This window comes from Ruditapes philippinarum, unplaced genomic scaffold (assembly GCF_026571515.1).
Source record: "Ruditapes philippinarum isolate M1 unplaced genomic scaffold, ASM2657151v2 ctg1028_1_1_1_1, whole genome shotgun sequence".
Classification (NCBI taxonomy): Eukaryota; Metazoa; Mollusca; class Bivalvia; order Venerida; family Veneridae; genus Ruditapes; species Ruditapes philippinarum.
Genome location: NW_026864813.1, coordinates 24660 through 127156, shown reverse-complemented (window position 1 = coordinate 127156; position 102497 = coordinate 24660). Strand labels below are relative to the sequence as shown.

At 32.8% G+C, this 102497-nt stretch overlaps 3 protein-coding genes and 1 long non-coding RNA gene across 5 annotated transcripts; 3 read left to right on the top strand and 1 right to left on the bottom strand.

Moving 5' to 3' along the window:
- Window positions 1-7211: 7211 nt before the first annotated feature.
- LOC132726903 (uncharacterized) lies at window positions 7212-9624 on the top strand. Its single transcript, XM_060712315.1, has 2 exons — window positions 7212-7578; window positions 8218-9624. Exon 2 carries the CDS (start codon window positions 8237-8239, stop codon window positions 9371-9373), a length of 1137 nt encoding a protein of 378 aa, XP_060568298.1. The 5' UTR covers window positions 7212-7578; window positions 8218-8236; the 3' UTR covers window positions 9374-9624.
- Window positions 9625-13211: 3587 nt separating this feature from the next.
- LOC132726907 (probable Dol-P-Man:Man(7)GlcNAc(2)-PP-Dol alpha-1,6-mannosyltransferase) lies at window positions 13212-98454 on the top strand. Its single transcript, XM_060712320.1, has 10 exons — window positions 13212-13269; window positions 16771-16916; window positions 20012-20144; window positions 20483-20656; window positions 21102-21296; window positions 33485-33588; window positions 36345-36571; window positions 92737-92906; window positions 93484-93559; window positions 94657-98454. The coding sequence occupies exons 2-10, from the start codon at window positions 16776-16778 to the stop codon at window positions 94871-94873; spliced, it is 1437 nt and encodes a 478-aa protein (XP_060568303.1). The 5' UTR covers window positions 13212-13269; window positions 16771-16775; the 3' UTR covers window positions 94874-98454.
- On the top strand, window positions 39434-41132 carry LOC132726909 (uncharacterized). Of its 2 annotated transcripts, none has more exons than XR_009625269.1 (3): window positions 39434-39627; window positions 39889-40049; window positions 40985-41132. It is a non-coding gene; the product is annotated as an uncharacterized LOC132726909 (long non-coding RNA). The 2 variants fall into 2 exon arrangements; XR_009625270.1 differs by having other exon boundaries at window positions 39883-40049.
- Window positions 83765-85136, bottom strand: LOC132726908 (transcription intermediary factor 1-alpha-like). The gene is made up of 2 exons (XM_060712321.1): window positions 84442-85136; window positions 83765-84021 (listed from the first exon to the last, which is right to left on the bottom strand). Exons 1-2 carry the CDS (start codon window positions 84780-84782, stop codon window positions 83784-83786), a joined length of 579 nt encoding a protein of 192 aa, XP_060568304.1. The 5' UTR covers window positions 84783-85136; the 3' UTR covers window positions 83765-83783.
- Window positions 98455-102497: the final 4043 nt, after the last annotated feature.

Here is a 102497-nt window from a genome sequence, read left to right as displayed (position 1 = left end):
ATTTTTTCATGTGAGGAAGCTATCCAGCTAGCCTACGGAACGGTGGGTGGTTCTACTAAAATGCCCGAAATAATGCACGGAAGGGCAACTGAGGTCTTCCTCCACTAGTAAAGCTGGAACATTGCCAATCCCAATCAAACAAACAAAGAAACAAACAAACAAAATCCAAGGTAATCAAGTTTACGAGCAACACAGAAATAATGTCATAACATACGTTGTTTGGTTTTATATTTAATTATTTATATATGAAATTCGCTTAAACATCGCCAACAATCTATCCGTTGTCATTCCATAAAAAATGATACATGTTGAATTGTATACGTTTGCTATTAATGATACAGTAATCGTAAATAAAAAGCGTTAGTGCTAATTAAATGATACAAGTTAAATTACATAAGCTTGCATTAAATAATACAGTGATTCTGCTACTACATGTTGGCCTGATTCAATTTAATGTCAAATCTATAATATATTTGACTGTAAATAAATACACATTTTTATCTAACCAAAATAACTGAAAATGATTTTAAGCACTGTTTATATACTTAGGCCCTCTTCTTGTTGTCCGTCAATTTCCATCCTCCGTCGTATTTGTTTCCGGCTTTCCAAGAAATCGACAAAATATGTTGTATGACAAGAGCAATCTCATCTTCTCGGTACTTTCCGTCAAACGTCGGAATAAGAACATTATTGATCATAGCCGAGATGTTACGATTATGAAAAGCAGAAAATAAATTGATATCTGATATATATTTTATTTCAGGCGTTTGTTAAAAGGTCAAATATGGCTCAATGACGTACGATGTTGATGTATTGAAGTGTTTAACTATTGGACGTACTTCCTGAACTGCCCGGGGTTTCCAAGTATCATGACCTTTCACATATAAGTCGATGGTGTCTAAGCTATGCCTTCCGTTGTCATGTATTTGAAGAACACAAATTATTGTCAGAAAAATACACATATTATCCCATTTTGAAAATTTTAGAAATATTTGATGAAAGTACTAATAATACTAGGTCAAATATAATTTGATTGGGGTATTGATTGATTGTTTGATTGATTAATTGATTGAATGAATGAATGAATGAATGAATGTATGAATGAATGAATGAATGAATGAATGTATGAATGAATGAATGAATGAATGAATGAATGAATGAATGAATGAAAAATCGATCGATTGATCGATCGACTGAGGTATTGATTGATTAATCCTAAGTCAAATGCTATTATATCAAATGTTACTGTTTGGTCCTCAGTAATACGAGTATGTTATAGTAACTTGGTAGTATCATTCACTAGTACCTGACGTCTTATATTCCCTTCATACCTTCTAATATCTATAATAATGTTTATCTAAGGTAGGGAAGGGCTTTGTGTTCGACGTAAAGGCACCTGTGGTATCATTGACTGCAGTTTGAACATATTGTTAGTAGGCCTTACAACTTTCCTCGTTTTCCATCCCTTATAAGGCGGATTTCGCCTTTTGTATGGGATACACATACAATTAAAGGGACTCAAAAATGTGTTCGTTGTGTAGAAGTTAAACAACTTTACACACCACCTGTTGTCAGAAGAACTTAACATTTCCAGCCTGACTCATTTCCAGCCAGACTAACTACTGGTCTGAAATATGCATATCTCCAGATGAGCCAAAAAATTTAAGAAAATCAAACTTAAGAAAAATGTACTATGCCTCTTAGAAAAATTCTAGGATAAAGATTCAAGATTCAAGCAACAATGGTCATGTTATGTCCGATTAATGACTGATTTTGCAGTATTCATTGACATATTTTTTACTGCGTGACTAGCTATTTTGTCTTTTTTTTGTTGGTAATTTATGTGGATTGGAAGTGCCGTTTGCAATGTGTAAATTACTTTCTTTGTTCAATTCAACAATATTTTTATTTTTAATACATTTTCAAATTTTCGTGAATCTGGCTGCTTTCATGTCACGAACATAATATATAATTGAGCCGCGTCATGACAAATCAAACATAGTGCGTTTGCGACTAGCATGGATCCACACCAGCCTGCGCATCCGCGCAGTCTGATCAGGATACATGCTGTTCGCTTACCAACCCTATAACAAATAGAGAAACTAATAGCGAACAGCATGGATCCTGATCAGACTGCGCGGATGCGCAGGCTGGTCTGGATCCATGCTGGTCGCAAACCCATTTTGTTGGTTTTGTCGTGACGCGGCTCAATTATGTTCATTTCAAATGATGTTCAAAAGTGTGTTGATTTGTAATAATTGTAAACTGTTGCGCAAAATTTTGTTTGGTATTTTGTTGGAGCGTGGCGGATGTATCTGCACACTTATGTGTTGTATAAAATAAAAGATCATTTAAAAACGAACAGAAACGTAAATATGACGATAACGAACGCTGACTTTCAATTATTAATAAAAACAACCGATGTCACAAATAGATTGCAATTATTGTCTTACTTTAATGGCTTAGAACTTAAATAATGTAAATCCATAGAGGCAGCTACATCTCTTGTATATCATACATTTTACAATAAAAGCTGCGGCAAGCGTTTGATGTCGTATACGTAATATTATACAGGCATTGATGTCAACAGATCTTTGGTTCTTAATACGTATTCGAAGTTATTGCATCACTTTCAACACTTGCGTATATTCCTAACGGAATTCAGTTACGCTTTTGATGACGTCACATATTATCATTATGGCTGTTGTTAAAATGATATGGATTCTTTTCATCAGGCCACATTTATATCAAGTTGATTTCTTGTTCTACGAATATTTTTTTCTAGAGACATTTTAGAATAATAAGAAATAAAATTATTAGGAGCAAGCGAACAAAAAACGATATAAAAATAAAACAATAATCAAAGGCTATCTTTAAAAATAACATAAATTCATGGAAAATCAAGACTTATAATAAAGATATATACTATGCTCATCTGTATCGCAAATATTTATTGAAATCTATGAAATTCTTACTGTTGAATAAAAGAATGTACAAATTATGTGTGGGAAGCTACATTCCCTAAAACAGGTCGCAGGTAAATTTGATCTTTTCTTTAAAAAACTGACATTTTCTCTTCATATTGTGATAAGAGTTTAAAACATAAGATGTCTACTTTGTGTGAAGTCAAAACATATGTTGATTTTATATTTTGCAAAGAGACAGTGTAGCAATTTTCAATATTTTCAAATATCCAATTTGAGTATAATATATCTTTAAAATTCTTGAAATCTAAGCCTCAAAAGCTTGTAATAATGGTGTGACAATACTTTCTTCGTTTTTGCCAGAGAAACATGGCAAGGCTGACATGGGGATAAGCACGTATTCGTCTATCTTTGTGTACATCATTGATCTCCTGACATTGATCACCCTTTGATAAAGTGCCACTCCTGTTTAAAGGACTTTTCAAGTCTAAAAGAGATTTGACTTTTACATATAAATGATAGTGAAATAATCAGTACTATTTCCACAACATCTGAAATGTTTCTTTGATGAGATCGGTGCTAAAATCTTTTCTGAATGAAAACGAAGCTTATCTGAGAACAAATAAATCCTAACAACTTGTTATTGTCGTACTGTTTTATTTGTTTTTGTTCTAGTGAAGTTGAAAAAACGGTTAATGTGTTCTGTTTCTTTTTCTCTCCCATCCCCCCCCCCCCATTTTTAAAGACTATACATAGTACATAACGTGTAGCTAATTAAAGATCAATACAAAAGCTATTCTCCTTTCATTCCATTCATATTATATGAGAACCTCTGTATAAAAACTACATTAGAATTTAAAAGCACTTCATAATAAAGAACACACATACAAAAAAACATGTCAATAAAGCTGAATGTAAAAAATGGAAATGACGTTATGATTATTGACTTATTACTGACTTCTGTTATGAAGTATATGTTGTTGTTTTTGTTGTTGTTGTCATTGTTGTTGTTGTTTTTGTTGGATGTGGGAACACTTCGAATAGTTATCTTATAAGATGGTGAAAACTGTTTAGGTAGAAATTTTACTATTATATACTAAATCAAGTTAGCTGCTTTTACATTCACCGTATTTCGTAACCAAGAATTTAGTATCAGAATCACACTTGCTTACGTCATTTTCTGTTATAAAATTATGTCAAAATACTGGAATAATTTTTTTTCCATAGATCACTGTTAATGATACCATCAAAAAGGAAAAGGCGAATACCTCTGAAACAAATAATTTCTGAATATAAGTAACACTCCTTGGAGACGTACGTGTGGATTTCCGGTGGCGCATTAAGATATGAAAAGACTATTAAGATTAACAAGTATATATTGCTGTTTTTTTAGGTTTCTTAAACAGAAGTTACGAACAACGATATCTACGGTAAATCAGATAATCATTATCATGTTTTTTTACATATTCATATTTAAGGATATACTTTTTAACTTGAACGCAATGACCGCATTCGCCGAAAAAAAAACAATTTTTAGACTTTTTTTCTGCACCTGAATAACTTCTGTACTATTTGTTAAAAAAAACACAATATTTCAATTGAAATGATTTAAAATAGTAATCATTTAGTTAAACATCCTATTGACTTCACATGTGGAATGATCGATGTGGTTTTGAACCCATTTTATAAAGTGTACTTTTAATTAAACCCGGATAAAATTTCATTTTGTCATTAACACTAATTGGTAGACTATCCTTCTGCCATAGAAAAAATGTCAATCATGGAGAAAAAAAAACACTTCAAAACGATCGGTGGTATTATCTGGGTGTTTATTTCAGATAAAGTATTCTTTAGATAAATATTGACACGATACTAATTTCCTCTTTCATGGTTTTTTTTTCTAAAATGCTTACATTTAATAGATCAACAACGTTTAACTTATTGTATATAAAATAAAGTGACGACATTTTGTCAAGTTGAACGCCATTGGTATAATTTGTAATGCAAACAAATATGATATGGTCAATGTTTATATATAGATTTATTTGAGGTGTAAAAGTATGAGGTTAACGTCCAATCAAATTATCAATTTTAGTAGTCAATAGCCGTAACATGATCTATGTGAGGTTCGTCCTTTCACGAACATTTACGTTATTTATTTTGCCGTTTTTTTTTATATTTGAAATAATCTCTCGAATTATATGTAAGAGTTTTTTTCTGCTTAGAAGAAAACCGTCCAATGTTATTCAGTATCAAAATCCAATTATAAAACTGAGGATCCGACAATTCAGACTTCACAGATGCGTGGGATCTAGACTGCATAGCTATATGGGCTGCAGACTGCGCAGATGTGCGCAGATGTGTAGACTGCAAACTGCACAGATGTATGGGCTGGAGACTGCACAGATGCGGGCAGATGTGTGGGATGCAGACTGCACAGATGTGTGCACATGTGTGGGCTGTAGACCGCACAGATGAGGGCAGATGTGTGGGCTGCAGACTGCACAGATGTGTGCAGATGTGTGGGCTGTAGACTGCACAAGTGTGCGCAAATGTGTGGGCTGACAATGCTCCGTTCTAGTGGCTTAGACAAATCCTTACCACCGCTTGCATTAATGGTTCCAGCATGTTACTGTTAATAACAGAATACTGCTAAATCCGGCGACAAGGGGACTTGAGACATGTTTCAAGTTTACGCATCTCTCATGAACAGACTCAAACAAACCGAGTATGCAATATAATACCTTTTTTGTGTTGTTGTTGTTGTTTTTTGTTTTTACATGTTTTTTATTTCGTCCGAGGGATCTTGAGGGAAAGATTAAATTGAAGGAACTAAAGATACCACAAACACGACAATAATGTCGTGAGGAACGATATTCAATGATCGAAAATATAATATCTTTGATTGAATGTACGGGGCTACTTTTTACGGCCTGTGCAGACAACACTAATGTGGGACTAAAATATACAAAAAATGGATTCTCTAAAGTCCACCAAAAACGACAAAACTGAAAATGTTGCAGGGTCGCTTTGATTGATGTCCCGTTTTCAGGAGAAGAACATTTGAACGAATATACAGTCAAAATTGAAATTTCATATCGTGATCGCGGTAAGGAAAAAATAAGTGCACCTTGCTAGTCACTAGATCATCTTGATCGTCGAGGCATTGTGTTTTTTTAATCCATCTATCCTACTTTTTTCTGTTCTAATTCCTTTGATTACTTTGCTAGCTCATTATTTTTTTTTCGACCAATCAATCCTTGCACGATTGAGGCGTAGCCTAAAGCCGTCAGATAATTTCCGAGCAAATGTTGTAAACAACTAGTAAAATAACGTAATTGTGAAACAATTTCTGTCTTGCATAATAGTGCAAAATTATTTACGTCATGTTATCTCGTCAATTTGTCGTAAATAGACATCAAAAGCTCGTTCAAAAATTAATATGCTTGTTCTAGCGGCTGCTTTATGAGTGCAATGCAGTAAAAACTATATTGCATATCGATTGGAGGGAGGATTCTTGGTCAATGTACGTAATCTATGATATTGATATGGAGAGTTATGTTTTTCCTTTCTGTAACTAACCACATGCAATTTGCAGAATATCAAATATTTATATCTGTGCACACGACATTTTATATAAAAACATGTTAAACATGTCAGACTGTTTTCAGGACGTATCACTTCACAAAAGGAGAAAAAAAGTCGTGAAATCTACTTTACTTAGAAACAACGAAATCTTGTCTAGCTACACTTCCCTCATTTTTTCGGGAAGTATCTGTTTTTATTTATTATTTAAATAAATAAATTAATTAATTAATTTTTGTTTTATCTATTTATTCTTTTATTTATTTATCTATTTTTATTTTACTTATTCATTTAATTATTCATTCATTGTTTTTTAATTAATTAATTTATTTATTTCCTTATTTATTTAATAAATTGTCATTTACCCACTTATTTTAGGTCTTCTTCGAAGAAAATATATAGTTTTTTCTACAACGGACCTGATCTGATTTTCAAATAAGAAAGATACCAAGACCAAGTACAAATGCAGGTTTGGCATAGAATTTCTGTTCTGTTCTGTTCTGTCCGGTTAACACTATTTATTGTATCACGTTATGAAGAAGGAAAAAATACGGTTTATATCTGTATTTATTTTTCACTCAAATGATATTTTAATGTAATCAAGAAACATTTGAGCCGGGCCTCAACGGTTTAACCTGATATAATTGAATAATAAAACAGAATTCGTTTAACCTTCATATAATCCTTCCCCATTTATATCTCCAGACAATAATCCGCTATTATTACATTTATTTTAACACTATTGATAGGTTGTGATTTGCAGTTATGCATTTAATTGGAATTAAAATTGAACTACTTTTGTTGGATATCGTAATATCAAATGATAACATTCGATCTTCCATTTGAATTACAATAATATTTAGAAGGCCAGTTTAGCAATTAATGTTAGAAAAAAATATATAGATATGTTAAATTGCTAAACGAATATCATTAAATTTGTATTTGGCATAATTAATCGGAAATTAATTTTTCCAGTGGATTTTCTTTATATATTCAATGATAGTTTGAGTCGCAATTCATTTTTTATGAAAAGGGATTACATGATATACAACAGATGTATCTTCAATAGGTAATGTTTATTTTATTAATAGCTTCATTGTTTAGAATTGGTGAAACAATATCACCTATTTGTTAAATTTCTGATATATTTATTTTTACATGGAATCAATGAGTTTACATTCGTGTATTTTTCCATTTATTATTGAGATTGTACGATAAAGGTCAAAAGATAAATTTCTATGGAAGTGTATTTTTACTTTTAACAATGCCTTGCTGGAAAATAAATAGTGATATTACAAGTATGCGCTTTATGAAACTATGATAGATGTAAAATAATTTCATATTCTGGACAAATGATAATTGCTTTAGATTTACTATTATATTCAGATTTAAAACGACACAATTTCGCAGATTGGATATTTTATGAAAATATGGATTGTGTTTATTATTATTATTATTATTATTATTATTATTATTATTATTATTATTATTATTATTATCTGTTAAAATAGATTCCGATTGATTACATATACATGTACATGCATGCACGGAATTAAGTCCTCATTACTATTAGTACAGTGCTATAATTTTCTGTTTGTATTTTATCAACAAACATGTAGGTGAATCAAATCTACTGGATGTAAAGTTTTAAATCTTAATAACTGGTCAATTAATGAAAGTCTTAATAAAGTTATATTTATTTTTTCAGAATCTAGAACCGTCTGACTATGCCGCAAGTTCAAAGCAAAGCGTACACCTATGACACGGCGTCTGCGTTCGGGAAGAATTCCCGCTTTATGGCGTCACTGAGATTTACAGACAGAAGCCTTCGCCGAGTAAACGTACTGAATTCCCTCGAGACCAGCTTCACCAAAAAGAAGTTAGACTTTCTTGAGAGAGATTCAAATGTTCAACGACTCAAGTATGAACGCATAAAGAACAGGCTGGTTGATAACCTTCAAAAAAGACTGGCATATAAAATGGTGCTTAAAAATCACAGTATCAGCGAGGCCAAAGATTATAGTAAAGCGTTAGATAAAAAGTATACTTACACCGCTTTTAAGGGTGAAGTGAAAAATATGTTGATACATATGAGACCTGAGCGAATTCGGGAAAGAAAAGCACGTTCTCTCATACATGAAAATCAAAACGCGTATGACAATATAATTTTTCAGAATTCTCAAAAATTTAACAAGTTGTTTCCAGAGAAAAAGACATGGTTGTCAAGAAGAGCAAGGTTGTTGCTGGAAGAACAGTCAAAACAGCAGGAGGCCGTGAAAGAGACTACTCCTTTGCCAACACGAGAACGCAACGCAAGAAAAAGTCTTGCCACGTTAAGAAGGAGAGTCATAACATTAGATGATTCAAAGCCTAATTCGCCTCTGAAATTGCCAAAAACTCCTGCATTAAGTCCAACTAAAACTCCTACATTAAGTAAACCGCCATCTTCACATTCAAGAATGACCAATAAACGACAAGAGATTTCTATGTCAATGATGAAAAAGCAGAAATCGTTCATTGACAACAAAGAAATGACAAATGAGGATTTAATCATCAGAATGGAATCTAGAATGAAGAGTTTACAAGTTGACGATACGGAAGAGAGTTCGGAAACTAAAGATGAAAATAACAATGATATTAAAACTTATAAAGAGTCTGAAACGGTTGTTACCTTTAAAACTATGGATAATATAACCGCAAATAACACACAAAAGGCAGACGACAAAACCGAATCGTTTTTGCCGCCAATTGTTAAACATCCGCAGCCACAGCAAAAGGCGAATCAGTCAAACTTGAAGAATAAGACCCCAAGGGACGCGAAGTTACCCGTGCTGAAAATGTCCAAGACAGTTAAGGCACAGTGAAGTGGTATTATCGTTTACAAAGCTTTAATATATCGATAAATCTAGTCGTGCGATTACCGGTATTACTTGAAATAATCGTTCAATACCGATACTCGGACTAAAACCGGTGCCGATAGCAAGAAACGATATATTCATTGCATTTATAAGTGCAATTTATATTTTCATCTTAATTTTTAATGTGTATTACAATTTATTCTATTTTGAACATACCTCTATCATTTCTATCACTATTGATACTTTAATGAAAATTCCGGAAAAAAACATGCATAAAATGCATCAGATTTATGAAACTTTGTTTTTATTTCTTCAGGCAGGCAGTTCTGTGGAATACAGTGGATGCGAAAATGACTTTGCGTTTAATTTCTAAACTTTAGCCTTAAAATTTACCATTATACTAAATGCTACATTCGCTTTTTACTTATATGTACAATGTACATAGTGTTTATATGTATTGCAGTTTATTTTCGAAATGTTTAATTGTATATGCTATAGTGTTCAGTACAAACATAAATTAAATAAACAAATATTTTACATAAGGATTGAGCCAAAATTTGGTGCTCTCCAGGGCAAAGAAAAGGGGAAAAGAAAACACTTGATATATTTTTTTCTTGTAAAATGTTGTTTTTTATATATATGCAGTTAGTCACTATAATTTCATTCTTGTAAAATGTTTGTTTGAAGAGTGTAAAAGAAAGATTTACTTGTATGCCTAATACTGAGCATGATTTCATCAATCTAACTTAATAATGTAACAATGTATAACAAAGAAAAAAAGTAACCATTTGCTCTTACACATTGACAAAGAAAAATAGAATTTGAATGGATGGCTGCTAGAACAAACGAAAATTGGCTTGTAAACGTATAGCATATAAATGAGTATATTGGATAGATTGATTAACAAACCAAACCTACAATTGATAAAATATTAATACGCTAGTAGTGTATAACTAAAAGGGATATTTGGCAAAAAGTATTTTTGACCAAACGAAAAAAAAACAACAGAAGATAAATATAACATATGAGGAGAAGTTTTATTGTTCTGGTACTTTAATCATGTATATAAATATTTAAAACATTCATAGAATGGCATTTTATTTTTGTCGAGTTTTAGTCACAGCTGAATTGGTTAGTCATATATGATGATTCCTCAACTTTATCTTAAAAAAATTCAAGATCAACAAGGAAGGGCGGCGTTCGACGAACGCAACCCCCATATGACTCAGCAACACAGGAAAACCAACAAATGCCTCTTCGTGAATAATTTCATACACCAAACTATTTCAGACTGTACGCTTCTTGTACGCTTCTTGCAAAAAAAATGCATTTCAGTGCTTAAATAGTAGGTAAATAAACGTAGTATGTATTATTACGGTTCTTAAAAGAGAAAGTACGTGTGTAATAAGTCTGCTTCTACACATTTCACTTTATTAGTTGATAAACTTGTTTGTCTATTGTTTGTTTAATTTTTTCTGTTTTTACACTGATTTTCCAGTAATTACCAATTTCTTCGCAAGTGCACGAATATAGTCACGTTAAATGGCAAACATTACACAATAGTTTCGGGATAAAGAAAATGTTCAATTTTAATTTCTCAGGAAGGTTTACAAAGGTGCAAATAGGTTGTTGCGAGATTACATGCATGGAAATCACATGAACAAAAACAACGAAAGCTGTCGAACTACCACATTTAAATCCAAACCACCGCATTTAAAGAAGATTAAGTAATTTGGAATTCTTTTAGGTACTTACTAAAACTGTAATAAAATCAGGTTACTTGACTGGGTTTAACTTCTTTTAAAGAGTTTGTGTATTTAATGGTTTAAAAGATAATCTTTTTGTTGGTTTGATTGAATTGACACATAAATGCATCAAATTATATGATTTTCTATTAATACGTTTATTTATAGTCGCCAAAGGTAACACACACGGGCAACTCATCTAGGACACTGTAAGTAATTTCATATTTAATAAATCAAGTTTATATAAGTTTGGGCCAACGATATTCCGCTCCTCTATTGTGCAGTTATAAATGGGTCACTTGCCTGCACTAAAAAAGCTCCACTCAGGTCCAATAGCCTGAAATATTAAAATTTGAAATTATTTTAAAGATTAATTTTGGCACTAAAAACCGAATCATAATGTAAAAGATTACAAGAATTTCAAAGTTAAAATGGATTTTTTGAGTGCGATTTTTAACCTGATTTACTTTAAAATGTTTTTAAAACGCTATTCATTTTTGGTTCATTTTGCATTATAAACTGATCATTAATCGAATGATCGGAAGTTTCCTCTCAGTAGAAGTAGGCCCAAATAAAATGGTACTTAAATTTCGAAAACATATGTCCAGTCCTATTATGTAAAAAATATAACATTTTAACATACTTTATGAATGACGTGTAAGAGTTAATGATCACTTTCCGCAATCAGCTGCATTTCCTCGGAATTAAATATAACACTTTTAGTATAACACCGTGTACATAGTACGGATCAAAGTATAAGAGTACTTCTCATAATAAAGGCTGGAACTCATTTATCATAATTATATAGAGAAGTACAAATTGAATTTAACACATAAAGTGATATAATTCTGACAATTTGAGACACGGTCAAGTATTTTTGTATGTTGACCCTAAACCTGCTGAATTCATGTACCAGATCTGCCCTGTTTTGAATTTTGGAACAGTACATTTAATTAAAATTTAAGGGATATCAATATCGAAATACAAAATATAGCTACGTGGTAAAGTTGCACAAACGCGCATATGCTGGCCTGGACAAACAACTGACCACTTCCGGTTACAGCGGGTTTATATTTGGCATTATATAAGGTATTGAACAATTCATGAGAAATATATAACTATTATTGCACTTTTAAACCAGCTGTGGGTGTTACTTAATCACACGAAGATCTAAAGCTGGATTAATATATATTTCAAGTATAATTTCGGTTAAGACGAATTCAAAGTTATATTTGGCATAACCGCACCATACTTACTGCATATTAAGTATGTCAATGTTTTTATATTAAAAGTATATATAATATTCTATTTGAAAGACTCTGATTCCATTGTGCTATATGTGTGCTTTTTATATCATTTTCTAAATATTTGTTTGTACCTCGCAAAGATATCAATCAAAAGTTATAACCCAATAACATCATAGGATTTTGCATTTTTTTTTTTTTTTTTTTTTGATTAAACAACAACAACAAAAAACAACACTTCATGACCATTCAGATTCTGTTGTAAGGGGAGCGGTGGCCTAGTGGTTTAGGTGCCTGCCTCTCAACCCAGACAACATGGGTTCGAGCCCATGTTTCTCTATATGACTGGTTGGTTCCAGGAAGCGGACTCGAAAGTGATTAATATAAGTTGCAAGAATTTGTTTCGCAATCCATCTTATAAATATGTTTAAACCAACCAGATACTGCCAGCTAGGGACATAGATGTAATTTACTTGGTGCACTGTCGTTTTTTTTTTGTTTTTTTTTGTTTTTTGTTTTGTTTTTTGTTTCTTTCTGAATCTGAATGTGTACACTGTAGAACCTTCCGGTATGTACGCAGCGGGAGAGAGGAGCTAAGTAATTTAGTAGCACTGTTGGAGAGCTGTTTTAAAGCTCTGTAATGTCTCTGCGCACACAACGGCACTGTCTAAGTTATTCCAATCACTAATAGTCTTAGGAAAGAATGAATGTTCAAATTTTTCTTTTTTGCCATTACAAATAAGTAAGTGCTCATATTTTTGTAATCTTATTATGCCAGGCCCACTTGTTATGCAACGACGTTACTTTAAATTTATTAATATTCGACTATCTAGGATTTTCTCCACTGCAGTGATAGAAAATATCAGTCTCTCAATAGTTGTCCCCCTTTATTCTTCATACGCCATATGTATCGGTAAGTTGATGTTTCTGAAAACATGACAAAAATACTCTTTTAGTTTATATAAACTTTAAAAACAGCATGTATTGCGATTTTGTTATAGTAATTTAGTAAGTTATCTATCAGAAAGCACCTCAAGCTGACTTAAAATACTGTTGATTATCAACATTTTGAAAAAATTCAACCTTTATCTTCTTTCAAAATTAAATTATCAAATGTTCAGCATATTTTCTGTAGTAACTGTATTGTATCTTATACATGTAGCTGTCACGTTTGCAAATTTCTCTATGATACATTACATGAAACTGTTTTCCTTTATCAGTGACTTTTTTTTAATTTTCAAAAGAACCTGGGAAATAAAGCACTAATAATCAGAAAAAGGGGAAATCCAGAAATTAAATTCCAACAACTTGGATTGGAATATGCCACACATTTTATCAAATTTTCAATTTCAATTCAATTTAACATGCATTGTACATAGCAATGCTCTCTATTAGGACAGCTTTCAGTCAATCAGGCTGACTGAGATTAATGATTAATCATTAATGAGGATCCGGCTATATCCTGGATTAGACCCCAGGGTCTAAACCAGGAGTATATATAAGGTTCATTCCGTTTTCTCTAGTGTATTATATATACAAGTTTTACTCCTGAAAAATACATAGGGGTCTAAACCAGGAGACTGCCGAGGATCCATCTGCCCATTAAGTCACAAAAAGCAGCTATCACTGTCAAGTACGGGCTCTGGACATGTCACCAGTCATGCTCTTCAAGGATTAATTTTGAAGCACAAAGTGATGATAATTTACCTTCATGCAATAAACATGTAGTATAAACCAAAAATATGAATTTTGAGCCAAAAGTAGGTTGATGTCATTGAGAACCTAAATGAACTGTAATCTGAGACAATATGAAATGGGGGAGGTAGCCCTGAAAAGGGCTATTATACCAGCTAAGGCCTGCTCTTCAAGCCATAACTCTCTGTGCTAGGGGCTCACACACACCTAGCACACTTTTCTGGTCATTCCTGCCTTCTCTGCAAAGCCACTCCCTTCAGCTTTAGTCAGGACATCGGCAGCTGAGTCATAAGATGCATTGGAAGCTTAACTCCCAAAGCTTGTAATCTTCTGCAAATGCCCTTTGCCTTCACTAGGACATGCATGAACCTAGTGGAAGAGAGAAGTTTCAGTCAATCATATTTGTTAACCAGATTATATAAGTCAGCTGCTGTTAAATCATGATTCTTGTGAAGTATGTGCACAGGGTATTTCGGGGGAAAATACAGCATTTTTGGGAACATATACTATTTTATAGGCTAGGAGAAACTGAGCCTTTTAATATTTGACTGTAAAATATAGGAAAAAAAGTTACTGTAATATTGTAACATCTAATGACGCCATGTAAATTTCAGTATTGTTTAACTTTAGCTGGCCCTTCTTGATCTAAAAAGTTTTAAATTTGAAAGATCTTTATTAAAGACTATTGGGCTTGAATGATGTTACATTGTGTATATTCTCACTTTAACACAATAGATCAAACCAGATCAATAAACTTACTCTGGAATTAAGAATTTTTAGGGTGTTTCCCAACTAATCCAGTGTACAATCTGTACAAATTGTTACAGTTATAGCTTCACGGAGCATCACCCGTCACAATAGAAAAATCAACCTGATGCACTTATTTTCGAAGCTGTTACTGAAAATTTTGTTTGTACCCGATTAGCTTAGAAAAATACACATTTGTCGAGTTCTGGATAACATCTTTTTTTATTTCCTAGTTCGGTTTTCAATGTGATACATGAAAATTATGTAGTAAAACAATTTGATGTGAAAATCATAAAGATACTTTTATACCATAGGCATTTTAACTATCAGTATGGTTTAACAAGATTTTTTTGAGCTTTAAGAATTATTATCTCATAATTATAATGTAGTTCAACACTTTTTGCTAAATGTCAAAATATATTGTTTAAAGTATGCTGAGAGTTGGTTTAGTCAACCATAACCACACTTTTTTCTATTCATAGCCCAAACACTGTAAAACATCATGTTTGTTTTTCAAGTAAACATTGCCAGAAATAATTGGCTATACATGTACTACTCTTGAACAGAAACATTTACTTTTCAGAAAATGTTATCAATTTATTTTTTCATAACATTTGGTACGATTTTGCATAGAGCAATTTGGTCTAACCACTCTGTTTAACTTTTCATATACATGAAGTTTTTTTATTCCAAAGTATTTAAACTATTTAACAGACAAGGCCTAAAATAAAATTTACTTTGTTTCCCCTTCCCTACCTACCCCAAAATTTGCCTCTACCCAAAATATTTTTTTCAGGTTCTTAGGGGATGAAAGTATTTTTTTTCTTTCAGAGTACAACAGGTACAATCTAATCTGATATTTTAGACAGCTAGCATAGTTAAAAATTGTTGCATAATTATGTCAGTTGTGAATATGGTAATGCATGCACTTAATAAATTAATTTTAATAGTTCATTATACATATATGCAGATTATTTATTACTAAGCACATATAAAAAAAAATTTCCTACCTACCTACCAAACCTTAATTTTAATGGGATGGGAAGGGGAAACAAACATATTTTTATTTTTGGCCCAAGAACAATACTGTTCCTATATTTGTATTATAATATTTTGCTTAATCTTAATGCTGCATGAGCCAAAAACACTTCAAGAAAAGCAACCTTGTGAAAAATGTTCTATTTAAAAGATTAAAGGTTTCAAGAAAAATTATTTAAGAAGTACAAGCATGTAGTTTACATGTTATACGCAATAAATAACTGATTAATCCCACATTTCTACTGCGGCTAATTTTGTACAATCTTACCTGTTTTTGGTAATTTCTAGTACATTTTAAGTGCAGTTTGCAATGTGTAAATTACTTCCTTTGTTCACTTTGCAATATTTTACATTTTAATACATTTTAAAATTTTTCTTGAAGATCAGCATAAATTTGGAGGTATGCTGCTTTAATAGTAATAACAGTTCATAGAATAAAATTTTGCAGTTTTCACATTGATTTTTATCACATACCCATGCTGCTTTTGCGACTCCGTAAACATTTTGTTGCACAGCTGTGCATATATTTTGATTTGACGTCATTTGTTTTATATAAACATTATAAGCATGCAAAAAACACTCGCTAAATGTTAGCGTTATTCTATAGGCTATTCTATATGTTTCTTTTTCACTTCAAACGGTCTTTATTTTTGGTATGTGATAAGAAGAATATTAAATTTGTGTAAGTTCATTACTGAATTTATTGAACTTGTTGAATAAAATAATATTATGCTCGCCAAAGGCTCGCAAAATATAAATTTATTTAACTCATTCAATAAATTCAGTATTGAACTTACACTCATTAAATATCCTTTAATATGCCGAGAAAAAGCCTCAGGTTTAGATATATGTTAAAAAATGATATTGGGGTCACAGTGTTGAGGAGTTGAAATATTCTATAACGATAATCAATTAGTTTCATTCTTTTATACAGGAAAGATGGGAGTGCCTTGGACAGAATGTCTGTTGTGCTGTGTGGTAGTAATGCATGTGCTCGTCTGTCCGTACACCAAAGTTGAGGAATCGTTCAATATACAAGCCATACATGACATATTGCATTATTCCACTAACATCTCACAGGTAGGCACACATTGACAGTATAAATCTTAATACTAAGATGTACATGTACTTGAAAATTGTCTTTGAATGATATTTGTCAAAACCTGCATTTCAAGATTTTGCACTGAAAGTCAAGGTCCATACCTGAATCTTTTGAAATAGCACAATTTTATGCTTCATGTAAAAGTGACAGTAAAAAACATTCCGTAGGCAGGGGGCATTGGTAACTTTGTTGCAAATCCTTGCTTATTATGTTAGATTGATGTTAAGTTATGCATTACATGTTAAAGGAACTCAACTCAGGTTTATAGAACTAAAAACATAAAATTTTAGTTTTTTTATATAGATTAACATGAGCACTTAAAACAGAAATATATGTAAAAGATAATTAAGAAATATACAAGAAATACATTGAAATGATATGTCTGTGCTATTCTCAGTCCGATTTGAGTAAAAAGTGTTTAAACGCTTTTCAATTTTGGGTCATTTTTCGTTATTATAATAATTATTCTGGAAAAACGGAGTAAGCTAATGATATGAAACTTTGCACATAAGTTATTTGTATAGATCTTCATCAAATGGATTAATAATCTCAAAATATTATTTCCAGTCCCGTCATGTCAAAAAACCCCTTTAAGGTCATATCTAGTGCAATCCAGCATTTAAGAAATATTCAAGTTTGCCCATCTGTGCCTTATTTAGGGCACAGATAACATGTACATGTAGGTATAACCCACTAACCCTCCATATGTTAACTGATAAGAAAAAAATCAATTTCCCTGCTTTGATACAATTCCTAATCAGAAAGTGACATCTTACTTTAAGCCAGTAACTTTCATAATAATTACCAGCATACCAGTCATATAAATTGTGATAAAGGTATTAATGCGTTTGAAAAATGAAATGGTTGTGCTATATCAAAGGCTGCATACTTGATAATGAATTTTTTGCCTGGAGCTTATCATTTATTATGTCTCCCCCACCTCGGGGGGAGACTGATTGTTTTTGCCCTGTCCGTCCGTCAGTCCGTCCGTCAGTCCGTCCGTCAGTCCGTCCGTCCGTCCATTCTTCGTTTCCGGACGATAACTAGAGTTCCTTTTGACCTACAACCCTCAAACTTCATAGGATGATTGGTCTTATAGAGCTGATGATCCCTATTGTTTTTGGGGTCAGTAGGTCAAAGGTCAAGGTCACAGTGACCGTTGGTCAATTTCTCGTTTCCGGATGATAACTAGAGTTCCTTTTGACCTACAGCCCTCAAACTTCATAGGATGATTGGTCTTATTGAGCAGATGATCCCTATTGTTTTTGGGGTCAGTAGGTCAAAGGTCAAGGTCACAGTGACCGTTGGTCAATTTCTCGTTTCCGGATGATAACTAGAGTTCCTTTTGACCTACAGCCCTCAAACTTCATAGGATGATTGGTCTTATAGAGCTGATGATCCCTATTGTTTTAGGGGTCAGTAGGTCAAAGGTCAAGGTCACAGTGACCGTTGGTCAATTTCTCGTTTCCGGATGATAACTAGAGTTCCTTTAGACCTACAGCCCTCAAACTTCATAGGATGATTGGTCTTATAGAGCAGATGATCCCTATTGTTTTTGGGTTCAGTAGGTCAAAGGTCAAGGTCACAGTGACCGTTGGTCAATTTCTCGTTTCCGGATGATAACTAGAGTTCCTTTTGACCTACAGCCCTCAAACTTCATAGGATGATTGGTCTTATAGAGCTGATGATCCCTATTGTTTTTGGGGTCAGTAGGTCAAAGGTCAAGGTCACACTGACCGTTGGTCAATTTCTCGTTTCCGGATGATAACTAGAGTTCCTTTAGACCTACAGACCTCAAACTTCATAGGATGATTGGTCTTATTGAGCAGATGATCCATATTGTTTTTGGGTCAGTAGGTCAAAGGTCAAGGTCACAGTGACCGTTGGTCAATTTCTCGTTTCCGGATGATAACTAGAGTTCCTTTTGACCTACAGCCCTCAAACTTCATAGGATGATTGGTCTTATTGAGCAGATGATCCCTATTGTTTTTGGGGTCAGTAGGTCAAAGGTCAAGGTCACAGTGACCGTTGGTCAATTTCTCGTTTCCGGATGATAACTAGAGTTCCTTTTGACCTACAGCCCTCAAACTTCATAGGATGATTGGTCTTATAGAGCAGATGATCCCTATTGTTTTTGGGGTCAGTAGGTCAAAGGTCAAGGTCACAGTGCAGTGGGGGAGACATGCGCTTTTTTACAAAAGCATCCTCTAGTTTTGATTTATATTATATATTTATATATGTAGCTTTAATACATTCTTTCAGTACAAACTATATATATATGTATATTATAAATATTAAAAATATATGATTAAAATTGTTTCTTATAAGGGAGATGCCTATCTATGTAACTAATTAATTATTATAGATACTCATAGTTTATCAGGTTTCTTTTGCGAATATCTAATTTTGGCTTTATTCACGTGCAGTGAATTATCATGAAATATAGATGCGTTATATTTTCCTTCAGTTTAATATGGGGATTTCCTGAGTTTCTTGAACTTTCTTTTCTGATTTACATGTGCAACACATTTAGTTTTATTTTTATTTTACATTGTGATACATATAAATCAATTTATCAAATACCAATTTTCGATATTCATGGTTGTTTAGAATTCAATATAACAAAAATAATAATAATAAGTGTGAAATACCGAATACATACTTACAAGTGATACATCAATAGTAAAATTGAAAACAATGTTTAAGCTGTGAAAACAATGATAATCTCTGTCAAAAAAAATGGGCAGAATAAGGTGAAAAAAAAGAAACATGCACAAACAAATTGCTATAATCAGTCACTGCCAAAATTGCAAAATAAGCTGTACTCGAAAATAACCTGATGTACAGTAATAGCAGATTCATCTAATTTCCATAGCTTTACCTGAGACTTTAAGAATGTTAACATTGATGATTTGCTAGAGACAGGCTTGTCCATACATAAATGCAGTCTGGCTACTCTCTAGACTGGTGGTTGTTCAGTTTAAGCAATCTAAAACTATATAATACACAGTGGCTAGTTCATCAAGAAGTATTTCTAGTACTACTGGTTCACCAACCTATTTTTTCATTTCAGTATGATCATCTTCAGTATCCAGGTGTTGTACCAAGGACATTTTTAGGACCTCTTGTTGTAGCTATCTCTTCATCTCCAGTCATTGGCGCGATGTGGCTGATGAATGCTCCAAAAATATTTGAACAAATTGTTGGTAAGAAACAATTGAACAAACCCAACCTCTTTGACTTTTGCAACATGAAAGCAATTAAGAAATAAAAGCATATCCAAAAGGAATATGCTCAGAAATGAAATTCAACTCAAATTTCTTTACAAAATATGTCTGACTTTTGGCAAATCATAATCATGATATATTAAAATATGTGCATTTTTTGATGTAACAAAATGAAATAAGTTATTCCTTTTATATGCAAATCTAAGAACAGATAATGTAATATTAATGTACCTTAATATTAATGTTATATTGAATTATGAAAATTTATTAGTATAATGATATTCACAAATAGATAAAACAATTGATTTATATTTCAGTAAGACTATGTCTTGGAAATGCAGTGTTAGTTGGTCTGTTGATGTATGCAGATGCTGTAAAGAGTGTGTTTGGACGTCAGACGTCAAGATTTATGCTAATTATAACTGCCTCACAGTTTCATTTCCTGTTTTACTCCTCGCGCACTTTACCAAATATTTTCGCCCTTGTTCTAGGTAAGTTAATTTTCATGATATCCTTAACTTATTTTACCTGTCTACAATAAGTTTTATACTGTAAATTCACTAGATTTTGTGGGCATGAAATTTGTTGGTGTTGCCAAAAAGATATTTTTGTTGGTTTTTAAATTTGGATTGTCTTATTATTTTGCGAAAAAATGTAAAATGCAAATAATGTAATGCAAAATAATGTTACAGCAGACGAAATGAAATTCCGATAGATCTTGCAGATCTTGTGAACAAATTTGCTTGGGCTATCAGTGTTATGATAAAAAAGTTTGATTATACATGAAGAAAATTAAGAGTATATTTCCATTAACTCATTCTTATAAGTTTAAAACTTTATATATTTCCATTAATTCATTCTTACATGTTTAGAACTTTATATGTGCATGAACTTTGTTACAGTATTTGTTAATGTATTTTTTTCACTTCTTTTCAGTTTTATTTGCGGTAAGATCCTGGCTAAAACAACTTCATAGATCCTTCATATGGCTATCAGGGGCAGCAATTCTGATCTTCCGTGCAGAGTTATCTCTCTTTCTTGGTATTTTACTACTATTGGATTTAATAAGGCAAAGAGTATCCATCATATACGTCATCAAGACGGCACTTCCTGCTGCTATTGTTTTACTAGGTATGGTTTATACATTTTGTAATTAATTTTGAACAATCTCCATACCATACCCTTTGAGAAATTTTTTTTTTATATTTATACCCCCAAAAACGAAGTTTGAGGGGTATATAGGAGTCACGCGGTGGTCGGTCGGTCGGTCCAGCGGTCCGTTGCATTTTCCTTGTCCAGAGCATAACTTCAAAACTAATGGTTGGAAGTCAATATAACTTTATACAATGGTGCACAAGAACCATAACTCCATCTTGACTAATTACAGAGTTATTGCCCTTTGTTACTTTTCCTTGTCTGGAGCATAACTACTGGTTGGAATTCGAAAAAAACTTCATACAATTGTCAAGTACAATAAGGGGAAGTGCAGTGCACAAGAACCATAACTCTATCTAGAGTAATTACAGAGTTATTGCCCTTTGTTTCTTTTCCATTGCTTTCTTTTGTCCGGACCATAACTTGAAGACTAATGATTGGAATTCAATATAATTTCATACAATGGTCAAGCACATTGAGAGGAAGTGCAGTGCACAAGAACCATAACTCTATCTTGACTAATTACAGAGTTATTGCCCTTTGTTTCTTTTCCTTGTCCAGAGCATAACTTGAAAACTACTGATTGGAATTCAAAACAACTTCATACAATTGCCAAGCACAATAAGGGGAAGTGCAGTGCACAAGAACTATAACTCTTTCTAAAGTAATTACAGAGTTATTGCCCTTTGTTACTTTTCCATTGCTTTCTTTTGTCCGGAGTATAACTTGAAAACTACTGGTTGGAATTCAAAACAACTTCATACAATTGACATTACGCCAGAGAAGAGATTGCTCCGCCCACTGATTCACGTGACCCGGTCATTAAGAACCTTAGACAAAACACGGTACCGACGTTTACAGGAAACTATTATGCCACTAAAGTGACTAATGAATTTACCTTATACAAATTGATATATATAAAATTTTAATGCTTTTCTTGGATAGTTCAATATATTATGGTATTTAAAAAAGCAACAAATAACTGAATTCATGCATTAATTATGAATAAAACGTTTGGCAAAGATCTTGTTATATTTCTCGTTGACTTCAAGGAAGATGTTTCTGACAAAATATCATTTTAGTTTACAAATTCAAAGATAGTTAAAATTGAAGTAGCGGAACATGTTTTTAGGGTTTTATGTGCGAAATCACTTATATACAATGTATAATACATTTATGCATAAATTATTAAAATTCAATGAGAAAATTGCCCTTGCTTAACTTTGTAGTATGATATATGATTATATGTATATTTATACATTACATATGTTTTGTGATAAAACGCAATATTATCCACTTCAAAATAAGTTTCGCATACACCAGACGGGGTGAGACCTCGGTTTTAAATTAAAACCGTGATCAGGTATGATGTTATTGAAGCAGATATATCTCAATATTTAATCTTAATTCATTGAGCTTTCATAGAAATATTTAGGTAGGATAATTTCACATAAAATATTCATTGCATATTCTCTCATTTTATTTGCAAGTACTTTTTTCTACTGCAGCATTGTATTGACACCATGTAATAAGGGAACAAAAAATGTCATAAATTCAGACCTTATAATGTAGTACATGTTTGTGATTATGAATAGACATAATTGTAATAAAGGAAGGAATAGAGTATTTGTTTAAACTTTTTCTTTGTTTAATGCATTGTGGTATAGCCAGGCTTCATAACCTCTGATCCCCATTTAAAATTCCATTTTATCTAGTTAGGCCCACTGTTTTTTCGTTTAGGGCAAACGCATTTTTTACTTCGGGACCATATGCCGCTTTTCATTGAAAGGCACTAACGTGTCACATTGTAGGTTCCATGATAACCGCTATATGATCACATCTGCGGATTCCAAATTTTACCAGGTCATGGAAAATGTTGAATTCTGCTTAAGTCTGTGCTAGGGGGCGTGGACGGTTACTTGCACATTGCATTACCGTCCATGAACAGGCTCATTCAAACCGAGCCAGCAACATTCTCAATTTTGTCGTTTTGTACGTTCTTTAGAGATTCTTTCTCTATTTTAACTTTCGTCAGAGATGTAGATAACATCTAGATATGTCTCTGCTTTTGTACCTGCTATATAACTTATTATCTTCATATATACAAAGTTACTGATATTTTTTTGTAAAATGAACTAACTGACTCCATCTGTCAATATGTCAGGATAGTTGATAACTTTGATATACCGACTTTATAGCTTTAAAATGACAAATAATCAAAATAATTCCAATAAAAATACTGCTGCACCATTGTCTTATACAAATAGCTTGTCTAAGGATAATGGCGGATTTTGCAGACATTTTAGCGTGAAACTGATAACGATCGCCAACTGGCTTATCTGTAAGACCCCTGCCAGCTTGATTGACAGGAGGCGTAATGTCAATTGTCAAGCACAATAAGGGGAAATGCAGTGCACAAGAACCATAACTTCATCTTGACTAATTACAGAGTTATTGCCCTTTGTTACTTATCCATTGCCTTTTTTGTCTTATGCATAACTTGAAGACAAATGGTTGGAATTCAATATAATTTCATACAATGGTCAAGCACATTTAGAGGAAGCGCAGTGCACAAGAACCATAACTCAATCTTGATTAATTACAGAGTTATCGCCCTTTGTTACTTTTCCTTTTCCGGACCATTACTTGAAAACTACTGGTTGAAATTCAATACAACTTTATACAGTTGTCAAGCACATTAAGAGAAAGTGCAGTGCACAAGAACCATTACACCATTTTGACAAACTACAGAGTTATAACCTTTTGATACTTTTCCTTGTCTAGAGCATAACTTAAAACGTACTGGTTGGAATTCAAAAAAACTTCATACAATGAAGCACCATAAGAGGAAGTGCAGTGCACAAGAACTATAACTCTGTCCAGAGTAATTATAGAGTTATTGCCCTTTGTTACTTTTCCTTTGCTTTTTTCTTGTCGAGAGCATAACGTGAAAACTACTAGTTTGAATTCAATTCTATTTCATACAATGGTCAAGTATATTGAGAGGAAGCACAGTGTACAGAAATCATAACTCTTTCTGGACTCATTTAAAAGTTTTTGCCCTTTGTTACTTTTTATTGTCCAGTGCATAACTTGAAAATTAATGGTGGGAATTCAATGAAACTTTATACAATGGTCAAGGGCAGTGAGATGAAGTGCAGTGCACAAGAACCATAATTCTATTTGGACTAATTACAGTTATTGCCCTTTGTTACTTTTTGATCTTGTGCATAACTTGAAAACTTGTAGTTGGAATTCAATACAACTTCATACAATGGTCAAGTGCAATGAGAGGAAGTGCAGTGTACAATAACCATAACTCCATTTTCAGTATTATAGAGTTATTGTCCTTTGTTCCTTTTCCTTGTCTTTCTGGACTTATTGCATAGTAATTCACTAAAACTTCATCAATGGCCAACCACATTGAAAGGAAATACAACATATAAGAACCACAACTATCTTTAATTGCCCACTGTGAACCATAACTGTATTTCAATTGTTTTACAAGGCAGAACCAGGGATCAAAACCACCTCACCTGCTGGAGCTAAGAGTTATAAAGACTTCAGTAATTCAAATCCATTTAGTCACCTCTTATGATCATGCAGAGATAAACTGTTGCCTCAGTCCTTAAAGGCAACCCCACATCCACAAGGGGGGGCATATATATTGAAGCTTTTGATGTGTAAATCTTATTGATTTCATTTTCTGCCATTCAGAATTATTATGAATATTTTAGATTCCTTCTATGAAACATGTGATTTTCTACTTTTCGTAGAAATTAACAAGGGAAGGGTCTTCAGTCTTACAGATTATGTTGCTCAGTTTTTGCTCTGAGTGAACTTTGACATTTTTATATTGCACAGAACAGAACATACCTTTTGTTAATTTAATAACACACTGTATAAGTGGTTAAGTTAGCGACACAGAAATATTGGCAAATTTCGCTAATTGACAAAAATCACTAAAATTTCCTCTAGTGTAATAACAATTAACCTGTCATTAAATTCTACGCTTGCATGATTTGCTAATATTTCCTCATGTTAAACGTCTGGCATTTTAAACTAGCTAAATTTTCGCACGTGAAAATATTCACTTATAATATTATTACCGGGTGTACAGTATTAAATGAGTATACAATGCAGCATTATAATTATTCTAAATTCACATGGTATTTAAATTGTATTGGAGGTAAATACATCTTAATAAAGCAGCCTTAAGGTTTTATTTATTGTTAGGAAAATAATTCAATGTTGTTTCAAAATAAGTATTTTAGTAATTTTATCTTGGAAAAATGCATCATATCACTGTGAGCCTCTTCATAAAAGCATCCAAGAACTATTTATAGCATGGGAGTGACGTTCCTTTCTAAAAATAGAAGATCAGGAAACAAATCTTCTGCTTTACTAATTTACATATAGAGAGCAGACTGTAGATTAGAGGTATTGGCAGCTTTCCTTATTGTTAATGTATTTTATCAACGGCAATTTTCATTTTCTACCTTAATTCTTTTGACTTGACAATTATATGAAACAATTTATCAAAAAATAGCATATTTATTAACCTGTAGAAAAGCTGATAGCCTCTTTAAAAAAAGTGTATATTGAAAATGATACTAAGAAGATTAAAGGCACACTTTGCCTCGTCAGAAACAAAAAAAAAATCCTTCATTAGAAAAGGGAAATATTTAAATAATGGTTTTAGAGCAATTTTGTTAAATGCTTATCACCTGGTGAAATTCGCGCTGAATATAAAATTTCTTGTCAAAAAAGTAGCAAATTGTAAACAAAGTAGTATTTTGACTTTTATACCAAATACTAAATCACTATTACTGTACTAATTACAAAACAAAAACAAGCAAAAACAAGAAAAAAATGATTCAGATAATTGACAAATGAGTAATGTGTTGGAAACTGTAACAGAAGGCTAAAAAATTTTTTTTTTTCAGAAATGATAAATCATTTTAGGGGTATAATGAGCCTTTAAGAAAGTGACAGGGGAACTATAAATAGGGCATTAAATTTTAGAGAGGAGATATTATAGATATAAATCTAATGAGGCATTTTTAGCTCGACTTTTCTATGAAAAGGGGAGCTATCCTACTCGCCCCGGCGTCGGCGTCGGCGTTGGCGTCACACCTTGGTTAAGTTTTTCGTACCACCCCACTTTATTTCAGAAGTATTACAAGTATGGCTTTGAAACTTACCATACTTGTTCACCATCATAACCTCCATCTACAGACAAGAGTACATAACTCTGTCAAGGTTTTTGACAGAATTATGGCCCTTTTTTGACTTAGAAAGTGTATTGAGCTTGGTTAAGTTTTTTGTACCACCTCACTTTATTTCAAAACCATTGGAGGTATTGCTTTGAAACTGACCATACTTGTTTACCATCACGACCTTCATCAACAGACAAGAGGACATAACTCTGTCAAGGTTTTTGACAGAATTATGCCCCTTTTTGACTTAGAAAATACATTGAATATGGGTAAAATCCACTTATTGCCTAATAACCCTTTGAGATATTGCTTTGAAACTTTTAATGCTATTTCACATCATTACCCCCATCTGTACGCAAGAGAAGGTAACTCTGTCAAGGATTTGTTTTAAAAATTAAGGCCTTTTATCGACTTAGAATCTTGGTTAAGTTTTTAGTACCAGTCCACTTTTTGACTGAACTGTTTGAGATATTAATTTGAAAGTTGGAATACTTGTTTACAATCATGATTCCCAAACATGTCCAGGAGAAGGTAATTCTGTCAAAGATTTTATTTGAATTATGGCCCTTAACTGTCAATGTTTTGTATTATAGGCAAGCACTAAAAAACTTAAAAAATCTAAAAAAATTCATTCCTATCCACTTGTTCACTTTACCATAAATTATGTCATAATAAAATAATTCTTCACTAAATATCTTAATGCTCATGGCCATTGTTCACTTTAAAAATACAGAGATTCTTGTATTGCCTTTTACTGCAAAAACTTTTTTTATTGGCAAGCAATAAAAAAGTCGAGCGCGCTGTCTTACGGACAGCTCTTGTTACTTTGATGTTAGCTTTTAATTTACTTCATTTTTCCTCGATATCAAAGATTATAAGGAAGTTAATTATCTGCAACATTTTGCAGTTAATGTCAAGGGTAACCAGTGCTTAATTTTTGTGCGTGTGTGAATTTATGATTTTCTTGATGCAGAATTTTAAAAAAAAAATTGTATTTGATAAACACATAGGCCCTAATAGTTAAACATTTTGAAGGATTGCTGGAGCCGACCATGATTTTAATATCATCACCTAAGTGCAATCAGGGGCGTACCTCGGCTTATTTTGAGTGTACACCGAGTGCAGGTCTTTGGCCGAAGTGTCGCGAGAGACTTATATATCATATATAGCTCTAGTGATTTAGGGGATGTCTGCCCTAATTGTATTACTATTGTCTTTATCTATAGTTATGAAAATAACATCAAGTACATGTATTGAATGTACGAGAAATAGCACTAAGTCCAACCTGTGCAATGTTTTAAATAGTTCAAAAGTTATTTACCATTAGAAAAACAAAACATAGCCAGGTGTCTCTATTGTAATAAAGATGGATTTTATTTCCTTTTTAAACAAGTTTTATCTTTGTTATTTTTCTTTGGTTTCATCGTAACTTAACATGAGATACAATCAAGGAAAATATCCTGTAAAATGATCTGTATGACTTTAATACAAACACAACAGCTTAAATGTTTTAGTGTAACAAAAAACCCTCGTATTCACAGCTAATATATAGTATTGCGCGATCATTCATCTTTCTTAAAATATCTTTTAAATGCGTATTATGTCAGTCAGTTTTTCTTCTCAACATCATTCGAAATATTTAAGTTATTTCATTAGGAAGTTAAATACCTCACGCACAAAAGCATGTTGGTATAAAAAGACTCGCAAACTCGTTATCTTAAATTGGTGAAAATAAAAGAATTGAGACATGAAGAGTCTAATATGACTTTACATTGTACACGTTGAATATTTATCTTTATATTTTATATATGTATAGAGGAGACTATGACTTTGTGTATAATGAAGAATATATATATATGTCATTGTTTGCAGAAGTATGCAATTTATTTCTATACTCAATAAAATAATATTTCATACCACTTGCCCTTCACTGCTGTGAGTTTGAATCCCGACAGGGACTTTAGATTCTTACAAGTGAGGAAGCTATCAGCTAGCTTACGGACTGCGACAGTTCTACTCAGGTGCCCATTCGGGCCTGAAATAATGCACGGAAGGGCACCCGAGGACTTCCTCCACCAGTAAAGCTTGAACGTCGCCAAATGACATATACTGTGTTGGTGTGACCCAATCAAACAAACAAACAATAAAATAATACAGTAGAAACAACTGTCTGTAGTGATATATTTTGTAAAAATTTGTGTTCTTTTTCACGGTCAATTAAACAAAAGTTGAGTTCGGTTTGTAACGATAGATGTTGGCAATGGTTTGCTGCAAAAATCTGATTCATAGGGCCCAAACTATTCTACACAATGTGAAATGAATATAAGATGAACGAATGTTACTAACTTAAAAATAATAAAGTGACTAATAGCTACAAGGTAAAATAGGAAAATTGGACATTCCATACAGCTAACTCCCTTCCATTGTGCTGCAAACACCAAGTTGCTGACAAGATCTTGATTTTGCATATAGATCTAAAAATATGAAATAAATGTTTAGTTTTCACTGATTTTGACTCTTCTGAAAAAAATTATTGTAATATATTGGACTATTTCTTATCATTATCCAGAGTTTGACGAGGTTAATTAGCATTATAACATTGATTACTCAAAGCTTCACTCAAGCTGAAAAAAAAGAGAAAATCCCAGAGAAATTGTTTAAATCATATTTTTACATTGTGTACGTCACTCCTTACTTCTGTAGAAAAGCAGAATATTTTGTTTTCTGAGTTTAAAAATCTCATCCTTCGGCATAGGGTGATATAATCTGAAATTTTAAAGACAATTCAAACCATACCTCATTATTAAAAACACTGATTTCTGAGATTCGAGGCTGAGACAACAATAGAATAATTCTCTCTAACATGGCTAGCTGTTGATATTCTCTAGCAATGTATTTTATTTTAATTTGCTCATATGTGCTTACTCCTAATTAGGTAACACATTTTTGTATTAGGTAACATCCTAAGCATACCAACAGAATCAATTAGCAGGTACAAATTTGTTGATCGATCTAAACCCAAATTTTGACATTTTAATTTTTTTCGAAACTCTTTTCTTAGATATTTGGCATGAAACGTCTTCTAATAGATGTCTTCCAAGTTTGTTCAAATAAAATCCCTAGAGTCAAAATTGACCTTGACCCTGCCCCAGGGGGTCGTTGATTTTCCTCATATGTATATAGTAAAAACCTAAAAAATCTTATTGTGACAATCCAGAAGCACTATAGATAAGATATTTAGCATGAAACATCTTCTAGAGGATGTCTACCAATTTTGTTCAAATAAATGCCCTAGGGTCAAAATTAGCCCCGCCCCCAGCCAGGTCAAAAATTTCCTTGGTGACAATGTACAAGTTTTTTTCAGATTTAGCTGTCCCTTATGTTAGCTCACCAGAACGGAAGGTTCAGGGTGAGCTATTAGTATCAAAGGGGGATACTCTGTTGTCCAGCGTCGTGTGTCAACAATCATCTTCATCTCTGAAACTGATTTACCTCAAATTTGGTCTGTAGTATCCTTGTGACAGTCACACTTAAATTTGCTCATGCCATTTTAACAAGTTCAATTGGTCCCTTTTTAGTGTCAACAGAGCAAAAAATAGAAAAACCTTTAAACATCTTGTCTGTAGCATTCTTAGGTAGTCTTTTATCAAATTTGCTCAATTTTATTTGATTTGCCCCTTTTAGGGGTCTCTAGAGCAAAAAATACGAAAAAATATTTTAGACATTTTTTTTTGAACTTCTACAGAACTAATTAATTGATTATCACCAAACTTTGTCTGTAGCATTCTTAGGTAGACTTTTATCAAGATTGCTCATATTAATTTAATTGGCCCCTTTTAGGGGCTGCTAAAGCTAAAAATAGAAACACCTTTAAATGTCTCCTTCTTTAAAACTAATTGATGGATGATTACCAAGTTTTATCTGTAGCATTCTTAGGTAGTGTTTTATCAAGTTTGCTCATATTAATTTAATTGGCCCCTTTTAGCGGCCTCTAAAACTAAAAATAGAAAAAGCTTTGAACATCATCACCTACTGAAATAATTGATGGATGATCCCCAAACTTTGTCTGTAGCATTTGTAGGTAGTCTTTTATCAAGGTTGCTCATATTTAATTTGATTGGCCCCTTTTAGGGGCAGCTAAAGCTTAAAGTAGAAAAACCTTTGAACATCATCTCCTACTGAAATAATTGATGTATGATCACCAATGTCTGTAGCATTCTTAGGTAGTGTGTTATCAAGTTTGCTCATATTAATTTGATTGGCCCCTTTTAGGGGCAGCTAATGCTAAAAGTAGAAAAACTTTTGAACATCATCTCCTTCTGAAATAATTGATGGACGATCACCAAACTTTGTCTGTAGCATTCTTAGGTAGTCTTTTATCAAGTTTGCTAATATTAACTTGATTGGCACCTTTTAGGGGCTTCTTAAGCTAAAAATAGAAATACCTTTAAACATCTGCTTCTACAGAATTTATGGGTGGATGATCACCAAATTTCTTAGGCAATTCTTAGGTAGTCTTGTATGTTTTACTGAAAAGCAGTTGTTTCTGGTGAGGGACTCAGGGCCATCATGGCCCCCTTGTTTTAAATTGTGCTTCTGGGATTAAAAATGGCTACACTTTGACCTTTTGACCTATTTCTCAGGTGAGCGATCCAGGGCCGTCTGGGCCCTCTTGTGTCATAACCTTGGACCCTTGACACTTTGCAAATATGTGTTGTCTGTCCAGGTTATATCATTAGAAAAAAACCTTAGTGGAGACACCCTTAAAGGGTTAGTTCAGCTATGTTGCATTTTGTAACGGATTTGTCATGCTTTATATTTGGAACAGTCCATTCAAAGATAATGGGATTTCATTATTTAAATACAAGAATTGAGCTGTCAGCAGTACAGAGCCTGGTCAGACTGTGTGGATGTGCAGGCAGGCCAGGCCTTTTACTGTGCTGGCAAAACCTAATTCAAGCAGGGTAACGGTCAATGTCAGAATTAACAATGGACAATTCTATATTCAAAGTTGGGCAAGTTCATAATACAGGGTGCTCATCAAGCTTGTTAAATGTTATGATTTTCATGCATTGAAACTTATTTGAGAGCATAATTGATCGTCATTGTCCAGTGCCCATAACTCTTACATGGATTTTGACAGAATTATGTCCCTTTTTTAACTTCTGCATAATTAATGCTGATTTTGTTGGCAGAATTCTGGAAGAGATCTGAATTTTTTTCTTTGTTATTGATCCTCAAAGGTGAGTATCGGTATTTAGTAAATAAGTATTTATGATCAGGGGACAATTAGGAAATGCAGATTGAAAAATTAATTATTTCTCGTTTGTCAGTTTTCTGAAAATTAAATGTAAGCTGCAACATCTAGCTACATCACTGACGTAATAATTTGTTTTCAGATTATGTATTTATGTATATATATATATACGGTTACCAGATGGCATTTTGCTTTACATATTTATTTCATTTAATGCCTGCACTTAGTAAAATACATTACCCGAAATAAGAATTTATGTGTATACTGGGAAATCATTTAATGGAATATCTATGGAAAGAGTATTCACCGATATAAAACCTCCTTTAAACTAATATTTACTCTAAATTGTTTTATAATGATAGAATATTGATTATTTTGTTAATTGTTGCATTACTTTAATTGGATTGTAATGGTATTATCCTGATGTTTTGTATTATTGCTATTGTTGCTTTTGTTCTATATTCTTAATTGGTTGATTTGATTTCCCCAGTAGATATATACCAATTTGATTAAGAGGCATTGTATTTTAAGAGAAATTGATTTTGTACTGTGAATTTGATATGGAAATGATATTGATATCTGTGGTCCATCAATGTGACCATTATATCCTTTTTAATAAGGACAAAAAGGTCAATTTCATTGTCGATAGAATTATTACAATTTTCAAAATGAGTTTTTGATTCAGACCTACATCAAATGGTACTCTTACCTTTAAAAAAATGAGCCATGAGCATCCGCGCAGTCTGATCAGGATCCATGCTGTTCGCTATCAGTATCTCTACTTGTAATAGGGTTTGTAAGCGAACAGCATGGATCCTGATCAGACTGCGTGGATGCGCAGGCTGGTCTGAATCCATGCTGGTCGCAAACGCACTATGTTGGTTTTGTCATGACACGGCTCAAATATTTCCAGTCCTGTCATGTGATATAAATTCAAATGCTACTTTTTAAAGTCAATTTTCTTCCTTAGTATTTATGTCATTCAGCATAGTGTAAGTAATTCTGCACTATTACTGTCTTGTTTGTAAACAAATATCTGCCAACTTCTCCTTATAAATTGAAAACACAGTTTGAGGATATTGCCACTAGACATAATTTTGTAAACAAGATCATGATTGGAAATTACCAGTATATTCATTGCCCGGGATTGTAACTTAGGTAATTGCAGGAGAGGCAAGACTGTAACATTTAAAATGTTAGCTGCAATAATGTTTTGCCTAGGCTGACAGTATAGAGTGAGACCAGTTTACACATGTCTCTGAGACCAGTTTACACATGTCTCTGAGACCAGTTTACACATGTCTCTGAGACCAGTTTACACATGTCTCTGAGACCAGTTTACACATTACACATGTCTCTGAGGCCAGTTTACACATGTCTCTGAGACCAGTTTACACATGTCTCTGAGACCAGTTTACACATGTCTCTGAGACCAGTTTACACATGTCTCTGAGACCAGTTTACACATGTCTCTGAGACCAGTTTACACATGTCTCTGAAAACAGTTTACACATGTCTGCAGTCTAACTGTGCTGTAATTATTAAGCATTTAAATGAGAAACCCTTCACATTAAGAATGGACAGTTCCTGGTTTAATGCATGACAAGTCTGAAATCTAGGGATGCTTATTAACTAAAGAATAATCATTATAATAAAATCATTGATGGCAATGTTTTGACTATTTTCAGCACTAACTGTTACAGTGGATTCATATTTCTGGCAGCGCTGGTTGTGGCCAGAAGGGGAGGTGCTATGGTATAACACAATACTCAACAAAAGCTCAAACTGGGGTGTATCCTTTAAATTGATGTACTAAAAATGATAGAGAAATAATTTGAATTTTTTTTTTATGCCACCGCAGCATCTGCGATGCGGTGGTATGTAGCGATTCACCTGTGTGTGTGTGTGTTTGTTTGTGTGTGTGTGTGTTATATAGATTATATAGTGAACTTAAAAAATCTTCTTGTGAAAAACCACTAGTCCAATTTCAACCAAACTTGGCAGGATTGATCCTTGGGTGAAGGGCTTCCAAAGTTGTTCAAAGAATTTCATTCCATGCAGAAATCTGGTTGACATGGCAACCAAAAGGAATTATAAGAATAAATTTGAAAAATCTTCTTGTCAAGACCCAAAAGGCCTAGAGCTTAGATATTTTGCATAAGGCATTGTATGGTAGACCTCTATCAAAATTGTTCAAATTATAGCCCTGGGGTCAAAATCGGCCCGCCCCGGGGGTCATTGATTTTCACTATATGTACATATAGTAAAAACTTAAAATACCTTCTTGTAAAGACCCAAAAGGCCTAGAGCTTAGATATTTTGCATAAGGCATTGTCTGGTAGACCCTTACCAAGATTGTTCAAATTAAAGTCCTGGGGTCAAAATCGGCCCCGCCCCGGGGGTCATTGATTTTCACTATATGTATATATAGTAAAAACTTAAAATACCTTCTTGTAAAGACCCAAAAAGCTTAGAGCTTAGATATTTTGCATAAGGCATTGTCTGGTAGACCTTTACCCACATTGTTCAAATTATAGCCCTGGGGTCAAAATCGGCCCCGCCCCGGGGTCATTGGTTTTTCTTATATGTATATAGTAAAAACTTATAGTAAAAACTTTAAAAAAAATTCTTCTAGCAATTGACAAATGCTAGAGGTTAGATATTTTGCATGAAACATTGTGAAGTGAACTTCTAGCAAGATTGTTCAAATTATAGCCCTGGGGTCAAAATTGCCTCTGCCCTTGGGGTCATTGATTTTCAAAATATACATTTAGTAAAAAATAAAAAAAAATTATTGTCTGAAGGTACAAGGCTTAGAGCTTTAATATTTGTTAAATGATATCATCTATAGGTACTCTACCAAAGTTGTTCAAATTTTGCCTCAGATTGTGTCAAAATTAGCCCCGCCCCAGGGGCCATAGGTTTTCCTTATACATGTATGTATATAATAAAAACTCATCTTCTCTAAATTTACAAAGGCTAGAGTTAAGATATTTTGCATAAAACATTATGTAGTGAACCTCTAGCAAGATTGTACAAATTATAGCCCTGGGGTCAAAATTGGCCCCACCCCCAGGGGTCATTGATTTTCACTAAGTACATATAGTAAAAAATTAAAAATCTTCTTGTCTGAAGGTACAAGGCTTAGAACTTTGATATTTGGTTTATAATTATATCATCTATGGGTCCTCTACAAAAGTTATTTTAATTATGCCCCTAGTGTTAAAATTGCCCTGCCCCAGAGGCGATAGTTTTCCTTATATGTATTAAGTAAAAACTTGAAAAATCTTCTGCTCTGAATTGACAAAGGCTAGAGGTTAAATATATGGCATGAGACTTTGCGAAGTGAACCTTTACCAAGATTGTTCAAATTATAGCCCTGGGGTCAAAATTGGTTCCGCCCCGGGGGTCATTGATTTTCATATAGTAAAAAAATAAAAAATATTTTTGTCTGAAGGTACAAGGCATAGAGCTTTGATGTTTGCTATATAATATCATCTATAGGTCCTCTACCAAAGTTGTTCAAATTTTTCCCCTGGTGTCAAAATTGGCCCTGCCCAGGGGCAGTGATTCTCATTATGTACACAGTAAAAACAGAAAATAAAACAAATGTTTTCTGAATGGGAGAAAGCTACAGCTTAGATATTTGACTTGAAATGTTGTTTGGTGGACCTGTATCAAGATTGTTTTGAATTAAACCCTTGGGTCCAAAATTTTGACTTGCCCAAGGGGACAGTGACCAACTTTCTTGTCCTTTGATGTACAGCAATGAAATTTTGACCATGTGCACAGTTTTAGTTGAAAAATTGAACTTTGATATCTGGTGACCTAGAAATTGATGATGTGACCTACTTTCTTGTCCTTTGATGTACAGCTATGAAATTTGAACCATGTGCACAGATTAAGATGTAAAGTGAACTTTGATTTCAGCTGACCTATATTTTGACAAAGTGTCCTACTGTGTTGTCCTTTGATGTATAGTCATGAAATTTAGGCTGTGTGAAATATGACCTTCACCACCAAATTCACTAGACTCGAGTGCATTGATATATTCCTACTCTGATCTTTTATTGAGTTAACAACAGATTTAACCACTAATCTGATAATAAGAATAAGATAGGTCAGGGATCTATGCATTATGACAATCTTCAATAGAAACTAAAAAAATCTGTTCCTGCACTACTATTTAGTGTTGTATTAATGCGGTGGCATAGCATTTTTCTCAAATGCAATCTTGTTTTTTTTGAAAAATGTAGTACCTTTCAATTAATAGAATACATTGCAGTTGATGGTAAGTTTAAGGTTTCAGTGGTTCAAAGTACGTTACTAAAGAATAAATTTGCAATTAAGTTTTTACTTTCTGGGACTAAAACCATGATGATCAATTCTAGTTCAAAATTCAGACCATGGTTAATCCATTACTAGTATACAAACTTAACTGGGTTAGGATTTCATCCCTTGTTAATCTCTGTACACATGTCTTAACATATTTTAATATATTCCTAGAATTCGGATGACCTTAACCTTTGACCTTAACCTTTCTCTCAGACATTACCATTCCTGTGGTATTTTTACTCGGCTTTGCCAAGGGCCTTGTCATTTAGTATATTTCTTGTACCTGTAGGACTCTGTCTGTCTCCGAGGCTCATGCAGCTTGTGTTACCTGCGTTGACGTTTGTGTTTCTGTATTCATTTTTACCACACAAGGAGCTGAGATTCATCATCTATGTCATACCAGTGTGTAATACAGCTGTGGCAGAGGCTTTACATAAACTGTAAGTAACATTGTGTGTTGTTACTATATAAACATATACATATATTTCTTGATGTTACACTTGAAACATCTTCTCACTAGAAGCAGTGTTTTTGTAGAGGTAACAGTATGTTATTCTGAGTGATAGGTTTTTTACTACAATAAGACACCGTACACAATGGACCTTTCCGGTTTTTCGTAGCGGAACATTTAGCCACACCTTTTCCATTCATTGCTAGGTCAACTGCTCACAAACAGTATCACAAACATAACTACGTGTTCTTTTGTGCAAACCAGGTCAACCAGTGACTATGTATTATCTAAGTGTAGCGATTGGATAGCAAGTTAGCCAATTTACATAAAACTGTAAACACCGGAAAGGTCCATACTACATTTGAAACATTAATTCTATATGTTACATTTGAAATGTTACATTTGAAAGGTTTATTCTAATCGTTACATTTGAAACATTTATTCTAGATGTTACATTTGAAACATTTATTCTAAAAGTTTTATTTTAAACGAAACATTTATTCTATATGAAACATTTGAAACGTTTATTCTAGATGTTACATTAGAAATGTTAATTCTAGACATTACATTTGAAACATTTTTTTCTAGACGTTACATTAATTTTGAAATGTTTATTCTAGATGTTACATTTGAAACATTTATTCTAGATATTACATTTTAGAAATTTATTCTAATTGTTACATTTGAAGCATTAATTCTATATGTTACATTTGAAATGTTACATTTATTCTAGATGTTACATTATTTTTGAAACATTTATTCTAGGCATTACATTTGAAACGTTTATTCTAGATGTTACATTTGAAAGGTTTATTCTAGATGTTACATTTGAAACATATATTCTAGTATTACATTTAATACTTTCATTCTTGACATTGCATTTTAAATGTTATATTTGTGAAGGTACTGGTATGTTATTTTGATATACTATTTTTACTAGAAAAATGAACATTTTCCAAAGTAAGATTATGACTTTCTTCTAGAGAGTAAGGCATTAAATTTTATTTTGAACTGCTTGTCAGGGGTGGCAAAATCAATTGTCTGTATTACCCTGGTTGTCCCACAGCCTGTATGGACAAGTGGAAATTTTCAAGAATTTACTATATAAATATCATACCGACAAGTTAAGAAATGTTTTAAATAAAAAACAGACAAGTAAGTGAAAATCAGATTTTGCCTTGCAAGTTGTATTACACTCAAAATATTTGTTACTTTCCTTGTGACTTTTTCCTGCAGGTAATAATGATTGATAACTACTTGGTAAAATACCAGCATAAATACCAGTATAATTGATATCCCTGATTTCCAGTGGATTGTATTTGAGCTACATAACTAGGTGATTTAATTGACTTAGCATTCAGGCTTACCTGTATGTTATGATTAAAACGTTACATACTTGTATTATGTGAATAAAGAAGGGGAAAAAAAATCTGCTGGCTTTTACATGAACTTCACAGCAACTTTTGTTTAGAAACCTTTCTTTCCAAGTATCATCCTCACATAGGAAATAACTTTATAAATAAAATGTAATTAATTTAAAAAAAAAAAGGAGGATTTATGAAAGACCTTTTTGATTATTTGTGTTTGTTTGTTTGTTTCTTTCTTTCTTTAAAGATATATTATGCTTAAATTTGATAATTGAATATAGTGATAATTACTTTGCATTCCCTTTTTAAATGGAAAATAAACATCCTTTGAGTACACACAGAGAAGGAATATTATGTTTTTAAACTCTACATGCTAAATCTAACACAGTATAAGTATAAGTAAAACATGTAAAAGAATTAAATTGGAAATAGACAAGTAAAGCAGAGTAGCGTAGTCAAGGTTAGAGAATTCTGCGTTTTCATCGAGTTCAAATCTGGAATTGTGCAATATTTTTTATGTCTGTATGGTTTTTTCTTTCAGAAAACATTTTAATATTCTCTTTTATAAACCTGTTATTAATTTAATATGCTCTACAATTCAAAGTTAAATTTATAACAATTTAGCAAAATTGAATGTATTTGATTTTAGCAGTCATCATACAGAATGAAAAGTATATTCAATTTGTCAATTTAATTATCCCCCGCCGATGGAATCGGGAGGGGGATATAGTTTTGGCGTTGTCCGTCCATCAGACCGTCCGAATTTCGTTTCCGGAGTAGTTCTCTGCAACTACTGGCTGGAATTCAATGAAACTTTATGGGAATCAGAATGCTATATAATCTTTAATCTATGTTTTATGCCATATAAAATAGTATATTCTACAAAAAAATCTGTGACATACATTCAGATTACAATTTACTCTGCCATTAATTTATGTGTACAATAAACATACATAGTTATTAATTGTCCTTTAAATATTTTAAATTATGTACAATTAAATGTCTGAAATATAATAACCAGTATGCTTGTTAATTTCTTATAATTAGGATAAATAAATACTGCATCCACTAAAATTTCACACACAGAATATAACACACTGATCAGATAAAACTAATGGCACCCCAGGTGGTTTCCTCTATCTAAGCATGATCAATCTTCTCATTGGGCATTCTGGGATAGACCAGATTGTTCCATGTGATTATTCAGGGGGAGTCTGGGTTTTTATACATTCCAAAACAATAAGTCTAAAATGACATTGCAACAGTGATTCTCTTTCAAGAACTTATTAAAATTTTCAACTTTTACATTTATTTATCATTTGATATATTTGTACCTTCAATAAATGTAAAATTAAAATGATGGTGGCTTTGATATTTTGGGATCACCCCTGTTTCACATTATAATAAACCTATCCGACATACTGTTGAAAAATTTGAATCTCAGACATTAATGGGTCAAGTGGTTATAGTTGGAAATAGTGGAAACATGGATTTATTTAAGCAATTTTGGAGATATCTTGTTTTAAATGTTAGGGAGCATATTATGGAATTTTCAAAGAAAACATTTATCTAAGTGTGACAAGATTCAGGAAATGTTTGGTTGTTGTAATTGAACCTAAAGATCAATGACCTGAGACAGGAAGATAAACAAAAGAAACATAATAGTAAAAAGGTTCAGGTAAATGACTTTTAGATACATTTATGCAGAAAAACTGTGTTTTTTTCTTCAAATAAGTATTAAATACAAACTATTTTAGATCTATATTTTTAACCTTTGTAAGCTAGTTTAAATACAATTGTTTAGAGGATATTTTATGAGTATGAATGTTATGTTTGTCTATGATTGTATTAACAAGATGAATGCATGAAACTATGATGACATTATTCATAAACTTTCATCTTTCATCTATTATTTGAATCTACAAATGTTTAGTTACAGAGTCAGCTTGAAAGCAAGTTTGCAGGTGTTCCAAACTACAAGAAGATGGCAATCCAGTCTCTTATCATAGTATAAAGCAGAGGAATATACTGGAAAGTCATTGGCATTGGCACAAAGGAAGCCAACTGTAGACCAGGAAAGGCTTCAAGGAATATACTAAAGTATGTTTTTGTTTTAAAACTAGGTTTTGAAAGTTTCAATTTGAAATTTAAATGAATGATGGTTTCTGGAACTGATTTTTTTATTGATACTTGAAATGCTGTAAATGTAATATCAGATGACTCTTCAGCTTTATTGCTGCAGGAACACATTTCATGCCCCTTTGAGCAGACAGATACAGTCAGTGTAGGCAATCAGAATCACCTTATGAAAAGCGTTATTTTTTGCAATATTTTTAGAGTGCTTTAGGTTGGAACATCCATATGACATAATCTAAAATAATAGTAACAGACGTTGCTTATTTTCTAAACATTGCAGAATTGTCACACTGCTAACAAAAGTTTTTTCTTGAAATCTTGACACTAAATACTGATGAATAAAAAATAAAAATCAACATGAAAAAAATTAAATTCATTATTTCAAAACAAATTAGACAAACATTTAAAGTTACTACAGAAAAGTTCATTTGAAAATATTAAAGCCTTCATTTTAAACAATAGCTATCTAAACAACTTGTCATTAAAGTAGTTTTGGATCACTCAAAAGATATATTTCCTTTAATACACAAGTGCTGATCTTTTAAAACAATATATCAACTTATATTTTTGTCTATGGAAACGTAAGGAACGTATTAGTTTGTTTTTATTGATGAATAAAAAAGAAATTAAATGATGTAATTCTGATTGCCTACATATACTGTACTGTCCCGAGTATAACCACAGGTAATCCATAATCCTGGGCTTGATAGCTCCCTCAGAGGGAAGAAGCCCATCCTGGCTTCAAGAGTCAAAAATACAATGTTGTAAGGCAAGTTTGAAGTTGTTGAGCCTGACCACATGGAGAGGGAAGTGCCCAGTAGTGATTTTATATAATTGTATTTTTTTTTAACTTCTTTCAATGGCTGTACTTTATTAAATATTAACTTTATTTATTTCAGGAATTGTATCCAAGCATTTTCCACATGTGACCCCTGTGACGGTGAGGGAAAAACTTGGGGACACTTTAAAATCATGAAGAGTGAACAGGACTTCAATAGATTAATATTTGAATACATAAAAATTTGCCGGGTACCAAAAAAATTATAACTGAACATTGAGTGTAATATTTACCATTAAAGACTACTAACTTAAATTTTCATTTGTAGTGCATAACTATTTACTTCACTCTGACATTAAATGTTTCAGTGAGTCATGTGATCATTTTTTGCTCTGTAGTATTGTTATAAAGAAATTTATTAATTCTTTAAAAGGACAATATAATTGCTCTTTTCAGAATATTTCATTGGTTGTTATATTTTTGATTTTCCATGGATATTCTAGAAATTTCCAAGGTTTTTGCTCAAGTAAACCTTGGAAAATGATCTTGATGCTTTAGTAAGAATCCTAAGGGAAATATTACAGTATTCCCAGTTTTGAGAAACTTTCCGAGGTTTTCATTTAAAAACCTTGGAAAACAAACTCCGAGGTCACTCATTTTACAAGGTTTTCTAAAAAAATCCTCGGAAATTATTTTACGAGGTTTTTATTCTGAAATCCTTGGAAATCGTTCCAATACTCCGAGGTCTTACTTTTTACGAGGTTTTTTTTAAAAAAAAACCTCGGAAATTTTTTACAAGGTTTTATACCCTCTCCCTATTTTTCCAAGGTTTTCTTAATAGCAAAGTTTTGCATTTTCTCGTTCCAATACTCCGAGGTTTTTTTCCAAGGATTTTGAGCCAAAAACCTTGAAATATCTACACCCGGGAACTAAGAGGAGATGTGTATATTGTCAGCTTGTACCGGTCAGACACTTTAACTCAGAGTTATGGCCCTTGATTAGTTATGCAGTATGCATATGGAGTAAAAATCGTTTCCGCGCTACTTCTCTGCAACTACTGGCTGGAATTCAACGAAACTTTATGGGAACCTTCAATACTAAGAGGAGATGGGCATATCGTCGGCTTGTTCCGGTCAGACACTTTAACTCAGATTTATGGCCCTTGATTAGTTATGCAATATGCATATGGAGTAAAAATTGTTTCTGGAGTAGTTCTCTGCAACTACTGGCTGGAATTCAACGAAACTTTTTGGGAATCATCAATATCAAGAGGAGATGTGTATATCGCCGGCTTGTTCCGGTCAGACCCTTTAACTCAGAGTTATGGCCCTTGATTAGTTATGCAGTATGCATATGGAGTAAAAATCGTTTCCGGAGTACTTCTCTGCAACTACTGGCTGGAATTCAACGAAACTTTTTGGGAACCTTCAATACTAAGAGGAGATGGGCATATCGTCGGCTTGTTTGAGTCAGACACTTTAACTCAGAGTTATGGCCCTTGATTAGTTATGCAATATGCATAATGGAGTAAAAATCTTTTCCGGAGTAGTTCTCTGCAACTACTAGCTGGAATTCAACGAAACTTTATGGGAATCATCAATATCAAGAGGAGATGCGCATATCCCCGGCTTGTTCCGGTCAGACTGTTTAACTCAGAGTTATGGCCCTTGATTAGTTATGCAGTATCCATATAGAAAAATATTTGTTTCCTTGCTACTTCTCTGCTACTACTGGCTGGAATTCAATGAAACTTTATGGGATACTAAGAAGAGATATGCATATAGTCGCCTTGTTCCAGTCAGATACTTATAACTCAGATTTATGGCCCTTGATTAGTTATGTAGTATGCATACATCTCATTGGCATTTCCAGATTTTACTATTTAACACAAAGTTATGGCTCTGTTATAGCCCTGAATATTTATCAAGTTCAAAGAATATTACTGTTTATGCCATGATTAGTATATAAATAAAGCCTTATGTCTTCAGTTGTTGTGTTAATAATAACCAGTACTTGGCGGGGGATATAAATTCAACGAATTTGCTTGTTTTATTTAAAATTCTGAATTTAGTTTGCTACAGATATTAAAAATTTTGGCTCATTTGTATATTTATATATTTAAGTTTTTTCCATTCCACATTTATCACTATAGACCTTTTTTACGACGCAGTCTGTTGCTATGAAAAATTGATCGGAAGTAGTACTTTCTCGCGCATTGCGCAATCTGCGTAGGGCAAAAAAGCATGGCCTTATATAGAAATATAGTAGAAGTTCATTGACAATTTGGCGTTAGTTTAAAGTTACATTAAATAAATATGTAAAAATATTTTGCCGTCGGCCTAAAAATCATACATTCTACAGTTTCATTAACCTGTTTAATAGTTTTGTTGTAAATCTCATCAAATATTGTTCATAAATTAGGATTTTAAATGGGAAACCCCACGGTAACATTGAAGTTCGTATACGAATTTTAACATGCAAATGAAGACTATAATGAGCTCGTGTATGCGTTACGTCACAGTTTTGTAGTTGCTATCTGGAACACAGCAAATGTGATAATTTCTTGTGCAAACACACTTTAACCGTTTAAGCTTCACGGTGCGCTAAACCTGGGGTTCAGTAAAAGTAATCATCTCGTAAAAAGATTAAATTTGTATGAAAACATCTGTTAAGATGTGGAAATATACCGTTAAATTAGGACTGCCACTTATAGTCATGTTTGTTGATTTAATATTGATGTACGGATGATCCGAAGGCGGAGTTTCTCATGCAAACAAAAATTGTACTTCCCATTTCGCCACAATGAGGTTACCTATTTTTATGCTAATAAAACTCATTTTGGTTGTTTGGACACTAAAATAAGACCTGGAGTCGATATAAAACCCAATTAAATAATGAAATGTCGCTATTTAGTTTTTTATGAAATTTATTAAATGTAACTTTAAGGTAAAAGGTAGAAAATGATATAAAATAGCTTTTAACAAAAAAAGAAAAGATTCCTTTATAGTTTTGTGGCAAAGATTGTCATAAAAAGGCACGGAAAAGGTAATTGTTTAAGAATTCCACCTTACGGTCAAGAACCTGACATTGAAATTTTTTTAAAGAAAATGTGGAAATTTATCTACATGTATATTATTAAGCAAATAAAGAGGTTATCTAAATTGTTGTTGAAATAGCTCAAAAAAAAGATAAAAGAAATTTTTATTACATATGAAATCTAGGTTAATTATCATTCTGAAAAAAGTCAGAACAGGTGATATATAATGTATTTTTAGTGTTCAGTTTACCTGATTTCATCCTTAATCTGATTTGACTGTGATGTAAAACAAAAAAGTTTTAAGTCACATAAATATACATTTATTAAAATATACATTTATTTAAACCCTTTACTTCATATATACGCGAAACAACGCACTTTTGACCCCCCCCCCCCTCTTTTAGGCCTCAAATAGTGAAAAAATATCCTATTTGGGCCCCTGCACATGTTGACGTTTGAGAAATGTTGCTAAAAAAAGTGAGCACTTTTTCGGCTCGCCCCCCCCCCATCCAAAAGATACATCAAGGGGTTGCCAGAAGGGGGATGTGTTTGGGGGTTTTAAGGGGTGCGGCAGTCCCCCACATTGCCAAGAAAATTTTGGACTTGTGAGAGGCTAAAAATGACCCCAGGTCGATCATAAGGTAATGTGTAACCAACACTGAAAAGCTTTTGACTCTATCTCAATCCATTGAGAAGTTGCAGCACTTTGAAATAAATTTTGATGGAAAAAATCAAGGCAAAATAGTGATTTTTGGCAATTTTGAGATTTCCCCTCGTTGCCATGGTAACGGGAAATTCAAGACTGAGCATGTGCCGAGTTTGATTTGTATTGAAGCATTTTTCACAGTTTCATAGCAGTTTGAACTTGTAACAAGAGGCTTTTCAATGAAAACGGCCATTTTTCACAATATGCTCAATGGTTAAATAATTAAATAGTTTTAGAAGATGGGTAGTGGGACACATTTTATCAGGTTCATTGTAACACATGTTAAATTTTTTTCAATGCACTATTGTCACTTCACAAAATTAATAACCGTTGATGAGATCGGTAAATGTAAAAGTTACTTTAATTACGATTTTCATAATTTTATGTACATGTACTATGTCATATTTTTAAAACGTCCCAGTTGAATGTTACTAAACAAACAACCGGTCGCGAGTCAATCTGTTTGACACTTACCGCCAGGCCAATCCAAAGGAAGTGTACAATACAAATTGTGCAATATTATATAATACAGGGGTAACAAAATTTGATTTGTAGATTTATCTTTAGCACCCTGCTGTTTAAATTTAAATTACGTATGAAAAAGTCGTCTAATGATACTTGAAATTTACAACTTTTGTATGCGCATTTTGACCATTATGAATTAGTAGTCCCGCATGTTTTCGTATATCTGTTATGAATATCAATTCACTTTTTAAGTACTTACCGCTTTAAGTCATCACAAAACTACTGTTGTCTGGTTTCCGTGGCCGAGTGGTTAAGGTCGTTTACTTCAAACCACTTGCCCCTCACTGCTGTGGGTTCGAATCCCGACAGGGACTTTGGATTCTTTCATGTGAGGTAGCTATCCAGCTAGCTTACGAAACGTCGGTGGTTCTACTCAAGTGCCCGTTCATGCCTGAAATAATGCACGGAAGGGCACCTGAGGTCTTCCTCCACCAGTAAAGCTGGAACTTCGCGATATGACCTATACTGTGTCGATGTGACGTAAAACCCAAAACAAAAAAACATAACATGAAATCACATCTATTAAAGCCTTAAAGTATCATAAACCGTAGTCAACGTTATTGCGCTTTTGCCCTACGCAGAATGCGCATGCGCCAAATGTAACATCGGTTACTATAGAAGAATCGTAGTGTTAAAGCTCTATAATCACGACTGTGTTGTCTCTTGTAAAGGCAACTGTGTAAAACTCAATGTTCTCAAATTGTATTGTGTGAAATTAATTCACGTGTTCTTTGAAAAATATGTAAAAACAAAAAATAAAATAAAAGAAAAAATGCCATTTCCAAGATTCGAACCACGGTCTCTACACTGACAGAGCCAACACTCAACGACTACGCTATTATGCTGAACGGTTAAATATTTAGGCAATAAATAGCATGCGTTTATACATGTATAAGATTTATCAACACCCCTTTTTGTCAATATTGATGTAAACAGATAATGAAAGGAATAGCGAATTCGAGCTGTATTAGTGTCATAAATAAACTGGCAGTATATAAACTTGACCAGTAATTGAAACTTCTCAAACATACTGTATGCATTCTTCTGTTCAAATTATACATTTTCAGTTTGAATTTTCCTAGATTTCAATAAATTTCTGCAATAAAAGTGTGTAAGCCAAAGAATGATGAGCATAGTATTTCTTTAAAAAAATTTAGGAAGATATTGTTGTTAAGGAAATTTTAGGATTGAATTCTCAATATTATGACAGAATTTAATTAGATTGTTTGCAGAGCCACATTGGATATTAATTAAATGTAAATGCATAAGTATGAGATTTAATTTCAGATAACTATCAAAGGGGTTAATCCATGCGCGCGCATCCTTAAAGTTCTGAAACCGCGAACATTTCATCGGCAGGTATTTCGAAGAAAAACGAATGGTGTAATTAAATCAGAAAAGGTATGAATTTAATTGGTTTTGCAAAGAAGATGTCCTAACTTCTAGTTTTTATATACAAAATGTCTTGAAGTAACTCTGTCCTGTTTTGTCAGTATTTCGCGTTGAATGCGATTTTGATTCTGGATAGTGCGTACACCCGGCGTTGAAATGTTACAGAAAATGAGCAAATATCGATTAAACTGGCCGTTTTAAACGGCTGGAAGTTATTATTCTTTTGTAGAATCCTTTTCCAAAATATATTTTCAACCTTCGTTCCAATTCATTTGTACTAAAAAAGTATTTAAACACACTATTTACAGAAAACAGAGATTATGATATTGCGTACACTCTAAAGAATTCCAGATACTGCGTACACATAACTATGCAATTGATAGAAAGTACATTTTATTCGAAGCAGTCTATGGTTATAAAATGATAAAGAGGGTTGCATGGGTGTCCCATTTGAAGAATTATTTAAAATCTTCATCCAAGAAAATGTTTAGATTATGCAATTTGTTTAGGTATTTATGCAAAACCTGATGAATAATTGTCTATCTTGATAATGTTTTTATACTCTACATTTCAAAATAAATTACTTCTTACCATCAAATTTATATCTTATTTCAGAAAATGAATGTGTTGTGGTGAATTCTTTGCCAGTGAATCTTCTCTCAGACAGCATGAGGCATGACATCGGCAAGATGGCCCCTACAAATATGATATATGTAGTCAAGTGGCTTTTTCGAAATACCATTACAAAACACACATGCAGCGTCATTCCTCTAAAGGCAAGTACCAATGTAAATGTGGCAAATCATTCAAGACATCTCATGATTTAAAACGCCTTGAACAAAGAAAGAGCCAAACAAAGAAATTCAAATGTGATGAATGTGGCTTGGCCTTCTCTAATAATAAAGATCTTAGTGATCACAAAGATAAGCACGACAATAGAAAACGTCATAAATGTGGAAAGTGTAGCAAAGCATTCAGGTATAAATGTAATCTTTACAGACACTTCATGGGCAAAAACATGGTAAATTAAATTGCACAAGAAAATAGCACTAAAACCGTTTGCAGCAAGGTATTTCTTTTGAATGCGTTCATGTTCCACGAACTTTTAACGGTGTTTCCTTTTCACGTGTTCCTTAAGAGTTTTGGTAAGACTGAATAGTTTTTAGCTCGACTTTTTTTTTTTGAAAAAAAAAGTAGAGGTATTGTTATAGTCAGGTCGGCGTTGCCGTTGCCGTTCCCGTCCGCAAAATTGTACCTGGATCATAAATTTTTTATTTCTTGGTGTATTGTCTTCATACTTGACCACAACAACCCTTGGGACAAGACCTTTCAGTAGACCACACTAACCTTGACTATCATACATAAATGACCTTGACCTTCAAGGTTAAAAGTCCAATTTTTGCTTGTTCATGCTGTTATTGGCTGTAACTTTGTTTTTTAGCTCGACTTTTCTATGAAAAGGGGAGCTATCCTACTCGCCCCGGCGTCGGCGTCGGCGTTAGCGTCGGCGTTAGCGTCGGCGTTGGCGTCACACCTTGGTTAAGTTTTTCGTACCACCCCACTTTATTTCAGAAGTATTACAAGTATGGCTTTGAAACTTACCATACTTGTTCACCATCATAACCTCCATCTACAGACAAGAGTACATAACTCTGTCAAGGTTTTTGACAGAATTATGGCCCTTTTTTGACTTAGAAAGTGTATTGAGCTTGGTTAAGTTTTTTGTACCACCTCACTTTATTTCAAAACCATTGGAGGTATTGCTTTGAAACTGACCATACTTGTTTACCATCACGACCTTCATCAACAGACAAGAGGACATAACTCTGTCAAGGTTTTTGACAGAATTATGCCCCTTTTTGACTTAGAAAATACATTGAATATGGGTAAAATCCACTTATTGCCTTAACCCTTTGAGATATTGCTTTGAAACTTTTAATGCTATTTCACATCATTACCCCCATCTGTACGCAAGAGAAGGTAACTCTGTCAAGGATTTGTTTTAAAAATTAAGGCCTTTTATCGACTTAGAATCTTGGTTAAGTTTTTAGTACCAGTCCACTTTTTGACTGAACTGTTTGAGATATTAATTTGAAAGTTGGAATACTTGTTTACAATCATGATTCCCGAACATGTCCAGGAGAAGGTAATTCTGTCAAAGATTTTATTTGAATTATGGCCCTTAACTGTCAATGTTTTGTATTATAGGCAAGCACTAAAAAACTTAAAAAATCTAAAAAAATTCATTCCTATCCACTTGTTCACTTTACCATAAATTATGTCATATAAACATTGCTGTAATATTCAAGGGTATCAAACAACTAGTTCACTTTAAAAATACAGAGATTCTTGTATTGCCTTTTACTGCAAAAACTTTTTTTATTGGCAAGCAATAAAAAAGTCGAGCGCGCTGTCTTACGGACAGCTCTTGTTTTGAATGGATTGTCTTCAAACTTGAACATAATAATCTTCAAGGATATCCCTTAAAAATAACCCGCCAGACAATGACCTTCACTCATAAATGACCTTGACTTTGAAGGTCAAATTATTGAAATTTTCATTTTTTTGGCTATTATTGGCTGTAACTTTGTTATTTTTGAATAGATTGTCTTCAAACTTGAACATAATTATCTTCAGGGATATCCCTTAAAAATAACTAGACAGACCTTGACCTTCACTCATAAATGACCTTGACTTTGAAGGTCAAATTATTGAAATTTTCATTTTTATATGCCCGAAAGGGCATATTATGTTATACCCCCTGGCGTCCGTCTGTCTGTCCGTCCGTCCGTCCGTCCGTCCGTTAGCAATTTGGTTTCCGGAGCATAACTTAAGTTCCATTTGGCCCACAATGTTAAAACTTCATAGGATGATTGTCCATATTGGGTAGAAGACCCCTATTGATTTTGGGGTCAAAAGGTCAAAGGTCAAGGTCACTATTACCTTAAAACTGAAAACGGTTTCCGGAGCATAACTTAAGTTCCATTCGACCCACAATGTTCAAACTTCATAGGATGATTGTCCATATTGGGAAGAAGACCCCTATTGATTTTGGGGTCACAAGGTCAAAGGTCAAGGTCACTATGACCTTGATACTGAAAACAGTTTCCGGAGCATAACTTAAGTTCCAATTGGCCCACAATGTTCAAACTTCATAGGATGATTGTCCATATTGGGTAGAACACCTCTATTGATTTTGGGGTCAAAAGGTCAAAGGTCAAGGTCACTATTACCTTATAACTGAAAACAGTTTCCAGAGCATAACTTAAGTTCCATTTGACCCACAATGTTCAAACTTCATAGGATGATTGTCCATATTGGGAAGAAGACCCCTATTGATTTTGGGGTCACAAGGTCAAAGGTCAAGGTCACTATGACCTTGATACTGAAAACAGTTTCCGGAGCATAACTTAAGTTCCAATTGGCCCACAATGTTCAAACTACATAGGATGATTGTCCATATTGGGTAGAAGACCCCTATTGATTTTGGGGTCAAAAGGTCAAAGGTCAAGGTCACTATTACCTTATAACTGAAAACAGTTTCCAGAGCATAACTTAAGTTCCATTCGACCCACAATGTTCAAACTTCATAGGATGATTGTCCATATTGGGTAGAAGACCCCTATTGATTTTGGGGTCACAAGGTCAACGGTTAAGGTCATCCTTACTACGAAAAAAAAAATACTTTCGGGCATATAATGCTCCGCCTAGCGGTGCTCTTGTTTTGCTATTATTGGCTGTAACTTTGTTATTTTTGAATGGATTATCTTGAAACTTGAACATAATAATCTTCAAAGATAACTGTTAAAAATGTACCGAAAGACCTTGACCTTCACTCATTAATGACATTGTCTTTGAAGGTCAAATTATTGAAATTTTCATTGTTTTGGCGGTAACTGACTGTAACTTTGCTATTATTGAAGGGATCTACTTCATATTATAACAGAACATTCTTAAGGACCAGACCTTGTTGTTTATCAAACCCAAATTTGCTTGGGCTCTTTAATGACCTTGACCTTGAAGGTTAAATTACTGAATTTTCTCAGATTTGTGCATTAAATGACCATAATTATATATTTATTGGTGTGTGTGTGTGTGTATATATATATATATTTACAACATTAACAACAACAAGAATTGCGTCATTGTTTCTATTTATAGAATTGCATCATTGTTTCCATTTTTAGATATTGCGTCATTGTTGCTATTTTTAGAAATTGCGTCATTGTTGCTATTGTTAGAAATTGCGTCATTGTTGCTATTTTTAGAAATTGCGTCATTGTTGCTATTGTTATAAAATGTGTCATTGTTGCTATTTTTAGAAATTGCTTCATTGTTGCTATTGTTAGAAAATGCGTCATTGTTGCTATTTTTAGAAATTGCGTCATTGGTGCTATTTTTAGAAATTGCGTCATTGTTGCTATTTTTAGAAATTGCGTCATTGGTGCTATTTTTAGAAATTGCGTCATTGTTGCTATTTTTTGAAATTGTGTCATTGGTGCTATTTTTAGAAATTGCATCATTGTTTCTATTTTTAGAAATTGCGTCATTGGTGCTATTTATAGAAATTGCGTCATTGTTGCTATTTTTAGAAATTGCATCATTGGTGCTATTTATAGAAATTGCGTCATTGGTGCTATTTTTAGAAATTGCGTCATTATTTCTATTTTTTAGAAATTGCGTCATTGTTGCTATTTTAGAAATTGCGTCATTGTTTCTATTTTTAGAAATTGCGTCATTGTTTCTATTTTTTGAAATTGAGTCATTGTTTCTATTTTTAGAAATTGCGTCATTATTGCTATTTTTAGAAATTGCGTCATTGTTTCTATTTTTAGAAAATGCGTCATTGATGCTATTTTTAGAAATTGGGTCATTGTTTCTATTTTTAGAAATTGCGTAATGTTGCTATTTTTAGAAATTGCATAATGTTTCTATTCATATATATATACAAAATATATAAACAAAACTAATGTGACAAGACAGACCAACTCAATATTTATAAAAAGGAAACGTTAAGATATGTTCAAACCTTTCTATGTTTGCGTTTAGAAAAAGTAAAAAGTCAAGCGTTGCCCCCGCCGGGTGGTGGCTCTTGTTTACAAATACTGCACTTGAGAGGATCTTTAATTGCATATGAGAGATGGGACGAAATAGCTGCTTTGCTTGGAAATTTTTTACCACAATGTTCACATGTAAATTCATTCCCTTCGTGCATTTTGGAGTGTCTGTAAAGATTGCATTTATACCTGAATGCTTTGCTACACTTTCCACATTTATGACGTTTTCTATTGTCGTGCTTATCTTTGTGATCACTAAGATCTTTATTATTAGAGAAGGCCAAGCCACATTCATCACATTTGAATTCCTTTGTTTGGCTCTTTCTTTGTTCATGGCGTTTTAAATCATGAGATGTCTTGAACGATTTGCCGCATTTACATTGGTACTTGCCTTTAGAGGAATGACGCTGCATGTGTGTTTTGTAATGGTATTTCGAAAAAGCCACTTGACTACATATATCACATTTGCAGGGACCATCTTGCAAATGTCGTGCCTCATGCTGTCTGAGAGAAAATTCACTGGCAAAGAATTCACCGCAAAATCGACACACATTCATTTTCTGAAATAAGATATAAATTTGACGGTAAGAAGTAATTTAGTTTGAAATGTAGAGTATAAAAACATTATCAAGATAGACAATTATTCACCAGGTTTTACATAAATACCAAAACAAATTGCATAAATAAATGTTAATTTTAAACATTTTATAGGATGTAGATTTTGAATAATTCTTCAAATGGGACACCCATGCAATCCGCTTTATCATTTTATAAACCTTAGACTGCTTCGAATAAAATGTACTTTCTATCAATTGCATAGTTATGTGTACGCAGTATCTGGATTTCTTTAGAGTGTACGCAATATCATAATCTCTGTTTTCTGTAAATAGTGCGTTTAAATACTTTTTTAGTACATATGAATTGGAACGAAGGTTGAAAATATATTTTGGAAAGGATTCTACAACAGAATAATAACTTCCAGCCGTTTAAAACGGCCAGTTTAATCGATATTTGCTCATTTTCTGTAACATTTCAACGCCGGGTGTACGCACTATCCAGAATCAAAATCGCATTCAACGCGAAATACTGACAAAACTGGAAAGAGTTACTTCAAGGCATTTTGTATATTAAAACTAGAAGTTAGGACATCTTCTTTGCAAAACAAATTAAATTCATACCTTTTCTGATTTCTTCACACCACTCGTTTTTATTCGAAATACCTGCCGATGAAATGTTCGCGGTATCAGAACTTTAAGGATGCGCTCGCATGGATTAACCCCCTTGACTATGGGCAAAATAATTAGATAGGGTGACTATAAGACTATAATCTTGATTTGGCTGGCGTGGATAATGCGCAAACTATATTGAAGACAGCTGAATGGATTTTTAGAAAAAAATCTAATGAGGATTAGATAATAAAACTTTCCTTGTAATTTTGATATACAGTATATATAAAATGTAATGGTCAAGAACCTTAGCCCAGATTACACATTCATATAATTTTGCAATACTAATTATGCCCCCCTTCGAAGAAGAGGGGGTATATTGTTTTGTGTATGTCGGTCTGTCTGTCTGTCTGTCTGTCGGTCTGTCGGTCTGTCCGTCGGTAGACCACATGGTTTCCGCTGATTATCTTGAAAAGTATTTATCACAAAGTCCTCATATTTCACATAGTGATTGGTCATAACTAGTAGATGGCCCCTATTGATTTTGGGGTCAAAGGTCAATGTCACAGGGACCTTAAATGTAAAAATGGTTTCCGCTGATTATCTTAAAAAGTATGTATCATAAAGTCTTCATATTTCACACAGTGATTGGTCATAACTAGTAGATGACCTCTATTGATTTTGGGGTCACTAAGTCAAAGGTCAAGGTCACAGGGGCCTTAAATGTCAAAATGGTTTCCGCTGATTATTTTGAAAAGTATGTATCACAAAGTCTTCATATTTCACATAGTGATTGTTTATCACTAGTAGATGACCTCTATTGATTTTGGGGTCATTAGGTCAAAGGTCAAGGTCACAAGAACCTTAAAATGTCAAAATGGTTTCTGCTGATTATCTTGATAAGTATTTATCACAAAGTCTTCATATTTCACATAGTGATTGGTCATAACTAGTAGAATACCCCTATTGATTTTGGGGTCACTAGGTCAAAGGTCAAGGTCACAGGGACCTTAAATGTTAAAATGGTTTCTGCTGATTATCTTGAAAAGTATGTATCACAAAGTCTTCATATTTCACATAGTGATTGGTCATCACTAGTAGATGACCCCTATTGATTTTGGGGTCACTAGGTCAAAGGTCCAGGTCACAGGAACCTTAAAATGTCAAAATGGTTTCCGCTGATTATCTTGATAAGTATTTATCACAAAGTCTTCATATTTCACATAGTGATTGGTCAAAACTAGTAGATGACCCCTAATGATTTTGGGGTCACTAGGTCAAAGGTCAAGGTCACAGGGACCTTAAAATGTCAAAATGGTTTCTGCTGATTATCTTGAAAAGTATGTATTACAAAGTCTTCATATTTCACATAGTGATTGGTCATTACTAGTAGATGACCCCTATTGATTTTGGGGTCACTAGGTCAAAGGTCAAGGTCACAGGGACCTTAAAATGTCAAAATGGTTTACCTGATTATATTGAAAAGTATTCATCACAAAGTCTTCATATTTCACATAGTGATTGGTCATTACTAGTAGATGACCCCTATTGATTTTGGGGTCACTAGGTCAAAGGTCAAGGTCACAGGGGCCTTACATGTCAAAAGGGTTTCTGCTGATTATCTTGAAAAGTATTTATCACAAAGTCTTCATATTTCACATAGTTATTGGTTATAAGTAGTAGATGACCTCTATTGATTTAGGGGTCAGTAGGTCAAAGGTCAATGTCACATGGGCCTTAGATGTCAAAATGGTTTCCGTTGATTTTTCCATAATTGAACACTTCCATGTACCCATTTTTGGCAAGTTTCTGTAATAAAATTACCAATTATGTTAGTCAATGGCTAGAAAGGGGGGTATATGTGTCGTTCGACATTCTTGTTTCCTTTGTGTCATGTAATTTCTGTCACCGTCATGCATAGATAGTTTACTTCTGGTTTAATATTTGATAGGTCATATAGCATTGTATAGCTTATATAATCCAAGTGAGGGTTATATAGCAAATAACCGCAAGCCTACATGGTCAAAATGTCTTTATTAAGCATTTTTATTTTAATTCTGTAAAATTACTTTCTTTGATTAAAGAAGAAATTCACATAAAAAAATTGCGTGGTGCAGCCATGTACATGTACTAGTATTTGAATTATATAAACATAATGGTGATGATTGACATCGCAAACTTGCTGTGTTAATGATAATGAGATATGATATTTATACCCCCACAACAAAATGGGGTGGGGGGCTATAATGGATTCTCTTTGTCGCGTCAATCAATCTCCATTATTGTGTCTGCTCTATAAATCCTATACCAATTAAAGGATTTTCTTCAAACTCAGATCAAATGTTCACCTTAACAAGGGGGTGTGCAGAACCCATGTTGCCCATGTGTCAGCTCAAGGTAAAGGTCACAATTGAAGGTCAAATATCAAACAATCAAATATATTAAACAGTATATCGTGTCCGCTCTCAGCAAGTCCTATACTTATTGAAAGATTTTCTTCAATCTTGGCACAAATTTTCACCTCAACAAGGTTATGTGCAGTTACCCTTTTGCATGTTTAAGGTCAAGGTCACAATTCAAGGTCAAAATTGACTCACTAAATATTCTTAAATTTTAACATGTATTTGAATATTTCTGAAACTAGAAAAGATATTTGCTTGAAACTTAAAATCAGTGGTGTTAACCTACTGATGCCAATACGCATGGGCTTATAAAAAGAATAAGAGTTTTGAAAAAAAAAAGTTAAAAAATGAAATGAATGATTTTGGCGTAAATCGATCAACATATTCGTAGCATCTGATTTATTCTTTATGTATGCTTAAGGATGTTACCGAGTATGCGTTTATACACAATCAAAATTTCAATTATGAGAAAAGGGAGTAAGCACGTATATGAGCAAATTAAAATAAAAAAAACATTGCATGGGTATATCACCTGAGGAAGCCATTTTTTAAAGAGAATTATTCTTTTGTTCAAGTTGGCGAGTCTGTTTATATATACATTATGAACATGCTTAATGTGCGCGAGGCATTTAACTTCATAATAAAATAACTTAAATATTTCGAATGGAAATTGAAAGACTAGAGTTGAGAACAAAAATGTTAAAGACAATATTTATTGTCTACAACATTGACATAATGCGCATTTAAAAGCTAAATGATCGTGCGGTACTACATTTTGGCTGTGAATACAATAACTATTCAGTACATTAAAACATTTAAGCTGTTGTGTTTGTATTTAAGTCATACAAATCATTTTAAAGCATATTTTCCTTGATTATATCTCGTATTAAGTTATGGTGAAACAAAAGAAAAATAACAAAGAAAAAACTAAACTTGTAACAAAAGGAATTAAATACCAAGCTTTATAACAAGAGAGACGTACACCTGGCAATGGCAGTGTTTTGTTTTTTTAATAGTAAATGTTTTGAACTATTTAAAACAGTGTACACATTAGACTTCCTGCTATTTCTCTTACAATTAATATAAGTACTTGATGTTATTTTCATAACTATAGCTGAAGACAATAGTAGTACAATCAGCTTAGATATCCCTTAAATCCTTAGAAAGGCGGCGGGGGATATAGAAATAGTCTCCGTCCGTCCGTCCGACTTTCCGTGCGTCCGTCCTTCCGTCCGACATTTTTGTCCGGAGCATATCTCTAAAAGTATTTGAGTTATAAACTTGAAACTTCATAGGTGGATAGACCTCATTGAGGAGGAGTGCAGTGCACAAGAATAATAACTCTACCCTGCATAATTTTTGAGTTGTTGCCCTTTGTTATTTTTCAAAATTGATTTTTGTCCAGAGCATAACTCCAAAAGCCTATGAGATATCAACATGAAACTTCATAGGTGCATAGATCTCACTCAGGAGGTGTGCAGTGCACAAGAATGATAACTCTACCTTTCATATGTTTTGAGTTATTGCCCTTTGTTATTTTTCATACTTAATTTTTCACCTGAGTGGAGCATAACTCAAAAAGTGTTTGAGATATCAACATGAAATGTCATAGGTGGATAGATCTTATTGAGGAGGAATGTTGTGCGCAAGAATGATAACTCTTTCCTAACCAATTTTTGAGTTATTGCCCTTTGTTCTTTTTCATGCTATTTTTTCCAGAGCTTATCTCAAAAAGTATTTGAGGTATCAACTTGAAACTTCATAGGTGGATGGATCTCATTGAGGAAGAGTGCAGTGCACAATAATGATAACTCTACCCTGCATAATTTTTGAGTTATTGCCCTTTGTTATTTTACAAAATTAATTTTTGTCCAGAGCATAACTCAAAAGGCCTTTGAGATATCTAAATGAAACTTCATAGGTGCATATATCTCACTCAGGAGGTGTGCAGTGCACAAGAATGATAACTCTACCTTTCATAATTTTTGAGTTATTGCCCTTTGTTATTTTTCATACTTAATTTTTCACCTGAGTGGAGCATAACTCAAAAGTGTTTGAGATGTCAACATGAATGTCATAGGTGGATAGATTTTATTGAGAAGGAATACTGTACACAAGAATGATAACTCTTCCCTGTACAATTTTTGAGTTATTGCCCTTTGTTCTTTTTCATACTATTTTGTCCGGAGCTTATCTCAAAAAGTATTTGAGATATCAACTTGAAACTTCATAGGTGGATGGATCTCATTGAGGAAGAGTGCAGTGCACCAGAATGATAACTATACCCTGCATAATTGTTTAGTTATTGCCCTTTTTTTATTTTTCAAAATTAATTTTTGTCCAGAGCATAACTCAAAAGGCCTTTGAGATATCATTATGAAACTTCATAGGTGCATAGATCTAACTCAGGAGGTGTGCAGTGCACAATAATGATAACTCTACCTTTTATAATTTTTGAGTTATTGCCCTTTGTTATTTTTCATACTTAATTTTTCAATTCAATTTTTTTCTCAAAAAGTATTTGAGGTATCAACTTGAAACTTCATAGGTGGATAGATTTTACTGAGGAGGGATGCAGCAAACAAGAATAATAACCTACCCTGCATTATTTTTTTGTTATTTTCAGCCATCAGTTTTCACTAAGGTTTCAAATCTGTAATCACTATAGCCATCAGTTTTCATTACAAAAAAAATGGAATTATTCTGCTGTACTACATATACATTCTTCCAATGAGCAAACACATTCGGCGGGGGGATGGCCATGTTGACGAATGTAAACAAGAGAAAAGGAGTAGTCTATTGAACGCACTTTTTTGTAATTAATATCAAGCTTTCACAAGGTCATATTTGTTTTCGATACTGATGGTAATATGTATCATTACTCTACTTTGGTAAATATTGATCATTTGACAGTTAAAAAGTGCTTTTAAATCGGAATTTACTTCGCGTAAAATCGAACCGTACGCGCATCACACCAGCGCGTGTTGTTTACAACGTTGGGTACCAAACGGGGTAATTTAGTGTGTATATTACCCGTCTGGCTCGGTTATATCAATTTCTTTCGGGTGATCAATATCCAATCAAAAAGGCGGAAAAAATCTTGAAGGGTAATAAATCTACATATATCACGCCAAAACCAAAATAACATATAATGTATAGGTCTCCAAGAAAAGGGTTTGACATTAGATGAAAAAACAAAAAACATATGAACATTTGTTGGCATGAATATCATATAATTGCCCCTAGTGATCAAAAAGTTAATGTAAAATTATACTGGAGTAATTTTTAATTGCCATGAGCCGATTATAAGGAGGTTGATTTTTTATAGTACATTATGATGTACTTTATATTGATTATGAGGTTTATACATTTAAAGGTCAGAGATGACTGGTACATGAAGTATACCATGCTCATTAACTACTGTAACAGTTATTATAAAAAGTACACTATTTTATAATCCTCGAATAAGTACTTCTTGTGTTTATAAATTGTCTGAGATCTTGAATACATTCATCTCTAAAGCAGGGAACAGTATAGCATTAAAAGAAATGACCAAACAGGATTATTAACTTTGATTTCATGTAACTATCTTTTCAACATGAATCTGCTTCAAAGAAGTGAAAAGACTTAATACCCATGAACTATCTACCTTTGACTCAGTGACAATTGTTGAGTAATTTGCACACAAAACATCATCCTCTAAAAGGTGAATTCAAATCATTTATGCAGAAGTTATGGACCAGAAAACTGCACTTAAAATTTACTAGTATCAGAAGAATACTTAAGATTAAACTAGTTCATAGGAAGTTATATCAAACTGGTTCATATGAAGTTATATCAAAATGGTTCTTATGAAGTTATATCAAACTGGTTCATATATGAAGTTATATCAAACTAGTTCATATGAAGTTATATCAAAATGGTTCTTATGAAGTTATATCAAACTGGTTCATATGAAGTTATATCAAACTAGTTCATATGAAGTTAAATCAAACTGGTTCATCTGAAGTTTATATCAGAACTAGTTCATATGAAGTTATATCAAAATGGTTCATAGGAAGTTATAATCAAACTGGTTCATATGAAGTTATAATCAAAACTGGTTCATATGAAAGTTTATACAAAATGGTTCATTTGGAGTTAATATCAAACTGGTTTAATAGAAGTTTAATCAAACTGGTTCATAGGAAGTTTATCAAAACTGGTCCATTGAAGTTAATATTGAAATCTGGTTAATGGGAAGATAGATCAAACTGATTCATTATCAGGGAAGTTAAATCAAACTGGTCCATGGGAAGTTACTCTAAATCACTTTATATTTGCGTGATCTTTATTTTTATTTCGCGAAAAAACCCATTCCCAAATTAATTTGGGGTTTCATGAATTAGTGATGCCAGGGGCAGAAATTTAAATAAGCGATGTTTTTGTATTTTATTTCTGCAATATAACATGTCTCAAACTCTCAATTACCTTAATTGCTTTAGTGTGCAAAACATGTTCACAGTAAATATGCCTTTAAGGCTTAGGCTGGGGTGTCACGACTAACTGAAATATCAAAAACAACTCCTATAATAACCGGGATTACCCCGGAATCCCGATAAAGAATATAAGAAAGACCGAAATTTCCTGGGTAGTTTATGAGGGTGGTAATAAATCAATAATCACTCAATTAAAAATACTTAGTGGTCATAAATTATCGTAAATGTGCTGTTACAGAATGAATAATTTTTGCTTGTTGTGCTCACCATGTCAAAAAAGTGACAATGGTGAAGCTTTTGTGAATCTCTTTTCGTCCGGGGTCCGTCCGGGCCGTCCGAGGTCAAAACCATTTATTTTAATGAGCTTCATTCCGTAAGTTAAATAAAGAACAAAGAACTCATAAAATTCAAATTAAGAACTATTTTTTTTGTTTTGATGCCACCGCAGCATCTGCGTTGCGGTGGCATATTATTAGCGATTTACCTGTGTGTTTGTTTGTGTGTGTGTTATATAGATTATATGGTGAACTTAAAAAACCTTCTTGTAAAAAACCACTAGTCCAATTTCAACCAAACTTGGCAGGATTGATCCTTGGATGAAGGCCTTCCATAATTTGTTCAAAAAAATTTCATTCCATGCAGAATTCTGGATGCCATGGCAACCAAAGGAATTGTAACAATAAATTAAAAAAATCTTCTTGTAAAAGACCAAAAGGCCTAAAGCTTAGATATTTTGCATAAGGCAAATTGTCTGGTAGACCTCTACCAAGATTGTTCAAAATTATATCCCTGGGTTCCTAATCGGCCCGCCCCGGGGGTCATTGATTTTCACTATATGTACATATAGTAAAAACTTAAAATACCTTCTTGTCTGAAGGTACCAGGCTTAGAGGTTTGATATTTGGTATGTGTTAATTATCTATAGGTACTCTACCAAAGTTGTTCAAAATTTTGCCTCTAGTGTCAAAATTAGCCCTGCCCCCGGGGGTCATAGGTTTTCCTCATATGTATATAGTAAAAACTTAAAAAATCATCTTCTCTAAATTGACAAAGGCTAGAGGTTAGATATTTTGCGTGAAACATTGTGTAGTGAACCTCTAGCAAGATTGAACAAATTATAGCCCTGGGGTCAAAATTGGCCCCAACCCCGGGGTCATTGATTTTCACTATGTACATATAGTAAAAAATTATAAATTTTATTGTCTGAAGGTACAAGGCTTAGAGCTTTGATATATGATATCATCTATAGGTACTCTACCAAAGTTGTTCAAATTTTGCCTCTAGTGTTAAAACTAGCCCTGCCCCGGGGTCATATATAGGTTTCCTTACATGTATATAGTAAAAACTTTAAAAAATCACCTTCTCGAATTGACAAAGGCTAGAGGTGAGACATTTTGCAGTAAACATTTTGTAGTGAACCTTTAGCAAGATTATTCAAATAAAAGCCCTTGGGTCAAAACAAAAAAAAATGTGTTCCTACATTACTATTTTAGTGTTGTATTTATGCGGTGGCATAGCATTTTTTACAAATGCAATCTTGTTATGAGCTAATTTTGCTTATGGACGTTGGTCCAGGTGGTGTTTATGAGCTGATTTGCCTCATCAATGTCAAAAGTTGGTATGGACGTCCGTCAGTCCATCCGTAAACTTTTACTTTAAACGACATCTCCTCATAAACCACTAAGCCAATTTTATCCAAACTTAACAGGAATGTTCCTTTGGTAGTCAACTTTAAAAATTGTTCAAAGAATTTAATTCCAAGTAGAACTCAGGTTGCCATGGCAACCGAAAGAAAAAACTTAAAACATTTTCTTTAAGAAAACCGTAAGAGCTAGAGCTTAAATATTTGGCATGAAACATCATCTAGTCAGTGTCTACCAAGTTTGTTTAAGTAAATGCACTGGGGTCAAAATTGGCCCTGCCCGGGGGGTCCTTGGTTTTCCTTATATGTATATAGTAAAAACTTAAAAAATCTTCTTTTAAAAAACCCAAATAGCTAGAGATTAGCCATTAAGCATGAAAAATGTTCTTGTGGGTGTCTACCATGTTCAAATTAAAGCCCTGGGGTCAAAATTGGCCCCGCCCTTGTGAGTCATTGTTTGTCCCTTTATGTATAGTAAAGACTTAAAAATCTTCTTTTAAAACCTTTAAAGCTAAGATATTTAGCATAAAACATCTTCTAATGGGTGTTTACCATTTTTGTTCAAATAAGGGCCCTGGGGTTAAAATTGGCCCCGCCCTTGGGATGATTGATTTTCCTTATATGTATATAGTAAAAACTCAAAAAATCTTCTGTTAAACCAAAAGAGCTAGAGTTTAGATATTAAGCATGAGTGTCTACCAAGTTTGTTCAAATTAAAGCCCAGGGGAAGCCCTGGGGACAAAAATTGGCCCGTTCTGGGGGGGGGGGCATTGTTTTTCCCTATAGTATAGGTGTATAGTAAAACTAAAACTTAAAAACTTAGAGCTAAAGCTTAGATATTTATCATGAAACATCTTCAAATGGGTGTCAACCAAGTTTGTTCAAATTAGAGCCCCTGGGTTAAAATTGGCCCCACCCCGGGGGCCTATATACAGGTGAACGATTTCAGGGCCATCATGGCCCTCTTCTTTTAGTTATTAACCAATGTATAAGCACTAAATTTCGGTATAAAAACCTGTTTGATCAAATTTGATTGCATGTAAAGATTTTTAAACGTAGATGTCTCGATTCTAAAAATGCCACTTTTCCGATGTAGTTATAACATTCAATTCAATTTGTCAAAGACAAATAACTTGCAGGTTGTCGTCTGTATCTGCAATTTTAAATTGCAAATTATAATAACTTAAAAATGAAAATGTATTAACTAATTTTCAATTTATTTTAATTCTATTCGTATTATAATAATTCTATGAAACTTATTCGGCCTGACACACAGAGTCGTCAAATATATTTTCGTATTTCGTAATCAACCCGTTTCGTTCACAAACCAGGGATATTGAGAGTTTTCAAAAGAAGCAAATAGTATCAGGCGTATTTCGGCTCCTTTAATAATTATCATCAATGGATATTTCGGCTTTCTTATAGCTATTATCGGGTGTTCCAGGGGTATTCCGGTATTTTGGTAGTGTTTCGGTATTTCGGTAAGTCATGATACTGCTTTTAAAGCTGCATGAAATAAAATATGTAAACATATTTTTCCATCAGCTTAAAAACCAAGCATTCTATAGTTTTGTTAACATTTTTAACAGTATTGTTGTAAATCTCATTGAAAATTTTTCATAAGTTATGATTTGATAAACCCCAGACAGTAACATTAAAGTTCATATTTGAATTTTAACATGTAAATGAAGACTCAGAGTATAATTAGCTTGTGTATGCACTACGTCACAATGGTAAAATCAATTGTTACCATGCGGATCACAGCAAATATGAGATATTCTTGTGCAAACAAACTATTACTGTTTTAGTTTCACGGTGCATTAGTCCGGTTGTTAACAAAAAAGTAATCATCTCATAAAAAAGATAGAATTTGTATGAAAACATTGGTAATATAATGCAGAAATATACTGTTAATTCGGACGGCTACTTAAAAATTGTTGTTGATTTTCTATTGATGTACAGGTCCAAAGGCGGAGTTTCTCATGCAAATAGAAATTTTACTCCCATTTCGCAACAATGAGATTGCAGAATTTAAGGCTTTTGAAACTCATTGTGGTTGTCTGGACACCAAAAATATGAGTCGATATGAAACAAAAATTTTAATTAACGAAATGTAGTTATTTTTTGTTTATGAAATTTACTTAATGCAGTTTAAATGTTGTCAAATTCAGTGACAGATTTTGATTTCATATACCTTCCATAGCCTTTTTTCCTTCTATAACAGGGGCCGGTATAGGGCTGCTTCCCTCAAAGAAAATTTTATTAAAATCAAGACATGCAGTTTTCCCCAAAAATTGAATTTACATCAAGTTTTTTCTTCCCCTTTTGCAAATATACTATGTAATTTTTCCCAAAAATTAAGGGCTGGGCTGCTTCCCCAATCTGTGAAAAAAGTCCTGCCTTCATAATTGATTAATAATCATAATTTTTGAATCCTTTGACACATTTGGTTATTGTTTGTTAAAAGAGTATTAAAATTTTGAAAAAAAATATAAATGTTTGTAAAAAAGGTGTTATAGATACTTGTTTGTAATACTTGAACTACAGTGCCAATTAAAATTGTCCATTCTCTATTTTACAGTTAATTTATTGTTATCTAGATAATGTTTTTACATTTAGTGCATAATTTATTGATATTGTCGAAAAAATGTAAGCTTTTTGTGTTGAATCATATTCATGAGAAAAAAAGGAAAAAACTGATTGTAAACCTATATAATTATATAGTTCATACCAGAACAGAACAGAACAGAATATTTATTTTGACTTAAGCATATACAGCTTATCATCAATCATGAAAATATAATACATGTACATTCAATCGCATGCAAATGAAAATGGCAAAACAAGTTGTCAGTTGCATAGAAGGAAGATAATATACAATGTAATCAGTAAGCATACTGATCTACTAAATCAAATTAGCAAATATATATAACACACATGTCAACATTTGATATAATTAAACTTCAAGATTAATGTGATTGTTTCTTACTTTCAGAGCTTTTGAAATAAATATTGACAGTCTACACAATATTTTGAGATTATTACAGTCTAACAGTTCAATAAACTTAAACATGTTTGGGCGATTTCTGAAATAGTACGGAATATATAATTTTCTCAAGTCCTTATACTTCTCACATATACAGACAAAATGAAATTCGTCTTCAATATCGTCTTTGGTACATATAACACACTTTCGTTCACTTCTTAACTGGTTTCTATGGCGACCCTGCTCTATGGCTAAACAGTGCGAAGAAAGTCTAAATTTAGCCAAGACATTTCTGAATTTGTTATTATTAAGTATTGTCAAGTATTCAGACATTCCAAATGTTTGTTTAATTTCTTTATATAGAGTCAATGCCGTTGAAATGTTAACTGCCTCTCTCCATTGTCCTATATAAATGTCTTTAAGCCTAAGCTTAAACTGTGTAATAAAGCACTCTATGTTAACAACAGATGCAGGAAAACACCAGACATGATATTAAACCCCGTTTCTTGCAACACAGTCTTGACATTTGATAACCAATTGTTTTGTAAATCATGTGACTCAAATAGAAAATTATAAACAGAATATAAAATACAATTGTTATCATGTGAATCTAATAGTTTGAAAAAATATTTCATTATTTTTACTTTTCTGTTTAAAATTAACGGAAACCGTCCCGTTTCACCATAAAGTGCATAACTGTTAGTACTCATTTTTACATCCAATGTCCATTTAAGATATTTTCTATGAAGTCGCTCTAGTCTTTCTGCTTGGCTAAATCCCCACAGTTCAGCACAATATGACATAATAGATGTTACATAAGCATCAAAAAGGTTAAAGTTAATATGTAGTGGTATTTGCATCCCTCGAGTGATGTTTTTTAGAGAAAACATTGATTTAAGAGCTTTATCTGCTAATGCATCTATGCCTTTTCGAAATGAACCGCCACTGCTCATTACAAAGCCTAGGTAATTAAAGTTTTCAACAATGTCTATGGTCTGGCCGTTATATGTCCAAGTTTGATTTCTTGGTAATTGACCACCCTTTCGGAATACCATAATTTTAGTCTTTTCAACGTTAACTGTAAGGTGCCATCTTTTACAATACGCATCTAATTGGTTAAGATTGGTTTGAAGAGCTTCGGGGGTTTCGCTAAGCAATACACTGTCGTCTGCGAAAAGGATTAAGTATATAGATAACTGGTCTAAAGTTAATCCACAGTCTATATTTTCCTGTAGACATACTTCAAGGTCATTCACGAAATGGCAGAATAGTAATGGCGAAGTTAGCTCCCCTTGGAATAGTCCATTATCAATTTTAAAGAAGTCTGATAGGGAATTTAGGTGTTTAACACAAGATCGTACGTCACTATACATGGACCGTAACAATTTAAGCAATTTTCCATCGAAACCTTCCTTTATTAGTTTGTACCAGAGCCCGTTTCTATATATAGTATCAAAGCACTTCTGATAGTCAACAAAAGCAGCATACACCTTTTTATTTTGTGAAGTATACTTCTGTATGATAGTAGATAAAACGAAAACAGCGTCAGTAGTACTGTGACCCGACTTGAACCCAAACTGTGCATCAGAGAGCTTGTCATGATTTTTGGTCCAGACTTTCATTCTCTCATTTATTATTCCTGTAAATATTTTACCCAGGCAACTTAGTAGCGTGATTCCCCTATAATTGTTTGCAATGTTAGATGGTTGTTTTTTCAAAATAGGTATTATCAATCCCTCTGACCATTGACTCGGGAATTCACCTGCGTCGAGAATTTTGTTGAATATAAGTAACAACGGTTCGGAAAGGATGTCGATACACTCTTTAAAATATTCATTTATCATATTGACTAATCCAGCGGCTTTGTTTCTGTTTAAAGAGTTAACAACTTTACGTAATTCATTCTCCGTAATTGGCATGTCTAATTTCTCGAATGTAACTTCTTCCGTGTTATCACAATTATTGTCAAATTCGCGTAGAAACTCTTGTACATCGTCGTTATCATCCACTTTTGCGTCCAGAGATTTAAAATGATTGTAAAAGTCATCTTAAGTAACACTCTCATCGGCTGGGTTATTACCCTGCTTAAACATTTTCCAAAATTCTCTTGGCTTTTTACGCCGCATTTCATTCATTTGTCTCCCTTTGTCTATATTATATAACGCTTTTGTTTTTCGTACGAAATATTTGTAGTCTTTTTTAAGGCGTTGAAAATTTTCGAAATTATCTGTATTTCTGTCACAATTGTACCTTTCAAGGGCCTCTCTATATCGCTTCCGTTTATTTTCACATTCAATATTAAACCACTTTTTTCGCTCGGTCATTTCACTGTCGAGAAATGTTGAGTTTTTTACCTTTATAGATTTCTTAAACAATGGTTTTGCCTTTGAATCAATGTAGTCTGTGAACATTGTAACAGTCCTACCAAGTGCTTCTCTCCCTTGTGCATCACTATTTTTTAAAGAGTCTATGAAATTGTTCATTCCACTTGCCAGTTCCTCTTTGAAAAGATGTTTCTCATTATCATTCCATTTATAAAAAGACCTTGTCTGATTTTGACTTATACTGCAATGCGTACAAACGTCTATTTTGAACGTTATTGGTAAATGATTAGAATATTCATTATATTTATGCACTTTAAAATCTTTAATTGACTGAAAATTGCTATAAGCCGTTACCACGTAGTCTATAACACTTTCGCCGTTATGCGTATAGCAAGTAAAATTACCCAAATCACTGTCATTCGCCGCTCTTCCATTCATAATACAAATATTTAATGACTTACAAATGTCTATTAAATAATCACCATATCTATTACTATGGTTATCCATTGAAATTCGACGATTTGGGGTACTATTTAAAATGTCGGTAAGTTCAATGCCTGTAATATGCTCGTGTTCAATAAAATCAAGTTTTTGACCTACCTTTATTATTATGTAAATAGTATTGCACACATTAATAACTTTGAAATTAGTTATTGTATTCATTATCAAACTTGATCACATTTCAGACATTACTTTGTCATCAGATATATTTTTGAATAATGTATGTTATGCTATGAAATTTACACAGCATCACAAATTGGTGAAGGAACAAATTCGAGAATAATAGCGAAAAAATGAACATTGTTAAAAATACAGGATGTACAGTAGATCAAACTGGTTGGTGGGATAGTTTTTTAAGCTCGACTTTTTTTTTTTGAAAAAAAAAAAGTAGAGGTATTGTTATTAGCTCGACTTTTTTTTTTGAAAAAAAAAGTAGAGGTTATAATTATAGTCGCGGTGGCGTTGCCGTCAGCAAACTTGTACCTGGATCATAACTTTTTTATTTCTTGGTATATTTTCTTCATGGCCACAACAACCCTTGGGACAAGACCTTTCAGTAGACAACATTAACCTTGACCTTCATCCATAAATGACCTTCACCTTTAAGGTTAAAAGTCCAAATTGTGCTTGTTCATGCTGTTATTGGCTGTAAATTTGTTATTTTTGAATGGATTGTCTTCAAACTTGAACATAATAATCTTCAAGGATATCCCTTAAAAATAACCAGACAGACCTTGGCCTTCACTCATAAATGATTTTGACTTTGAAGGTCAAATTATTGAAAATTTCATTTTTGGCCGGGTTGCACAGGTGCAAACCCGGGATATAGTATGGTGAATGTTGGGCGGCGGACGGGCGGGCGGGCGTTGAAAAAACTTTCGTAACAGCTTTCTCAGCAGCTACTTATCACAGCCTCTTGATATTTGGCATACAGCATTAACATGTGGTCCCATAATGTGGGATTCGATTTCAGGTCTGTCGCGCATCCACTTCCTGTTGCCGACTTAGTTAAATTTTCGACATTAATGGTCAATGGTAGGAAATTTTCGTAACAGTTTTCTCAGCGGCTACTAATCACAGCCTCTTGATATTTGGCATACAGCATTATTATGTGGTCACATAATGTGGGATTTGATTCCAGGTCTGTCGCTCATCCACTTCCTGTTTGCCTACTTAGTTAAACTTTCAGCATTTATGGTCAATGGTAGGAAATTTTCGTAACAGTTTTCTAAGCAGCTACTTATCACAGCCTCTTGATATTTGGCATACAGCATTAACATGTGGTCCCATAATGTGGGATTCGATTTCAGGTCTGTCGCTCATCCACTTCCTGTTTGCCGACTTAGTTAAATTTTCGACATTAATGGTCAATGGTAGGAATTTTTCGTAACAGTTTTCTCAGCAACAACTTATCACAGCCTCTTGATATTTGGCATTCAGCATTGACATGTGGTCCCATAATATGGGATTCGATTTCAGGTCTGTTGCTCATCCACTACCTGTTTGCCGACTTAGTTAAATTTTCGACATTAATGGTCAATGGTAGGAAATTTTTGTAACAGTTTTCTAAGCAAATACTTATCACAGCATATTGATATTTGGCATACAGCATTAACATGTGGTCCCATACTGTGGGATTCGATTTCAGGTCTGTCGCTCATCCACTTCCTGTTTGCCGACTTAGTTAAATTTTTGACATTAATGTTCAATGGTTGAAAATTTTCTTAACAGTTTTCTCAGCAACTACTTATCACAGCCTCTTGATATTTGGCATATAGCATTAACATTTGGTCCAAAAATGCCGGATTCAATTTCAGGTCGGTCGCTCATCCTTTTCCTGTTTGCCGACTTAGTTAAATTTCCAACATTAATGGTCAATGGTAGGAAATTTTCGTAACAGTTTTCTCAGCGGCTACTAATCACAGCCTCTTGATATTTGGCATACAACATTAACATGTGGTCCCATAATGTGGGATTCGATTTCAGGTCTGTTGCTCATCCACTTCCTGTTTGCCGACTTAGTTAAATTTTCAGCTTTTATGGTCAATGGTAGGAAATTTTCGTAAAAGTTTTCTCAGCAGCTACTTATCACAGCCTCTTGATATTTTGCATACAGCATTAACATGTGGTCCCATAATGTGGGAAATGATTTCAGGTTGTTACGAGCCAGGCGTAATGAGAAAGAAACGCCAGCAACAAACTTGAAACAATAACAAATTTATTACAGAAAAATTATTAAAGAAAAATAAAATAACAAATTACGTTTACAAATACCTGAAGTCCAAATAAAAATGAAATCTTAAATGTCTAGTCTGATCCTGGAATGATCCCTTTTTAGCTCGACTTTTCTATGAAAAGGGGAGCTATCCTACTCGCCCCGGCGTCGGCGTCGGCGTCGGCGTCACACCTTGGTTAAGTTTTTCGTACCACCCCACTTTATTTCAGAAGTATTACAAGTATGGCTTTGAAACTTACCATACTTGTTCACCATCATAACCTCCATCTACAGACAAGAGTACATAACTCTGTCAAGGTTTTTGACAGAATTATGGCCCTTTTTTGACTTAGAAAGTGTATTGAGCTTGGTTAAGTTTTTTGTACCACCTCACTTTATTTCAAAACCATTGGAGGTATTGCTTTGAAACTGACCATACTTGTTTACCATCACGACCTTCATCAACAGACAAGAGGACATAACTCTGTCAAGGTTTTTGACAGAATTATGCCCCTTTTTGACTTAGAAAATACATTGAATATGGGTAAAATCCACTTATTGCCTTAACCCTTTGAGATATTGCTTTGAAACTTTTAATGCTATTTCACATCATTACCCCATCTGTACGCAAGAGAAGGTAACTCTGTCAAGGATTTGTTTTAAAAATTAAGGCCTTTTATCGACTTAGAATCTTGGTTAAGTTTTTAGTACCAGTCCACTTTTTGACTGAACTGTTTGAGATATTAATTTGAAAGTTGGAATACTTGTTTACAATCATGATTCCCAAACATGTCCAGGAGAAGGTAATTCTGTCAAAGATTTTATTTGAATTATGGCCCTTAACTGTCAATGTTTTGTATAATAGGCAAGCACTAAAAAAGTCGAGCGCGCTGTCTTACGGACAGCTCTTGTTGAATAGCACAGTTAAATACAAGTTAAATCCAAGAACACTTTAGAATAAATTCCCACAATAAAATCCACAAGAATGATTTTAACTTTTTTAAAATAATCCAAGCTCCAATAAATCACGTAATATACAAGTTGAAAAATACTCCAAATATATTGATGACTTAAAAGGTAACTGGTGACTTAAAAGATCACTGATGACTTAAAAGGTAATACGAAAGAAAAATGTCTTCAATATATATTAAGCTAAGAAGTTTCTAGAATAGTCTTCCATTTACTACAGTTATAATAATCTAGCAACTTCAACAATAAAGATCATTCCAGAAGCTTCTATCTAAATATAATGCATGAGTTTTCTACAACAGTTAAGAAAGTTCTAGTACATACATGTAGTTTATGTTCTAAAAATAGAACAATGATAATATTGGAAATACCAACTGGTCAGATATAAATTATATACATGTAATATGTTGCATACATAACAAGGTCTGTCGCTCATCAACTTCCTCTTTGCCGACTTAGTTAAATTTTCGAATGGTAGGAAATTTTCGTAACAGTTTTCTCAGCAACAACTTATCACATCCTCTTGATATTTGGCATTCAGCATTAACATGTGGTCCCATAATGTGGTATTCCATTTCAGGTCTGTCGCTCATCCACTTCCTGTTTGCCGACTTAGTTAAATTTTCGACATTAATGGTCAATGGTAGGAAAATTTCGTAACAGTTTTCTCAGAGCCTCTTGATATTTGGCATATAGCATTAACATGTGGTCCAAAAATGCCGGATTCAATTTCAGGTCTGTCGCTCATCCACTTCCTGTTTGCCAACTTAGTTAAATTTTTCAACATTAATGGACAATGGTAGGAAAATTTCGTAACAGTTTACTCAGCAACTGCTTATCACAGCCTCTTGATATGTGGTTCACAGCATTGACATGTGGTCCCATATTGTGGGATTCCATTTCAGGTCTGTTGCTCATCCACTTCCAGTTTACTGACTTAGTTAAATTTTCAACATCAATAGTCAGTGGTAGAAAATTTAAGTAACAATTCACAGCATCATGACATTTTGTATACATATGTAACCCGGCCTTTTCTGTCTTTGACCCATTTTTTGGCTATAATTGGCTGTAACTTTGTTATTTATGAATGGATTGTCTTCTGATATTCCGATATTCTGATATTTGGTATGCAGCTTTAAAACATGGTCCAATACCGTGGGGTTTGATTTCATGTCTGTAGCTCATCCACTTCCTGTTTGCCGACTTAGTTAAATTTTCGACATAAATGGTCAATGGTAGGAAATTTTCTTAACAGTTTTCTTAGCAACTTCTTACCACAGCCTCTTGATATGTGGTTCACAGCATTGACATGTGGTCCCACATTGTGGGATTCCGTTTCAGGTCTGTTGCTCATCCACTGCCGGTTAACTGACTTAGTTAAATTTTTAATATCAATGGTCAGTGGTAGAAAATTTAAGTAACAATTCACAGCATCATGACATTTTGTATACATATGCAACCCGGCCTTTTCTGTCTTTGACCCATTTTTAGCTCGACTATTCGAAGAATATGAGAGCTATTGTAGTCGCCCCGGCGTCGGCGTCGGCGTCAACGTCCGCGTCGGCGTCTGCGTTGGTTAAAGTTTTTTGTAAAGTCAAATATCTCAATTATTACTTGAGATATTCAATTGAAACTTACAATACTTATTTATAGTAACAAGGTACATCAGATTGACAAGTTGGATAACTCTGCCTACAATATTGACAGAATTATGCCCCTTTTTAACTTAGAAATTTTGGTTAAAGTTTTTTGTAAAGTCAAATATCTCAATTATTTCTTGAGATATTCAATTGAAACTTACAATACTTATTTATAGTAACAAGGTACATCAGATTGACAAGTTAGATAACTCTGCCTACAATATTGACAGAATTATGCTCCTTTTTAACTTAGAAATTTTAGTTCAGTTTTTTGTAAAGTCAAATATCTCAATTATTGCTTGATATATTCAATTGAAACTTACAATACTTATTTATAGTAACAAGGTACATCAGATTGACAAGTTGGATAACTCTGCCTACAATATTGACAGAATTATGCCACTTTGTAACTTAGAAATTTTAGTTAAATTTTTTTTGTAAAGTCAAATATCTCAATTATTGCTTGAGATATTCAATTGAAATTTAAAATACTTTTTTATAGTAACAATGTACATCAGTTTGCAAAATTGCATAACTCTGCCTGCAATATTTGCAGAATTATTTGCCCCTTTGAAACTTAGAAATTTTGGTTAAAGGTTAAAGGTCTTCAAAGATATTTACTTAAATCTTTACACATGCACTTAGAGTCATAATTGGAGGTTCATAATTGTATGTCACTGACTCCATATGTTCCATAACTCTATCTTGCATTAAGGCTGATTCATATCCCCTTTTCTACTTAGTCTCTTTGTTAATGTTTACATGCAAGTTTTACATATCTCAATAACTATTAAAGATATTTATTTAAAACTTCACATATGCATTTAGGGTCATAATTGTAGGTCACTGACAAAGATCCATAATTCTATCTTGCATTAAGGCTGATTTTTCTCCCCTTTTTCAACTTAGAAATTCATGGTAAAGTTTTGCTTGTAAGCTGTTATCTCAATAACTACTGAAGGGTTTGTGCCTTTTTTGGGACAATTTTATGCATTCATATTAATAAAGCAGTGATTTACTTGATAAAACATCTTAATAACAAGCCTTTGTACCTTTTCTGTCAAATTTATGTATTCATAGGTAATTAGTATTATTATACTCAATAAAACACCCTTGTGACATTACCTTCCGAATAGTCAAGCCAATACTGTATAATTAGACTCTCTCTAAGGCCAATAACATGAATTTATAAAAAAAAATTAGCCCTTTTGTGAACTTAAAAAATTTAACATTATCAAGTCTCTTTTACTATCAAGCACTTAGAATAGTCGAGCGTGCTGTCCTTCCGACAGCTCTTGTTTTGGCTGTAATTGGCTGTAACTTTGTTATTTATGAATGGATTGTCTTCAAATTTGAACATAATAATCTTCAGGGATATCCCTTAAAAATAACCAGACAGACCTTGACCTTCACTCATAAATGACCTTGACTTTGAAGGTCAATTTATTGAAATATTCATTTTTTGGCTATTATTGGCTGTAACTTTGTAATTTTTGAATGGATTGTCTTGAAACTTGAACATAATAATCTTCAAGGATAACTCTTAAAAATAACCCGACAGACCTTGACCTTCACTAATTAATGACAATGTCTTTGAAGGTCAAATTATTGAAATTTTCATTGTTTTGGCTGTAACTGACTGTAACTTTGCTATTATTGAAGGGATCAACTTCATATTATAACAGAACATTCTTAAGGACCAGACCTTGTTGTTTATCAAACCCAAATTTGCTTCGGCTCTTTAATGACCTTGACCTTGAAGGTTAAATTACTGAATTTTCTCAGATTTGTGCATTAAATGATCATAATTATATATTTATTGGTGTGTGTGTGTATATATATATATATATATATATATATATATATATATATATATATATATAATATATATATATAAATATATATATATCTATTATCATCATCATCATCATTATCAAACAACAACAACAACAACAACGTATATTGCGTGTTTCTATTTTTAGAATTGTGTGTTTCTATTTATAGAATTGCGTGTTAATATTTATAGAATTGCATGTTACTATTTATAGAATTGCGTATTTCTATTTTTAGAATTGCGTGTTTCTATTTTTAGAATTGCATGTTACTATTTTTAGAATTGCTCGTTTCTATTTTTAGAATTGCTCATTTCTATTTTTAGAATTGCCTGTTACTATTTATAGAATTAGGTGTTTCTAAATTAGAAATTGCGTGTTACTTTTTTAGAATTGCGTGTTACTATTTTTACAATTGCGTGTTACTATTTATAGAATTGCGTGTTGTTATTTTTAGAATTGCGTGTTATTATTTTTAGAATTGCTTGTTACTATTTATAGAAATTGCTTGTTACTATTTAGAGAAATTGCGTGTTACTATTTTTAGAATTGCGTGTTATTATTTTTAGAATTGTGTGTTTCTATTTTTAGAATTGTGTGTTTCTATTTTAAGAATTGCATATTTCTATTTTAAGAATTGCGTGTTACTATTTATAAAAATCGGTCTTTCTATTTATAGAAATTGTGTGTTTCTATTTTTAGAATTGTATGTTACTATTTATAGAATTGCGTGTTACTATTTACAGAATTGCGTGTTTCTATTTATAGAATTGCTTGTTTTTATTTATAGAATTGCTTGTTTTTATTTAAAGAATTGCGTGTTTCTATTTTTAGAAATTGCGTGCTAATATTTATAGAAATTGCGTGTTCCTACTTTTAGAATTGCATGTTTCTATTTTTAGAATTGCGTGTTACTATTTATAGAATTGCGTGTTTCTATTTTTAGAATTGCGTGTTACTATTTATAGAATTGCGTGTTCCCTTTTATAGAATTGCGTGTTTCTATTTTTAGAGTTGTGTGTTACTATTTTTAGAATTGCGTGTTACTATTTATAGAAATTGCGTGTTACAATTTTTATTAGAACGTGTAACTATTTTTAGAATTGCGTGTTCCTATTTTTAGAATTGCGTGTTTCTATTCTTAGAATTGCGTGTACCTATTTTTAGAATTGTGTGTTTCTTTTCTAGAATTGTGTGTTACTATTTTTAGAATTGCGTGTTTCTATTTATAGAATTGCATGTTTCTATTTTTGAATTGCGTGTTACTATATTTAGAATTGCGTGTTACTACTATCTATAGAATTGCGTGTTACTATTTATAGAATTGCGTGTTTCTATTTTTAGAATTGCTATTTCTATTTTTAGAATTGCGTGTTTCTATCATTAGAAATGCGTGTTCTATTTTTAGAATTGCGTGTTACTATTCATAGAATTGCGTGTTGCTTTTTATAGGTTTGTGCTATTTATAGAATTGCGTGTTACTATTTATAGAATTGCGTTTCTATTTACAGAATTGCGTGTTACTATTTATAGAATTGCTTGTTACTATTTATAGAATTGCGTGTTACTATTTATAGAATTGCGTGTTTCTATTTATAGAATTGCCTGTTTCTATTTATAGAATTACGTGTTTCTATTTATTGAATTGAGTGTTTCTATATATATACAAAATAGATAAACAAAACTTTAAATGTGACAAGACAGACCAACTAAATTTATAAAAAGGAAACGTTAAGATATGTTCAAGCTTTCTATGTTTGCCTTTAGAAAAAGTAAACAGTCGAACGTTGCCCCCGCCTGGCGGTGGCTCTTGTTAACTAACTGATTTTATACAAGATATGCTATAAAAAGAGTTTATTCCTCAAGTTTTAATTAGTAGCTTATAAAAGATGACATGTTTAATCAGCATTATATTATGGTTAAACACAAAAGCAGATTACATTTTCCCAATATTTAAAAGGTAAACAGTTTGATCTATTTTTAGCTCACCTGAGCTAGCTCAGGGTGAGCTTTTAGGATCGTTGATTGTGTCCGTTGTGTGTTATCCATCGACTGTCCACTTTAGTTTGTGAACACTCTAGTTTTTGCCTCAATCATGTTCAAATTTGGTTAGGATGCTTGTTTAGGTAATTGCTTAAATGAGATCGAACATGGGCAGTGATTTTCCTGCTGATAAAACAGACTCCGAAAAAAGGCATTTTCCCAATTGAAATTTTCTTTAAAAACATGCAGTTTTCCCCAAAAAAACTGAACTTAAACTAGCTTTTTTACTTCCCAAATCAGTAAATTTAGTAATAATTGTTCCCAATTAAGTGAGAAAAATCACTGATGGGTCACCTTGGATGAAAAAGTAGTTCACAGGAGCTTAAAGTAGAAAAATCTTGTTAACACTCAAGAGGCTAATGTTTTGTTCCAAATATCCAGGAAATTGGTCTCAAAGTTTGTTTTGATGACTTCTAGGTTAAGTTGGAATATGGGTCACTTAGAGTCAAAAACTAGGTCACACTGCCCAAATGTGGAAAAACCTTGTTAACACTCTAGTGGTCACATTTTTGACTCAATTGTCATCTACCTTGGTCAGGATGCTTGCCTAGGTAATTGCTTGGATGAGTTTGAATATGGGTTATCTCGAATGAAAAACTAGGTCACAATAGCTAAAAATAGAAAAATCTTGTTAACACTATTGGCTACTGTTTTGATCAAAATATCCTGGAAATTGATCTTTATACCCCCGCACAATGGAGCTGTAAGGGGGGTATACTGGAGACAGCTTGTCTGTCCGGCCGTCCGGCTGTCCAGCCGTCCATCGGTTTTTTCTTGTCCGCCCAATAACTTAAGATTCCTTTGACCACAGTCTTCATATCTGGCATGCAGGTTAGTCATGATTAGTAGATGGACCCTATAGATTTTGAGGTCACCAGGTATATTTGGGTCATATTTGGTATACCAGGTCAAAGGTCAAGGTCACAGGGGCCTTGACTTCAAAATACTTGTCTGCCCAATAACTTAAGACTCCTTTGACCCACAATCTTCATATTTGGCATGCAGGTTAGTCATGATTAGTAGATGATCCCTATTGATTTTGAGGTCACAAGGTCAAAGGTCAAGGTCACAGGGGCATTGACTTCAATATGCTTGTCCGCCCAATAACTTAAGATTCATTTGACCCTCAGTGTTCATATTTGGCATGGAGGTTATCAAAGTTGTTCAAATTTTGCCTGTAGTGTCAAAATCAGCCCCGCCTCTGGGGTCATAGGTTTTCGTTATTAGCTCACCTGTCACAGAGTGACAGGGTGAGCTTTTGTGATCCCTTTTCGTCCAGCGTCCGTCCGTTTTAGTTCCAAGTAGAACTCTGGTTACCATGGCAACCGAAAGAAAAAACTTTAAATATCTTCTCATAAAAAACCCAAAGAGCTAGAGCTTAGATATTTGTCATGAAACATCTTCTAATGAGTGTCTACCAAGTTTGTTCAAATTAAAGCCCTGGGGTCAATATTGGCCCCGCCCCAGGGGGTCATTGATTTTTCCTATATGCATATAGTAAAAACTTAAAAATTTTCTTTTAAAGAACTCAAAGAGCAAGAGCTAAGATATTTTGCATGAGACATGTTCTAATGGGTGTCTACAAAGTACAATGTATGTTAAAAAAAGCCCTGGGGTCAAAATTGGCCCCGCCCCAGGGGGTCATTGATTTTCCTTATATGTGTATAGCAAAAACTTAAAAATCTTCTTTGAAAAAACCCAAATAGCTAGAGTTTAGATATTAAGCATGAAACATCTTCTTGTTAGTCTCTACAAAGTATGTTCAAATAAAAGCCCTGGGGTCAAAATTGGCCCGCCCTGGGGGTCATTGATTTTCCTTATATGTGTATAGCAAAAACTTAAAAATCTTCTTTGAAAAAACCAAAACAGCTAGAGTTGAAAAATGATATTAAGCATGAAACATCTTCTAGTAAGTGTCTACAAAGTTTGTTCAAATAAAAGCCCTGGGGTCAAAACTGGACCCGCCCCAGAGGTGTCATTGTTTTAAATTATATGTGTATAGTAAAAACTTTAAAAAAATCTTTTAAAAAAAACCCAATGAGCTAGAGGTAAGATGTTTAACATGAAACATCTTCTTGTATGTGTCAACCAAGTTTGTTCAAATAAAAGCCCTTGGGTAAAAAATTGGCCCTGTCGGGGGGGGGGGGTGCAAAGGTTCTTGTTTTTCATTATAAATGTATAGTAAAAACCTAACATCATGAAACATCTTCTAATGGATGTCTTCCAAGTTTGTTCAAATAAAAGCCCTGGGGTTAAAACTGGCCCCGCGGCGGGGGCCTATGTACAAGTGAGCGACCTCAGGGCCATCATGGCCCTCTTGTATGTCTTTAGTAAAAACTTTAAAAAGATTTCTTCTAGCAATTGATAAATGCTAGAGGTTAGATATTTTGCACGAAACATTGTGAAGTGAACCTCTACCAAGATTGTTCAAATTATAGCCCTGGGATCGAAATGGGCCCCACCCTGGGGGTCATTGATTTTCAATCAATTGTACATATAGTAAAAATCAAAAAATCTTATTGTCTGATGGTACAAGGCTTAGAGCTTTAATATTTGTTATATGATACCATCTTTAGGTACTCTACCAAAGTTGTTCAAATTTTGCCTCTAGTGTCAAAAGTAACCCAGCCCAGGGCCCGGTCATAGGTTTTCCTTATATGTATATAGTAAAAACTTAAAAAATCATCTTCTCTTAATTGACAATGGCTAGAGGTTAGATATTTTGCATAAAACATTGTGTAGTAAACCTCTAGCAAGATTGTACAAAATATAGCTCTGGGGTCAAAATTGGCCCCACCCCCGGGGTCATTGATTTTCACTATGTACATAATTAAAGTAAAAAATCTTCTTTTCTGAAGGTACAAGGCTTAGAGCTTTGATATTTAGTATATAATATCATCTATGGGTCCTCTACTAAAGTTGTTTAAATTATGCCCCTAGTGTTAAAATTGCCCTGCCCCAGAGGCGATAGTTTTCTTTATATATAAAGTAAAAACTTTAATCTTCTTCTCGGAATTGACAAAGGCTAGGGGTTAAATATTAAACATGAAACTTTGTGAAGTGAACCTCTACCAAGATTGTTCAAATTATAGCCCTGGGGTCTAAATTGGTACCGCCCCGGGGTCATTGATTTTCATTATGTACATATAGTAAAAAAATCAAAAATCTTTTTGTCTGAAGGTACAAGGCATAGAGCTTTCATGTTTGCTTTATAATATCATCTTTAGGTCCTCTACCAAAGTTGTTCAAATTTTTTCCCTGGTGTCATAATTGGCCCTGCCCGGGGGCATTGATTCTCATTATGTAAACATAGTAAAAACAGAAACTAAAACAAATGTTTTCTGAATTAGAGAAAGCTAAATTGGAGAAAGCTACAGCTTAGATATTTGACATAAAATGTTGTTTGGTGGACCTGTATCAAGATTGTTTTGAATTAAACCCTATGGTCAAAATTTTGCCTTGCCCAAGGGGACAGTGACCTACTTTCTTGTCCTTTGATGTACAGCAATGAAATTTTGACCATGTACACAGTTTTAGTTGTAAAATTGAACTTTGATATCAGGTTAGTTGGATGATGTGTTCTACTTTCTTACAGCTATGAAATTTGAACCATGTGCACATATCAGATGTAAAGTGAACTTTGATATCAGCTGAACTAGATTTTGACAAAGTGTCTTACTGTGTTGTCCTTTGATGTACTCATGAAATTTAGGCTGTGTGAAATATGACCTTCACCATCCAAATTCACTACACACAACTGCATTGATATATTCCTACTCTGATCTTCTATTTGAATAACAATATATTTAACCACTCATCTGATAATAAGAATTAGATAGGTCAGGGATCTTTGCATTATGACAATCTACAATTGTATAGGAACAAAAATCCGTTCCTACACTACTATTTAGTGTTGTATTAATGCGGTGGCATAGCATTTTTAGCTCGACTATTCGTAGAATAAACGAGCTAATGCAGTCACCCATTTGTTGGCGTCGGCGTCGGCGTCCCTGTGGTTAAGTTTTTGTATGTAAGCTGGTATCTCCATAACTACTGAAGGGAATGGATTGAAACTTCACACACTTGTTCTCTGTGATTATCTAAGATGATTGGCACAAGTCCCATAACTCTTATTTGCTTTTTTACATAATTATGCCCCTTGTTCGACTTAGAAATTCTTGGTTAAGTTTTTGCGTGTAAGCTGGTATCTCCATAACTACTGAAGGGAATGGATTGAAACTTCACACACTTGTTCTCTGCGATTATCTTAGATGATTTGCACAAGTCCCATAACTCTGATTTGCTTTTTACAAAAAAAAAATGCCCCTTTTTCGACTTAGAAATTCTTGGTTAAGTTTTTGTATGTAAGCTGGTATCTCCATAACTACTTAAGGGAATGGATTGAAACTTCACACACTTGTTCTCTGTGATTATCTAAGATGATTGGCACAAGTCCCATAACTCTGATTTGCTTTTTTGCATAATTATTCCCCTTTTTCGATTCATAAATTCGTGGTTAAGTTTTTGTGTGTAAGCTGGTATCTCCATAACTACTGAAGGGAATGGGTTGAAACTTCACACACTTGTTCTCTGTGATTGTATTGAAACTTAAAGGGTTTGTACCTTTTCGTACAATTTTATGTATTCATATAGGTAAGCATTATTATACTCAATGAAACACCCTTGTGACAAATTTTCGAATAGTCGAGCGTTACTGTCCTCCGACAGTTCTTGTTCACACATGCAATCTTGTTTTAGGCAATTTTTCTTTTCATAACTTTGTTACTTGATAAACCTCTTTTGAAAATTAGGCGTAATGGGCCTTTGAGTTTTATTTACAGACCGAGCCCAGTTATTCACCTATTCTTTATTCGAATACCCGGTATTTTTAGTCCCCTACCGGTTTACCGGAGGGGACTTTAGGTTTACCCTCCGTCCGTCCGTCTGTCCGTCCGTCCGTCCATCTGTCTGTCAGTCCGTCCGTCCACAAAACTGGATCCCGCGATAACTTGAAAAGTACTGAAAATATTTTTATGAAACTTGGTATATGGATAGATGGCAGTATAGAGATTATGCACGTCTTTTTCTTTACTTCCTATGTTGAAAATTCTGGTTGCTATGGCAACAAATAGGCTGAAAATATGGCAAATTTTACACATAAACTTGATCCCGCGATAACACAAAAAAATACTGGAAATAATTTTATGAAACTTGACATATTGGTAGATGGCAGTATGAAGATTATGCACGTCTTTTTCTTTACTTCCTATGTTGAAAATTCTTGTTGCTATGGCAACAAATATGCTGAAAATATGGCAAATTTTACACATAAACTGGATCCCGCGATAACACAAAAAGAACTGGAAATATTTTTTTTGAAACTTAACATATAGGTAGATTGCAGTCTTGAGATTATGCACGTCTTTTTCTTTTCTTCTTATGATGAAAATTCTGGTTGCTATGGCAACACATAGACTGAAAATATGGCAAATTTTACACATAAACTGAATCCAGTGATAACTCAAAAAGTACTGGAAATATTTTTATGAAACTTGACATATGGGTGGATTGCAGTCTTGAGATTATGCATGTCTTATCTGTTCTTCCTATTTTGAAAAAATATCAGTTGCCTTGGTAACAAATAGGCTTAAAACATGGCAAATATAACAATATTTGTGATTAGTCAAAAAGAGCTGAAAATTTTTATGAAATTGCATCTTTAATTCAAAAAGTTATCTCCTCTTCAAGAATTTTGCTTTTAAAATGTTATATTTTGGTAACAGGGATGTTTAAAATATTAACTTTAGAGTGTCCTTCAGTCCGTCTGTCTTTCTGTTCATAAAAACTGTTTCCTGTGATCTTTTTAAAAGAACTTTTCAACAAATTTACTTAAAATAGAGAAAAATTGAAACACTAGTGAATGGCCAATGGCCCTTCAGAATGTTGATGGGGTTCTTATGGGGACTTATGGATTGCTTGCAATACTATGATAATTGCTTTTTTATAGTAGTTTGGCTGACCTGTTTATTATTTGAAATGCTGTAATGTCTGCTATATCATAGTTACTGGACAAGCATGGGTAGAGAGATTAAACAACGCAGCTGTCTGGTTTCTAAATTTACTTACTAATCATTACTACAGAGAGGTGATGCCAGTTGAATTAAGGTGGGGCTTATCAGCTAGTGGCTAATACTAGTTGACCAATAGCGAGTCAATATATATCAAATGCAATATCCCAATACCTACTATTTTTCCAAGTAAATTTTGGTCCCGATTGTACATATCTGACAGAATTTCACACCTATTATATGAAGCCAGACTAATTCTGATCAACTATCTGACTGTCCCAACTTGTGAAACATTTTTTAACAGACAATTTTTGCATTGCGTGTATTTAAGATAATTACAGTACACTTTGCATGTAGTTTAAAAGGAGGAAAGCAGATAAAATTACGCAACTAAGTCATAGAAATGAAATCCAAATATAGATGTGTTTAAATTCTACATTTATTTCACTCATAAAGACAGTTTCTGATGATTTGCACAACATACAATTTTAAAAAAAAACATAATATATCGCCAGAGGCTCGCATAATATGATTTTATTCAACTCGTTCAATAAATTTAGTATTAAACTACACTCATTCAATATCCTCTATATATAAATCATAATGCAAGAATACAATGTATATGATAAATCAAATAAATTTCTACAACACAATTCATGTACAAATGTTGATTCACAATGAGCTAAACTTCAGTAGTATCATAACATGTTGAACATGTATATACTTGTCACAATCAAATTATTTAAGTGACTGTGTTTTTCTTTTTACATTGTCTAAATATTAAATTTTACATATGAATCAAGATGTTCTTTAAAGGTTTTTATTCAGATATCATACACTTCAAATTTGTAATGTTCTTCTCTCCTTATATACATCTTAGTCATTTGTTGATTACAACAGACTGACAATATTCCCCTTTTTCTACAATCAGCTTTCATAACCTCTCCTATCAGCTTACCATCACATGTAAACTGTAAAACATTATTACGTCCAGATACCAGCACACTACCTGCTTCAGTGACACAACCACATCTAGGCGCCTTTAATTGTTCATCATTAAATGATGTAATAACCTGACCATTGTTGTCCAGTACTATCAGTCCATTATAAAGGTCAACAACATAAATCCTTGTACCATCCTTACTGACAGCTAGACTTGTTATGTTAATGAACAGCTTTTGTCCTGATTGATCCTTACTGAACTGTTTAAGTTTCCTACCATTCAAACTATACATATATACTGATGTCTGACTGTCTGAAATATATATATTATTTTTTGCATATGCAAGACCATAACATTCAAAATCAGTTTTAATCTTGCTTGTTGTTTTCATTTTTCCAGTAAGAGAAATGAAATGAACTTCATTTTGTGATGGAACAGTTACAGCTACCTCTGTGTTATTAATCATACATACTTGATGTGGATACTCGGGTAGATCACAGTAGTCAGTGACAGTGTAATTATAACTGTTTAACCGTCTAAGATCTTTGTGATCATCAGCTAGAATTATTGTACCATCTTCCATACAGCAGGCACTGGTGATACGAAAATCACTTGATCTACAACAATATACATGTAATATATTAATTTCAATCTGAAATAAAGTATTTCCTTTAATCTGAAATAAAGTGACAGGAGTCTTTGTAAGTTTCTCTGTTAGTGTTCCTAGGGTCTTCTTTTGTCTTAGCTGTGTAAGAATTGTTCTATCAGTTTGAAAATCTATGCCTTTCACATTCCTTTTATATTTCGCATCTTCAATGTATTTGTTGGCAACATTTGCGGCATCCTCTGCCATCTTAACATGAACAAACATTTCAGATTGATTTGTGTTTTTAAATGCTAATTTATCATTAGCTGATGTAATCCTGGACTTGTTTGCTTGTATCTGTTTGAGACTATCTTCAATCTTGTCTTTTCACTTTCTCTTCTATCTCATCTATAGAACTTTCTCCAGCTTGTCAAGTTGGCCATTGATTTCTTGTCGGAATTTTCTGATATCAGCCAGTATTTCTGCTTTCCTCTGTAGCAGCCTTTGTTTATCTTGTTTAAATATATCATCTTGCTTTGCAAAGGTCTTGGCTATTTCCTTGAGTCTTGTTTGAATCTCTCTAGTTTCAACTTGGTAAGTATTGTTTTGGATAAATTCTGGTATGTAGAAAGTGTCCTTGCATAATCTGAAAAATAATTTAAGACAGTTTGTGAATATAAGGCTATGAAATGACTGAGGAGGTAATATTAAATATTTTATTCTATTCTACATATTAGTATTTAAGATACAATATTATTTTAAGACTTTTAAGTACTTATTTAACATTCTGTATATTTAAGTGACATTATGTTCATCTAAGGGTATATAAAAATCCATCGAAATTTCCTGTAACATTCAATTTATAAAGATAGTGGGGCAGTCTTTTTTTATATTTCTGGCAGATTTATGTTTTATCCTGAGCAACTGTTGGTCAATCACCAGTAACAGTCTATCATGTAAAATAGATAATTAATTCAGCTCAACTTGGCAACGAAAAATGAGCATAATATAACTTTAATTGAAAAAATAATCTATGTTTATACACTGTATATATATTAAATTTTACCTATGATCAACTGCCATACATGTAGAACAGCCAACATTATCATGGTTCTGACAGTACATATCAATGTGTTTATGACTGTGTCTGTCACATCTCTCTGTTGGTGCCCTCGGCAGAACGTTGCTGGTTCCTGACTTACCTTGAGATTTATCCAGTACCTTGTGACCAGCACACAGAGGCACTTGACCATGTATTTGAACACAGGTTATACAGAAATAATCCTTACAGTCTACACAGAATTTTTCACCTTCAGTAGTTTTCCCTTTATTTTTACATATTGAACATAACACATCAAATATTTCATCGGAAAGAATATCCGTATCTATTTGTTTACCAGTAGCCATTTTGTAGAAATGTTATTCAAATATGTTATCTGAACTGATCTATTCATCAATAAAGCTGTCTTAATTTTGTTTCAGAGTCATTTTAAAACATTATTATTTACAGCAACACTTAATCACAGTTCTCAAGATTTACTTAATTTATTCCTGTCTAATGTAAAACTATCACCTCCAATTATTGCTAAGTTATGTGTAAAGGTTTACCCGACTTCTGTTGCCAATGACAAAAAAGACCGTCCCACTTCATTACACAGTTGTATCTTTATCTGTTAAAATGTCGTTCCAAAGTCCACATTTAACTAACAAATCGATGAACCTTCTTTAAATACAAAGTTTTAAGTGTTAACAAAGGCTTGCTTTAACATTATGCTATTTATAAAGCAATAAAAAACCCGGTAGTAAATAACCTGAACAATTTTAAGAAAAAATGTCTTTCCATGAAATAATGATATTTCAAGAAATTAAAACCAATAAAGATCGGAACGGACCACTGATGAAAAAACACTTTTATATTTTCAGTGGTTACAATTAAAGAAATGTAGAAGTAATATTATGATTTCTATCTGGTGGCAATAGTATAGCAATTCACCCTAGTGTGTGTGTGTATGTGTGTGTGTGGGTGTGCGTGTGTGTGTGTCTGTGTGTTATATAGATGATATACACTTAACAAATGTTATAAGTGTGCATGTATAAACATTATATAATGTGAGTCAATTAATATTGACCTTATCAAATTTATCATGCTGAAATTTTCCACAAATACAGTTAAATGACATGGTATGATATTCCAGTTATTTAATTTCATAACAAACACAAATTCAACTCACATGCCCAATAAATTGGATGGTGCGTAAGAACTAAATGTCGCAAAAATTATTACATCTGTGATTTTTGTTCTAAATCAACGTATGCCTACCTTGACTTAAAAAGCAACACAGCAGTTTGATTTATCATTTTAAGCATGATTTTGTGTTATTTTTTAGTTTTAAGAAATCTTGGTTTGTTACTAGGCGATTGTCTGAAATTTGCAATCCACAGGGAAGTTCAGGAAAACTGCTATCACTAACGTTCATTAACGGTTATCCCAGTGCCAATCACCACCGATATGATGAACCTCATACTAAGGTTTTATCAATGTCTTAAGAACAACATATGATTGCAGTTTCTACAGGATGCCATATAACAGATAGTCACACGTCCAAAGCGCCAACAATCTTTCTGAACATAAGCTAATGGAATATCACCAAAATTTCTAGCTATACTTAAATGCAATAGAAACTATACGATGTGAAATGAACACCCTCATAAGAAGTTTTGGTGCAGTGCCGCATACCATCGCCTACAAATATGCGAAAATTGTCCAATAATGAATAAATAAACTCCACTATTATGAAATATGTTGATTCACATCCATACGACAACATTTAAGCCAAGCTGTGATCAACAGTTAGGACAGGCATACAATACTAGAATAATTTTCAAAGATACATTTATTTTGTGACATTTGCTTATAACGCAATATCTCATTTATTCAGCATGTTCATCGAATTTGTGTTTCTTATGAAGTTTAATAATTGGAATATTATATCATGTCTCTCAACTGTATTTATTGAAAATTTCAGCAATATGTTACAAAAAAATGGCACACATATGACACCATTTATACATGCACACTTATAAGATTTGTTAAGTGTACAGTTGTGAACTTAAAAAACCTTCTTGTGAAAAACCACTTGTCCAATTTCAACCAAACTTTGCAGAATTGTTCCTTGTGGGAAGTGCTTCCAAAGTTGTTCAAATAATTTTATTCCATGCAGAAATCTGGTTGCTGTGGCAACCAAAAGGAATTATAAGAAAAAATTTAAAAATCTACTTGTAAAGACCCACAAGGCCTAAAGCTTAGATATTTTGCATAAGGCATTGTCTGGTAAACTTCTACAAAGATTGTTCAAATTTTAGCCCTGTGGTCAAATTGACACCGCCCCGTGAGTCATTGATTTTCACTATCGACATATAGTAAAAACTAAAAAACTTCTCGTCTGAAAATACAAGGCTAATAGAGCTTTGATCTTTGGTATATTATTAGTTATATAGATTTTTGACAGGTGAAAGGTCCTTTATTAACGGTTGTTTGGATATAAAACCCAAGCCACTAGGTGAGGTTTATATTGCAAACATTTGTTTATATACGGTCATATAACCTGTCAGGTCAATATTTATAACAGCAAACTACCTTTTTTAGAGAAAAAAATGAGACTTCTTCATGGATTGACAGCAGCCATGTATGTAAAACTATATAAACATCATGAGTATCCAATGAAAAGTGACGTTACAAACGTGCAGTATTATAAAATATCATGTATTGGTGCTCTACCAAAGTTGTTCAAATTTTGCATCTTGTGTCAAAATTGGCCCTGCACCAGGGGTCATAAGTTTTCCTTATGTAGTAGTTGAGGTTTCTTCAGCAAAACAACAGTGTGTGGTGTTTACTAAATTTATTCAGGTGTAGAAGAAACCTATAACAAAATAAAATGATTATTATACAAATAACAAACAGAAATATTATACAATAGAAAATTCATGAATTGCATATTTCACAATTACAATAATTACAATATAATTATACCTTATAAACAGATAAACATTTCACAAATACAATTAAAATAAATATATACATACCAGGTTTTAAATAGATGAGATCTTCAAAACAATAATTATGAATAATAATAAACTTATCAATATTTCTATAAAGAAATAGTATATATTTTGAATGAACAAGATGTTACTGCCTTAAATGCAATGAAAGGATTGATCAGTTACCAAGAAAGAATAGATATCCCAGAACCAAATCATCTAAATATAACTTGCATACCAAAATCAATCATCCATCACTCAACTTGCAACCCATAACAAAATGACAAAAAAAGACAAACATGAACACATAACACCACAAAAGATTTGGTTTGGCCTTTAAAGGAGATTACTACCGTAAACATTCTAAAAAGATAACTTTGCTAAATTTAACCTTATCTACACTTATATGTATGTAAAATAATTAAAACTCTAAAAACAATCTTGAAATCTTAATTGACATAGACTAAAGATTAGATATTTGGCATGAAACAAAGTGTAGTGGACCTCTGCCAAGATCGTTCAAATTATAACTCTTGGGCCAAAATTGGCCCTGCCTGCCAATCCCCGACCTATTCCTTCTTTATTTTATATTAAATCACATTGTTTAATACGTACTCACTAAAAACAAATTTTTGGCTAAAGTGAATCATTTTTCAAGTCCCAAACAACGAAAAACACATAAACTTCGGTTAAAACATTGTTATACTTGAAATAGTGGGATGCGCTCGATTTAAGATCAGCATATAAATACCGCTATCCGATAACTATTCAGCCGAGTGATTGCACAGGTAATTTATGACTCAAGTACGAAAGACCGGTGGGAACATTTCAACTTCATGAATTCCCGATTTCAGCTCTATGAATTCTCAATTTCAACTTCAAAATCCACAAGTTTAACTTCATAAATTCACGATTTCAACTTCAGGAATTCACGATTCATGAACTTTAAATCGTGAATTCATGAAGTTGAAATCGTGAATTTGTGAAGTTGAAATCGTGTATTCGTGAAGTTGTAATAGTGAATTCATGAAGTTGAATTCGTGAAGTTGAAATCGTGAATTCATGAAGTTGAAATGTTGAAATCGTGAATTTGTGAAGTTGAAATTATGAATTCGTGAAGTTGAAATCGTGAATTCATTAAGTTGAAATGTTGAAATCGTGAATTTGTGAAGTTGAAAACGTGAGTTCATGAAGCTGAAATTGTGAATTCCATATGATGAAAACGGGAATTCACGAAGTTTAAATCGGGAATTCATGAAGTTGAAATGGCCCTACCAGTCTTTGAACTTTAGAGAATAAAATTTTTGGTAAAATGTTCTCACAAATTATTGCAATACAATTGCTTTGCTAGTATTCAATAACTTTGTAACATTACGGTGTAAGAAATAGCAACAACATCAAAAACTGGAATTAAACGAAAGGCGATTTCTTTTGATACTAAAATTGGAGTTCTTAAATAATGAATAGAAAGTGTTCATGTAGTATTTTCTTTGAATTAAGTACATGTTTAAGTAATGCATATTAAAATTGTGAAACTTTCGTCTACAATAAATCAAATACAAATAAAATCACAATATTCTTAAATATAAATATATAATTTTTCTTGGGATACTTATCCTTATGATTGTAAAATAACTAAAAAAACACCATTCATTGCAAATAAAAATCTTAATCTATTTCTACAAACATTCAAAAATATATATTCAAAGAATTAATTTATTTGTTTTCAACATTTACTATTCTCATTCAAATATCAATCCAAAGCTAAACCTATCCTTCATACTCCTACATTTTTTTTACATTTTAACAAACTTTTATCTTACAATTTCTTTCCAAAAATACATCATTTGAAGCATTCATAAAATAGTTCCTCATTAAACATTTGTCTTATACATATAGCATTCTTAGTATCCTTATATATATATAGCATCCTTAGTACCAGATATCCAAGATTTCATGTACTAGCTAGTAACTATATATATAAGCCTTAACCATAACATTTCTAATCAACCGTTGGCCCAATAGGTCTTACTGAACCAAAAGAACACTTAAGTACCAGATATATGAGATTTCTGTGTACAAGAAAATGTTACTATCTGATGAATACGATCCGACTCTTTCAAGGCCATACGGACATAACCATACATATTTCAAATATCTATTTCCCAAAAGTACTTAAACTTAAACATTTATCCAGAGGTTTGACAGAAATAGTAAAACGTCCTTATTGTCAGATATCTGAGATTTCTGTACACAAGTATGTCTTTACTACGTCGTTCCCTTCTATACACATACATATTCAGACTAATTTAAATACCCATTTCTCAAACTTTCTTCTATCAAACTTTTGTCCATAAGGTTTCACAGAAACAGTAAGATATTTTTAGCAAAATGTCTGAGATTGCTGTGTACTAATAAAAATAATACTGCTCTGATATGCCTTATGGAGGAAACCAAACTGACTCTTTTGCTCTGGGAATGCTCTATTTATACTAGTGATTGAAACCATCCGTGCAATGAATAAAAAACAATGATTCTGATTGGCTCATAAAATTAAAACATTTCTTGATACTGATTCTAACAAAATCTTATAAGCATACGCTGCATGAAGAGACTATTGTGAGCCAGGCTTTGGGCCATTTATACTTTGCAAAAGGAATGCATTCCATTACCATTACTATTTGGTTTGGTGCCGTACGTATCAGTACCAGTACCATTACTTGATTTTGGGCAAGTGATGCAGTACATTACCATTAGTTGGACCAAGTAATGCATTACCATTACTTTTGAGCATAAGACAATTTCTTTTTGCCAAGCTAAGATGTTTTGTAGCTTATATTTACAAAAAGTCAAACTTATCATGTACATTTGTATACGTATATTATTAAATTACTAAATATTTATCTCTGTGTTTTACCTTTACATAAAAATACAACCAAACTGAATTTACATAAAATTGTATTTTAAGTCAGTAAAAGTGACTATGCATTTTATGATAATTTGTCTTGCACAATTTGGCAGCTTGACATAATGAAACAATAAAAACTTCAAAAAGGTGCTGATGTGCCAAATGGTCAAACAAAGGCAAGTGTCAAATAGTAAGTAACAGTTACCGTACGAGGAATAGATCTGCATAGTATTTACTGACCCGGGTGGCGATTTGAACACCGAGAGAGCGTAGCGATCGAGGTTTTTAAAAGGCCACCGGGTCTGTAAATACTATGCACACCTATTCCGAGTGTGGTTACTATCTTACCTACATGCTCTTTTGTTTTCTATCCATAAATCAGTTTTTAACTCAGTATTTATTAATATTACTCACAAGAAACATATTATTTATGTACTTTACCATGTCTAAGAAAGCATTCCAAAGTCATGGAAAGTAATATCAAATTGTTCCAATTGGAAAGTAATATCAAACTTGCTCATTAAAAGTTAGATCAAACAGGCAAATCAAAGTTAATGTTTCTACCAGACTGCTTGCTGTACTTTCCCCAGAGTTTTTGATAAAACAGGAGAAATTTTCTTTTTCTTGAAGTCATCAAATCTAAAAGCAGAAATAATGAACTGAAAAAAAAGAGAAAAATTTATAATCAATACTTCAAGCACATCGATTTTCTTTCATGTTTGGACATAATTAAGGACTTACTTCCTAGATAAGATTATCTGATTTTATACAAGATATGCTATAAAAAGAGTATATTGAATTATTGTTCCCTCAAGTTTTAATTAGTGGCTTATAAAAGATTGCATGTTTAATCAGCATTATATTATGGTTAAAAACAAAAGCGGATTACACTTTCCCAATAATTTAGAGGTTAACTGTTTGATCTTATTTTTTATTGTTATACTCATGCAGACTTTTTTCTCTTGAATTTTCTTTGATAATATAGCTATAATATAGCGAAACAAATTGAATTAAGTCACAATTGTTATTTATGGTTTCTAGTTAATGGCTTGGTACAGATTTTGATATATAAAGTTCTTATATACATAGCATTTAATTATATTACATATTAGTAGTTTTGCATTGAAAAAAAAATGTATATTTTCTTTATTTAGGCATAATTTTACTTTTTTGATACCTCAGTAGCGTAGCATCAAGCTACATAATGTTCGAAAAATTTATTAATACAATGTATTTTATTTTAAATATCACATTTTATTTTAATATCACATGGCACTCAGAGGAAATATTGTCAACCAAAGAATTAGTTTACAAGTACACTGCATTACATTGTTAGAGTTTTACATTGAAGGATATCTTGAGGTAAATTAGAAGCTCTTATGTGCAAAAATCCTTCAGTATATTTCCCGTAACACTGATAGCTTTTTGTCTCAGCCGTCCGTTTAGCTCAACTGTGAATCATGCGATCCGGGTTCGATTCCTGGATGGTGCAGGTCGCTTTCGTTGTGGTTGAATTGAAATCCTTTCTACAGTTGTTCGAACTGTGCTCTGGTAAATTCAATGTGGCTTAATTCAGTGATCTGGAGTAAAAATTCAACAAACAAGCTTTTTGTCTCTCTAAAAAAAAATTCTATAAACAGATAGCTTTTTCTTTTCTCGCATAAAATCTGTATATATTTTTTACTTTACAAATTAAACCTAATTTTGATATTATATCTTATATGCAAAGACCACTTTTACATGAATGCCACATCAATGTGTGAAACTAACGTACCAATTTAACAGCTTTGATACTTGCTCAGTTTGAATATGAAATTTTACATGTACTACCACTTTTTGTTGCATTATGACTCCGGTATACATGTCCCATTCACAGAATCATGTATGTGTCCTTCAATACTGGTATGTTAATTATACCTGTCTGAAATAAAGAGTATGGAATATGAATATGGATTTCTTTTGGCATTTTATCTTAACCTTGATTTAAGGCTGAGAAAAAGATATTTTCATATAATAATTGTTAATTTTCTTCCAAAAAAGTGTGTTTTTATTAGTATATTCTTCAGGTTTATACATAATGTGAAAAGTAAGCCGCCATCATATATATATAGAAAATTCCTTTAATTGATATAAATGTTTAAGGCAAGTACACTGTGTTACAGCATTGACGGCAAAATTGTCAGTTCTGCCCAGGTTGTCCCACAGCTTGTGCCGACAAGTGGAAACTTTCAAGACTTTACTATATTTAAGTAACAGACAAGTAAGTCGAAATCAGATTTTGCCGGTCCTGTACAGTAATCAGTCAATTTACAGTTCGGGACATGAATGGGTAAAAAAGACTGAATCAGTTACCAAAAACAAAAACTTATCTAAAAAAATAAGAAAAGAAATTAACAAACATTTTATACATTTCAGATGGATCAACAGGAACAAATCTGTACTCAGAAAGTTGCTGGCATTTGGTGCACTACTCCATATTTGTGGCAACATTTTAACGTCGGGGATATTTCTGTATACATCGTATCAGAACTATCCAGGTGGTGAGGCATTGCGGAGATTTCATGAGATCGAAGCACCAACATCAGGTAGATTTTAATCAAGATAATGCACAGTACACGATCATTAGGTTTAAATGCAAGAGCTTATATAAGATTTAGGGTATCACAACTATCAGCCTATTTACCTAATACCCAATTTTATTACATTATGAACTCAATGCCTTAAAAAAAGCCAAGTATATATTATCACAGATTTTTTCCAAGCATTGTCTACCGTAGGTTCAAAGTAAAACTAAAAGTGGCATTTTTTATGGTTGTTTTTGATTTTTGTATCAGAAATATATCACCTGAACTTCTTTCGTTAAGTTTGTCATAGCTTTGTATATTATAAATTTAACCTTAATTAACAGAAGCGTCCTGGGCCAAGGTCAGTACTGCCTAAAATGTATTATGTATAACGTACATGAAAATTAACACTTATTATTAAGTTTTTACTCGTAAATCATTTATGATTAAAATCGAATTTTGAATCAGTTTCAATACAATAATGCTGGATGTGCTATTTGCAAATAATATGTTAGATAACCTTTCATTAGAATGACATTCGATTGGAGGAGGTTAAGGTCATATTACCAATGGTGATAAATTAATTTTTTGTTTCCAGCTATACATGTACATATTGATGTTGCCGCGGCACAGACAGGAATAACAAGATTTGGTCAATTGTATCCCGATTGGATGTAAGTTCCTTATTTGAAATCTGTTTCAAAAATATTAAAGCAGCATGCCTCCAGATTCTTGCTTATTTTCATGAAAATTTTGAACATGTATTTAAAAGTAAAATATTGTGAAGTGAACAAAGAAGGTAATTTACGCATAACAAACGCACTTACAATCCAAGTAAATTACAAAAAAAAGAGGTCAAAATATACATAAATACCTTTTACTGCATTACTAAAGCAGTAGAATGATAGTGATTGATACTTCAATCAGTCATTAATCGCACATAACATGAAAATAATTAATTAAATATTGAATCCTTCTACTTTTTTAAAAAAAATATTTATACATTTTTCTAAAGATTTAATTTCTTGAAATAATTTGGCCTTTCTGGAGGCGTGCAGCTTTAAAGGTACATTCCTCTTAATTGAAAACTATTTAAGACATGGATGCCCCTACATTCCACTGTATTGTCAGTCTACAGACAGCGCAACCAGGGATCCTGCCCCAACCCCTATCCCTACAGGTCATAAAAATCAAGTTTTAAAAGAAATACGCACCAAGTGTCAGTAATGTGTATACAATTCCATGTGACATTTTGTATGTTTTATTACTTTTATCATCATATTTCTACCTTATTACTAATGGTATAAGTGTTGTGTTGGCATAATTTGACATGTTATAAATAATCTTTGTGGATAGTGTCTTTGACAAGCTTTATTTGTTCACTGAGCAATAGTTTTAAGTATTTTGAACATAAAAATAGCATAAATTTTAGGTTACCAGCTTTAAATTTGATTACCTATTTCATGAGACATATTTTGACAAGTATCTTAAATGGTCAGAGAAGAAAAGTATATAACTCTTCTGTTGTTGTCTTGGACTAATAATCTTACGATTGCTTATATTTGGTGGCTCAAACCCAGTTCGGGGCAAGCCTTTGTTTCATTGCTCAGTACCGGTTTGTTCAAGGAACAGATTCAAGAATGTGTCTCTTAGCTTATAATTTCCTACCAAATCAAACTTTGTAATGTTATAATTTCTACCTAATTTGATCGGTATATACATGTATTTATCTATTGGCATAATTTGAACAAATTTTATTTCTTATTTTCAGATATAATAAAACTGAAGACTTAGTGCCAGGGGGGTCAGAAATGATGTCATACTCTCATCTTATAATTGGAAATTCTACTAACTTAAAATATTATGAAAATAGCCATATTGTAATAGACACAGTGGAAGGATTTGATGGGTTACATATTGACAGAAATAAGCTGCCATTCTTCTTCTGGAAACATAAACCCAAAATATGGATACTGAAGACAATTTGAAGTGTATTCAAAAAGTCAATTTTCCAAAGATACGAAGATTAGACTCCTATTTTCATATGTAGATTATTACAGGGTTGGTGATCACATGGCACTTGGTCACTGTTTATGGTATTTGTTAATTTTTTGCTATATCTTTCAATATTTGAATAATACACACACACCACTACAATAGGAAGATAAATATTTAAAATGGAAACAGTAAATAGTTACCTGGAATATGGTACTTGTTTATTTTTCAAATATTGAATTTTTCAAATATTAAAAAATATATTGAAAAATAGACCTACTCCGTAATTAAGAATATTTGAGTTTTTCCCAGCTAATCCGTAGGTTCATACAGTTGCAGCTTTGAAAATAAGCACAACAGATTTACTATTGTGACAGGTAATGCACTGTGAAGCTATAACAGTAAAAGTTTGTACCTATGAATTAGCTAGGAAAAACCCACATTTGCTGAGTTCTGGATAACACCTATAAGCAAATACCATTAGTGATGGCCTAATGATACCGTAAACAAAAAAGTCACGTGTTCACACACAATGTTATTTTTTGCTGAATGAAGTCATTTATTTTGGTTTTTGGGTGCAACATAATCATGGGCAAAAATTTCTCTATATTAATTGAAGTTCTTAGGTTGACTACATTTTGATCTACCAGATTGCATTTTGGTAGATAAATTCTGAGTTATAAATCTAGCGTCCATATTTCCAGAATTATCTCCTTCTTAAACTTTGAATTGTTGTTACTCTGATTCTTTAACTTTCTTATTTCTCTATTTATTTACTTCAAATTTAAAAAAGACCTTCATTATCAAGACCTACTTCATATGTGATTAGATTTATAAGACATGTGTTTTCATGATTATTTTCATTTCAACTTGAAATCTTTTTGATTTTTCTTTTAATTTTCTTCTTTCTGTTTACTGTTCTTTTTTGTGATAATCAATGGTTTCTTTTATAAACTTGAGATAATTGTTCTTTGTTACACTAACATCATGTATGAAAATGTTTATAAGTCTAGCATCTTTAATTATTTCAAGACTTATTTCATCTTAGTTTCAGAATTTTGCTTTTAAAAATGTTATATTCTGGTAACAACCAGGGTTGTTTAAAGATTTATCCTCAAAGCCTCTGTCAGTTGGTCTGTCTGCCTGTTTCTAAAAACTGTTTCCTGAGACACAAATTTACTTAAAATAGAGAAAAGTTGAAACATCAGTTATACATATTCATCTTGAGATAATTGGATCTTTTGATTAACATATAACTTAGATAAGACAAACTAAGAACTCAAAAGATTTAGGTTTATTCATGTCATTCATTCATTCAATGACATAATTCAATGACCAATGGCCCTTCAGAATGTTGTTTGGTTCTAACCGGTAGAGGACTTATGGATTGCTTGCAATACTATGATAATTGCTTGTTTTGAGTAATAGATTTTTTACAACAATGAGATACTGTACACAATAGTACATTTGAAACGTTTATTCTAGTTGTTACATTTGAAACACTTAATCTTTATGTCACATTTGAAACATTTATTAGACGTTACATTTAAAACATTTATTAGACGTTACATTTGAAACATTTATTCTAGATGTTACATTTGAATCATTTAAAATATTCTAGATGTTACATTTGAAATATTTATTCTAGATGTTACATTTGAAACATTTAATCTATCTATATGTTACAGTTGAAATGTTACATTTGAAACATTTATTCTCTATGTTACATTTGAGACATTTATTCTTTATACTACATTTGAAACATTTATTCTATATGTTACAATTGAAACATTTATTCTAGACGTTATATTTAAAATTTTATTGTAGACGTTACATTTGAAACATTTATTCTAGATGTTTCATTTGAAACATTAATTCTATATGTTACATTTGAAACGTTTATTCTAGACGTTATGATTGATAACTACTTTGTAAAATACCATTATTCTTATGGTAAAATTGATATTCCTGATTTCAAGTGGATTGTATTTGAGCTACAGAACTAGGTAATTTCATTGATTTAGCATTCAGGCTTACCTGTATGTTATGATAAAGTGTTACATACCTGTATTGTGAATAAAGAAGAAAAAACATGTTGGCTTTTACATGATCTCCAGAACAACCTTTCTTTCAGTCTCATCTTCAAATAGGAAATAACTTTATAAATGTGATATAATTAATTTAAAAAAAAGAGGCAAATATATGACAAACCTTTTTGATGATTCGTTCGTTTCTTTCTTTCTTTAAAAATATATTATGCTCAAATTTGATAATTGAATATAGTGATAATTGCTTTGCAGTCCCTTTTTGAATGAAAAATTAGCATCCTTTGAATACACACAGAGAAGAAATATTACGTTTTAAACTCTACATGTCAGACGTAACACAATATGGATACTTAGTGTCATAAAAAAACCGGCAGTATATAAACTTAACCAGTAATTTAAACTTCCTAAACATTTTATGCATTCTCCTGTTCAAATTATACATTTTCAGTTTGAATTTTCCTAGATTTCAATAAATTTCTGATATAAAAGTATATCTGAAAACGTTTGAGAAAAATTTTGTTGTTAAGGGAAATTTTAGGATTGAATTCTCAATATTGTGACAGAATTTAATTAGATTGTTTGCAGAGCCACAATATTTTAATTAAATGTAAATGCATAAGTATGAGAATTAATTTCAAAAATAATTATATATAGGGTGATTATAAGACTATCTTGATTTGTCTGGCGTGAATAATGTGCGAACTATATTGTAGTCAGTGTGTTTAATTACGCTGAATGGGATTTTGTATAAAAAAAATCTATGAGGATTAGATAATAATACTTCCTTGTAATTTTGATATTCAATCTATTATTAAATGTCATGTAATGACATTCAGGTCAATAACCTAATCCCAGATTACACATATATGTGAATTATGCAATACTTTTTTTCTTTGTCTCATGTCATTTTTAGCTCGACTTTTCTATGAAAAGGGGAGCTATCCTACTCGCCCCGGCGTCGGCGTCGGCGTTAGCGTTAGCGTTAGCGTTGGCGTCACACCTTGGTTAAGTTTTTCGTACCACCCCACTTTATTTCAGAAGTATTACAAGTATGGCTTTGAAACTTACCATACTTGTTCACCATCATAACCTCCATCTACAGACAAGAGTACATAACTCTGTCAAGGTTTTTGACAGAATTATGGCCCTTTTTTGACTTAGAAAGTGTATTGAGCTTGGTTAAGTTTTTTGTACCACCTCACTTTATTTCAAAACCATTGGAGGTATTGCTTTGAAACTGACCATACTTGTTTACCATCACGACCTTCATCAACAGACAAGAGGACATAACTCTGTCAAGGTTTTTGACAGAATTATGCCCCTTTTTGACTTAGAAAATACATTGAATATGGGGGTAAAATCCACTTATTGCCTTAACCCTTTGAGATATTGCTTTGAAACTTTTAATGCTATTTCACATCATTACCCCCATCTGTACGCAAGAGAAGGTAACTCTGTCAAGGATTTGTTTTAAAAATTAAGGCCTTTTATCGACTTAGAATCTTGGTTAAGTTTTTTTGTACCACCTCACTTTATTTCAAAACCATTGGAGGTATTGCTTTGAAACTGACCATACTTGTTTACCATCACGACCTTCATCAACAGACAAGAGGACATAACTCTGTCAAGGTTTTTGACAGAATTATGCCCCTTTTTGACTTAGAAAATACATTGAATATGGGTAAAATCCACTTATTGCCTTAACCCTTTGAGATATTGCTTTGAAACTTTTAATGCTATTTCACATCATTACCCCCATCTGTACGCAAGAGAAGGTAACTCTGTCAAGGATTTGTTTTAAAAATTAAGGCCTTTTATCGACTTAGAATCTTGGTTAAGTTTTTAGTACCAGTCCACTTTTTGACTGAACTGTTTGAGATATTAATTTGAAAGTTGGAATACTTGTTTACAATCATGATTCCCAAACATGTCCAGGAGAAGGTAATTCTGTCAAAGATTTTATTTGAATTATGGCCCTTAACTGTCAATGTTTTGTATTATAGGCAAGCACTAAAAAAGTCGAGCGCGCTGTCTTACGGACAGCTCTTGTTGTCTATGTTGTACGCAGGTAATAATATTTTACTAGATTTAAAGATATTTGATGGGTCATATAGCCTTGTATAACTTATATGACCCAAGTGAGGGTTATATAGCAAACAACCACAAGCCAACATGGCCATATAACCTGTCAAAAGTCTTTATTAAGAATTTTTATTAATTCTGTAAGATTACTTTCTTTAATTAAAAAAAATTCACTAAAAATGCGTTTTTACTTGTGTTTCTTTTTTTAAGCCTTGTGTGACTAAAAATGGCCAAAAAGATCAAAGGAAAAGTCACATAAGTACCATTTTGTGAGTACGTCCGTCCGCCCGCTTTTCTTGTCCGGGACATAACTTTTAAACAACAAGAGGTATCAACATAAAACTTTGTAGGTAGATAGATCTCATTGAGTGGGAACTGTAACTCTGCCTTGCCTATTTTTTGAATTACTGCCCTTTGTTTATTTTTACACTTTGAACATTGTCCGGGACATAACTCTAAAACTATAAGAGGTATCAACATGAAACTTTGTAGGTAGATTGATCTTATTGAATTAATGTGCAGTGCACAAGAACCGTAACTCTACCATGCCTAATTTTTGAATAATTGCCCTTTGTTTATTTTTACACTTAGAGATATCAACATGAAACTTTGTACGTAGATAGATCTCATTGGATTAAATTGCAATGCTAAAGAACCTAAACACAGCCTTGTCTAATTTTGGAGTTATTGCCCTTTTTTCATTTTTACACCTCCAATTTTTCCCGGGACATAACTCTGAAACTATAAGAGATATCATCACGAAATTTTATAGATAGATAGATCTCATTAAATAGAAGTGCAGTGCAAAAAAATAATTTGGAGTTATTGCCCTTTGTTTATTTTTTTATACTTTCATGTATCCAAAACCTTCTCGGGGATCATCACCCTGTTCAACCGGTTCTTGTTTTTCTACTCTAGCAGGGGCAATTTAATAAGGTTTACTTCCTCCCTGAAAAATTCTTTTAAATCATGCAGGTTTCCCCTGAAGTTCAATTTGCATCAAGTTTTTGTAGTGATCACTTCAATGATCTTTATCTGATATTATTTTGGGGGCAAATTTCATGAGCATTTAAATTATCAAAAATATTTTTTAGGGTGTATGGTTGCATAAAGTATTTTATCTTTGACTACTGCATATGTGTGAAGATGACTGTAGTAGGGGGCAGAGAACCAGACTCCTAAGCTAAAGATTGTAGTTTAAATCTCAGCAGAGACTTTCATCATCCACACTTGTACGATTACTGGTCAGAAAACCTAGGAAGCAGCCATTTGGCTCAATATAGTAGTTTTATGTCTAGGTCTCCAAGAAATGGGTTTGACGTTAGATGAAAAAACAAAAACATATGAAGATTTGTTAGCATTGACATCTAATGAATTCCCCTTGTGATCAACGAGTTAATGTAAAATTATACTAGAGTGATTTTTAATTGCCATGAGTCGATTAGAATGAGGATGATTTAAATTATTGATTATGATGTACTTTATATTGATTATGAGATTTATACATTTAAAGGTCAGAGATGACTGGTACAGGAAGTATACCATGCTCATTAACTACTGTAACAGTTAATATGAAAAGTACGATCTTTTATAATCCTCGTATGAGTTCTTCTTTTGTTTTTATATTGTTCGAGATCTTGGGTACTTACTTCTTTGAGGCAGTGAACTGTTTTACATTAAAAGAAATGATCAAACAGGATTAACTTTGATTCCATGTATCTTATGAACATGAACCTGCTGTAAAGAAGTTAAAAGACTTAATACCCATGAACTTGACATTTGTCCATAAAAAAGGATGCCCTCACATCGGCTTGAAGTAGGGAGTTTTTAAAGTTACTTTCATGGTGTTTATTTGTAAGTTTACAGGCATGTATTGTAGACTTTGTACCAAATATGAATAGGATCAGTATTGAAAATATAATTATGTTCGTGAAATTATGAGTTTTGAAATACATTATAGGTAAAAGAAAAATCTGCACTAATTTTAAAATACACAAAGTCCAAGTCCAAGCTGTGACCATTGACTCTGTGACATGAGTCTTCTTCTAAATGGCAAGTTCCATCCATACATGCAGAAGTTATGGAATTAAAATTTACAAATATCAGAAAAATACTTAAGATCCAACAGGTTCATAGGAAGTTGTATTAAACTGGTCCATAGGAAATTAAATCAAACTGGTTCATGAGAAGTTATATCACACTGGCTCATAGGAAGTTATATCAAACTGGTTTATGGTTCATGTGAAATTAAATCACACTGGCTAATGGGAAATTAAATCAAACTGGTTCATGGGAAGTTATATCAAACTGGTTCAGAGGAAGTTATATCAAACTGGTTCATAGAAAGTTATATCAAACAAGTTCATAGGAAATTATATCAAACTGGTCCATAGAAAATTATATCAAACTGGTTCATGAGAAGTTATATCACACTGGCTCATAGGAAGTTATATCAAACTGTTCATGGTTCATGTGAAATTAAATCAAACTGGCTAATGGGAAATTAAATCAAACTGGTTCATGGGAAGTTATATCAAACTGGTTCAGAGGAAGTTATATCAAACTGGTTCATAGAAAGTTATATCAAACACAGTTCATAGGAAGTTTTATCAAACCGGTTCATAGGAAGTTATGTCATACTGGTCCATAGTAAATTAGATCAAACTGGTTCATAGGAAGTTATGTCATACTGGTCCATATTAAATTAGATCAAACTGGTTCATAGGAAGTTATATCAGACTAGTTCATATGAAGTTATATCATACTGGTCCATAGTAAATTAGATCAAACTGGTTCATAGGAAGTTATGTCATACTGGTCCATATTAAATTAGATCAAACTGGTTCATAGGAAGTTATATCAAACAAGTTCATAGGAAGTTATGTCAATCTGGTGCATGGGAAGTTTTACCAAACTGGTTCATAGGAAGTTATGTCAAACTGGTCCATAGTAAATTAGATCAAACTGGTTCATAGGAAGTTATATCAGACTAGTTCATATGAAGTTATATCACACTAGTTCATAGGAAATTAAATCCCAATGGTTAATGTGAAATTAAATCAATCTGGTTCATGGGAAGTTATATCAATCTGGTTCATACGAAGTTATATCAAACTGGTTCATAGGAAGTTATATCAAACTGGTTCATAGGAAGTTATATCACACTGGTTCATAGGAAGTTATATCAAACTGGTTCATAGGAAGTTATATCAAACAAGTTCATAGGAAGTTATATCAAACTGGTTCATGGGAAGTTATATCAAACTGGTTCATGGGAAGTTATATCAAACTGGTTCATGGGAAATTAAATCAAACTGGTTCATAGAAAGTTATATCAAACTGGTTCATAGGAAGTTATATCAAACTGGTTCATGGGAAGTGATACCAAACTGGTTCATGAGAAGTTATATCAAACTGGTTCATAGGAAGTTATATCAAACTGGTTCATAGGAAGTTATATCAAACTGGTTCATAGGAAGTTATATCA

Coding starts and splice junctions, on each gene's coding strand:
- LOC132726903 (XM_060712315.1), top strand. CDS start 8,237: ATGCCGCAAGTTCAAAGCAAAGCGTACACCTATGACACGGCGTCTGCG.
- LOC132726907 (XM_060712320.1), top strand. CDS start 16,776: ATGGGAGTGCCTTGGACAGAATGTCTGTTGTGCTGTGTGGTAGTAATG. Junction 20,145..20,482: donor AATATTTGAACAAATTGTTG/GTAAGAAACAAT, acceptor TTTATATTTCAG/TAAGACTATGTCTTGGAAAT. Junction 92,907..93,483: donor GATCGAAGCACCAACATCAG/GTAGATTTTAAT, acceptor TTTTGTTTCCAG/CTATACATGTACATATTGAT.
- LOC132726908 (XM_060712321.1), bottom strand. CDS start 84,782: ATGGCTACTGGTAAACAAATAGATACGGATATTCTTTCCGATGAAATA. Junction 84,022..84,441: donor TGTATGGCAGTTGATCATAG/GTAAAATTTAAT, acceptor ATTATTTTTCAG/ATTATGCAAGGACACTTTCT.